Source organism: Melanerpes formicivorus, unplaced genomic scaffold (assembly GCF_026170545.1).
Source record: "Melanerpes formicivorus ecotype bairdi unplaced genomic scaffold, bMelFor1.0.p_v2 SCAF_100, whole genome shotgun sequence".
Classification (NCBI taxonomy): domain Eukaryota; kingdom Metazoa; phylum Chordata; class Aves; order Piciformes; family Picidae; genus Melanerpes; species Melanerpes formicivorus.
This window is the reverse complement of record NW_027142452.1, coordinates 756,543-891,340: the sequence shown is the minus strand read 5'-3', so window position 1 is coordinate 891,340 and position 134,798 is coordinate 756,543. Positions and strand designations below refer to the sequence as shown.

Here is a 134,798-nt window from a genome sequence, read left to right as displayed (position 1 = left end):
GCAGGGGGGTTGGAACTGGATGATCCCTGTGGTCAAGTCCAACCTATCACCCAACACCTCCTGACAACTAAACCATGGCTCCAAGTGCCACATCCAAGCCCCTCTTGAACACCTCCAGGGATGGGGACTCCACCACCTCCCTGGGCAGCCTGTGCCAGTGTCTCCCCACCCTCACTGGAAAGAATTTCTTCCTCATCTCCAGTCTCCATCTGCCCTCTTCCAGCTTCAATCCACTGACCCTCATCCTGTCACTGCAAGCCCTTGTACAAAGTCCCTCCCCAGCTTTCCTGTAGGCTCCTTTCTCTGGAGACCATCCACTCCACCCTCCTGCTAAAGCAAAGGCAACCACAGCAACTTGCCCAGGACCACAGTATCCAGGTGGCTTTGGAAGCTCTCCACAGCCTCTCTGGGCAGCTGGCTCCAGGGCTCCAGCAGCCTCAGCCTGAGAAGAGAAGGCTCTGGGGACACCTTGCAGTGGCTGTTCAGCACTTAAAGGAGGGATTCATTATCAGGGAGTGTAGTGAGAGAGTGAGGGGTGATGGCTTCAAACTGAAAGAGGGGAGAACCTCCCCTACATGTGAGAGTTCACAGGTTGGGAGCTCTGCTGCTAATAAATGCTGCTTTTGCCTAGGAGGCTTTTGAACTGGAAAAGCTCTCCAGGACCATCCAGTCCAACCAGCAACCCAGCACCACCATGGCCACTGAACCATGGCCCCAAGTGCCATGGCCACAGGGTTCTTGAACCCCTCCAGGGCTGGGGACTCCACCACCTCCCTGGGCAGCCTGTTCCAGTGCCTTGACCACTCTTGCAGCAAAGAAATTGTTCCTCATGTCTAACCTAAACCTTCCCTGGTGCAACTTGAGGCCTGCTGTTCTATCATCTGATAGCAGTGAGAAGAGACCCACCCCCACTTCACTCCAACCTCCTTTCAGGGAGCTGCAGAGAGCACTGAGGTCTCCCCTCAGCCTCCTTTTCTCCTTCAGTTCTGCAGCCCCCTCCCCAGCTTGGCTGCAGCCCTGGCAGGAGGTGCAAAACTCACTAGTTAATGAAGTCCACTGCTTGAGTTTTGAGTTGATCAGCACTGTGGAGGTCAGCCAGGATGAGGATCTCTGCTGCATTCTCCACGGAGAGGTTGCTGCAGAGGGCATCCTCACACATCACCTTGAGGCGCTCCAGGGCGTACTGCAAGAGACAGAGCACAGCAGAGTGACCCAGGAGGAAACACCCCAGCAGGCCTGAGGTGAAGGCTCTTCTCTGTGCTCCTTCACTCTGCAGCACCAAGCTACTCTACTAACCAAGCTGAACACACCTCTTTGCTTTGGCTCTAGCAATGTCAGCTGTTACTCCAAGGCAGTGACCAGCAACCACCAAAGGAAAAGGTGAACCATGATGTGCCCACCCTGAGGGAAGCAATGGAGAGGAAACATACCCACCATGAACTCTCATCCTGGCCTCCTGCTCTGCAGCCTCTACTGCTGCTGTGTTCATGCTTTCAAATGAGAATGCCAGGTCACCTGCAGCACCACTTCCTCCCTCAGTTATCTCAAGGCACAGAATGCTAAAGCCAAATCTTTACTGCATGACAGTGTTAAGCAGGTTCAGGGGGAAGGCTTCCCTGGCCCTGAATGCTCCAGAGGTGTCCCCCAGTGAGGTTTAGGCAGTTTGCACTCCACTTCTATGCTCTTTCTGGCCTAGACTTTAAGATTAGGTAAGTGGGGTGAGAGGACTGCTTAGCATGGTCTGCTCAGATGGGGTTGAGTGTGTGCCTGAGGGCCAAACTGAGGGACCTGATGCAGTGAAGTGCCCACTCCCACCGTGGCCTAGACCCAAGGGCTTCACTCTGCTGCAGAAGACAAGGGGCAAGTTGGTCTCCACCTGGAGTGCTGAGGATAAAGTGGTTTAAGAAGCTGAAATCTCCTGGCTGGGAAGGCACTTTTTACAGGGGCTTGTGACAGGAAGAGGGGGAATGGGTTGAAGCTGGAAGAGAGCAGATTTAGACTGGAGAGACCTCTGGCAAGGGCTTGGAGTGACAGGAGGAGAGGCAATGGCTTTGAGCTGGAACAGGGCAGATTGAATCTGGAGAATAGGAAGAAATCATTGTCAGTGAGGGTGGGGAGACCCTGGAACAGGCTGCCCAGGGAGGATGTGGATGCCCCCTCCCTGGAGGTGTTCAAGGCCAGGCTGGAGGGGGCCTTGAGCAAGCTGGGCTGGTGGGAGGTGTCCCTGCCCACAGCAGGGGGGTTGGAACTGGCTGATCTTGAAGGTCCCTTCCAACCCAACCCATTCCATGAACTTATGATCAGCCATGCTCAAGTGCTGCTGGTTTAGTACCACAAAGTCAAAGCTCCCTGATTCTTGTTGACCATCCAGCTGAAAACAAACCATCACAGCAGGTCTGCAACGCTGGGGCAGCAGCTCTGCTCCAGCTTCACACCCTCCAGAGTTTCTCTCATTCCTTTGTGCATTGGCCTCAACACCTTTCAGGTCCAGCCCCTTTAGTTTTAAGGCCCTGTTGCTGGTTTGTGCAATCCAAAGGATGTGCTCAGGAGAGGGCAGAGTGCTGTCCTGGAGTACCTTTCACATTCTACTTCCTGCAGCACTTCACTCAGGATTTCAAAGTGCAATCAGTCCAAAGCAACCAAGTGGCCTTGAGCAGACATCAAGAAGGTCAAGGCTGGGGAAAACCAAACCACTTGACAAGGCAAAAGAAACCCAACCCCCAAAGCTCAGTCTTACAGGACCAGCAGAGCTGGGAGCTGGGAGACTGAGCTGCTTCTGAAAGTCTTGCTAGGTGGGATCTGGTTAAGGGCTTTGGATAAAACCAAGGGAATAATGCAGCTGGAGAACCTGCAGCTGAAAGGCACAGCCTGAAACTATCACATTCTGAAGAGCTCTGAATATTCCAGACGCTGTGATTACATTTCAGAGGGATTAGGAGGCTAGCTCTGATGCAGTTCTGAGTCCTAACATCAGCAGGACCTAAGCTTGAGGAGGAGACATTGAGACTGGAGATGAGGAAGAGATTCTTTCCAGGGAGGGTGGGGAGGCACTGGCACAGGTTGCCCAGGGGAGGCTGTGGCTGCCCCCTCCCTGGAGCTGCTCAAGGCCAGGTTGGGTGATGCCTTGAGCAGTCAAGTCTAGTTGAGAGGTGTCCCTGATGGGGGGATTGGAGCAGATGGTCTCTGAGGTCCCTCCCAACCTAAGCCACTCTAGGATCAGTTTATATGGCTGCCTTAAAGTGCAGCAAATGAGGAGGAAGAAATTCTTTCCAGGGAGGGTGGGGAGGCACTGGCACAGGTTGCCCAGGGGAGGCTGTGGCTGCCCCCTCCCTGGAGCTGTTCAAGGCCAGGTTGGGTGATGCCTTGAGCAGTCAAGTCTAGTTGAGAGGTGTCCCTGATGGGGAGATTGGAGCAGATGGTCTCTGAGGTCCCTCCCAACCTAAGCCATTGTAGGATCAGTTTATATGGCTGCCTTAAAGTGCAGCAAATGCTGCTTAAAATGATCCCTTTTGTGGTCTGACTGCTCTCCCCCACACACCTAGGATTTTCACTCCCATTTTCACTCCACACAGCTCAGATTCTCATTACAGAGCTGGGTAAGAGCAGCCCTCCTGGTCTCTCAGGTCCCAAGAGCTTTTTTTTTTCTCCCCTTCCCCCCTCCCTCTTTTCTTAATTACACTTAACACCTCACCCCCCAAAAATCAACCAAACCACCCTCCCTAACAGCACACCGACCCAAGAGGCTGAAACAGCATCTCCTGGGTGTTCAGGAGATGTGCTTTGCTTTGGGTTTGGTCTAATTACATCTTTTCCCCAAGAGACAGCAGGAACTCAGAGAAGAAGCTGTTTCAGTCTCCTGAGTAAACAGGAAATGTTTTCTGGGCTTTGATGGAAGGCTTGGGATTTATTTCTTTCTTTCCCACACCAGGTGAGTGTAAAAGGAGACAAAACAGCAGCAAAACAAACCCAAACCCCAAACCAAAACAAAGCTACATTAGAAGGTAGGAGACTGCCAAGTGTAAAGCCTGCTCTGTGCTTAAAGTCCTGCTTCTCACTGCCACTTGTCTCAGGTAAAGGTGGGATGGGAGCTCTCAGTCAATGCTCTTTAAACACTGAAAAGAAAAGGTGTGGCAATGATCCAGATGGTCCTTAAGGTCCTCTCCAACCCAAAACCAGGCTGTGGTAAATCTGGCCAAGCATTTCCTTGTGTTGTTCCCCACTTTCCATTGCAGCTGCAGAGGCCTAGCTCATGGCCCATGGAGCATTTCACCTCTCCCATCAGCACTTTTGGATGAAGCCCAGGTCTGCAGTGAGAGGGAAGCTGATGGTGGGGGCGGTGGTGGAGTGGAACAAGGCTTAGCATGCATCCACAGCTTAAAAATCCACCACCCTAAGTGGCACCCCCAAGAGAATCCAAGGACTGAAGAAGCATGGAGACTGAACTACGCTCTCACCCCTAGAGGTGCTCCCTGCAGGTCAGAGTTGAGGCACAGTGGCAGGGCAGTGTGGAGAATCTTGCACTGCTGCTACCCGTGCTGAACCTGTGCGATGGATAAAGTCAGGACTTTAGTCTCCAAGGGCTGTCAAACTGGCATCTTGCACCAGCACTACAGCTCACTTTTGAGAGAGAGAGAAGAAAAAATAAAAGCAAAAGGAAGGGGGGGAAAAAAAGCACCACACAAAAAAAGAACAAAAAAAAGTTAAAAAAGATAAAAAAGGGAAAAAATAGGGGAGAGAGCAGGAGGGGAGAGAGCAGGAGGGGAGAGAGCAGGAGGGGAGAGAGAGCAGGAGGGGAGAGAGAGAAGGAGGGGAGAGAGAGAAGGAGGGGAGAGAGAGAAGGAGGGGAGAGAGAGAAGGAGGGGAGAGAGAGAAAAGGAAGAAAGAAGAAAAAAGGAAAATTAAAAAAGGGGAAAAAAGAGAAAAAAACTAAAAAGGAAAAAAAGAAAGAAAAAGGGAAACAAAGAACAAGGAAATGAAGGGTTGGTTATATATCACAAGTGGTCAGTGGTTAAGGCCAAGCTGGCCAGCTGAGCACTCTCTTCCATCCTTGGTGCTGCAAAGGGAAGGAGGCAGTGGCTGCTGGTAGCCACTTCCAGTCAGACCATCCCCAACACCTCCCTGGGCAAGGACCCTGCAACACCACAGCTGGGTTAGGCAGAAGGGCCTCCTCCAGTGCACCTCTTCTGTCCAGAACCCCCAGGGGGCTGCCACTGCAAACAAAAACCAACCACCCCAACAACAAACCAAAACTGAAACAGCAGGACCTCCCCACTCTTGGCTAGCCATCACTTGAGAGCATCTCCTGAAAGCTGCTGAGGTAGCAGGCAGAGCAGAAGGAGGAGCAGGCCCTGCTTGCCAAGACTGAAAACTGCTTTGGAGGTTTGGTTGTGATCACACTAAGAAAATAAAAGTGAAAACAGACACCACCACAAACAATCAATCATGTCAGGGTCCACCTTGGCATCTCTCTTCTCACTGCCAGCTCTTAGGCTAGGGCTAGGCTGAATCAGAGGTAAGAAAATGCTTCCAAATGAGCAGTAGGAGAGAGGAAATCCTGGCTTGGTCTGTGAGAGAGATCTACACAGCTGGGAGGATCTAGCAGAGAGGAGAACATCCTGGCTTGGTCTGTGAGAGAGATCTACACAGCTGGGAGGATCTAGCAGAGAGGAGAACATCCTGGCTTGGTCTGTGAGAGAGATCTACACAGCTGGGAGGATCTAGCAGAGAGGAGAACATCCTGGCTTGGTCTGTGAGAGAGATCTACACAGCTGGGAGGATCTAGCAGAGAGGAGAACATCCTGGCTTGGTCTGACAGAGATCTACACAGCTGGGAGGATCTAGCAGAGAGGAGAACATCCTGGCTTGGTCTGACAGATCTACACAGCTGGGAGGATCTAGCAGAGAGGAGAACATCCTGGCTCGGTCTGTGAGAGAGATCTACACAGCTGGGAGGATCTAGCAGAGGGGAGAACATCCTGGCTTGGTCTGTAAGAGAGATCTACACAGCTGGGAGGATCTAGCAGAGAGGAGAACATCCTGGCTTGGTCTGACAGAGATCTACACAGCTGGGAGGATCTAGCAGAGAGGACAACATCCTGGCTTGGTCTGACAGAGATCTACACAGCTGGGAGGATCTAGCAGAGGGGAGAACATCCTGGCTTGGTCTGACAGAGAGAGATCTACACAGCTGGGAGGATCTAGCAGAGAGGAGAACATCCTGGCTTGGTCTGACAGAGAGAGATCTACACAGCTGGGAGGATCTAGCAGAGGGGAGAACATCCTGGCTTGGTCTGACAGAGATCTACACAGCTGGGAGGATCTAGCAGAGAGGAGAACATCCTGGCTTGGTCTGACAGAGAGAGACCTACACAGCTGAGAGGATCTTCTAGGTCCACCCTAGCTTAGAGGTCTCTCTCCCCTGCAGCTTTACCTAGAAGGCAGAAGCCAGAGGAGTGCCCCAAGCCCGAGGAGCACAGCTGGGGGCAGCCACCTCCAAGGAGCTGCCTTCAAACGCAGCAAGGCACCAATCATTCCTGGCTTCCTCTGCACACCCCCAAAATCCCAACTGTACCTTGTCAGCAGCTGCCAGCAAGTCATCAGCCATTTTGTCAAGGTTTGGTGCCTTCCCAGTGTAAATAAAGCACATCATTTCCTTAAACACTTCAGGCTCCACATCATTGATCTCAACCCGATTCTGCATCAGAAAAACGAAGCTCATTAAGACCCTGACAAGAGGCCAAAGGTTTCTCTCTCCCCAAGCTTGCCTTCAGGTATGGAGAAGCTTGTGGGTTGGTTGGGTGGGGGGTTTCTTGGGCTACAAACTGCTCAGAATGTTTCTAACTACTTGGGGAAAAAAAAAGAAGGAGAGGAAAGGAAGAAGGAGGGAGGGAGAGAAAAGGAAAAAGGAGGGAGGGAGAGAAAAGGAAGAAGGAGGGAAGGAGAGGAAAGGAAGAAGGAGGGAAGGAGAGGGAAGGAAGAAGGAGGGAAGGAGAGGGAAGGAAGAAGGAGGGAAGGAGAGGGAAGGGAAGGAAAGGAAGCACAAGAAAACAATATGGATGGAAGAAGAAAAGGCCCAAGTTGCATTTGACATTCTCCACTTCTCCTCATCCCACCCCAGGCTCTCTCCCCAAGAGTAGCAAAGGTAACAATTGCCTCCTTGATCCCTTTCTTCCTCCCTCAGGACAGCTGAAGCAGAGACCTGCAGCTAACGTGAGAGAGAGAGCTACAAGGTGACAAGAGTCCCAGACACTGCCTGGAGAGGCTAGCTGGCCAGTGATGCTAAGAGTTGGCTAGAGAGGGTTATGAAGCTAGCTGGAGAAGTTCTCCTCCCTTCAGGGACTTACCTTCTTGCTCTCTTCCATCTCATGCTCAAACATGGCGCTGAAGACCGGGGAACGTGCTGCGGCGGTGGGGGGGAAACAAAACACAGTTAGAGAAGCTCTCCTGCTCCTCAGGAGGAGCTAAGTGCAGCCTGGCAACACCTCTACCACTGGCCTGCTGCCCTCAGGCAGGAGAAAGCCTTCTAGAGCAGATGGGGCAAATTGGGTACTGCTGGGAAAGAAGCACAGGCTGGGACTGAAAAGATTTGTGTGGCTGCTGGAGCTGCCAAGCAGGTGTGGGAGAGGTGATGCTGTCCCTTCATGGAGTGCTAGGGGGTGGAAGGGACCTTCAAGAGCATCCAGTTCCAACCCCCTGCCAAAGCAGGACTCAGAGAATGGTCTGGGTTGGAAGGGACCTTCAAGAGCATCCAGTTCCAAGCCCCTGCCAAAGCAGGACTCAGAGAATGGTTTGGGTTGGAAGGGACCTTCAAGAGCATCCAGTTCCAAGCCCCTGCCAAAGCAGGACTCAAAGAATGGTTTGGGTTGGAAGGGACCTTCAAGAGCATCCAGTTCCAAGCCCCTGCCACAGCAGGACTCAAAGAATGGTTTGGGTTGGAAGGGACCTTCAAGAGCATCCAGTTCCAAGCCCCTGCCACAGCAGGACTCAAAGAATGGTTTGGGTTGGAAGGGACCTTCAAGAGCATCCAGTTCCAACCCCCTGCCATGGGCAGGGACACCTCCCACCAGCCCAGGTTGCTCAAGGCCTCATCCAACCTAGCATCACCCAGAGCAGGCCACACAGGAACAGGTCCAGGTGGATTTTGAAAGCCTCTAGAGGTGACTCCAGCAGCTCTCTGGGCAGCCCAAGGTTGAAGAGCACCTGAGTGGTAGGCTGTGTTTCTTGGCTTGACAAGGAAGTATTCCTCTGGAGAAGTGCTAACTTCTCCTTACAGATACTTTAGGAGGACCCTGCAGCCACCAAAGGCTCCACCTCTCTTCCCTGCTGGCAGGAGGCAGGCAACTGAACCCTGAGCAGGGATTGCCTCTCCCTGGCCCAGCTCACAAACCACCTCTCGACTCCAGCTCGACGGTTAAAAGAGCTGCAGAAGCCTCCTTTAAAGTCCAAGCAGCTCCAAACCAAAAGCCTCTTGCCATGGTGGTGGTGTCTCCTATCCTGCTAAGGTCCAGCCAGCTCAATACCGACCTGCTAGGATGGCTTTGTGAGCCTTGAACTCCTGGCCTGCAACGCACAGACAGCAGTCCGTGAAGCGCGAGTTCTCCCAGAGTCCTCCCAGCTCATCTGCCAAGCGGCACTCCGGGACCTTCACCATGTTCATGGTGTTCTGGCCAGAGATATTGACTGAGTCCTGCACCACACTCACCTGCAGGGGAGAGGGAGAGGGAGAGGGAGAGGGAGAGGGAGAGGGAGAGGGAGAGGGAGAGGGAGAGGGAGAGGGAGAGGGAGAGGGAGAGGGAGAGGGAGAGGGAGAGGGAGAGGGAGAGGGAGAGGGAGAGGGAGAGGGAGAGGGAGAGGGAGAGGGAGAGGGAGAGGGAGAGGGAGAGGGAGAGGGAGAGGGAGAGGGAGAGGGAGAGGGAGAGGGAGAGGGAGAGGGAGAGGGAGAGGGAGAGGGGAGGAACAGAACAGGATTTGAATTAACCAGGTTGGAAAATACCTTTGAGATCATCCAGCCCAACCTCTCCCCCAGCACCATCTGATCAACTCAACCATGGCACCAAGGGCCTCAGCCAGGCTCTTCCTAAACACCTCCAGGCATGGGGACTCCACCACCTCCCTGGGCAGCACATCCCCAGGGCCAATCTCTCTGGCTGGGAAGAATTTCTTCCTAACATCCAGCCTGAACTTCCCCTGGCACAGCTTGAGACTGTGTCCTCTTGTTCTGGTGCAGGGTGCCTGGGAGAAGAGACCAACCCCAACCTGGCTCCAACCTCCCTGCAGGGAGTTGCAGAGAGCAATGAGGTCTCCCCTGAGCCTCCTCTTCTGCAGGCTAAGCAACCCCAGCTCCCTCAGCCTCTCCTCCCAGGGCTGTGCTCCAGACCCCTCCCCAGCTTTGTTGCCCTTCTCTGGACACCTTCCAGCAGCTCAACCTCTTTCCTAGCCTGAGGAGCCCAGAACTGGACCTAGGACTCAAGGTGTGGCCTAACCAGCAACCCCAAGCCTCAGACATTCACACTGCCTAGAGGAGGTTTGATTGGGTGTGTTAAGCGTGGCCAGCAGGACAAGGGAGGTTTTCCTCCTGGCTCTGCTCTGCCCTGGTGAGGCCACAGCTGGAGCACTGGGGGTTCAGTCCTGGGCTCCCCAGTTCAAGAGAGACAGGGAACTACTGGACAGAGTCCAGCAGAAGCTACAAAGATGCTGAGGGGCCTGGAACATCCCTGGGAGAAGCATCTCTGTGCTGTGGCTCTGGTCAAACTGATCTGGTGGAAAGTGTCTCTGCCCACAGCAGCAGGGGTGGAACTGGATGATCCTTGAGGCCCCTTCCAACCCTGCCAATTCTGTGCCTCTCTCAAAGGCTGAGAGCCCTGGGGCTGCTGAGCCTGCAGAAGACTTGAGAAGAGATCTGACTGTTTGCAGACACTTGAGAGGTGGGTGTGAAGAGCCAGGGGCCAGACTCTCTTTCAGTGGGCCAAGGGCACAAACTGCAGCTGAGGAAGTTCCATCTGACAGTGAGGAGAAGCTTCTTTGTGGTGAGGCTGCTGGAGCCCCGGAGCAGGCTGCCCAGAGAGGTTGTGGAGTCTCTTTCTCTGGTGAGCTTCCAACCCCACCATTGTGATCCTGTGTGGCCTTCTCTGGCAGGAGGGGTTGGATTAGATGACCTCCAGACATTCCTTTCCAACCCTCACCATTCTATGAGTCACTGATTGTTTCCAGGGCAGGTGAAGGGAAAGGCAGAGCAAACCCTTCAAGCCCAATCCCTGTGTGGTTAAAAACCATCTCCATTTGAAGGGATCCTTTCAAAAGTGCTTTCTGCTCCTCCAGAGTGCCCATCCCAAGCCCTGCATCACACCAGGAGGCTTTCTTCTTGAGCACAAGCTGAGAGCACTTCTGTGAACGGAATCAGAACTTGCTGAAGTGGTTTCTGAGGAAGTGGACCCTTATTGTTCTGCTTTTACAGACACCACCACTGACCTAGTTTACTTTTTTCCCCTTCTGTCAACACTCTCAAACCCTTCCCAATCAATAATGCAACACAGCAGCACAAGTGAAAATGAAGCACAGGGAGAGCTCCTCCAACCGAGCGCTGCAGCCGCGCGCGGGCGAGGGCAGAGCCTGACCTCCCCAGGCCCTGCTGCTTCTGCCTCTACACTTCACAGCCCCCCAGCATGGGGAGGCTCACAAGAGACCCTCCAGAGATCAGCCCAAGCCCCCTGCTGAGGCAGGGCACCCACAGCAGCTTGCCCAGCAGCACAATGCCCAGGGGGGTTGGAAGCTCTCCACCCCAGGAGACTCCACAACCTCTCTGGGCAGCCTGCTCCAGGGCTCAGCACCCTCACACCAAACAACTTCCTTCTCCTGTTCAGGTGAAACCTCCTGGGTTCCAGTCTGTGCCCATTGCCCCTTGGCCTGTCACTGAGCACTACTGAGCAGAGTCTGGCCCCAGCCTCTTGCCCCCCAGCCTTTGCTCAGGTCCCCTCTGGAGCTGCTCTTCTGCAGGCTCTCAGCCTTTGCTCCTCACAGAGCTGCTCCAGGCCCCTCAGAATCTTCACTGCCTCTGCTGGACTCTCTACATCAGTTCCCTGTCTCTGTACTGGACTCAGTGCTCCAGGTGTGAGCTCCCCAGCTCAAGAGAGATTTCTTTGAGAGTTCAGCACTTCCATCAGATGGGGAAACACAATGTACAGGAGCTCTGAGCAGCAGCTTTCTGCCCAGTGACGAAGCCTTGGGGAAGGCAGAGATTCCTCATTACTTGCTCTGAAGCAGCCAGGGTGAGGCAGGGGCCACAGGCAGCTGTCCTGCCTGATGAGTAACCCACACCAAAGGAACTGCTCAGCACCTGCTCACCACCAGGGCACTGCTGTCAAACACAGCCAGTCTCAGACCTTCCTCTGCAGACTCCAGTCAGGGGAGATCAGAGTGACTAAAGCCACCCCCCCATGGCACAGCAGGAAGGGAGAAGCTGACTGCCAGGGGAGCTTAGGTGAGCATTTCCTGGATTTGCTCTCAAGCCCAAGTTAAATTTCACTTCTATTAATAACCAGTGGCCCAAGAAGGGCAACAGAGAGAGGAAGCTTCAGGGTTATGTAAAAGGAGGAAATGATGAAGTGAGGGAGGTGCCAGAAGCATCTTCAAAGGGAGACAAACCAGCTGACAGAAACCTCCAGTGAGTTCCTGATGGCAGCCACATCTTCTCCCCCCTCTACTCTGCCCTGCTGAGACCACCCCTGGAGTGGTCAGTTTGGGCTTCCCAGTTCAAGAGAGGCAGAGAGCTGCTGGGCAGAGTCCAACAGAGGCTTGAGAGGATGATGAAGGGACCTCACCACCTCTGCTGTGAAGAAAGGCTGAGAGCCCTGGGGCTGTTTAGTCTGGAGAAGAGAAGGCTGAGAGGGATCTGATCAGTGTCTATAAATGTCTGAGGGGTGGGTGCCAAGGTGAAGGTGCCAGGCTCTTCTTGGTGGCAGAGAGTAGCAAGCCAAGGAACAACAGGGATGAGCTGGCTCCACCTCAACAGGAGAAGCTTCTTTACTGTGAGGGTGCTGCAGCCCTGGAGCAGGCCTCCCAGACAGGTTGTGGAAGTCTCCTTCTCTGGAGACTTTCAAAAGCTACCTGGCTGTGCTCCTGTGTGCCCTGCCCTGGGTGATCCTGCTCTGGCAGACCTGAATGCCTCACAAGGAACACTGTCCTCTGCCCTGACAGCATTCCCAGCAAGGCTTTGGTTGTGTCCAGCACTGCAAATGAGCAGAGGGCAAAAGGCTTTTTCCTTTTAACCTCAAGAAAGGAAGGAGAAGGTGCAGCAGGGACACTAAGCAACTTTCTGCTCTACAAACATCTCTACCATATCCCCACAGAAGCAGCATCTCAACATCCAGCAGTGCTTACTCCTTAGAGAGTTCATACAAACAAGACAGATGTGAGCAGCATCACTGGCACCTCTGGCCAGCAGGGAAGCATTAGCAGAGCATATGGCACACAGGGTAAGGGAGTCAGGGAGGAAGGAGGGAGAGAAGGATGGAAAAGGAGAGAGAAAGGAGGGAGAGAAGGATGGAAAAGGAGGGAGGGGAGGAGGGAGAGAAGGATGGAAAAGGAGGGAGGGGAGGAGGGAGAGAGGGATGGAAAAGGAGGGAGGGGAGGAGGGAATGAAGGACAGGAGGGAGGAGGGGAGAAAAAGAAGTGAGGAGGCAAGGAGTGAGTAAGGAAGGAAAAAAGGAAGGAGAGGAGGTAAAAAGATCTCCAAGAAACAAAAAACATAAGGAGAGGGGGAAAAACCAGCCCTGGAAGGAAAGGAAATTGAAGTGAAAGGGGAAAGAAAACTCCAGGAAGGAAAAGAAGAAAGGAGAGGGGGGGAAAAATAGCAGGAAGGGAACCAACCAACCAAACACACACCAAAAAAACCCATCCCCAAAACCCCAAACCACCCCAAAACAAATGAGCAGAAGAAGAGGGGAAGGGAAGGGAAAAGAAAAAGCTCCAGGAAGGGAAAAAAAAACATGAAAGGAAAGGGGAAAGAAAGCCCCAAAAAGGCAAGAAAAGGAAGGAGAGTGGAACAAAAAAGGCACCAGGAGAAAACCAGAAAGAGGGAGAGGATAAAAAATAGCCACAGGAAGGTAAAAAGAGAGGAGGTAAAAAACCCTCAAGCCCTAAACAAGCTGCTAGAAGCTCTTGCCAGACTGTCTGCAGCCAGCAAACCCTTCCCTTCTGAGATCCCTGAAGAGAAGCTGCCTGACAGGCTAGGCTGCAGAGCAAGCTGAAAGAGGAAGCAGAAGATCTCAAGGCCAGGTGAAGCCAGGAAGTGTTCTCTTGATCCAGAACAAGCCATGAAGCTCTTGAAGGGAATCCTTCAGCACAGAGAGACTTCAGTTCTGCCTGGCTGCCAGGACTGCTGCTGGCTCAGGTTGATCTACATCTGACCTCACAAGTTCCCTGCTCAGACATTTCCACTTTCACTCCCAGACTGAGTTTTCTGGCTCTCCTGTCATAAAGGGCAACTGCCAGACTGAGGGAGGTGTCAGCCAAGGCACTCTCCTCTGCTCCTCCCACACTGAGCCAAGTGGCAAAGGAAAGGTTCCCCTCAGGATCACTAAATGATGCTGCTGGTTGAACACCCAACCTTTAGGAGAGCTTTGCCAAGGTAAACATCTGCATGGAGAGAGTCCAGAGGAGGCCATAAGGATGAGCCAAGGGCTGGAGCAGCTCTGCTGTGAGGACAGCCTGAGGGAGCTGGGGCTGTGCAGCCTGGAGAAGACTCCAGGGAGACCTTAGAGCTGCCTGCCAGTATCTGAAAGGATGCTACAGGAAGGCTGCAGAGAGACTTTTCCTGGGGGTGTCTAGAGACAGGCCAAGGGGGAATGGTTTGAAGCTGAGGGAGAGCAGGGTTAGAGTGGAGCTGAGGAAGAAGTTCTTCAGTCTGAGGCTGGTGAGACTCTGGCACAGGTTGCCCAGGGAGGTTGTGGCTGCCTCCTGCCTCTGGGGGTGTTGCAGACCAGGCTGGATGAAGCCTTGAGCAGCTGAGTGTAGCTGAGAGGCATCCCTGCCTGTGCAGGGAGCTTGGAGTTGATGATCCCTGATGATGTCTGATGATGTCTGAGATCCCTTCTAGAGGAGGTGTCTAGAGCCAGGCCAAGGGGGAATGGTTTGCAGCTGAGGGAGAGCAGGCTTAGAGTGGAGCTGAGGAAGAAGTTGTGGGGCTGTTCAAGGCCAGGCTGGATGAGGCCTTGTGCAGCTGAGTTTAGCTGAGAGCTGGCCCTGCCCATGGTGGGGAGGTTGGAGCAGGTGATCTCTCAGGTCCCCTTCCAACCTAACCCATTCTGTGGTTCCATGACAGCCAAAGAAAACTGGAAACAAAAAGCACCCCCCCTCCCCAGAGCCAGCTATCAACCAGCTCTGAAGCATCTCTTTCCTTCCTGAAAGGAGGACTCCCATGAAACACTGCAGGAGCTCCCCAGAGAGAACCAACTTGTTCCACCTGACCTCTGGTCACGAAAATGGCAATAAGAATAATCCTACTAAAGCAATCACAGCTCCAGGAGGTGCTTGGCAGTGAAGAAGACAGTGGAATAAGACAGTGGATTTACTGAGCTGCCATTTGCTCATTAAGGAACCCAAATGAAGCACCTAGGTCCAGAAAGGACTGCAGCTCTGACTGGAGTGAAGTGTTAATGAGGGAAGAATGTGGCAAAGCAGCTGTGGAAAGGTTACAGCCACACTGAAGAGGAAATTAGGGGCTCCTAGGAAGCTCTTTTTCCTTCCTTGCTCTCTTTCTCTTGGCTGTACAGGCACAGAGAAGCCAGGAAAGCTCTTCTTTGTTCAGCAGGCAAGTCTCACAAGGGCCAATTTCCACTGCAGAGCATCTGGAAGATTGGTCATGCCTTAGCTCCAAGCAGTGGTGATCAACTCCTTACCCCTGACTGTGTCATTTGAGCACTGCCCAGTGACCAGACAATCACAGAATGGTGTGGGTCAGGAGGGACCATGAGGATCATCTAGCTCCAAACCCTTCCTGCACCTTCCACCAGCCCAGGCTGCTCAAGGCCTCATCCAACCTGGGCATGAACAGCTCCAGGGAGGGGGCAGCCACAGCCTCCCCTGGGCAACCTGTGCCAGTGCCTCCCCACCCTCCCTGGAAAGAATTTCTTCCTCCTCATTTGCTGCATTTTAGGACAGCCATATAAACTGATCCTAGAGTGGCTTAGGTTGGGAGGAACCTCAGAGACCATCTGCTCCAATCCCCCCATCAGGGACACCTCTCAACTAGACTTGACTGCTCAAGGCATCACCCAGCCTGGCCTTGAACACCTCCAGGGAGGGGGCAGCCACAACCTCCCCTGGGCAGCCTGTGCCAGTGCCTCCCCACCCTCTCTGGAAAGATCTTCCTCCTCATCTCCAGTCTCAGTCTGCCCTCTTCCAGCTCAAAGCCATTGCCTCTCATCCTATCCCTCCCAGCCCTTGTCAGAAGTCCCTCCCCAGCTTTCTCACAGCCCCCTTCAGGCAGTGAGAGGCTGCTGTGAGGTCTCCTTGCAGCCTTCTGCCCCTTCAAGCCGAGGGCAGCGCTGCTCTGGCAGCTTGCACAGGAAGCCTTACCTCACAGAAGAGAGTGAGTTTGTCGTCTGGGAGGAGTCCATTGGCCTCATCCAAGAGGAAATCTCTTCTAATGAACTTTTTGAATCCCCAGTCCTTGCCCTGGACGAATCGATAGGCTCGCTGGCTCTCTGCAAGAGACAGACACTGCTGAGTGAGCCAAGCCCGCCCAGCCCAGCAGACACAACAACCACCAAGCACAAGGCTGGCTTTGCTCCTTGCCCTTGCTCTTTTCTTACACACCCATTGCTTTTGTTTCTTCTCCTTTAGCGTTCAGGATGGAGAACTTGAACTTTGCTCGGACTTCACTTTTGGGACAGCTGACCAGCAGCAGGTAGAGGGAGAGATAATCTTTGCTCTCTTCATCCAAGCCCTTGGGGTTGACACGCAAACACCTGGGGGAGGCAGGCAGCAGAATGAGGTGAAAGCAGCAGGGTTGGGTGCTCTGGGGGTTGGGTGCTCTGGGGGTTGGGTGCTCTGGGGGTTGGGTTTGTGGCTGCTGTTGGGGTTTGGTTTTTTGGGGGGGGGGGGGGCAGGTCACTCCCAGCTTGCAGAGGAAGGGGATGGAATTTTCCTCAGATAGTGTACAGCAAACAAAGTTCTGTTTAACAGCCTCTGAGCCACCAGGAAGTAAGAGGCAGGCAAACAGAGTGGCCCTGAGTGTTACACCCTCCTGCTGCCAAGGCAGATCCAGATGTGCAGGCAGGGACTGGGGTAAAGCAATCAGTGTGAGGGAGGGAGGGGGGGGTAGGGGTTAAAGGTACTGAAAAGCACCTGGATGGCAACTGGCACACAAGGGGGGAGAAGGAAACAGCAGAATGGAGGCACTGGGGCTGAGGAATCATGGAATGGGTTGGGTTGGAAGGGACCTTCAAGGTCATCTGGTTTCAACTCCCCTGCCATGGGCAAGGACCCCTTCCACTACAGCAGGTTCCCAAGGCCCCATGCAACCTGGCTTTCAACACTGCCAGGCTTGGAGCCCCCACAGCTCCTCTGGGCAGCCTGTGCCAGTGCCTCACCACCCTCATGGGGAAGAATTTCTTCCTAGTGTCCCATCTAAATCAAACTTGAACTCACAACCTTCCCATTAAGGGTCTTCTGCACTACCAACTGAGCCACATGCAGTCTCCCAGCCTGAAGCCATCACCCCTCAGCCTGTCACTCCAGGCCTTTGTAACAAGTCCCCCCCAGCTCTCCTGTAGCCCCCTTCAAACACTGAGAGGCTGCTCTAAGGTCTCCCTAGAGCCTTCTCTTCTCCAGGCTAAACAACCTCCCTCAGCCTGCCTTCACAGCAGAGCTGCTCCACCCCCCAGATCATCTTTCTGACCTCTCCTGGACCCACTCTAACAGTTCCATGGCCTCGTGCTGGGGGCTCCAGAGCTGGACACACTACTCCAGACACTTGGAGCTTGGGAGATTAAGTTAGGTTTGATAACACTGTAAGAGATAATGATGCAAGGAGTGCTTCCAAGGAAGTGCAACAAATCCAGAGATGGAAAAAGGAAGCAACTGAAAGGGTTAAAACCAGAAGGGATTCTGGGAGGCTGCTGGCTTCTCACAACCAAAGATACTAGGGCAGAAAAAGCACTCCTGGGTGAAGCAAAGGGAGGAAGTGCAGGCAGAGGCTAACTCATTAGCACTTCCATGACCTGAAACTTGACACAGAATCTAACCAGCAGCAAAAAAAAAACTAGGCCAAGTGACTAAGAGCTCAAACACACATGGACCAAGAAAATCAGGAAGATCTGGACCTTAGGATGAGACCTGCCCAGCAAAGGGTTACAAAGGGAAGTCATTTAACAGCACCAAGCAGCCCGAGGAAAGCACAGGTCTGCCACCCAAAGGATGGGAACACAACATCACACTGAGCTGCTGAGGGGCTGGTTGGACCTAGAACCAAGGAGGTCTCAAGAAAGTGCTAAACATTGACCAGCAGCAGCAAGGCAAACAGCTGGCCATGGAGCTGAACACCTCCCAGTACATACAGAGGGTGGCCAAAGTCCACTCTGAGTGACTGGAAACCACAGAAGGGCTCAGGCTGGAAGGCACCTCAGAGATCAGCAACTCCAACCTCCCTGCCATGGGCAGGGACACCTCTCAACCAGGCTCAGCTGCTCAAGGCCTCATCCAGCCTGGCTTGAACACCTCCAGGGAGCCTCCCTGGGCAGCCTGTTCCAGAGTCTCACACTCCCTCACTTCTTCCTCAGCTCCACTCTAACCCTGCTCTCCCTCAGCTTCAAACCATTCCCCCTTGGCCTGTCTCTAACACCTTCAGGAGAAGCCCCTCTGCAGCCTTCCTGCAGGATCCCCTCAGCTAGTGGAAGGCAGCTCTGAGGTCCCCTCTGAGTCTGCTCCCTGTGCATGGGTGGTAGATGCAGGGAAGCCAGGAATGTGTGCAGGACAAGGAGCAAGCAGTTGCTGTGCTCCAGAACCCCCCAACTCTTCCAGCCAGCTGTCCAAGCAGGGTGAATGAGCCTCTCTGCTCTGTCTCTTACCATTTGAGTTTGTCATTGGCTCCAGATGAAAAGGTTGAGCTTTTGATGACCTCCCCCATTTCCTCTCGGCAGAAGCTGAAGTTGTTTATGGTCCACATGTAGGAAAACTTCACCACTTTGATCTTAAAGCAGAGGGCAAGAGGCAGGTTAGGGTCATGCTCATTCCCCCTGCCCACCTGAAAAGCAAAAGCTGACAAAGAACCCCCAAGCACAAGACAGAAGAGTCTGGAAGTGCTTGGCAGTGGCAGCTGGACTGCTCCAACTTGTCCAACTGCTTCCTCCCAAGCTCTGCCAAGGGCAGAGGGCAACATCCTGCTGGTGCCTTGCTGAATGCTCATCTGACACTGTCTGAGAATTCATAGAGTGGGTTGGGTTGGGAGGGACCTTAAAGATCAGCCAGTTCCAACCCCCCTGCCATGGGCAGGGACACCTCCCACTACCCCAGGCTGCTCAAGGCCTCCTCCAGCCTGGCCTTCAACACCTCCAGGGAGGGGACATCCACAATCTCCCCTGAGCAATCTGTTCCAGTGTCTCCCCACCCTCACTGGCAGGAATTTCTTCCTAACCTCCAGACTCAATCTGCCCTGTTCCAGCTCAAAGCCACTGTCCTCATCCTCTCACTCCAAGCCCTTGCCAGAAGTCTCTCCCCACCTTTCTCGTAGCCCCCTTCAGGTACTGGGAGGCTGCTCTAAGGTCTCCCTGGAGCCTTCTTTGCTCCCCCCAAAAAGAATCCAGATTCTGGATGTGCTGTGAGGAAATGTCTTCCCCCAGGTTCTAGGTGGGTTTGAGAAGAGGACCTGAGCAGCCTGGGGACTCACCTGAGTGTAGCACCAGCTCTCTGCTACAGGTCCACTCGACATCTCTGCCGGAGGAGGAGGACTCGGCACCCTTGACATCGCCAGCTTGGAGACTAAGAGGAATCTCACAACTCAGCAGAAGAAATTCAGAGCTGATCTTCACCCCTGACAGCCCTAAAGAGAGGAAGAGGAAAGGGAAAAAAAGAAACAAAACAAAACAAAACAAGAAGCTAAGATCCAAGGAAAACCAAACTGCCCTCAGGAGCGCTGCTGAATCTCCCCAGGAGACAAGTGGAACTCGCCCTGCCTCCCCCTCCAGCTCCTTCACCCTAGGATCTGCCACTGGAAGCTCTTCAAAGTGCTCCCAGATGTTTGCTGGACAGAGGATGTGCCACCTCCACTCATCCTGGCACTGAGCAGCTCCTCAGAGGAGGGAGCCCAGCATATAATTTGCCTTGAGCACAGCCCTGGGAGGAGAGGCTGAGGGAGCTGGGGCTGCTTAGCCTGGAGGAGGCTCAGGGGAGACCTTCTTGCTCTCTACAGCTACCTGCAGGGAGGTTGGAGCCAGGAGGGAGTTGGTCTCTTCTCCCAGACAACCAGCACTAGAACAAGAGGACAGAGTCTCAAGCTGTGCCAGGGGAAGCTTAGGCTGGAAGTGAGGAGAAAGTTCTTCCCAGAGAGAGTTGTTGGCTATTGGGATGTGCTGCCCAGGGGGGTGGTGGAGTCCCCAGCCCTGGAGGTGTTCAAGGGGGGACTGGATGTGGCACTTGGAGCCATGGCTTAGTCATGAGGTCTGTGGTGCCAGGTTGGACTTGATGCTCTTTGAGGTCTCTTCCAAGCTTGGTGATGCTGTGATTGTCTGTAAGGAGCCCCAGACTCAAGGAGGAGACTCCCCACTCGGCTTGGGAGCTGCTGCTTCACCCTGAGGCTGCCATTCCAACTCCCTGCTGCAACTTGGGAGAGAGCCTCAAACTCTCAGAGCTGACAAAGCTTTTCACCTGCAAAAGTTGCAGGCAGCAACATGCACAGCAGCTAGAGAGAACCCAGGCTTCAGAGTGACTCTGTCAGCATCCACAGAATAACCTCCTGTAGCTTAGACCTCTCTCCTGAAGCCTCACTGTGAGAGGAGCTGGGGGTGAGGACTTCTCTCCTTCAAGACAAATCCCTCTGGCCAGAAGGAAATTCTCCTTGTTTTGACATGCCAGTCCCCAGCTCCTGAGTGCCCAGTCAAACTGTCACCCTGCAGAGAACACAGGGGGTGAAAAGCCCTGCAACACACCTGAAGGGCGACAGCCAGCACTCCAAACAAGCACCTCTTCAGCAGGAAGGAGGCTTTAAAGCCAAGCAGTGTAACCATAGAATGGGTTGGGTCAGAAGGGACCTTCAAGATCATCCAGCTCCTACAGCTCTGTGCCATGGGCAGGGACACCTCCCACTAGCCCAGGCTGCTCAAGGCCTCATCCAGCCTCCAGGGAGGGAAGAGGCATCCACAACCTTCCTGGGCAACCTGTTTCAGTGTCTCACCACCCTCACTGTCAAGAATTTCTTCCTCATCTGCAGTCTCAATCTCCCCTCTTCCAGCTTCAATCCATTGCCTCTCATCCTACCACTCCAAGTCCTTGCTACAAGTCCTTCCCTCATGTTCTTGTAGCCCACTTCAGTCTGCACTTGCAGCCCAGAAAGCCAGTCAGAGCCTGGGCTGCAGCAGGAGAAGTGTGGCCAGCAGGGCAAGGGAGGTGATTCTCCCCCTCTGCTCAGCTCTGGGAGACCCCACCTGGAGTCCTGCCTCCAGCTCTGGAGCCCCTATGGCAAGAGGGATCTGGAGGGGCTGGAAGGTGTCCAGAGCAGGGTCAGGAGGAGGAGCAGAGGGCTGGAGCTGCTCTGCTGTGAGGACAGACTGAAGGAATTGGGGTTGTTCAGTCTGGAGAAGAGAAGGCTCCCAGGTGACCTCATTGTGGCCTTCCAGGATCTGAAGGGGGCTCCAGGAAGGCTGGGGAGGGACTGCTCAGGATCTCAGGCAGTGATAGGACTAGGGGGAATGGAATGAAGCTGGAGGTGGGGAGAGTCAGGCTGGAGGTGAGGAGGAAGTTCTTCCCCATGAGAGTGGTGAAGCCCTGGAATGGGTTGTGCAGGGAGGTGGTTGGGGCCCTGGACCAGGCTGGCTGAGGCTGTGGCCAGGCTGATGTAGTGTGGGGTGTCCCTGCCCATGGCAGGGGGGTTGGGACTGGCTGCTCCTTGTAGTCCCTTCCAACCCTGCCTGATTCTGTGATACTAAGGTGCACATGGATGGCCCTTGCCTTTTCCAGGGGTGAGTTACAAATCCCACCTTTAACCCTTTTTTATCCCACTCCCCCTCCCTCTCCTTGTTCCACACACAGAGCACAAACTGCAAGTGAAGGAGGTCTGTGAAGCACTTTGAGCTGAGAGCACTCCCTTGGAGCTCTTTGCCCCTGAGCTTTGCTCCAGGAAATAAACTGCCATGGAGCTAAGTGTGCAGCTCTGCAGGGTTAAGAGCTCACTTCTCAGCTCCTGGCAGCCTGTGTCTCTTCCTTGCCTTGTTCCCATGGGCTCACATAAAGGAAATGAAACCCCCAAAATAACCCAACCCCAACCCAACTCTCTGATGTCTTACAGCTAGAGTGCCTCTGTGCCCCTTGCAAGAGGGACACAGGGCTGCTGGAACAAGTCCAGGTGAGGCCACAAGGATGAGCCAAGGGCTGGAGCAGCTCTGCTGTGAGGACAGCCTGAGGGAGCTGGGGCTGTGCAGCCTGGGGAAAACTCCTTGCAATAGCTGAAGAGGTCCTGCAGGAAGGCTGCAGAGGGACTTCCCTGAGGGTGCCTAGAGCCAGGCCAAGGGGGAATGGTTTGCAGCTGAGGCAGAGCAGGGTTAGAGTGGAGCTAAGGAAGAAGTTCTTCAGTCTGAGGCTGGTGAGACTCTGGCACAGGTTGCCCAGGGAGGTTGTGGCTGCCTCCTGCCTCTGGGGGTGTTGCAGGCCAGGCTGGATGAAGCCTTGAGCAGCTGAGTGTAGCTGAGAGGCATCCCTGCCTGTGCAGGGAGCTTGGAGTTGATGATCTCTGAGGTCCCTTCCAGCCTGAGCCATCCCAGGGTTTCCAGGTGCTTTGTGAATGGGGACAGAACTTCAAACCCGAGCCCAGAGCAGTAAACTGGAGTGGGGGCTGATGTGAGCCTGGCCTGGGGGGAGAGTCTGCTGTGCAGCTGGAGCCTCAGGTCCAGCCCTGCCCTGCAAGCCCTCAGATTGTGTTGACAGCAGTTGAGGGGCAGCTGTGTGCAGGGATGCTGATGTGCTTCCTGTCAGTGCTCTGCTGTCTGGAGGTGTGGGATTTACAGCTCTGTGTCTGTGTCTCCTCACCCTGGTAACAAGTGACAGGAGGAGGGCAGATGGCCTCAAGCTCCCCCAAAGGAGCTTTAGGTTGGATATTGGAAGAAACTTCTTGCCTGAAAGGGTTCTCAAAGACTGGCACAGGCTGCCCAGGGAGGTCCCTGGCTTGAATCCTCATCCCTGGTGGTGTTTGAAAGAGGCAGAGACACAGTGCCATGGCCATGGATTAGCAGCAGCCTCGGTGGAGCTGGGGAATGGTTGGACTTGAGGAGCTCACAGGGCTTTTCCAACCAGAGTGATTCAGTGACTCTGACACTCTCTGTGCCTTCCATCACCTGAACAGCTCCTGACTCTGCTTTAGAATCAGCATCCTCAAGAGCCTGAGCTTCACCTTTCTCCTCCACTGAATCTCAATGTCAGCCTTTGTATTTAAAGCCACTCAGATCACAAGGCAACAACTTTGTCTTTTCCATGCCCTTTGTTTTATGCTTTTAAACCCAAAGCTAGCAGCAGTGGAGCTCTCCTGCTTCAGTGGCTGTCCTGTGCCCACAAGGCAGGCAGATAAATGCCCCTTGCCAAACAGAAGCTGTTCAGCAGAGGCTAAGCTGTGAGGCCTGTGGTGCTTTGGTAGCTGCCAGAGTCAGGAATCCTCTTTTCCAAGCTTGTCTTTGAGGATGTTTTCAGTGTCTGCTTGAGAGATCAGGACTCAGAAGTCACACATGGGTCGATAAAGAGGGACATGGAGCTGCTGAAGCTGGTCCAGAGGAGGCCACAGAGATGATCAGAGGGGTGGAGAACCTCCCCTATGAGGACAGGCTGAGAGAGTTGGGGCTGTTCAGCCTGGAGAAAGGAAGGCTCTGGGGAGCAGAGCAGCCTTCCAGTATCATAGTGTCATAGTATCAGTCAGGGCTGGAAGGGACCACAAGGATCATCTAATTCCAACCCCCCTGCCATGGGCAGGGACACCCCACACTACATCAGCCTGGCCACAGCCTCAGCCAGCCTGGTCCAGGGCCCCAACCACCTCCCTGCACAACCCAGTCCAGGGCTTCACCACTCTCATGGGGAAGAACTTCCTCCCCACCTCCAGCTTCATTCCCTTCCCCCTAGTCCTATCATTGCCTGAGATCCTGAGCAGTCCCTCCCCAGCCTTCCTGGAGCCCCCTGCAGATCCTGGAAGGCCACAAAGAGGTCACCTGGGAGCCTTCTCTTCTCCAGACTGAACAGCCCCAACTCCTTCAGTCTGTGCTCACAGCAGAGCAGCTCCAGCCCTCTGCTCCTCCTCCTGGCCCTGCTCTGGACACCTTCCAGCCCCTCCAGATCCCTCTTGCCATAGGGGCTCCAGAGCTGGAGGCAGGACTCCAGGTGGGGAATCCCCACCCCTGGAGGTGGTGCAAAGAGGCAGAGATGTGGTGCTGAGGGCCATGGTTTAGCAGCAGCCTTGGCAGAGTCAGACTGGCTGGGACTGGATGATTTTCAAGGCCTTTCCATCCAAAGCCATTCTATGGTTCTATGAAACCAGCACTCCACACCAGCAAAGTCCAAGCACCTCCACTTGCACTAAAGTTTCCCCTCAGCAGAAGGTAACTTCCAAGTCTGTAAAGGAAGTTATCTGTTTAATTAAGGGCTTCAAAACCTGAGGTGGTTGCTTCTTGGGCCAGCAACTCATCAAAGCCTGCCCAAGAACAGCACAAAGCTGGGAGAAGAAGGAGCAGGACAAAGATAATTGGAGCAATAAAACAAGAGGCTGAGATATGGAAGCACAGGAAAAGACCATTATCTTCCTGCCTTCTTCAAAGCCTCAGAAAGGACAATGGGAGGTTTGAATGTGCTGCTCTGTGCAGAGACAAGAGCAGGAGAAGGAAAACAAGGAAAGGCAAGTCAAGGGAAAGGGCAAAGGGGAATTAAGGCTCCCTGATTAGGGGGTGAATTAAAATGAGGAAGTTTGGGGATTTCAAGGTGCACATTAAACAGGTGGAAAACTCTCTTCCCCCGTGGTAGCCCAGAGAAGCAAGCAATGATGGGCAAAGCTCTCACAGAGCCCCTGCTGACTGCCAAGGGGCACTCACTGCACTGGCTCCTGCCTGGCAGGAGACCTTGCCCTGCTCCAAAAGCAGGCTGCAAACCAGGCACAGAAGTTACCCACAGCTGCCTAATGATTAGCACACTGCTAGAGAGGAGGCTGCACCAAGCCTGTACCAATAGAACCAGGCTTAAGGTTAGAATTCACCACTTAAGGGAGGTGAAATTGAGCCTCCCCCTGGAAAGGAAGCCTGGCTCACCAGAGAGGATTGCCTCTCTGGAAGAAGGAAATGGGAACAGTTCTACAAGCAGCAGCAAACCACCAAACTCTAAAGGAGTAGCACAAGAGAGGTACCTACAGACTTAACTGCACCTCAATTAGAGGGAAGAATAAGTTATGCCCCAAAAGCAGATGAGGAATTAAGCCTGAAGCCTCTTTAAAGGCCAGGAGTGTGAGCACTGCACCTTCCTCTACCCTCTGTGCTCTCAAAGCCAACACTAAAGGAGCCTTAACCTAACCTATACCCTGCTGAGTGCCTCCAAAACTGCTGAGCTGAAGGTCACACATGGGGCTTCACTTCCAGCCCTCACTCAGGAGAGAAGAGGACAGACTGGAAAAACAACCCAGTGATGGCAGAGAGAACAGGAACCAGCTGGCAGCCAGGGGAAGATCCTTACCAGGACCTACAGCTTCTCACTGGGGAGACACAGACAAGAGAGAACCTGGAATCATAGACTGGGTTAGGTTGGAAGGGATCTTCAAGGTCACCCAGTTCCAACCCTCCTGCCATGGCCATGGACACCTTCCACCAGGAGCATGCTGCTCAAGGCATCATCCAACCTGGCCTTCAACACCTCCAGGGCAGGGAGCATCTGCAACCTCCCTGGCCAGCCTGTTCCAGTGTCTCATCACTCCTCACACCAAAGGAGTTTCTCAGGTGGAACCTCCTGGCTTCCAGTCTGTGCCCCTTGTTGCCTCTTGTCCTATCCCCAGGCACCACTGAGCAGTCTGACCCCAGGCTCTTTGCCCCCCCAACCTTTAGCTCCTGCTGAGCATTGAGCAGATTCCCTCTGGGGCTGCTCTTCTCCAGGCTCTCAGCCCCAGGGGCTCTCAGCCTTTCCCCCTCACAGAGCTGCTCCAGGCCCCTCAGGACAAACACACCAGTTCTGGCCCCCCAGAAATCATAGAATCAAGCAGGTTGGAAAAGACCTCAGAGATGATCAAGTCCAACCTCTCAGCCAACACCTCCTGGCTAACTAAACCTGTCCTGACAGCACTTGTCCTGACAGAGCCTCCTGGCTCACACAGGATCTTAAGTCTTGAAAAGAAAGTGTTTTGCTCTTGCCTGGGAACTCTTTGAGCTCAGATTCTCCTTCACAGGCAAATCACAGAAGTGTTTCACAGCTTCACTTTCCCCTTGGAGTGTGAATTGTTAGCTGCCACTTGCCAGGTTACTCAGTGCCCACTTCAGTGATTTTTGGTGGGGTTGGCTTTTTCCCCCCCTCTTCAAGCCAAATATTTTGTACTTGCCCTGCACTCAAGTCATCTTCCAAATGAAAAGCCAGTGCCAGGAGAGCTGCTGTCTCCCACAAAACATCCTGCTGTCCTAGGGAAGCCTCTACCTCAGGCAGCAGGCTGGCAGCAGCAGGGATTTGTTTACCTTTCCCCCCCTCCTCTCTGCAGATTGTTCTCTTGTCAGAGCTGCACACTGCTAGCAAACATCTCACACCTCCAAAGTCCCACCAGATTCCTGGGGGCTTGAAAATCACTGGAAGCCCAAAAAGCCCAAGTGGCACAGTGTCTGCTCAGTCAATGAGTGACAACTGAAAATGAAGCAGCTGCATTTTCCAGCCCACTGCAGAGAGACCTGGTCCCAGGCCCTCCTTAAAGCACTCAAATGGCATTGCAGAGCTGACCCCCAGCAAACCACCAGGACTGCAAATCCCCTCCAGAGCCTCTCAGCTAGCTCACAAACATCTGGTAGCCCCCACATTACATTTTCCACGTTGCCACCATGGGTTAATACCTCCAAGGGCTTGTAGCAACCAACTGGAGCTGAAAGTGCAACCTGGAGCTCCAGTACCTGGAGCACTGTGTCCAGCTCTGGAGCCCCCAACACAAGGAGGCCATGGAACTGTTAGAGCAGGTCCAGAGTGGGGCAGGAAGATGATCAGCAGCACCTCTGCTGTGAAGATAGGCTGAGGAAGTTGGGGTTGCTCAGCCTAGAAAGGAGAAGGGTCCTGGGAGAACCTTAAAGCAGCCTTCCAGTACCTGAGGGGGGCTACAGGGAAACTGGGAAGGGACTTGCTAGGAAGGCACAGAGTGACAGGCTGAGGGGTGAGGGCTTCAAAGTGGAAGAAGCTCCATTTAGATTGGCCATTAGGAAGAAATTCTTCCCCAGGAGGGTGGTGAGGCACTGGAACAGGTTCCCAAAGAAGCTGCAGAGGCTCCAGGCTTGGCAGTGTCCAAAGGGAAGCTGGAGGAGGCCTTGAGCAACCTGCTCCAGTGGAAGGTGTCCCTGCCTGTGGCAGGGGCTGGAACTAGATGATCTTTAAGGTCATTTTGGGGGCCCTGTTACTTTCTTTAGTCTTTCCCCTGACCTTCTCATATATCAACATGAGAAGGACTAAGGAGTGGAAGGGGCAGGGAGTCATATTGCAACCAACTTCCACTTCTAGCCCATCAAGACTTCCCTGCAAGCCCAGCAGCTGCCTGTCCCCTGCAAACCTCACACCAACTTGAGGGATTTTTGCTGGCACCACTTTAATAACCTCCCTCCCCCTTAACATTCAGCCAAACCCCCATAAAAAAATCCATCACAGCTTGCCCATAAATCACACTCCTGAGCCTAACCCAATTCTGGGGCTCGCCTACACCCTCATTTGAATAGCCTGACCATCCAAGGCCAAGATTATTGATGTAAGAAGACAAAGAGCAGAGGAAAAACTGCAGTGAAGTTGAGAGATGGCCCTCTTTCAATATGGGTTTGGCCAACAGGAACAACCACAGGGCCAGGGGCATCAGTAAGTGCCTGGTGGGAGCAGGCAGAGTGGGAAGCAGGGCAGCAAGGTGCACTCTGATCACTGCTTCTGAGGCTGCAGTTTGGGTTATAAATGATCAAATATATATATATAGAGAGAGAGAGATCTCAAAGGAAGCAGCTTGGACACAAGGAGCTGACTTGCTGACTTTTCATTTTAGTTATCCATTCTAAGCTGTTGGTGGCATAAGGAGCTTGCTGACTCTTGGGGGGGGGAAATCAAGAGTGAGATGGAAAAGTAGCTGGAAAACTCCCAGCAGATCCCTACAGTTAATCCCCTTTTGACACCCAAACCTCCCAGCAGATCCCTACCTTTAGTCCCCTTTTGACACCCAAACCTCCCAGCAGATCCCTACCTCTAGTCCCTTTTGACACCAACACCTCCCAGCAGATCCCTACCTTTAGTCCCCTTTTGACACCAACACCTCCCAGCAGATTTTGACACCAACACCTCCCAGCAGATCCCTACCTTCAGTCCCCTTTTGACACCCAAACCTCCCAGCAGATCCCTACCTTTAGTCCCTTTTGACATCAACCCCTCCCAGCAGATTTTGACACCAACCCCTCCCAGCAGATCCCTACCTCTAGTCCCCTTTAACACCAACAAATCTCTCCACAACCATCTCCATGATTTTCTCCAGCCTCACAGGAAAAAACCCAAACCCAGCTCTTGGTGCCTTTGATTTCTTTAGATTAACCTCCTCCTGTTCTTCCAGGACTCTGGGAAGTGGATTAGTTTCATAGTTTCATAGTTTCATTCAGGGTTGGAAGGGACCACAAGGATCATCTAGTTCCAACCCCCCTGCCATGGGCAGGGTCCCTTTATCTCACCAGGTACTCATGGAGATTCAGGCACTGACTTCTGGACAGGTCTCCTGCCATGCCCAGATGGCTGGAGAGGGACTTCTGATAAAGGCATGGAGTGACAGGCTGAGGGGTGATGGCTTCCAGATGGAAGAAGCTGGCCTGAGACTCAACATTAGGAGGAAACTCCTGCCCCATGAGGGTGGTGAGGCACTGGAACAGGTTGCCCAGAGAAGTTCTGGAGGCTCCAGCTGTGGAAGTGCTCAAAGCCAGGCTGGATGGGGTCTTGAGCAACCTGTTCTAGTAGGAGGTGCCCCTGCCCATGGCAGAAGGGTTAGCACTGGGTGATCTTGAAGGTCCCTTCCAACCCAACCCATTCTCTGGTTTAGAAATCTCCCAGCTCCCTTCCCCATCCATAACAGCACTCACTAAGCCACAGGGCAATATTATCCATGTCCTGCTTGCCAAGAACCTGCTGTGAGTCACACAAGCTCTAAATCTTTACTCCTGAGCAGCACTCCAGCTTTTACCCCAGGGCTGGCAAGCTTGGCATCCCCCTAGCCCAGGTACACTGCAGAAGATTCCCAGGCTCCAGCTGAACATAACCCACTGCAATGGTTGTGCTCCTGCTGCCTGATTAAAAATGGGATGGTATAAAACTTAGATGGCAGCCACTTGACTTGCTTGAGAGCAGAGAGGTCTGCAAGGCAAGAGCAGGACACCTGAGGGCCATTTTCAGGACCCCTGGACTCACAGAACTGTCAGGGCTGGAAGGGACCTCAAGGATCAGCCAGCTCCAACCCCCCTGCCATGGGCAGGGACACCTCACACTAGATCAGACTCTTCACTCAGACAAGTTGCTCTTCTCTCCAGGAAGAAGCATGACCAACATCACAAGCTAACAGGAAATGTGATGAAAGTCTCCACTGCAGCAGTGAAAGACTCTTCTCTGAATTTCCTTGACTGCCCACAAGTGCTTCTAAGAAACCAGTCGCTCAGATCCGTGTGCTCTGTAAGCACAGCTGGCTGAGGCCACATGCTGGTACAAACACTGAGCTGAGGAAATGAAGGCACAGGCAGAGTGGTGGCATTTCATAGAATCAGTGCTTTAGGTTGGAAGGGACCTCAGAGATCTTCTACTTCAACCTCCCTGCCACGGGCAGGGACACCTCCCTCTAGTCCAGGTTGCTCAAGGCCTCATCCAGCCTGGCCTTGAAGACCTCCAGGGAGGAGGCCTCCATAACTTCCCTGGGCAGCCTATTGCAGAGTCTCACCACACTCAGACTGCAAAAATTCTCCCTAAGCTCCAGCCTAACCCTGCTCTCACAGTGTCACCAAGCTTGGAAGAGACCTCAAAGATCATCAAGTCCAACCTGGCACCACAGACCTCATGACCAGACCATGGCTCCAAGTGCCACATCCAATCCCCTCTTGAACACCTCCAGGGATGGGGACTGCACCACCTCCCTGGTGCCTAACAACTCTCTCTGGGAAGAACTTTCTCCTCACCTCCAGCCTAAACCTCCCCTGGCACAGCTTGAGACTGTGTCCTCTTGTTCTGCTGCTGCTTGCCTGGCAGAAGAGACCAACCCCCACCTGGCTCCAACCTCCCTGCAGGGAGTTGCAGAGAGCAAGGAGGTCTCCCCTGAGCCTCCTCTTCTGCAGGCTAAGCAACCCCAGCTCCCTCAGCCTCTCCTCCCAGGGCTGTGCTCCAGACCCCTCCCCAGCTCTGTTGCCCTTCTCTGGACACCTTCAAGTCTCTCGATGTCCTTCTTAAACTGAGGAGCCCAGAACTGGACACAGTTCTCAAGGTGTGGCCTAACCAATGCAGAGTCCAGGGGCACAATGACTTCCCTGCTCCTGCTGGCCACACTGCTCCTGATGCAGGCCAGGATGCCCTTGGCCTTCTTGGCCCCCTGGGCACACTGCTGGCTCATGTTCAGGCAGCTGTCAATCAGCACCCCCAGGTCCCTCTCTGCCTGGCTGCTCTCAGCCACTCTGCCCCCAGCCTGTAGCACTGCCTGGGGTTGCTGTGGCCAAAGTGCAGCCCCTGGCACTTGGACTTGTTGAATGCCATCCTGTTGGCCTCTGCCCATCTGCCCAGCCTGGCAAGGTCCCTCTGCAGAGCCCTTCTGCCCTCTAACTGACCAACATCTGCTCCCAGTTTGGTGTCATCTGCAAACTTGCTGATGCCTGACTCAATCCCCTCATCCAGATCATCATGAAGATATTGAACAGGCTGGGGCCCAGCACTGATCCCTGGGGCGCAGCTTCAAACCATTCCCCCTTGGCCTGTCTCTAGACACCCTCCAGGAGAGTCCCTCTGCAGCCTGCCTGGAGGATGCCTTCAGGTATTGGGAGGCAGCAGATCTGCAAGTCTGGGATTCTCAGCCTGTCCTCTGTGCATCCAAGGCAGATGCTGTGTGAGGTCTTCACAATCAGATGGAGACTTGGAGGGGGAAAGGCCACACCACCATTCTCTCCCAGCCAACACAGTTAATCTGCAGGCAGGACTCTAGCCATGTCAACTGAAAACTTTTCCATGGATGCAGTCAGTGTCTGCTCCTGCCTCTTTATGCAGCAGCTCTTGGGAGGCAGCCAGGCAGCCTCTCTGCACTGCTATAGAGCAACTCCAGCAGACTCAGGGTGTTTGTCTCCACCTGCTCTCCACTCTCACTGCTCCAAGAGTGTCTCTCAAACCAGGGCTGGCAGCTGAGCTTTTCTTTCAGACACAAAGGCAAATCCACAATTCCAAACCCAAGCTAGAAAAGGAGTTGTGCTCAAGGGAAGAGAAGTGAGGCCTCCCTACCTTTAAAATCTAAGCTGAAGAAGTCAGCCTTGGGAAGCCTCCCACAAGCAAACTCCTGCTGCTAGAGACAAGCTGCTGTGGAACAACAGAATGGTTCAGGCTGGAAGAGACCTCCAAGAATACTGAGCCCAACCATTAACACAACACTGCCAAGGCCTCTGCTAAATCACATCCCTCAGCACCACATCTACACAGCTTTCCACCCCTACAGGGCTCAGGACTCCACCACTGCCTTTGGCAGCCTGTTCTAGGCCTTGACAACTCTCTTGGGGCAGAAAGTTTCATCATAGCCAACCTAAACCTCCCCTGGTGCAACTGGAGGCTGCTGCTTCTCATCCTGTCACTGGGGAGAAGAGACCAGCACCAACCTGGCTCCTTCAGGTCCCCCCAGCCCAAACCATTCTATGAATCCATTGGCCTGTGAACATCATCTGCAACACAGGCCAAGAAAAGCTGAACTGAGATCTCCACATGACATTTCCAACACTATTTTCTCTAGCCAGAGCACCTAAAGTCCCCAGTGTCCTACTGCCTTCTACTATATCAATGGCCAAACCAGCATTTTCCACTAAGGAGTAGTGTTGGAGTGTTCAATCCTTCCTGGAGTCCTGACTGGGTAAACTCTACAGATGTCTAAACCCCCCAGAGCTGCAAGGCCCAGCTGCACCTCACAGAATGCAACAGGGCAGCCCCTGCCTGCAGCCAAACAGCTTACTCCCAGGGTTAAGTGAACTCCCCAGGTCTCATCTGGGCATTTGCTACAGAGCCACTGGCTCTGCCTCTTCTTCAGCCCTGAAAATGGGGAGGAAATAAAGCAAACCAAGAAAACAAACCACAAATGACACTGCAGCTGTGCTGGGGATTGTCTTCAGTTCTCAGCTATGCAAGAGGAAGAGCCTTCCAGAATCTCTCAACTCCTTCCTTCCAAAACACTGCTACAGAGTTCAGGCCAGGGCCACTTCAGAGCACGAAGCCAAGAGATGGAAGTTCTAATGCATTTACAGAAGCACCTTCTGACCAACAGCAGCTTCTGTGCTTCCTCAAGGGGACAAATGCTATGATCTGATGTTAGCTGGCCCAAGCCCATGGGGGTTGTGGATGCCTTGAGCAACCTGGGCTGGTGGGAGGTGCCCCTGCACATGGCAGGGGTTGGAGCTGGAGGATCTTTTAAGGTCCCTTCCAATCCAAACCACTCTATGAACCCTGTGTTTCTAGAACTTAGATGCCTTGAGCAACCTGGGCTGGTGGGAGGTGCCCCTGCCCATGGCAGGGGGCTGGAGCTGGAGGATCTTTTAAGGTCCCTTCCAATCCAAACCACTCTATGAACCCTGTGTTTCTAGCACTTGGGACACAGGCTTCATTCAAGAGGTCTCTAGCAGTACCAAGTACAAATAAAGCAGGAGCAGCTCAGAATCAAGAAGCAACACACTCAAGTAAAGGCTTTGGGGGGGGGGAGGGAGCTTTGGTTTTGTGCTGTTGGGAGGTTTTTGGGGGTTTTGTTTGGGGTTTGTTTTTTTCCAACACATTTTTGTTGCATTTCCTCTCTGGGCTGAGTAGGAAACAGCAGTCAGAGGATGGAGGCACACAGCAAGATCTTACATAATACTCCAACTGTGCAGGGGGGGGAAGGAATCAAGCCAGAGCTGGGAGGAGAGAAGGAATTTTACCAAATGACAGGGGTTACTTCCAAGTGTGGAGCTAGGAATGCAATCAATAACACAGCAACAGCTCCTGATCAGATGAGAAACAGAGATCCTGCCCAGCTTGGTGCCCAGTTTGAATGTGCAGGAAGAAGTGAAGCAGGTGATTGCCAGCTCACAGGCCCACAGCGAGCCAGGCAGTGGAAGAGGGGAAGGGGAAGCCCCAGGAGGGCAAGGCTGAGCAGAAGGGTGTGCCAAGAATAAAGCTGCTAAGTCCTTCTCATTGTGGACTGGAAAAATCATACAGGGCAACAAAACTCTTGCTCCCAGCACCTACCTAATGCTAGGTCTGGAGGCTGAGCTGCAGTTCAGAGATTACCACCAAACCTCCTCCCCCCACACTGGTCAGGCTGGCTCAGTGGAAACTCGCTGAGAGAAGACTCCAGTGACTGGAACTGTTGGCAATGTTCACCAGGTCTAATCAACCTAATATTATCATCCTGGGACCTCCACCACCTCCAAACATCAGCAAATCGTGAGACCAGTGACACAAGAAACAGCAATCCCCAGTGCTCCACTGGGATCTGCACGAGCAGCCACGGTGCTGCTCACCCTGACCCACGTGTCCAACCCAAACCCCCTCCCATCTTAACTCCCTCCTTGAGCTGGATCGATGCACAGACCCTGGAGGGGGAACACGATTAGCTCCTAACAGTGGGAGCTATCATCAAGTAAATCAGGGTATCCAACTTGACAGCACTTCCTGCAGTGTTATGGGAGGCCCAGGTCTGTCCTGCTGTCCTCTACTGATAGAGTGACAGGACAGCAACTTACAACCCAGTCCTGCTCTCAGGTCGTCCTGATCTTGATACTCATCCACCACAAAGCATCATGAAGACAAACACCTCTCTTTTTGGTTCAGGTGAGGCCAAACCAAGGGACACAATGAAACCAAACCATCCCAGGGAGGGGGGAGATCTGGTTAGGAAATGTCACTGGAGCAGAATGAAGTCAGTTGGATGTTTTGCTTCACTGATTTAGGGATCTATACAGATATGTACTTAGATGTAGATATCTATAGAGGTATCTATCTGTAAGTATCAGAGTATCAGTCAGGATTGGAAGGGACCACAAGGATCAGCTAGTTCCAACCCCCCTGCCATGGGTAGGGACACCCCACACTAGAGCAGGCTGCCCAGAGCCTCATCCAGCCTGGTATCTATATAGGTATCTAAGTATCAATCAAGGTACCTGTATAGGCACCGATCAATCAAGGTATCTGTACAGGCACCTATCAATCAAGGTACCTGTATAGGCACCTATCAATCAAGGTACCTGTATAGGCACCTATCAATCAAGGTACCTGTATAGGCACCTATCAATCAAGGTACCTGTATAGGCACCTATCTATCAATCAAGGTACCTGTATAGGCACCTATCTATCAAGGTATCTGTATAGGTACCTATCTATCAAGGTATCTGTATAGGTACCTATCTATCAAAGTATCTGTATAGGTATCTATCTATCAAGGTATCTGTATAGGTATCTATCTATCAAGGTATCTGTATAGGTATCTATCTATCAAGGTATCTGTATAGGTATCTATCTATCAAGGTATCTGTATAGGTATCTATCTATCAAGGTATCTGTATAGGTATCTATCATTCAAGGTATCTGTATAGGCACCTATCTATCAAGGTATCTGTATAGGCACCTATCTATCAAGGTATCTGTATAGGTACCTATCAATCAGTATCTATCTAGGTATCTATCTATCTATAAGTATCTATCTATCTGTCTATCTCTAAGTATCTATCTAGGTATCTATCTCTAAGTGTCTATCTGGGTATCCATCTCTAAGTGTCTATCTAGATATATTAGATATATAGATACATCCCTAAGCAAAAAGGTTTGTTTTATCTGTCATGATCCAACTCTTCAGGCTCTCACAAGCCCTCACAAGAAGCCACCCCTGCCACAAGCGCTCAGAACTCTTCAGGCAGAGGACAGGGACTGACAGGAGAAGCCTTCCTTCCGACTATGTCACAAGGATGCTCCAGAATCACAACTGCAAACACGTTTAGCCAGGCTGAGTTGCAGGCCAACGACAACAAATCACGCTCCAGGCTGGTATTTTCCCCTCTCCCCCCCTCCCCTCTCAAAACCCCTGCCAGGGAAAACAACCAAAGGGCCAAGCCCGCTTCACAGCAGCTTGGCAAACACCGTGGGCATCCTATGCTGTGTTGGGTCGGGCCAGCTAGCACCGACCAGGGGCCGTGGCGAGCAGCAGCGCTCTGCTCCCGGACTGCCTCGGTGACACATTTACCCGTGCCAGGGAGTTCTCCTGCCGCCCGTGCTGCAGGATGATGCACCACTTCCTTCAGACACCGCCACAGGCCCGAGACACGGCTCAGACACACAGCAGCGGTGGTCCCAGGCTCCCCGGGGGCTGATCCCGAGGGGGAGCCGAGCTCCCTCCTGCTACAGCGATGTGCCCCGCAGGGGGAAGCTGCAGCCTGCCAGCCCTGCCTGGGCTGTGCTGTTAGTCACCTCAGCGTGCCCCACTCCAGCCCGGCATTTCCTTTCTCCCACTCGTGTCTCCTCCTCACTCAGCTCCTGGCACCCCGCTGAACCTCTCCCCCTGCCTGAGGATCTCCAGCAAGCCCTTCGCCAGGCCTTCCCCCAGCTGTGCCCCGCCGCACCTCTCCCCCTCCCCGCAGGCCCTGCTTCCCCCCCCACACACACCCCCGGCCCAGCTCCCGATCCCTCTTTCCCCTCTCAACTGCTGCCCCCTTCCCCTCATCTCTTACCTCCTGGCCCCACGAGTGCCTCTACCTCCGGAGGAAGCCCTGCTCCGAGGCCTGGCAGGCAGCCCCAGAAACCTTATCCCAAGCAGGTGAGGTGGGTGGGGATCGCACCCTGGGACTCTGCCGGCCGCCCCCCCCCCCTCCCCTCACACTCCGCAACCAGCCCCCCTAGGAGAACACCAGCAGCTGGAGATCACTATTTGGCAGCATGTCTTCCTCCTCCGACTCCCCCCAAGCCGAGGCAGCGGCTCATTATTCCGCAGGTCCCCGCAGCAGCGCAGTGCGCAGGCGCCGAGCTGCCGAAGGGGCAGGATATGGCCGTTCCCAGCGCTCCCCTCCCGCCCGCGCATGCGCGCAGCGCCCCCGACGCCGTCGCCTCGGCCTTCCCCCCTCGGCGCCGCCACTGCGCACGCGCACAGCGCACCACTCGGCCCCAAGCCCTCGCTCCTCGCTTCCCGTCTGCGCATGCGCCGACACAGCCAGCCCCGCCTCCAGACCCCGCCCGGCCGCTTCCCCCGGCGGCAGGCTCAGGATCTGGCAGCGCGGCCGAGCCTGCGCCGTGTGCCTCGGGGTCCCCTCAAGTGTGACAGCTCACTATTTGGCAAAGGGCTACTCCTGTCGCAGTGCCATTTAAACAGCTCGGCGGAGGGAGGCAGGGAAGGGGGAAAGCGCGGGGGGGGGTGGGGGTAAGCCCGTGCGGTTCTCTCACTTTCCAGCCGTGCGGCAGGGCCGCCGCAGGCACAGAGAGCTGCCCCACACGCACCAAAGCACGGCGTGTGTGTCTGTGTGGAGGGAGAGACGGCGACGACACTACCTTCCCCCCGTCCCTGTGGAGGTTTCCAGTCCTCTCCCAAGTCCTTTTTTTTTTTTTGGCGTCTTTTTGCCCCCGCACGGCCCCTCCCTCCTCACCTGAGAAGGACACCGCTGCCTGCTGTCCCCTTGCGGGCTCCTCACACTGCCCTAAACTGCCACATCCGGGCTCCGCGCAGCGCCCGCCCCCCCGGCGACGTCACCGGCGAGGGGGCGGAGCGAAGCTCCGAGGGGCGCTGTGCATGCGCGGGGATGGAGAGGGTGCGAGGGAGGCAGAGTTGGGGAAAAAGGGCGGGAAGGGCTGGGGCTGCGCTGCCCTCACGGCGCTGCCCTCACGGCGCTGCCCTCCCCTCACGGCGCTGCCCTCACGGCGCGGCGCTCCCCTCACGGCGAGTGCTGGCCTCTGCTGCCTGTGGGCATCTGCTGTGCCATCAGCCAGCCCTGCGCCCTCCTGGCCAAGAACCACAGTGCCCTTTCAGATCGTGGAGTCCAGCGCTGCCAGGGCACCACTAAACCACAGCCCTCAGCACTGCGCCTCCCTGGCTTTGAAACCCCCCCAGGGATGGGGACTCCGCCACTGCCCTGGGCAGCCTGTCCCAGGGCTCCAGAACCCTTCCAGTCAGGGAATGGCTCCTGGTGTCCAAGCTCAACCACCCCTCCCGCAGCTTGAGGCTGTTGCCTGCTGTCCTGCCCCTTCTCCCTGGGTGCTTGAGCAGTGTGGCCAGCAGCTGCTCAAGGGAGGTTGCCCTTCCCATCTGCTCTGCAGGCAGCCAGGGGAACCTCTCTGCCTCCCACACCCTGCCAGCCTTCGAGGTTGCTCCCTTCAAGCCCAGCTCCTCTGGTGCTGCAGCTTGCACCACAGAGAGTCACAGCATAGGTTGGGCTGGAAGGGACCCCAAAGAGCAGCCAGTGCCAGCCCCCCTGCCATGGGCAGGGACACCTCACACTCTATAGAGACTTATGGGGGCTGCAGGAGCAGCTGAGCCCTGGGCCCAGCTCTGGGCTCCCCAGGGAACTGCTGGAGAGAGTCCAGAGGAGGATACAGAGACGCTGAGGGTCCTGGAGCAGCTCTGTGAGGAGCAAAGGCTGAGAGCCCCTGGGGCTGAGAGCCTGGAGCAGAGCAGCCCCAGAGGGGAGCTGAGCAGTGCTCAGCAGGAGCTACAGGCTGGGGGGCAAGAGGCTGGGGCCAGACTCTGCTCAGTGGTGCCCAGGGACAGGACCAGGGGCACAAACTGGCACCCAGGAGGATTCTCTTGCTGTGGTGGTGTTCTCTGACTTCACCTTTCCTCCCCAGCCCTTTTAGCTTGCCTGGTGTGCAGTGAAAGTCCTCCTCCTGTCAGTGTGGTGCAAGTGGGGGACAGCTCCCCACACCCCCTGCCCAGTGAGAACTTCTGACCAGTTTTGAGGAGCATTGGCCAGCTCTGCTCAGATCATGGCATTTATTCCAGCCTGTTGAGCTGGGGAGATTCAGGCTGGAGGGGAGGAGGAAGTTCTTCCCCATGAGAGTGGTGAAGCCCTGGAATGGGTTGTGCAGGGAGGTGGTTGGGGCTCTGGACCAGGCTGGCTGAGGCTCTGGCCAGGCTGAGCTAGTGTGGGGTGTCCCTGCCCATGGCAGGGGGGTTGGATCTGGATGACCCTTGTGGTCCCTCCCAACCCTGACTGATGCTATGATCGTACTGCCTGGTTTATTGCAAGCATCATCTGCAGTGCCCTGGCTTTTCCTGGCAGGTCTCTCATCCAAGCCATGACCAATTCTTGGAGCCTGCTTCCTTCCTGCGTGGCACAGAGTGCTGCCCGTGGTGCCAGAGCAGCAGGTAACACTGCCCTGTGATGAACAAATGCCACTGAGCTGCCTCGTGGGAGGTGAAGAAGTGGGATTAGCATTCCCTGTGCCGGCTGCACGCTTCTCCTGGAAGCGTTTTCCTCCCCTCTCCCCCTGCCCCGGGGGGGGTTTATATTCCAGCAGCCACCGCGAAGTTTCGCTGCTGCCTTTACCCTCTGGCAGTTGAAATACAAAAGGAAGCTACAGCAAAAGGAAATTGCCCAACAAAGAGATTCCCCTCACACACACACACACACACACCCCTTCCCCTCCTGCACTGGAGTGCTCGATGCAAGGGGTTTCTAGAAGGAGCAGAAATGTCTCCTTTGAGGCCACACTGGCCATGTGTCACAGTCTCACAGTGTCACCAAGGTTGGAAGAGACCTCAAAGATCATCAATTCCAACCTGGCACCACAGACCTCATGACTAAACCATGGCATCAAGTGCCACATCCAATCTCCTCTTGAACACCTCCAGGGATGGGGACTCCACCACCTCCCTGGGCAGCACATCCCAATGGTGAATGACTCTCTCAGTGAAGAACTTTCTCCTCACATCCAGTCTAAACTTCCCCTGGCACAGCTTGAGACTGTGTCCTCTTGTTCTGGTGCTGCTTGCTAGAGAGAAGAGACCAACCCCCACCTGGCTACAACCTCCCTTCAGGGAGTTGCAGAGAGCAAGAAGGTCTCCCCTGAGCCTCCTCTTCTGCAGGCTAAGCAACCCCAGCTCCCTCAGCCTCTCCTCCCAGGGCTGTGCTCCAGACCCCTCCCCAGCCTCATTGCCCTTCTCTGGACACCTTCAAGTCTCTCCATGTCCTTCCTAAACTGATAAGCCCAAAACTGGACACAGGACTCCAGGTGTGGCCTAACCAGTGCAGAGTCCAGGGGCACAATGACTTCCCTGCTCCTGCTGGCCACACTGCTCCTGCTGCAGGCCAGGATGCCCTTGGCCCCCTGGGCACACTGCTGGCTCATGTTCAGGCAGCTGTCCAGCAGCACCCCCAGGTCCCTCTCTGTTCGGCAGCAGGCTGTCCCTCAGCAGCAGGCAGGTCAAACCCCTTCTGCAGCTGATGCCGCTCTCCCCCATCCAAATCTCTCTCGCTCCCAGCTGGTGGGAAATGAGCCTCGGGGCCGGTGAAAATGAAGATCGAATTTCACCACGTGAAGAAGTCCTTTGGGCTCAGTCCTGCCCTTCCTCGGCGGCGAGCTGCGGTGGCTCCCTTGCCCTCCCACCTCCTGCCTTCACCCCGGGCTGGCAGGCGAGGGAAGGACAGCTCCTGGGCTCAGGTTCTGGCCGCTCGCTGCTGCTGCTGCTGCTCCCTTGCCCTCCTGCCTTCACCCGGGCTGGCAGGCGAGGGAAGGACAGCTCCCGGGCTCAGGTTCTGCCTGCTCGCTGCTGCTGCTGCTGCTCCCTTGCCCTCCTGCCTTCACCCCGGGCTGGCAGGCGAGGGAAGGACAGCTCCTGGGCTCAGGTTCTGGCCGCTCGCTGCTGCTGCTCCCTTACCCTCCTGCCTTCACACCAGGCTGGCAGGCAAGGGAAGGACAGCTCCTGGGCGCAGGTTCTGCCTGCTCGCTGCTGCTGCTGCTGCTCCCTTGCCCTCCTGCCTTCACCCCGGGCTGGCAGGCAAGGGAAGACAGCTCCCGGGCTCAGGTTCTGGCCGCTCGCTGCTGCTGCTGCTGCCTGGGGTCGGGGTGATGCGCTCCTGCTTTGACACTGCTGGGCAGGGGAGAGCCCCGAGCCCTCAGCCGGGTCCCCTTTGGCTCCAGCCCTCGGGGTCAGCCGGGTGACACCGGGACAGGTCGTTATGGTGGGGGTGGGTTGGTTGGTTTGGCTTCTCGAGGAGCAGCTCTGAAGGTGTTTTGCCTCCCCTGCAGTTTGATTTTCCTTGGGCTGGTTTGTTTGGGAGGTTTTGTTTGGTTGGGTTCCTTTCATTCTTTAGGTGAAACCGATTCAGCTGAGGCCCGGGACAGAGCTGTGTGTGCAAGCATTTTCGAGCAGCTCCTGCTTTCTTCTTTTCAATATGCACTTGCCTCTTTGGTTTTAATTATTTTGTTCCTCTGTTTTCCCTTTCAATTTACCCAACAAGAAAAAAGAAAACCCAAAAACCAACCACCCTGGAAATGTAATTAGAGGGAGGCTGAACCCAGAGGAAGCTGCCAGCGTTTCTCCATCGTGATTAAATGCATCAGCCAGCCCCTCAGTGCGAGCCTGGGAGACTGGATCCTCATCATTATCTGCCTGTTATCCAGGAAGGAATCTGCGGCACGCAGAGGGTGCAGAGGTATTGGAAATGCAGCACTAATTAAAATCTCATCTAGGCTGCTGACGACGGGGAGAGGATGAAAACAGCGATTTCATTAGGCCCTCCGCTCGCTGCCTTTGTTACAGAAGCAAGCACAAGGCTCCCAAACAAACCCCCGGCGCCGCTCTCGCCGGGGAGGCTTAATGAGGCTTTTGTGTCTGCGGCGCTGCGGCGCTGGGAGCTGCTGCCTGCCTCCACCTGGCCTGGCAGCGGCAAGGGGAACACACCTCTGGGATTCCCACCTGCCCCAGGGAATCACAGAAGCAATGAGGTTGGAAAAGACCTCAGAGATCAGCAAGTCCAACCTGGCACCCAACACCTCCTGACTGACTAAGCCATGGCTCCAAGTGCCACATCCAAGCCCCTCTTGAACCCCCCCAGGGATGGGGACTCCACTCATCAGCAGCCCCAAGCCCACCCCTGTCAGCCCCCAGCCCAGCTCCATGCCCTGCTCCCCACCAGGAGGGCAGTGGAGCACTGGCCCAGGCTGCCCAGAGAGGTGGCTGAGGCTCCAGCCCTGAAGCTGTTCAAGGTGAGGCTCTGGGCAACCTGATCCAGCTGAGGGTGCCCCTGCTGCCTGCAGGGGGCTTGGATCAGATGGCTTCAGGAGGTCCCTTCCAACCCAGCCCATTCTGTGACTCCAAAGCCCCCACAGCAAGCAGAGCCTCACAGGAGCAATCAGGTTGGAAAAGACCTCAGAGAGCAGCAAGCCCAACCTCTCACCCAGCTCCTCCTGACTGACTCAGCCATGGCTCCAAGTGCTACATCCAAGCCCCTCTTGAACACCTCCAGGGCTGGGGACTCCACCACCTCCCTGGGCAGCACATCCCAGTGGCCAATCTCTCTGGCTGGGAAGAACTTCTTCCTAGTTAGTCAGGAGATGTTGGGGGATAGGTTGGACTTGATGATCTCTGAGGTCTTTTCCAACCTTGTTGATTTGATGATTCGATGATGGTGATTCTAACACCCAGCCTGAACCTCCCCTGGCACAGCTTGAGACTGTGTCCTCTTGTTCTGGTGCTGCTTGCCTGGCAGAGGAGACCAACCCCCACCTGGCTCCAACCTCCCTTCAGGGAGTTGCAGAGAGCAAGAAGGTCTCCCCTGAGCCTCCTCTTCTCCAGGCTAAGCAACCCCAGCTCCCTCAGCCTCTCCTAGGGCTGTGCCCCAGACCCCTCCCCAGCTTTGTTGCCCTTCTCTGGACACCCTCAAGTCTCTCAATGTCCTTCTTAAACTGAATGCTGTGGTCTAGTCCCAAACAGGAATGGAATTGCTGCTTGGTTTGAGGATGGGCTTGGTTTCAATTTAAGAAGGACCCTAAGCCACTGGAAGGTGTCCAGAGAAGGGCAACAAAGCTGGGGAGGGGTCTGGAGCACAGCCCTGGGAGGAGAGGCTGAGGGAGCTGGGGTTGCTTAGCCTGCAGAAGAGGAGGCTCAGGGGAGACCTTCTTGCTCTCTCCAACTGCCTGCAGGGAGGTTGGAGCCAGCTGGGGGTTGGTCTCTTCTCTCTAGCAAGCAGCACCAGAACAAGAGGACACAGTCTCAAGCTGTGCCAGGGGAGGTTTAGGCTGGAGGTGAGAAGAAAGTTCTTCCTAGAAAGAGTAATTGGCCCTTGGGATGTGCTGCCCAGGGAGGTGGTGGAGTCCCCATCCCTGGAGGTGTTCCAGAGGGGCTGGGATGTGGCACTTGGAGCCATGGTTTAGCTGTCAGGAGGTGTTGGGTGCCAGGTTGGACTTGCTGATCTCTGAGGTCTTTTCCAAGCTTGTTGGTCCTGTGAGTTTAACTCCCACCTTCCAGAGGGAATGCTGTGCTCTAGTCCCAAGGAGGAATGGAATCCCTGCTGGGTTTGAGGATGGGTTTGGTTTCAATTTAAGGCATGAAAAAGGGCATCTTGCTGTTCTGCTTTCGCTGGGGAGCAGCCACATTCGAGTCACAGCCAATTAAAGCTTGACTCCCTCACAGGTTATCCTTCCAGCCTGACTTCTCCATCCTCTGGAACACCTCTTGCTCTCACCAAGCCCGGCACAAAGCCCATGCTGTTATTTATCTCCTCAAAGGAGTCAAAGCTTTGGCACTGGCAGAGCACACCAGAGGACAGTAAGTGCTGGTATGGTCTGTGATGAAAGGAGAAGCTTCTGAGTTCCTGGCTCCTTTGAACCCCATGAGCCTGAGCATCCTCCAGGGGAAGGAATCCGGTGAGCCGTTGCTTTTGCATCCCTTTGCCTCTCAGTTTAATTTGCAACAGAATAGGAAGCACTCAGCCAGCCGGAGTCCAGCATCCCCCTTCTCCTCCACTACAAACCCACTACTCCTGTGCTGCTTGGAGCAGGAGGCAAAGTTGAGTTTGTAAGGTGTGGAGCAGTGAAGCAGCTTATCCATGAGCTAAACACACACACAGAAGACCAAAGTGGGAGACTGGCTGCTTCCTCTCTCACAGCAGCAACACAGAAGAGCAAAGGAATTGAAACCCAGAAGGACTCAAACACCAGCTTGGGTTGGAAAGGACCTCTCAAGGTCACCTAGTCCAACTCCCTGCAGCCAGCAGAGGACATCTTCCACTAGGTCAGGTTACTCAGAGCCCCAACCAGCCTGGCCTTGAATCTTTTAGGCATCCAGATTCAAAAGGAGGACTGAAAGCAATCCTGTTCCAGCAGATGTATCAAATGGCAGGGCCCTAAATAGTTCAGGTACTGCCCTTGCTTGCCTGAGAGGTCACTTCAGTGCTGCCAGGTTCAGGGTAGGCAGCTGCTCAAAAGCAGCACTGCCTGAGCACTCAAGCAATCAGCTCCTGCCTTGGTTGCCTTTGGATCCAGCAGCACCTTTGTCCCTTGGAGCAGGGCAGGATCAGTTTGCTGCAGCACAGCCACCACATCACAGTGCTGCCCTCAGTGCTAAACACAGGAGTCACAGGGCTGGAAGAGACCCCTAAGATCATCCAGTCCAGCAGCACCATGGCCACTAAACCATGGCCCCAGGGTTCTTGAACCCCCCCAGGGCTGGAGACTCCACCACCTCCCTGGGCAGCCTGTGCCAAGGCCTGACCACTCTTGCAGCAAAGAACTTCTTCCTGATAGCCAACCTAAACCCCTGTGAGAAAGACCCTGCTGGCAGGGGTGGGATCATCTCCTTTTGCACATGCAGGCTGCTCTCAGGGGTCTGCATGTTCCCTGTCCAGATTGGCTGTCCTGACCCCAAAGGACTGCAAGGTAACTTCACTGTGCTCTCATGAGACCCCACCTGCAGTGCTGTGTCCAGCTCTGGACCCCCACTGGGGAAAGACTCTTTATCAGGGGCTGTAGGGATAGAGGGAGGGGGGGTGGCTTCAACCTGAAAGAGGAGAGATTTAGACTGGAGGTTAGGAAGCAATTCCTTACTGTGAGGGTGGGGAGACACTGGAACAGGTTGCTCAGAGAAACTGTGGACTCCCCCTCCCTGGAAGTGTTGAAAGCCAGGTTGGGTGAGGCCTTTGAGCAACCTGAGCCAATGCAAGGTGTCATAGTGTCATAGCATCCAGGCTCCAGGAAGGCTGGGGAGGGACTGCTCAGGATCTCAGGCAGTGATAGGACTAGGGGGAATGGAATGAAGCTGGAGGTGGGGAGATTCAGACTGGAGGGGAGGAGGAAGTTCTTCCCCATGAGAGTGGTGAAGCCCTGGGATGGGTTGTCCAGGGAGGTGGTTGAGGCCCTGGACCAGGCTGGCTGAGGCTGTGGCCAGGCTGATCTAGTGTGGGGTGTCCCTGCCCATGGCAGGGGGGTTGGATCTGGCTGCTCCTTGTGGTCCCTTCCAGCCCTGACTGATTCTGTGATACTATGATAACCTTGCTCCAGGATGTGCCTGAGGCACGAAGCCTTCCCTGGCAGAGCTGCCTTCATCCAAGGGGGCTGCTGGGGGCGGGGGGGGGGGGGGGGGGGGGGGGGGCTTCTGCTTCCCTCTGCTTGTCAGACACACCCCAGACCCCTTTCCAACCTCCCTCCTCAGGGCTGCTTTCCAGCCTGGATTTGTGCCTGGGGCTGCCTCCCCCCAGCTGCCCTGCCCGGAGCAGCACAGCTGGAACTGGATGCTCCTTAAGCTTCCTCCCAGCTGGAGGCCTTCTGTGGCCCCCTGCTCGGTGCATTGAGGCATTGGTGCTGTGATCCAGGCCCACTGTCATCTGCCAGAAAACAAACACTGCTGACAAAAAAAACCACCACCAAACCACCAAAACCCTCTTGACCTCCTTTTGGGGGCGTGGGGGGGGGGAACCCCAACCCCAACAGCTCTGACTTGGGAGATTGTGATTGCAGGGAACCTGCTCCTGATGCTATTTCTGGGGGGTGTGCAGTGGAAGAAAGTTTCCAAGTTCATTGTGGTTGGGTGGAAGAGGAAATTAAAATGCACTGTGGTGAGGGAGTGACTCCCTCCTGCCTTTGAGGTGCTGCTTTGTTTCTCCTCAGAAGCCTCTCCCTGGCTTCCCTGATGAGCCTGCTCTTGTTTTCAGTGCTGGTTTGCTTGAAGATGCTTTTGATCCTCTGTTCATTAAAACCTGATCCTGCTGCTTCCCACCAGCCCTAATGGTCTGTGAAAGGATTTTTCTCCCTGTCTCCAAGATGCTGTTAGCTCTGCTGGCACCTGCAGAGCAAGGGGACAGCTCAGAGCAGCTCACAGCCCTGCCCAAAGTCCACTGGTGTGCCAGGAGCAGCTTCTCCTCCACAAACAGGAGCTCACCTTTCGGTGCTACCACCTCAGCCTTCCTCAGGGGAGGAGAAGACTGAAGGTTTGCCTCACCCCTTCTACAGGTATGGAGAGGGAAGGGAATGGAATGGAATGGGGTAGGATAGGGTAGGGTAGGGTAGGGTAGGGTAGGGTAGGGTAGGATAGGATAGGATAGGATAGGATAGGATAGGATAGGATAGGACAGGACGTGGCACTTGGTACCATGGTCTAGTAGTCATGAGGTCTTGGGTGACAGGTTGGACTTGATGATCTTTGAAGTCTTTTCCAACCTGGCTAATTGATTCTATGAACAGAATAGAATAGAACAGAGCAGAACAAAACAGAGCAGAACAGAGCAGAACAGAACAGAGCAGAATAGAACAGAACAGGGCAGAATAGAACAGAGCAGAGCAGAACAGAATAGAGCAGAGCAGAACAGAACAGAATAGAACAGAGTAGAACAGAGCAGAACAGAACAGAATAGAACAGGGCAGAATAGAACAGAGCAAAGCAGAACAGAACAGAACAGAATAGAACAGAGCAGAACAGAACAGAGCAGAATAGAACAGAGCAGAGCAGAACAGAATAGAACAGAACAGAACAGAGCAGAGCAGAACAGAGCAGAATAGAACAGAACAGAATAGAACAGAGCAGAGCAGAACAGAACAGAACAGAGCAGAGCAGAATAGAACAGAGCAGAGCAGAATAGAACAGAGCAGAACAGAACAGAGCAGAGCAGAGCAGAACAGAGCAGAGCAGAACAGAACAGAACAGAATAGAACAGAGCAGAACAGAACAGAACAGAGCAGAGCAGAATAGAACAGAGCAGAGCAGAACAGAACAGAACAGAATAGAACAGAGCAGAACAGAACAGAACAGAGCAGAGCAGAATAGAACAGAGCAGAGCAGAACAGAACAGAGCAGAATAGAACAGAGCAGAACAGAACAGAACAGAGCAGAGCAGAATAGAACAGAGCAGAGCAGAACAGAACAGAGCAGAATAGAACAGAGCAGAACAGAACAGAACAGAATAGAACAGAGCAGAGCAGAACAGAACAGGGCAGAATAGAACAGAGCAGAACAGAATAAAACAGAACAAAACAGAATAGAACAGAATAGAGCAGAACAGAAGAGAATAGAACAGAAGATAGACTAGAACAGAGTAGAACAGAACAGAACAGAAGAGAGAGAACAGAACAGAGCAAAACAGAACAGAACCGAACAGTACAGAATCAATAAGGTTGGAAAAGACCTCAGAGCTCACCAAGTCCAACCTCTCACCCAGCACCTCCTGACTACTAAACCGTGGCTCCAAGTGCCACATCCACTCCCCTCTTGACTGAACATAAGACTGGCAAAGTGAGGCTGAGATCCCCCCTGTACAATGGAGCATGGCAGTTTGAGTGAGCATCAATGGTTCAAGCAGTGGTGAAGGAACAAGAGAGGAAGCAAATCCAGTAGGGGGGGGGGGGGGGAATATCTGGGAAGAGGACTGGGGGGGATAGAATAAAAACTAGAAATGGGTAGATGCAGATTGGCTGTGAGGAAGAAGTTGCTCCCCAGGAGGGTGCTGAGAGCCTGGCACAGGCTGCCCAGGGAGGTGGTGGAAGCCTCCTGCCTGGAGGTGTTTGCAGCCAGGCTGGAGGTGGCTGTGAGCAACCTGCTGTGGTGTGAGGTGTCCCTGCCCATGGCAGGGGGTTGGGGCTGGCTGAGCCTTGAGCTCCCTTCCAGCCCTGACAGTTCTGTGCTTCTGTAAGGGTGAAGTGATGTGGTGAAGGGCTAAGGAGGACATGAATTTGTGGTGGAGAGCTTGCAGGGAGCACCAGGCTAAGGCACAGGCAGGATGTTTGTTAAGGTCTCCCCAAGAGCTTTTCAATTAGCATCAGGATCCTTAAGGAGGTGACAGCTTAGGCTGGCTCTGGGCTTTGTTTAACGCTGGTGCAGAGAGGAGCTCTCAGGATCTGTGCTTTCAACACAGAGCTAAACATTAGCTGTCAATGTCCACTTCACTGCAAGCGATTGGGACTTTGATGGTGCTTGCTGCAGAACCTCCTCGCAGAGCTGAAGAGCCTGGCGGGGAGCTAATCGGCTCTGGGGCTTTGCCTCCTCATTAGCTGTGCCCTGCAACGGCTGTCAGGGCACTCAGTCACTACAGCCCGAATGGCAGGAAGGAGCACTCATGCTCAGCTCCCTTGGAGGTGCACTCAGAAGGTTGTTTCCTGGCAGGGTGGTTTCAAACCCAAGCACCCAGAGGCCATCCGGATCAGCCAGCCCCGAGCTCACCCAGGCAGTGCTCTGCTCCCCTTGTGCAAGGTGGGTGCTGCAGTTTTTCACTGCCTCAGCTCATTGGCATGGAACAACAGAGCCTTTGGGGCTTGCAAGAGGCCTTTCCCATCCTCCACTTCAAGCATTAGCCCAGCACTGCCTGCTCACCCCTGAACCGTGGCCCTCAGCACCACAGCTACAGGGCTTTGAGACATGTCCAGGCACAGGGACTGCAGCACTGCCCTGGGCAGCCTGATCCAGCCCTTGCAGGGAAGAAATTGTTCCTCAGGTCCAACCTGAACCTCCCCTGGTGCATCTGGAGGTCATTTCCTCTTGTCCTATCACTTGTGACACCCCAGCTCAGCTGCCTGCTCCTGCCACTGCCCAGAGCCTGCTGGCAGGGAGTCCTGCTGCCTGAGAGGCCTGGGGGGGTTATTGTCTTGACATTCAGTTTAGGTGGGAAAGGGACCCTTGGAGGGGAGTTTGCAGCTGTGGGTGGGGAGAGGCCGGCACAGATGGCCCTTGGGTGCCCTCTGCTTCTGTCCCAGGGCCACTGCAAGATTCCTTGCTGTCCTCAAGTGCTGGCTGCTCCTGCAGAAGCCCAGCAGGGTGGTGAGGGTTGGAAGGGGTCTCTGGGGAGAGATCACCCCCTGCACCCTCAGCAGCTTGCCCAGGCTGTCTGGTGTGGCTGGGGATCTGTGTCTGGCTGGGTGTGTGCAGTGTGGAGCAGCAGCTGGAGCTGAAGAGCAGCAGCAGCTGGATGTGTGCAGTGTGCAGCAGCAGCTGGAGCTGAAGAGCAGCACAGCTGGATGTGTGCAGTGTGCAGCAGCAGCAGCTGGATGTGTGCAGTGTGCAGTGTGGAGCAGCAGCTGGAGCTGAAGAGCAGCAGCAGCTGGATGTGTGCAGTGTGGAGCAGCAGCTGGAGCTGAAGAGCAGCAGCTGGATGTGTGCAGTGTGGAGCAGCAGCTGGATGTGTGCAGTGTGGAGCAGCAGCTGGATGTGTGCAGTGTGCAGCAGCAGCTCCAGGGAGGGGACATCCACAACCTCTCTGGACAACCTGTGCCAGTGTCTCCCCCCCTCTCACTGCCAAGGCTTTCTTCCCCCTCTCCAGCCTCCCTCTCCCCTCTCCAGCCTCCCAGCAGTCCCTCCCCAGCTCTCCAGAGCAGCCTGGGACATTGCTGCCCACCTCTGCCCCACACACAGAGCATCTCCCTCCTTCCCCCTCCCCCTCCTTTGGGGCTGTTTCACCATCTGCTGCTGGGGCTTGCAGGAGGAGCTGCTGAAGCCCAAGGCAGAGGAGAGGAACAGGAGCCCAGCTGCAGCCAGCAGCCCTCCCCCCGCGGCGACTTCCCCTCCTGAGCTGATCCCTCAGCACACTGCTCCTGGAGAGGCACAACCACTGCAGCAGCCTGCCCTGCTGGGCAGCCTCAGTGCCTCTCCTCATCTGCCTGGAAGCAGCCAGAGCTGCCAGGGGGGCTCCCAGGAGAGCTGTGGCGCCGATGGCAGCAGGGCAGGCAGGGCAGGGCAGGGCAGGGCAGGGCAGGGCAGGGCAGGGCAGGGCAGGCAGGGCAGGGCAGGGCAGGGCAGGGAGCTGCCTGTGCGGCTCCAGGGCCAGGGCCAGCTGCTGGCCTGTGCCCTTGGGTGATGAGTGCCCTGCTGACAGCCTCAGAGCTTCCAGGCAGCTTCTGCTGCTGGCCAGAGGGAACTGAGCAGGGTGGAGGCAGCCCTGCACTGCCACGGGCTGGGCTGACTGAGCAGGGAGGCTCCGGGGGGGGCACTCACAGCCTAAGAGGAGCTGCCTTCCCCCCCTGCCTCCTGGGGTGTGGTGGGGATGACTGCAATGAGAGTTCCCTCTGCTGGTAACTGCCTGAGCCAGCAGCAGACAGGGCCTGGGACTCTGGAGCCACCAGGAGACCTCTTCAGAGCTCCTCAGCCTGACCTTCCCAGGCTGCACTCCCAGGACTCTGTCCAAGGCACTTCAGCTAAGCTCCTGCTCAGCTCAGCTCCCTCCCTCTCCTGCTCAGCTCAGCTCCCTCCCTCTCCTGCTCAGCTCAGCTCCCTCCCTCTCCTGCTCAGCTCAGCTCCCTCCCTCTCCTGCTCAGCCACATCTCCCTCCCTCTCCTGCTCAGCTCAGCTCAGCTCCCTCCCTCTCCTGCTCAGCCCAGCTCCCTCCCTCTCCTGCTCAGCCCAGCTCCCTCCCTCTCCTGCTCAGCCCAGCTCCCTCCCTCTCCTGCTCAGCCCAGCTCCCTCCCTCTCCTGCTCAGCTCAGCTCCCTCCCTCTCCTGCTCAGCTCAGCTCCCTCCCTCTCCTGCTCAGCCCAGCTCCCTCCCTCTCCTGCTCAGCCCAGCTCCCTCCCTCTCCTGCTCAGCTCAGCTCCCTCCCTCTCCTGCTCAGCTCAGCTCCCTCCCTCTCCTGCTCAGCTCAGCTCCCTCCCTCTCCTGCTCAGCCCAGCTCCCTCCCTCTCCTGCTCAGCCCAGCTCCCTCCCTCTCCTGCTCAGCCCAGCTCCCTCCCTCCCCTGCTCAGCCACATCTACTGAGGCAGGGGCAAACCACAACCCTCCCCTTCAGGAAGTCCTGGGCCAGGCAGCCAGGCTCAGGCCCCAGGGAGGGAGTGTGCCCAGCCCTGAGCTTCCTGGCTGCAAAGGGAGATCACAGCATCCTGGAACTGCTTGGCTTGGAGAGGTGGAGGTGGAGGGGGAGGGGGAGGAGGAGGTGGTGAGCACCTGAAGGGAGGCCAGCCAGTTGGCTGCTCCACAGGCTGGGTGATGGAGAGATCATAGAATCAATGAGGTTGGAAAAGGCCTCAGAGCTCATCAGGTCCAAGCTGTCACCCAGCTCCTCCTGACAACCAAACCTTGGCTCCCAGTGCCACATCCAAGCCCCTCCTGAACACCTCCAGGGGTGGGGACTCCACCACCTCCCTGGGCAGCACATCCCCAGGGCCAATCTCCCTTCCTATGAAGAACTTCCTCCTTCCCTCCAGCCTGAACCTCCCCTGGCACAGCTTGAGACTGTGTCCTCTTGTTCTGGGTGCCTGGCAGAAGAGCCCAACCCCCCTGGCTCCAGCCTCCCTCCAGGCAGCTGTGGAGAGCAGGAAGGCCTCCCCTGAGCAGAGACACCAGAGGGGCTTAGTCTTCAACACAGGCCTTTAATCCAGGAGCTTTGCAGTGGGAGAGCTCTCAACACAGCAGAGAGGCTGTGCTGCTGCTCCCCCCTGGGCTCAGCCTCCTCCAGCCAGGGGCCTGCAGCTCTGGCCCTGGCCTGCCTTTGGGGCCTCTCTTTCCCTTACTACAGACCTGAAGCTTTGCTTTGGTCTCCTGTTAAGGCAAGAATGTTTTGTGCTGCTGCTGGGATCCAGCAGTGCAGCTTGGATCACAGGCAGGGGGAGGGGGAGACAGAAGAAGGGAAGAGAAAGAGAGAGGAGAGGCCTTGGTTACAGCTCCACCTCAGGCAGTTCCATGTTGAGACAACTCAGTACTCAAAGCCAAAGCTGAACCAAGAGCCAGCCAAGGGCTCCCCCCTGGCATTACCTATCCTGAGGCCAGCTCCAGAGCCCAGTCTGGAGGCACAAGACAATAAGTTAGAGTCCATGGCAGCTGCAGAGCCCAGGCAGTCCTCAGTGGGAAGTCTTCTTCGCTCCCTTCCCGAACCTGGCATCCAGTCCAAGGCCTGCAGAGACACCAGAGCTGATTGCTCTGCCTGGGGGCAGGGGCCTGGGCAGCAGGCAGCTCACAGGGCACTGACTCGCTCTGGAGGAGCAGCTGAGGGAGCTGGGGGTGGGAGCAGAGGAGGCTGAGGGAGAGCTCCTGGCTCTCTGCAGCTCCCTGAGAGCCAGGGGGGGGTGGGCTCTGCCCCCTAAGTGACAGGGCAAGAGGCAATGGCCTCAAGCTGCCCCAGGGGAGGCTCAGGCTGGGCATGAGGAACAATTTCCCTGCTGCCAGAGTGGTCAGGGGCTGGCCCAGGCTGCACAGGGAGGTGCTGCAGACCCCAGCCCTGGGGGGGCTCAAGCAGCTGTGGCCATGGCACCTGACCTCAGTGGCCATGGAGGGGCTGGGCTGAAGGGTGGAGAGGGTGACCCTGGGGAGCTCTTCCACCCCAAACACCTCCAGGGGTGGCCCTGGGGAGCTCTTCCACCCCAAACACCTCCAGGGGTGGCCCTGGGGAGCTCTTCCACCCCAAACACCTCCAGGGGTGGCCCTGGGGAGCTCTTCCACCCCAAACACCTCCAGGGGTGGCCCTGGGGAGCTCTTCCACCCCAAACACCTCCCTGACTCTCTGCTTGGGGTGTGGAGGAGCTGGGGGCTGTGCTCCCCTTCCAGCTCCTCCACTGGGAGTGCTCCAGCAGCAGCAGGGTGCTGTGCCCACTGCCCTGCCCTGGCTCCCAGCTCAGCCTGCACAGGAGGGAGGCCTCTGGGCTCTGCTGCCCAACTCACCCAGGAACACCAGGATGGTGCCCACCCACTGCAGGCTGCTGATGGGGTTGGCAAAGAGGATGACAGAGGCCAGGATGGTGAAGAACTTGCGAGTTGTGGTGATGATGGAGCAGGTCAGGGGCCCAAAGTACACCACAGTCATGAAGATAAAGCTCTGCAAGACACAAGCAGGCAGCCCCCTGGCTGGGCAAAGCCCCCCCAGAGCACAGGGCCCCAGCCTGGGAGGGGCTGGAAGGCAGCTCCTCCACCCCAGCCCCACTGCTCCAGCAGGGCTCCCACAGCAGCCTGCCCAGGAGCAGAGGAGGAGACTCCACCACCTCTGGGGGCAGAGCCTGCTCCAGGCCTCCAGCTCCTAACTGCAGCTGGAAAACCACCAGGCCAGAGCTAAATGCTGCTCCCAGCCCTGAGCAGCTGGGCAGGAACTGAGCCCAGGTCTGCTCTGAGGGGTCCTGTGCAGGACAAAACCACCTGCAGAGCACAGCAGGGGCAGAGCAGGGCCAGGAGCAGAGCAGGGCCAGGGGCAGGAGCAGAGCAGGAGCAGAGCAGAGCCCCCAGGCTGGGCAGGCAGCCCTGAGCAGCCCTGGGGGTCACCTACCTGCCCCAGGGCACTGGTGAGGCCGAAGAGCAGGATGCTGTAGATGATGCTGGGGTAGCGCTCGGTGAAGCTGAGGAACTCCCACAGCTCCCCAGTGAAGAGAATCCCTGCAGGGCAGAGCAGAGGAGGGGCTGGAAGGCACCACACAGAGCATCTCCTGCCAACCCCTGCCCCAGGGCCCCCTGCCCCCAGCCCAGGCTGCCCCAGGCCTCACCCAGCCTGGCCCTGAGCAGCTCCAGGCAGGGCACAGCCTCAGCCTCCCCTGGGCAGCCTGGGCCAGGCTCTCCCCAGCCTCACTGCCAGCAATCTCCTGCTCCTCTCCAAGCTCCCTCTGCCCTCTCCCAGCTCAGATCCATTGTCCCTCACCCTGGCACCCCAGGCCCCTGTCACAAGCCCCTCCCCAGCTCTCCTGGAGCCCCTTCAGCTGCTGCAAGGCTGCTCTGAGGTCTCCCTGGAGCCTTCCCTTCTGCAGGCTGAGCAGCCCAGGAGAGCTTCCCCAGCCCTCTGACCCTCTTTGTGCTCTCCTCTGCTCCCCCTCCAACAGTCCCAGGTCCTTCCTGTGCTGGCAGCCCCAGGCCTGAGCTCAGGACTCCAGGGGCAGCCTCTGCCTGGGAGGTGATTTAGGAGGAGCTGCTTGAAGCCAGCAGCTGAGCCCCCCAGGGTGGAGAGGAGCAGTGATCAGCTCCTGGGTGATCAATGAGGGCAGCAATCAGTCACTCAGTGCAGAGCTCAGCCTGAGCAGGCAGCTCCTGGGCCAGGGCAGCAGCAGCAGCAGCCCAGGGGCAGGGCAGGGCAGGCTGCAGGGGCAGGGGCAGGCTGCAGGGGCAGGGGCAGGGCAGGGGCAGGCTGCAGGGGCAGGCTGCAGGGGCAGGCTGCAGGGGCAGGGGCAGGCTGCAGGGGCAGGGGCAGGCTGCAGGGGCAGGGGCAGGCTGCAGGGGCAGGCTGCAGGGGCAGGGCAGGCTGCAGGGGCAGGGCAGGGGCAGGGCAGGCTGCAGGGGCAGGGGCAGGCTGCAGGGGCAGGGCAGGGGCAGGGCAGGCTGCAGGGGCAGGGGCAGGCTGCAGGGGCAGGGCAGGGGCAGGGCAGGCTGCAGGGGCAGGGGCAGGCTGCAGGGGCAGGGGCAGGCTGCAGGGGCAGGGCAGGGGCAGGGCAGGCTGCAGGGGCAGGGGCAGGCTGCAGGGGCAGGGGCAGGCTGCAGGGGCAGGGCAGGCTGCAGGGGCAGGGGCAGGCTGCAGGGGCAGGGGCAGGCTGCAGGGGCAGGGGCAGGGCAGGCTGCAGGGGCAGGGGCAGGGCAGGCGGCAGGGGCAGGGCAGGCGGCAGGGGCAGGGGCAGGGGCAGGGCAGGGGCAGGCTGCAGGGGCAGAGCAGGCTGCAGGGGCAGGGGGCAGGGCAGGCTGCAGGGGCAGGCTGCAGGGGCAGGCTGCAGGGGCAGGCTGCAGAGGCAGGGGCAGGGCAGGGGCAGGGGCAGGGCAGGCTGCAGGGGCAGGCTGCAGGGGCAGGGGCAGGGCAGGGGCAGGGCAGGGGCAGGGCAGGGGCAGGGCAGGGGCAGGGGCAGGGCAGGCTGCAGGGGCAGGGCAGGCTGCAGGGGCAGGGGCAGGGCAGGCTGCAGGGGCAGGGCAGGCTGCAGGGGCAGGGGCAGGGCAGGCTGCAGGGGCAGGGGCAGGGGCAGGGCAGGGGCAGGGGCAGGCTGCAGGGGCAGGGCAGGCTGCAGGGGCAGGGGCAGGCTGCAGGGGCAGGGGCAGGCTGCAGGGGCAGGGAGAGGACCACAGAGGGAGGACACCGAGGCTTGAGCGGCGCCGCGGCAGCGCCCCCTGGCGGCCGGGGGGGAGAGCTGCAGCCAGCAGGTGCCGGCCGCAGGGCAGAGCAGAGCAGAGCAGAGCAGCGCAGCGCAGCTCCTCCCCACCGGGCGGCCCCAGCGGCTGGGCCTCCGGCAGGGGGCTCCTTACCGGCCCCCAGGAACAAGGTGGACCAGAGGTTGACGTTGAGCATCATGTGGTTGGAGCCTGTCTGGTAGTGAGCCCTCATGTGGTCCTGGGCCACGCCGGTCAGGCCGTCCAGGGTGAGGGACAGCAGCTGGGGAGAGAGCAGGCAGCACAGGGCAGCTTCAGCCCTCACTGCCGGCCAGGAGCCCCAGGCAGCTCCCTGGGCAGTCACACAGTGCAGGGGGCTGGAAGGGAGCCTCCAAGGGCATCCTGCACCCCCCCTGCAGGCAGCAGGGACAGCTCCAGCCAGGGCAGGCTGCCCAGGGCACAGCCAGGCTGCTCTGGAGTGCCCCAAGCACCTCCCAGGGCAGCCTGTGCAGGGCCTCCCCAGCCCCACTCTGCAGAGCCCCCTCCTGATGTCCATCCTCAACCTGCCCTGCTCCAGCTCCCAAGCTCTGCCCCTGCTCCCACCCCCTCAAACCCCACTGGCTCCAGGGGAGCATTTCCACCCCAGCAGCAGGGTACAAAGGACACTTCCTTATCTGTGCTGTGACCTCCTGGCCCTCCCTGTGCCAGCAGGGCTCAGCAGGAGCAGCTCTGCCCTCCCTGTGCCAGCAGGGCTCAGCAGGAGCAGCTCTGCCCTCCCTGTGCCAGCAGAGCTCAGCAGGAGCAGCTCTGCCCTCCCTGTGCCCTCCCTGTGCCCCCAGGGCTCAGCAGGAGCAGCTCTGCCCTCCCTGTGCCAGCAGAGCTCAGCAGGAGCAGCTCTGCCCTCCCTGTGCCCTCCCTGTGCCCCCAGGGCTCAGCAGGAGCAGCTCTGCCCTCCCTGTGCCAGCAGGGCTCAGCAGGAGCACCTCTGCCCTCCCTGTGCCCTCCCTGTGCCCCCAGAGCTCACCAGGAGCAGCTCTGCCCTCCCTGTGCCCTCCTGTGCCAGCAGAGCTCAGCAGGAGCAGCTCTGCCCTCCCTGTGCCCTCCCTGTGCCCTCCCTGTGCCAGCAGGGCTCAGCAGGAGCAGCTCTGCCCTCCCTCTGCTCTCCCTCTGCCCTCCCTGTGCCCCCAGGGCTCACCAGGAGCACCTCTGCCCTCCCTGTGCCCCCAGGGCTCACCAGGAGCACCTCTGCCCTCCCTGTGCCCTCCCTGTGCCCCCAGGGCTCACCAGGAGCAGCTCTGCCCTCCCTCTGCCCTCCCTGTGCCCTCCCTGTGCCCCCAGAGCTCAGCAGGAGCTTTGCTCTGCCCTCCAGCCCCTCCCCACACCCCCAGGGCTCACCAGGAGCAGCTTTGCCCTCCCTCTGCCCTCCCCACACCCCCAGAGCTCAGCAGGAGCTTTGCTCTGCCCTCCAGCCCCTCCCCACACCCCCAGGGCTCACCAGGAGCAGCTTTGCCCTCCCTCTGCCCTCCCCACACCCCCAGAGCTCAGCAGGAGCTTTGCTCTGCCCTCCAGCCCCTCCCCACACGCCCAGGGCTCACCAGGAGCAGCTCTCCATAGCCAAAGGGGTGCTCCTCAGGGGCAGCCCCCCTCTGGGGCTTGTAGAGGAAGAGAGCCACCCCAGCCACGATCAGCAGGACGCAGAGGAACTTGGCCAGGGGATATCTCTTGCGCAGCAGAGTCACTCCCAGCAGCATGACTGCAGAGAAGCAACAGCAGCAGCTGCTGCCAGCAGCCCCACTCTGCCCCACACAGCACCAGCCAGGGGGCAGGAGGAGGCCCTGCCCCAGGGGGCAGGCAGCAGAGGGTCCAGGGCTCACCTGGGATGGGTTTGCAGGACTTGCCCAGCACCTGCCAGAGACAAAGCACCTTCAGCCTCCAGCACAAGGCAGCCCCCTGGCTGGGTGCCCAGGCTGGGGCAGGGCCAGGGGGGCCACAGGGGGTCAAGCCCACCCTGCTGCCCCCCCCCACTCAACCCCAGCAGGCAGAGTCAGAGAAGGGTTTGGGCTGGGAGGGACCTGCCAAGGGGATCACCCAACCTCTCTGCAGGCAGCAGGGAGAGCCTCCAGCAGCCCAGGCTGCCCAGAGCCCTCCCCTTGAGCACCTCCACTGCCAGGGCCCCCAGCACCTCCCTGGGCAACCTGCTGCAGTGTTCCACTCCCCTCCTGGCAAGGACAAAATCCTCACCCCAGGGCAGCTGCCAAGCTCACACTGAAGCCTCCCCAGCCCCAGCTCCCAGCCCCAGCTCCCAGCCAGCCACTTCCCATCCTCTCCAGGGCCTGCTGCTCCCACTCTGAGCTCTCCCCACCCCCAGCACTGCCTGACCCCAGCAATACAGCCCCAAAACCTGCAGCTACAGGAAGATCAGCACCAAACCCAACCTCTCCTCCCCCCCCTCCCCAGTGCTGGGTCACCAACTGGCTCCTGCCTGCTTTTGGGGTGCCCTGAGGGTTAGGGGGAGAGCAGAGGGCTAAGTTTTGAGGGCACCACCCCCTCCCCCCCGCTCCCCACCTGGGTGGGGTAGCTGACAAACTGCAGGGCTGAGTTGCTGGAGACCATGGCACCCAGGTAGGAGAGGGAGCAGGAGGCGTAGAGCCAGCTCCGGGTGCGGTCTGCCTGGACAGCATCGAAAAACCGGATCACTGGGGAGAGACAGAGGGAGAAGAGCAACAACAGCAGCAGAGGAGGGAGGGTCAGGGAGGCTGCAAGGAGAGAAAGCCACCGCGAAGCACCTGGGAGAGCAGCACCGAAAAGCACAACCGCAGGCGGCGCTCTGCGGCGAGAGGGACTCCGACCGAGCCCCCCCCCCCCCCCCCCCCCCCCCCCCCCCCGGCTTCCAAAGGGTAACGGAGCCCCCCCGCCCCCCCCCCCGGCTTCCAAAGGGTAACGGAGCCCCCCCGCCCCCCGCGGGCAAGCAGCCCCGGCGCAGGACTCACGGAGCTTGGCGAAGGCAGCGTTGATCACGCACTGGATGAAGACCAGCGTCAGGGCGTACCGGAACCGCTCCTGCTCCGCTCCCTCCCCGTACCGGCCCCGGGTGCTGTCACAGCCGGGGGGGGACGCGGTCAAACCCAGCGGAGAGCACCGGAGCGGCTTCTCCGGGGCACAACGGGGGCGGGCGGGACGGGGCGGGACGGGACGGGACGGGACGGGACGGGACGGGTTCCCCCCCCACCCCGCTCGCCCCCTGCCCGCCCGGTCCCTCGCTCACATAGTCTCCTGCAGGATACCGTAGTAGAAGTAGCAGGCGAAGACGCCCAGGAAGCAGACGGGCAGGCGGAGGCGCTCCGGGAACATGGCACCGTTGGCTTTCGTTCCCATGGCGGCGGCAGCGCGGCCGCTCAAGGCCGGGGCCACGTCCAGCACCACATCCCGCAGCGAGCCCGGCGGCGGCGGCGAGGGCTGCCTCATACGCCCGACCTGCGCCCGCCCGCCGCTCAAGGCCCCTCCGGCCTGCCCGCCACAGTGCCGGACCCGCCGCGGCTCGGGGGGGGTGGGCAAAGCTGGGGGGCGAGCGGGAGCCTCCAGAAGAGGCACGAAGAGACCCTTCGTGGCTACCTCGGTGCGGCCTCCCCCGCGGCTCCGTTGCGGTTAGGGCGGTGGGGCACCCCTCGGAACAGGCAGCGCTCGGGGCAGCTCCATGCTGGGGTCCTTCGTTGAGCGCGGCCACCGAGGTGACGCACCCCGACGTGGAGCGCGGGGATCGGGTGCGCGCCGGGGGCGGGGCTAAAAGGGGGTATGTGGTTGGCTCTCGTGCCGCCGTCAGCGCCTGGGGCTGGCTGTGCGCATGCGCAGGCCTGCAGCGCCGCGCAGGTCCTACCGCCCGCCCGCCCCGGCCCCTGCCCCGCAGCCCAGCGCTGCCCCGGAGCTGCCGAAGCCGGCGCCCGAGGGGCTGCAGGAAGGAGCCGCTTACGGCCGGAGGTGTTTCCCTTTCCCGGCCGCACGGAGCAGCTGTGGTGCTGCTGCTGAAGGAGGCAGAGCCTCCCCCCGCGGAAGCAGCGCAGCTGCTGCCAGCCCCCGGCCCGGGGGCTCAGCCTGCGCCCTGCTGCCCAGCCCGGGCCGGGGGCTCAGCCTGCGCCCTCCTGCCCAGCCCGGGCCGGGGGCTCAGCCTGCGCCCTGCTGCCCAGCCCAGGCCGGGCCGGGGGCTCAGCCTGCTCCCTCCTGCCCAGCCCGGGCCGGGGGCTCAGCCTGCGCCCTCCTGCCCAGCCCGGGCCGGGGGCTCACCCCCAGCGCTGGCTCCTAGAGCCAGCAGCCCTTCTGCTGCCCCCGAGGCCCTGCTGCAGTCTGCTGCTGGAGCTCCTCTGGGTGGAAGAGACTCTCCTGCTCGAGTCCAGCCCCGAACCCTTTGCTGCCAGCTCACTTCCCAGCCCCAGCCCTCAGCACCACAGCTCTGACACCCCTCCAGCGCTGGGGCCTCCACCCCTGCCCTGGGGTGCCTGTTCCAGACCTTGACAACCCTCGGGGGAAGAAATTGTTCCTCAAGCCCAACCCCAACCTCTCCTGGGGCACCTTGAGGCCATTTCCTCTCCTCCTGTCCTCTGGGAGAGCAGACCAAGACCCTGCCTCCCCCCAGCTTCCTCTGGGGGGGCTGGAGAGAGCACTGAGCTCTGCCCTCAGCCTCCTTTGCTCCAGGCTGAACACCCTGAGCTGCTCCCCCCCAGCCCTGCTTCTTCCCCAGCCCCTTCCCTGGCCCCCTCCCCCACCTTCCTTCCAGACCCTGCTAACCTCTGCAGGCCTCCAGCCTCCCTCTCCCTTGAATCCCAAAGAACTCTTTTGAGTGCCTGAAATATTTATTTTGCTTCCTTCTAGCTGGCAAAAGCAGCAGACCCCAACCCCTCCTCAGGACCCCCCCCAACCCCTCTCTGACCAGAGGAGCTCCCAAGCTGCCCTCTCTCCTCTCAGCTCTGCCCCCCAGCCACAAAAACCAGACTTCAGCACAGCTGCAAAAATAGTGTCTTTGGAAGAAAATAGAGTTTCTACATCTGGGTACAAGAAAATAGGCCCCAGAAGGAGCCAGGGCCTCGGCCCCACGCCACAGAGCTGCTGCCAAGAGGCTTTGCAGCCAACCCTTCCCCCCTCCCCCCCTGTGCTTTGCTTCCCCCACTCTAAGGCACTGTGCTGAGCTGCCACAGCATCTCACAGCCCTGGGCCAGCCACAGCTCCACCCTCAGAGCCCTCTCCAGCCACCCTCCCCCCGCTGGAGCCAGCCCCAGGCCCCCCAAGGCTCACACAGCTGGCAGCAGCGAGGAGCTTCCCTCCAGCAGCAGCAAACCCCCCTTGGAGCAGGGATCTTTGTGCTGGGACACTTCTGGCTGCCTTCTCCTCCCTGCAGCGTGGATGAGGCACCTGGCAAAGCTCTGGGAGAGCTGGCAGGCAGCTCAGGGCTGATGCCAACCTTCACCCTCAAGCTCTGCAGAGCTGAGCTGGGGGCTCCTACATTTAGTCACCTGCAGTGCCTGCTTCACACAGGCTTGGCTGAGGGGTGAAGGTGTCCAGGGGAGGCTTGCTCAGGGCCTCCCTCCCCTGCTCTGTGCCCTGAGGGAGATGAGTTGCTGAACAGTGCAAGAGGCACAACATCTTCTGCACCAATATCCCCAAGAGCAGCTGTCCTCCAGGCCCCTTCTCCCCAGGGTTCAGCCAACCCTGGGGGCTGCAGAGCTGAAGGGCTGCTGAGGAAGCCCCACCTGAATTCTCCCAGTGCAACCAGTTCAGAGAGCCCTGGAGCAGGAGCCTGCTCCCCTGCCCCAGCACAACACTCACAGAGTTAACCAAGCCAGGCCAGGGAAGTGCTGGGAGCAGGGGAGGGCTCCCTGGGCTGTCCCCCAGCACTCTCTCTGCTGCAGGGAGGAAGCCTCCTGCGCTTCTCGGTCCCAGCACTGCCTCTCAGGTGCTCTGCTCCCCCTAGGCTGGCAGAGATGGATGCCCTGAGGAGCCAGAGCTGCTGGCTGAGCTCTGCCCCAGGCTTCAGACCACCAGGGAGCTGTGGAAGACGACGCTGTCCTCGGGCTGGCTCCGCTTCCAGTGCTCGCAGCTCAGCGCCGGAGGCTCGCAGCCCTCGCTCGAGCTCTGCCCCACGGCATCCTGCCGTGCTCCCAGCAGAGGGCTGGGGGCAGGGGGCTGGCAGGAGGGAAAAGTGCCCATGCCAGGGCTGCCAGAAGCTGGGAAGCCCCTGAAGAGGAAGCCCACGTTTGGGAAGAGAGGCTTGACCAGGCTGACAGGGCAGAAGGCAGAGCCGGTGGGGTTGAAGTGCACTTTGTTCTTGTCGGGGCAGGAGGGCTGGAAAGGCTGCTCAGGGCTGGGGGAGCTGCAGGAGACACACGGGGGGACAGGGTTAGAACACTGCCAAGGACACTGAGCACCCACAGGGAGAACAGCTGGAGCTGAGCACTCAGAACTGCCTGAGCTGGAGGGCTCCTGAGGTGCAGAGCAGCAGGGAAAGCCTCTTCTGGCAGCAGCCCAGCAGGGTGCAGGTGGCAAGGGACCTCTTGGAGATCACCCAGTCCAACCCCCCTGGCAGAGCAGGGGCACCCACAGCAGCTGGCCTAGGATGGCACCCAGGGGGGCTCTGAATGGCTCCAGAGATGGGAGAGTGCAGCACCTCTCTGGGCAGCCTGCTCCAGGCCTCCATCAGCCCTCAGGAAGTTCCTCCTGGTGCTTGGATGAACTTCCTAAGCTCAAGTCTGTGTCTGTCACCTCCTCCTGTCGCTGGGCACCACTGAACAGAGCCTGCTCCCACCCTGTGTTTGCTCCTGGGATGCTCCCCAAGAGGCTCAGCTGCCCAAGAGCTCCCCAGGGCCTGGGAAGGACCAGGAGTGCCAGGATCCTCCCAGGCCTCAGGCTCTGCCCTTCTGCTTTCAGGCCCCAGAGCAGCCAGCAGCTGCTGGAGGCTCCCCCCAGAGGCTGCCCCCTGCCCTCAGGACAGGCTCAGGGTGCAAGCTGCAGCAAGCAGAGGCCTTGGCTGCCCCCAGCCCAGCCCCCTGCCAGGGCCCAGCCCCCCTGCCAGGGCCCAGCCCCCCAGGGGCTGCTGCCACACTCACCAGGCCTCCTCGAAGGCCCTGACCCTCTCGCAGCCCTCGGGAGGTTCCCTCTTGAAGACGTAGCTGTGGTTGGGCCGGGGGGAAGCGGCGAAGGCCAGGACTGGAGAGGGGCTGCCCCCCTCTGCTGGGGAGGCAAAGAGAGCTTCAGCAGGGCCTGACAGGGAGCCAGCAGTGCTCTCACTCACCACACCCCCCCCCCTTCAACCCCTGAGGCTGCTGCAGGGCCCCAAAGCCTCAGCTGTGGAGCTCCCAGCTGGCCTCCCCCAGCGGAAAGCAACCACCCGGGAGGGAGCTGCAGGGGGCACGGAGCTCACTGCCTGACAGCCTCCCCCCTGCCTCAGCTGCACCTCCCAACCAGCCCAGCACAGCACAGGGAGGAGCCACTGCCCAGGGCCTTCCCCAGCCCTGCCCCCCAGCCCCTCTGCCTTCAGCCTTTACCTTTCTCCCTGGGGTCTGGCTGCACCTCCTCCAGCGCCGAGGAGGCCTCTGCCGCTGCCAGCCTGCCTGGGGTGTGGGGAGAGAGCTGGAGAGGCACAGAGGGGGAAGGGGAGAGGGAGAGGCTGCTGCAGCTGCCACTGCTGGGCTCCAGGCTCAGGGACACATCTGCAGAGCCCCTCTGGGCAGGTGCTGGAGCTCTGTGGCCATCTGGGACATCCAGGATCTAAGGAGGAAGCAGAGTGTGAGGAGCGAGGAAGCTGCCAGCAGGGAAGAGGTTCAGCACCTACAGAAAGCAGCTCTTGGGGGGGCAGGACCCAGAGCTGGGGGTGCAGAGCCTCCAGCTCAGCAGCTGTGTGCAGCCAGCAGGATACCAGCCCTGCTGCAGCCTGGGAGGCAGCTCCTGAGCTGCCTGGGATCACTTCTCCCACAGCTGCACAGCACAAAGCAGCCTCTGGGTGCCAGCCCCAGGCAGCCTGAAAGCTGTCAGTGCAGTGTCAGCCACCCCAGGCCCACAGCACCAGGATGTGCTGAGGGAAGCCAGCAGCCACTGGGGAGTGTGCAGAGCTCCAGGCCTCAAGCTAGGCCCAGAGCAACCTCCCCAGGCAAGCAGCAGCCCCAGGCAGGGCCTTAGAGAGCTCCAGGCCTCAAGCTAGGCCCAGAGCAACCTCCCCAGGCAAGCAGCAGCCCCAGGCAGGGTCTGCAGAGGAGAGGACTTCCAAGCCCCCCAAGCAGGTCCAGGGCCATCCTGTGAGCTCCACTCACCCTCAGCAGCTCTTCATCTCCCTGCCCCTTGACAAATGCTTCCTCCAGCTCCTGGTTCAGCCCCTCCAGGCTCCTGTGCAAGCAGGGGCTGAGCCTCCACGTGGGAGATGGAGAAAGGAAGCCTGAAGGACAGTCCTGTGACAAGCCAGAGGGCAGGCAGTCAGGGCTCTGCCTGCAGCAACTCAGCAGCCACAGCCTGCTCCCACAGCTCCCCAGAGCCTCCCAGGAGCCTCCCAGGAAGCCAGGGTGGGAGGGCTGACAGCAGGGCAGGGCACAGGGACACAGCCACAGAATGGGTTTGGGTTGTTGAAGGGAAGGAACCCTTCAGGATCAGCCAGCCCCAACCCCCTGCCATGGGCAGGGCCTCCTCCCACCAGCCCAGGCTGCTCAAGGCCTCCTCCAGCCTGGCCTAGGTTTCCTCCCCAGGCTTCCTGCTGCTGTCTCAGGGTGCACATTCATCTCTTCCCTGTTTTGGTGTCTGCTCTCCAACCAGAGTCTGATGGGAGCCACAGGCAGAGCTGAGGCCTCACTGAGAGGTTAGGAGAAGAGCAGAACACTTCTCCCTCCTCAGACTTGAGAGCAGAGAAGAGGCTGGAGCCTGCCCAAAGGAGTTTGCCCTCCCCCTCCCCAGCAGAGGGGCTGAGGGCAGGGGCAGAGGTGAACCTACCCTGAGTGGGGGCAGCACAGTGTGGTCACCCTGCAGCCGAGAGCCCTTCTGGGCCTTGCTGCTTCTGCTGCTCAGCTTCATCCTCTGCAGCTGCTGCTTCACTCTGGCAACCTGGCAGGGAAAGGCTCAGCTGCAGAGCCAGGCCAGGCAGCCCAGCACCACCACCAGCACCACCACAGAGCCTGCCTTGGCTCTCTCCCAGCCCACAGGGAAGTGCCACAATGGAGAGAGGCTGAGAGTCTCCCCAGCAGCTGCAGGCACCTCCCAAAGGCTGCTCCAGAGCACTCCCAGGGCCTCAGCACCAAGTCCCCCTGTGGAGGGTGGCCAGGAGCCCTTCCTGAGGAGGCTCTGGAGTTGTCTCCTGCCTCCAGAGCATGAGCAAGCAGGGCCTGCCTGGCCCCAGATCCATCACAGCACCAAGCAGCAGTGCCCAGGGCTTCACTGCAGCCACCTGAGCACAGCTGCCTGCTGCAGGAAGCCAAGGAGCTCAGCCTCCAGCTGAGCCACAGGGTGCCAGGCATGGGAACAAAAGGGCTTTGGCCTCCTCTTCCCTAGCATCCTGTCCTCCCACTGCCCTCCCATGCAAAGCAGGAGCCTCCCCCTGCCCCCCAGCAGCTGCCCAGCAGGGGGAGGGGAGGGGGCTGCTTTACCTCTGTGCCCTCCCATGTGCTGCAGGAGCCCCCTGCTGCCCCCCAGCAGCTGCCCAGCAGGGGGAGGGGAGGGGGCTGCTCACCTGGGCCGGGTGCTCCGTGCTCCCCCAGGAGGCAGACCGTCGGTGTGCGCTGCCGCCTCGCCCTGCCGCCGCCTGGCGCCACGCCACCGGAGTCTGCAGGGAGGGGAAGGGGCACAGCTGGCACAGCTGGCACAGCCCCAGCAGCAGCTGCCCACACCCTGCCCCTGCAGCCCTCCCCCCCCCCCCCAAGCTCACACCACACTCAGGGAGGTGCAGCAAGAGGCCAGACCTGGAGGCTGAGCTCCGCGGAGGGGTTGGGCTGGAAGGGACCTGAGAGATGCTCCAGGGCCCTGCCCCGGGCAGGGGGACAGGGACAGCTCCTGGCGGGGCAGGGACAGCTCCTGGCGGGGCAGGGACAGCTCCTGGCGGGGCAGGGGCACCAGGCCTCATCCAGCCTGGCTCAGAGGCCTCACAGCTTCCCTGGGCAACCTCTTCCAGTGCCTCACCACCCTCCCAGAGGAGAATTTCCTCCTAACAGCCAATCTCAGTCCAGCTTCTTCCAGCTTGAGGCCATCACCTGGCTGGATGAGCTCTGAGGTCTTTCCCAGCCTGGTTGATTCTCTTCTGCTCCACCCTCTCACTCTGCCTTCCTCACAAGTCCCTCTCCAGCCCTCTGGGCCTGCCCAGGAGTCAGTGGCTTCACCACCACAAGCACTTGGGGGAGATGAGGGAGGCCAAAGCAGTGCTGTGGAGAAGCCAGGCCCCAGGCAGGCTGCCCCAGGCTGGCTGCCCCAGGCAGGCTGCAGGCACTGAGTGCCCTGAGAGGAAGAGCCCTGCCCAGGCCTGAGAGCACAGCCTGCTGCCCCCAGCGGGAGCCACAGCCACTGCCTGTGCTGCACACACACAGCCCCCAGCCCAGGGGCTGCACACACACAGCCCCCAGCTCAGGGGCTGCACACACACAGCCCCCAGCCCTGCCCTGCAGGGCTCAGCCCCCAGCCCCACAGCTGCTTTCTGGGCAGTGCCTCTGGATGGAGATCAGCAGGGGCTGCTGCTCTGATCAGCAGGGGCTGTGAGCTTCCTGCCACTGAACCCAGCTCTCCCACAGGCTCTGGGATCTCAGCATTCCCAAGGCACACCATCCCTCCCCCCCCAGACATCACATTTCAAGCCCCTGCCATGTCAGTGCTCCCTGCCAGGCCTGTGGGAGGCTCTGGCTGAAGCTTCCATCCCCAGCCACAGGCTGCCAGGAGGTGCAAGGGCCTGAGAACAGTTCCCCTCCTGACCTCCCCAGAGGCTGCTGCAAGAGCAGCAGCTGCTCCCAGCTCCCCTCCCGAGTCACAGGGAGGGCAGCAGCCTCTCCCCTCCAAACAGGCTTTCAGGTCTGTGAACTGCAGGACCAAAGCAGCTTAGCCACAGAGGTGCCAGGGCTCCCCTCCTGCAGGGTCCCAGGAGATTTCCAGGCAGGATTCCAAGCCTTGGCAGGCTCTGGGGGAAGTCTCTCCTCACACAGTGCTCCCCACAGCCAAAGCCACTGGCTGCCTGGGGCTGGCTGCCTGGGGCTGCACTCTGCAGTGCCTGGCAGCAGCAGGCAGCACAGAACCTGCTCTGCTCCATGTGCAGTGTGGCTGCAGAGCAGGGATCCCCCTGCTGAGCTCCTGCAGCCACCCCTAAGCTATCCCTGAGCCTCTCCAGAGCTGAGGAACAGAGCCTGAGGAGGAACCCAGCCCTGCAGCTTCAGCACAGGGCACAGCTGAGCTCATTTCCTACCTCCCAGACCCAGCTGAACAACCCAGAGCTCACTCCCTGGCCCTCATCCCAAGGCACTGTGTCATCTGCTGTCCCAGAAGGCAGCTGAGGAGGAGAGGCAAAGGTCTCAGAGCCCTGTCCCACACCACTGGGGGCAGCTGAGCTCCAGCTGCTGCACCAGCTTCTCCTCAGCTCCCTGTGGAAGGCCCTGCTTGAGAAGCTGCTTCCTGCAGCCTGCTGTGAGCTCTGCACAACCCCCTGGGGGGTGGGGTGGGGGCTGACACAACCCAACCCAGCAGGCAGGAGAGATGCAACTTGCAATAGGAAGGCCTGGAAGCCCCAGAGCACAAACCTGTCCCACCTCTGGCAGGCAGAAACAGCAGGGCAGGAGGAAGTTACAGAACCTTTTGTACCAGCTGTGGCCAAACCACTTCCTCAGAGCAAGGAGGGAGCCAACAAGCAAAGAGAAACCACCACCCTGCTCAGCACAGGCAGATAAAAGCCCCCAGGCCCCAAGCCTGTGTGGGGCTGCCAGCCTCCCCCCCTCCCCCCCAAGCACCTGCAGCTCCAGCCCTCACTCAACCACCCTCTGATAGCAGATCTGCAGGGCCCTGCAAAGCAGCTGATCAGCAGCTGAGTGAGGAGGGGAGGGAACAAGTGCTGGCTAGCAAAGCCCCAGGTCTGGGTGAGCAGGAAGCCAGAGGAGTGGCAAAGCCCCGGGGGGGCTCAGGGGGCAGCTTTGGGTCTACCAGGGAGGGTTTCACTGCCAGCTTTCAGCAGCCAAGCCACTGGGGCACACAGAGGGGGTGGTGTGTGGGGAGGAGGAGATCACTGCTCCCCCCAGGGGCACCTTGCAAGGTGAGATTAGCATCTGCAAGGCAGCTGCAGAGGCTGGGCCCAGGCTGAGCTCCCACCCTGCTGCCTTCCACCGTGGGGAGCAGGAGGTGCTGCTCTCCTCCAAGCCTCTCCCCCAGACTGCTCAGCCCCTGAGCAGGAGGGTGAAGTGCTCCCAGCCCTGCTGCTGAGGGCAGAGAGGAAGAGTGTTGCTTCCCTGCCTCAAGGCCTGCCAGATTCCTTCCCTTCCTTTCCAGCACGCCCTCTGCCCTCCCTCTGCAGCGCTCCTGGCCCCCTGCAGCCCAGCCCCAAGCAGGCAGAACAGTGTGGGAAAGGACAATGGAAGCTGGAAGCCAGGGGAGAATTTCCTGCAAGCAGCCCAGTCAGAAACTGGGGAGCAGCAAAGGTCCCACAGCAAACTGCCAGGGCTTGGATGTGCCACAGGAACGGCTGGAGCCAAGGGCTGCTGCTCTCCCTCCTCTGCAGGCAGGCAGCTGCTGCCTGCTCTCCCCCAGCAATATTTACAGGTTGCTAAGAGTTCCTGGAGGTCTGGAGCCCTCCCAGGCTGCAGCAGAGCTGCACTGCTCCTCCCTGCTAGCAGGGCCTTCAGCACAGCACCCCTGCCTTCTCCCAGCCCCTGCCTGTCACGTAAGGGCTTGGCCCAGAGCTGCAAGCCAGGGGGAAAGCAAAACAACCATCCAGAAGCATGGAGCCAGCAGTGGAGGGGAAAGCCAGAGGCCATCTGCCTCCAAACAAGGCCAAGGAAACTCCTAACACTGCCCCACAGTGGAACCCACTGAAGTTGAGAAGCAAAAAGGGAAGGGGGGGGGGGGGGGGTAATCCCTTCCTAGAACCTTGCAGCTGGACAGAAGGAAACTGAACCCTCCCTGCTCACCCCTGGGCCAGCTCTGCATCCCTCTCCTAGCCCAGAGACCCCCCCAGGGCAGCCTGGAGGTGAGTGTACCTGGGTGGCTTTGTCATTCATGCAGGAAGTGGCAGCTCCTTCGGCATCCTTTGGCCACTGCCCCAGCAGGTAGGAGCCCACGAGGGTGTCGAGCGAGGAGGTGCGGCGCACCCGCGGCTGCCAGGGGCAGGAGGCCTTCTCCAGGGCAGCAGCACAGGGAACACTGGCTGAGAAGAGGGCACAGAGAAGAGCAATCAGAGCCCCAGAGCCAGGATCTCAGCAGCAGCCACCACAGCCAAGGAGCCCACAGCCACCGGAGGCACTGCGGCGGTGGGCGGCAGGGAGCGTGGCCTGGAGGTGCTCAGGGCCTGGCTGCAGGAGGCCTGGAGCAAGCTGGGCTGGGGGGAGGGTCCCTGCCCAGGGCAGGGGGGGTTGGAGCTGGGGGATCTTGAAGGTCCCTTCCAACCCAACCCATCCTATGATACAGCCTGGAGAAGTCCACTGGCTTTAGGGGAACCAGAGGCTTCCAAGAGGCTCAGTGAGCTCCCACTCTCCCAAGGCTGGAGGGAGGAGAAAGCTCTTCCCAGGCAGAGAGATTGGCCCTGGGAGGTGCTGCCCAGGGAGGTGGTGGAGTCCCCAGCCCTGGAGGGGCTCAGAAGGGGCTTGGATGTGGCACTTGGAGCCATGGCTGAGTCAGTCAGGAGGAGCTGGGTGAGAGGTTGGCCTTGCTGCTCCCTGAGGTCTTTTCCAACCTGATTGCTCCTGTGAGGCTCTGCTTGCTGTGGGTGCTTTGGAGTCACAGAATGGTCTGGGTTGGAAGGGACCTCCTGAAGCCATCTGATCCAAGCCCCCTGCAGGCAGCAGGGGCACCCTCAGCTGGATCAGGTTGCCCAGAACCTCACCTTGAACAGCTTCAGGGCTGGAGCCTCAGCCACCTCTCTGAGCAGCCTGGGCCAGTGCTCCACTGCCCTCCTGGTGGGGAGCAGGGCATGGAGCTGGGCTGGGGGCTGGCAGGGGTGGGCTTGGGGCTGCTGATGAGTGGAGTCCCCATCCCTGGGGGGGTTCAAGGGGGGACTGGATGTGGCCCTTGGAGCCATGGCTTAGCCAGGAGGAGCTGGGTGCTAGGTTGGGCTTGCTGAGCTCTTTCCCAAGCTCTCTGATTCTGTGGTTCTGGGGGCAGCAGCTCCTCCCTGCCCAGCCCCAGGGGCAGTTTGGCTGCTCCAAGCAGCAGCTCTTGAGTGGAGTGGGCCAGTGAGGGCTGGAGGGATGCCTGCCCCCCTGCCCCCTGGGGCAGAGCCCTGGTGAAGTCATCACCATGAGACTGCTTCTCCAGAAGCAGAGATGTCCTTGCAGCCCTCAAGGGGCTCCTTGCTCAGCTACATTATTCAGTAAGGGTGGAAGAGACCTCCAAGATCATCAAGCCCAACCTGTCAGCAGGCCTCATGGCTGGAGGAGGGAGGAGCCTGCTGCCCACTGCAGGCTTGGACTCAGGACCTTCTCATCAAGGGGTTTGTGCACTACCAGCTGAGGCACAGCTGCCTGAGCTGCTGCAGCTGCTACCCCCGAGTCAACCCCCCAGCACAGCCCCAGGGCATCAGCCCTGCAGAGCACAGCACTGCCACCCTCTGTGGAAGGCCTCCTCTTAGTGCTGAGCTCACCTCACCCCAACCTCCTCCCAGGGGGGTGTGGGGAGCAGTGAGGTCTCTCCTCAGCCTCCTTTCCTCCAGCCTAACCAACCCCCAGTGCCCCCAGCTGCTCCTCACCAGCCCTGCCCTCCAGAGCCCTCAGGAGCCTTGCCCTGGACCTGCTCCAACACCTCAATGTCCTTCCCAGAGTGAGAGGCCCCAGAGTGAAGCCAGCAGTTGAGAGGTGGCCTCTCCAGTGCCTTGCCCTGGTCCCTGCTGATGCCAGCAGAGGAGCTGTGGCCTCCCCTGGTGCCCTCAGCTGCCCCCCTGCCTGCCCCCACCTGGAGCCACTGCTGGAGCTCTGCTTGGAACAATCTGGTTTGCTTTCAAGCAGCACCCAGGAGCCCCAGGGGCTGGGGGGGTGCAGGGGGTGCCCTGTGTGAGGGTGCAGAGGCTGCTGCTCAGCCCAGTGCCTCAGGCCCAAGGAGGAGGGGGGCTGAGAGGCAGCAGGGCAGGGTGGTGTCCTCTTCACTGCTCAGGGCTATCATCCTGCCTCCACACAGAGCCAGCACAGCTGCCACCTGGCCAGCAGCACTCCCCAGCTGACAGAGGGGCAGGCTGGGGCCCCTGCCACCTTCCCTGTGCCCCTGGGGCTGCTGCAGATAACAGAGCCCTCCCCTATCTCCAGCAGCCATCCAGCTGCAGCTCCTGCACCAGGCTCCCCTGCAGGCCCAGCAGAGCCTGCTGCAAGGGAGGAGCTTACAAGCAGCAAGTCACAGCCTGGAGAGAAGGCTCCAGGGGCACCTCAGAGCTCATCTGCTTCATCCTCCCCACCGTGGGCAGGGCCAGCTCTCAAGGAGGCTCAGCTCACCCAGCCTGGCCTTGAACACCTCCAGGCAGGAGGCAGCCACAAGCTCTGGGCAGCCTCTCCCAGAGCCTCCCCAGCCTCAGGCTGAAGGATTTCTGCCTCAGCTCCACTCACTCTCACCTTGCTCTGCCTCAGCTCCACTCACTCTCACCCTGCTCTGCCTCAGCTCCACTCACTCTCACCCTGCTCTGCCTCAGCTTCACACCATTCCCCCTTGGCCTGGCTCCAGACACCCTCAGGAGGAGTCCCTCTGCAGCCTTCCTGCAGGCTCCCTTCAGGTCCTGGCAGCAGCTCTGAGGTCCCCTCTGAGCCTTCTGCAGGCTGCACAGCCCCAGCTCCCTCAGCCTGTGCTCAGGGCAGAGCTGCTCCAGCCCTTGGCTCATCCTTGTGGCCTCCTCTGGGCTCTCTCCAGCAGCTCTGTGTCCTCCTCCTGCTGGGGGACAGCAGACCTGGAGGGGAGGTCCCAGCAGGGCAGAGCAACCTGGGCAAGCAGCATGGGCAGGACTCCCACAGGATCCCCTGTGCTCCACACCCCACACCAGGGCCTCACTCCTGCTCTCACCCCACTCTACAAGATGATACTGGGATCAGAGCTCACATCTCCAGGGACCAAAACCACCTCCAGCAGGCAGCAGAAGTGCTGCTGGGGTCAAAGCCTCAACACCCCCAAGCAGCCTCAATGGATCTGCAGTTTCAGCCCAGCTGCCTGAGAGGCTGCAGCTAAACAAGGCCCAGAAGTCAACCCCCAGCTGTCTCCCACTTGCTTTGGGGTTATTTTCCACCCCCCCAGGATGGGACAGATGAGGGCAACTCTGTCCCCTGCTTGCTGTGCTGGGGAAGTGCAGCAGGATTGGTCCTGAGCAGCCCCAGGCTTTGGCACAGCACCAGCTGAGAGACAATCATCAGGGGAAGGAGCTGCCTCTCCCCAGGGCTGTGCCCTCACCACCCTCTGTGCTCATGAGAAGTGGGAGAGGACCTGAGAAGCCAGCCCCAGGCTTCCTCCTGGCACCCCCAGGGTGCTGCTGCTGCTTCAGCAGGGTCACAGCAGCCCAGGGCAGCCCAGCACGGAGCAGGCAAGGGAACCACTTGCTCTGGGAATCCCTGAATGGAGCAGGGAGCTCATCCTGCCCTGTGCTCAGCACTGCTCAGGCCACACCTGGAGTCCTGGGTCCAGCTCTGGGCTCCTCAGTTTAGGAAAGATGTTGAGCTGCTGGAAGGTGTCCAGAGAAGGGCAACAAAGCTGAGGAGGGGTCTGGGGCACAGCCCTGGGAGGAGAGGCTGAGGGAGCTGGGGTTGCTTAGCCTGCAGAAGAGGAGGCTCAGGGGAGACCTCATTGCTCTCTGCAACTCCCTGCAGGGAGGTTGGAGCCAGCTGGGGGCTGTTCTCTTCTCCCAGGCACCCAGCAGCAGAACAAGAGGACACAGTCTCAAGCTGTGCTCAGAAGGGCCCTGTGGGGATAGGACAGGGGGCATGGTCTGAAAGTGGAGCAGGGGAGAGCTGGGTTGGCCATCAGGAGGGAGCTCTGCCCAGTGAGGCTGGGGAGACACTGGAGCAGCAGCAGGGAGGTGGTTGAGGCCCTGGCCAGCCCTGCAGACATTCAAGCTCAGGCCCTGGGCAGCCTGCTCTAGCTGGAGATGTCCCTGCTGACTGCAGGGGGCTTGGGTAAGACCTTGGAGGGTCCTTTCCAACCCAGTGCCATCTGTGAACCCCTAGAGAACCCTTCTCTGCCTGCCACAGGGAAGAGCAAGGCACTGAGGGCTGCAAGTGTGGAAAGCCAAGGGGGGAGAGGATGCCAGAGCAGGCTGTGGAGCTGGATTCCCAGCTGGTACAACCCAGCCCCAAGGGCTCCCCAGCTGGCCTAGGAACACAGGGGAAGGGATCCCAGGCTTTGTAATCACTCCCCTGGCTCCAAACTGCTGGGAGCACAGCTGGAGAGGGCTGCCCAAGGGACACAACATCTGCAGAGAGCACTGCAGGAATCACCAGAGGACAGCAAGAGTCCAAGCTGTCCTTCTGGGATGCAGGCAACAGTTACACAGCAGCTCCCTCCAGCAAGGCTCAGGGCCTGGAGCTGATGGAGGAGAAGAGCTCAAACTCTTCAGCTCTTCCTGTTGGGAAGTTTGGGTTTGGCACTGATAAAACAACCCTGAAGAACTTCAACAGCCTCAGAGCCTTTGGGGTTGAAGCCCCACATTGACCTAGCAAGGCCTCACTTTGGTGAGCTCTCCCACCAGGACCTCTCTCTGCCCCACTGCTGCAGGCTGGGAAGGCTTCTGGACTGGCTCCATGGGGTGAGATTGAAGTAGGAACTGAAGGGGGGGGAAGGGGAGGGGAAGCAGCAGAAGCCAAAGCAGCTGGGCAGGCAGGCAGCCTCTGCTGAGCACTCAGAGTGCTCTAGGAGCAAGCAAAAACTTGTTCAAAGCTTCCAGCTTTAGGCCTTGCTCACTCTGCTCCTGGAGGAGAGAGATGACTAAGGAGCTACCAGGAGCATCCCTGGCACCCCCAGCAGGAGAGTGAAACCCCAACAATGAAGAGAGAGCTGTGGCTTTGGGGGGTTCCCCCTCCCTCCCCTTTCTATTGTCAGCCTTATGTAGAGCAGCTCCTGAGAAGCATCTCAGAAGCAGGCTGCCTGCAAGAGGCAGGGCTCTGGCTCTCCAGAGGAGCAGCTCTGGATCCTCAAGCCTTTGAAAGCCTTCCAGTGCAGACAAAGCAGAGCAGAGCCAGAGGAGCACAGCCCTGAGAGTGCTGCAGGCCCAGGCCAGGAGGGAAACAAGGGGGGAAAGGTTTCCTGTCCTTCCAGGGCATGGATCACACCAGCACTGCCTGGCCAGCCCTCCTCCCGTGGCCACCTTCAAGGCTAGCTGCAGGAGCTCTGCAGGTTGGCCATCAGGAAGTTCTCTGCAGTGAGGGTGGGAGGCACTGCAGCAGCTTGCCCAGGGCAGGGGTTCAAGGCCAGGCTGGATGAGGCCTTGAGCAACCTGGGCTAGAGGAAGGTGTCCCTGCCCAGGGCAGGGGATTGGAACTGGCTGAGCTTTAAGGTCCCTTCCAACCAGCCCAAAGCATTCTATGAACCAAAGAAATCTCCCTGGAGGGTCACAGAACCAGTCAGGGTTGGAAGGGACCACAAGGAGCAGCCAGTTCCAACCCCCTGCCATGGGCAGGGACACCCCACACTAGCTCAGCCTGGCCAGAGCCTCAGCCAGCCTGGGCTTAAACAGCTCCAGGCCTCAGCCACCTCCCTGGACAACCCATTCCAGGGCCCAACCCAAAGCTACTGAAGCAACTTTGCAGTGAGGGAAAGAAAACCAAACCAAAACCCCTCAGTCACAACACCCAACAAGCCCTGAGTCCCTCCCTGGGGTGGGAGAGGCCTTCAGGATCACGGTGTCCAACCCATCAACCAATCCAACACCACCTAATCAACCAACCCATGGCACCCAGCACCCCAGCAAGTCTCCTGAACACCCCCAGGGATGGGGACTCCACCACCCCCCTGGGCAGCACATCCCAGTGGCCAATCTCTCTCTCTGTATAGAACCTCTTCCTAACCTCCAGCCTAAACCTCCCCTGGCACAGCCTGAGACTGTGTCCTCTTGTTCTGGTGCTGAGTGCCTGCCTGGGAGAAGAGCCCAACCCCCAGCTGGCTCCAAGCTCCCTTCAGGCAGTTGTAGAGAGCAGTAAGGTCTCCCCTGAGCCTCCTCTGCTCCAGGCTGAGCAGCCCCAGCCCCAGGGAGCTCCAAGGAGCTGCTGGCAGCTCTGGGTTGCAGCTGAGCCTTAGCAGTGCCTGCAGGGGTGGCACACAGCAGCCTCAGGCTCCGTGAGCAAACTCTGCACTTCCCATTCCTGAGCTCTCCCAGCCTGAAAGGAGGGCACAGAGCAGGCATGGGGAGGGGAGGCAGCTGCCCAGAGCCACCCAGCACAGCCTCCTTGTCAGGGGATGCCTGCAGCTCCCAGGCAGCTGAGGTGAGTGCTGCCCTTCCAGCACCTCAGCTCTGCAGCAGAGAGCTCACAGCACCTGCTGCTCCAGGTCATTTCCCTCACAGGCTTAGGCCAAGTGCTGGGGTTTGCTTCTGCAGCCAGCCAGTGAGCACCACCCCCAGAGCAGAGCTGCTGCTTCCCTGCTCCCCCAGCCCTTGGTGGAAGCTTTGCCATGCTCCACTCAATCCTCTCAGGTAAGCCCCAGGCTGGAGGAGTCACAAATGAAAACCCAGCCTGGGGAAAGCTTCCAAGTGCCTCTGGAGCATTCTGCTGAGGAAAGGGTTGGTCAAAGAGCACAGCAATGGAATCCCAGAGTGGGGAGGGTGGGAAGGGAGCCCTGGAGCTCAGCCAGTCCAAGCCCTGCCCCAGCAGGCTGCCCAGGGTGACAGTGGCCAAGCTGGCTCACCTTGCACCCTTCCCTGAGTCCCACAGTGGTAGGGGTGGGAAGGGAGCCCTGGAGCTCAGCCAGTCCAAGCCCCCAGCAGGCTGCCCAGGGTGACAGTGGCCAAGCTGGCTCACCTTGCACCCTTCCCTGAGTCCCAGTGTGGTAGGGGTGGGAAGGGAGCCCTGGAGCTCAGCCAGTCCAAGCCCTGCCCCAGCAGGGCTCCCACAGCACCCGGCCCAGCAGCACAGTGCCCAGGGGGGGCTGGAAGCTCTCCAGAGGAGACTCCACAACCTCTCTGGGCAGCCTGCTCCAGGGCTCAGCAGCCTCACCCCAAACAACTTTCTCCTCCTGCTCAGATGGAACCTCCTGGCTTGCAGATTGTGCCCACTGCTCCTTGTCCTGTTCCTGGGCAGCAGTGGGCAGAGCCTGGCCCCAGCCTCTTGTTCCCCCAGCCCCTTTAAGCTCTGTGCTGAGCACTGCTCAGGTTCCCTCTGCCTGCTCTTCCCCAGCCCCTCTGGAGCCAGCCTGCTGCAGCAGGAGCAAGCCCAGCTGACTGCCCAGTCCCATCCCTTCCCCCTGCAACAGCCTCCCTGGAAATGCCATCCCCAGCACTCCCAAGCAGGGGAAAAACTTGTTTCAACCACAGAATGTCAACACAAGTCAAGATCAGCCAGAGAGGTGTCCTTTGTTTCCCCTCTCCCACACCCCTATCCAGAGGCTAGCAAACTGGGAGCAGCAAGTTTGGGCTGCAGGTCTGATCTGTATCAGCTGAGGGCTGCAAGGCCCTGAATGGGCTCCAATTGCTGGGCCAGAAACTTGCTCCACGCCTAAACAAAGCCACCTGCAAAGCTCTGCCTGCAAGCCTCAGCCACCCATTGTGCTCTGCACAAAGGCTGAGGGGATTCCAGGGGACAGAGGCAGGATGCTTCCCGGCCAGGGCAGCAGCAGGACATCTTCCAAGGCTTTTCCATCCCTCCAGGATTATTTTTGCCCCCTCCCCACACACACACACCTGTGTTTAACCCTTCCACTTCCTCTCAGCCTGCTCCCACACAGCAGGAGCTGCAGGCAAAGGCAGGATCAGGTCATGAGGAGGGATCCCCAGAGCTGGGGAAGCAGCTGGCTGCTTGGTGCAGCAGCATCTTCCATTCTCCTGAAGGGCTTTGTTCCCCTCTGGAAGCTGAGCAGCTGCTGAGCTGCTCCTTCTCCAAGGTGGGCTCCCTCTCACCACCAACCTCTGTGCCCCTCCTTGCTTCAGCACCCCCTGGAGAAGGGCAGGAGTCAAAACAGCACCGAAGAGGCCTCAGGGGCAGACACCACAACCATCTGGATCCTGATTTCAGTGACCAAAGCCCTCAGGCCCTCTCCCCAGGACACAACCCCCATTAAATATCCCCTGCTAAAGCAGAGTGAGGCCTGGAGCCCCGAAGCTATTCAGCTAAGATGGAAAGGGGGAGGCAGGGGGGAGGCCTCACCACTCAGCAAAGGGAGGAACAGAATGGTTTGGGTTGGAAGAGACCTCAAAGATCATCTAACTCCCATCCCCTCCTGCCAGACCAAGCTGCTCCAAGCTGGCCTTGAAGACCTTTCCCTGCAAGGAGCAGAGAAGACACTGTGGGAGCTCTGCTGTAGCACTGCCATGCAGGCAGCAGGCCCACAGCACTTCCAGGAGCAGACAATTTCAGCCCTAAAGCCACACTGCCAACAGAGTCCACTCAGCTCCCTCCCCCAGCAGGCCCAGGCTTCATCCAGGCACCAAGTAAAGATGTTTGGGCAGGCTGCTCACTGAGTTGCTCTAGCAGGAGCCACACAGCAAAGCCCCCTGGACATCTCAAAGGCAGGCCCCAAAATCCCACCTGGATGAGCCAGCTCAGCCAACAGTAACTTCCTGAGCAGCTAAAATGCACCACAGAGTCGTGGGGTGGTGGGGAAAGTGGTGAGCTCCTCTGGGTTCTGGTGGAGAGAGGCTGCCAGGAAAGCTCTGCTGGCACAGAGGCTTCATCTGAACCCCATGCAGTGCAAGGCCTGACCAAGCCATTCATGAACCCCCCAAAAGTGAGCACAGAGGCTCAGAGCTGAGGGCTTGCAGCCCCATGCAGTGCAAGGCCTGACCAAGCCATTCATGAACCCAAAGTGAGCACAGAGGCTCAGAGCTGAGGGCTTGCAGCCCCATGCAGTGCAAGACCTGACCAAGCCATTCATGAACCCAAAGTGAGCACAGAGGCTCAGAGCTGAGGGCTTGCAGCCCCATGCAGTGCAAGACCTGACCAAGCCATTCATGAACCCAAAGTGAGCACAGAGGCTCAGAGCTGAGGGCTTGCAGCCCCATGCAGTGCAAGACCTGACCAAGCCATTCATGAACCCAAAGTGAGCACAGAGGCTCAGAGCTGAGGGCTTGCAGCCCCATGCAGTGCAAGGCCTGACCAAGCCATTCATGAACCCAAAGTGAGCACAGAGGCTCAGAGCTGGGGACTTGCAGCCCCATGCAGTGCAAGGCCTGACCAAGCCATTCATGAACCCAAAGTGAGCACAGAGGCTCAGAGCTGAGGGCTTGCAGCCCCATGCAGTGCAAGGCCTGACCAAGCCATTCATGAACCACCCAAAGTGAGCACAGAGGCTCAGAGCTGAGGGCTTGCAGCCCCATGCAGTGCAAGACCTGACCAAGCCATTCATGAACCCAAAGTGAGCACAGAGGCTCAGAGCTGGGGACTTGCATGCCTGCACCTTGCTGCTCTTCCTCTCCTGTGCCACATCATCGAGCAGGTAGTGTTTGGAAGGCAGACAGACAGTTGGCCTTCCTCCTCCCACACTGCTCAGAAGGCAGTGGGCAGGTGGCTCCTGGTGCAGCTCTTCATCCCATCTTAACCCACATCACATTTAGCAAGGAATGGGGAGGAGGAGGCTCAGCTGATGAAGTGTGACACAGCCTTGCTTGTCCACCACATTCCATCTTCTCCCTCTCTGTGCATGAGCCAATGCAGATCTCCAAGACCCTCCCAGAATCATCATGGTCAAAGGAAGACCTCCAAGGTGGAGGCCAGCTGTGGAAGCAACACTGCCAAGCCACCACTAAACCACACCTACCCAGCCTTTAAATCCCTCCTGTGATGGGGCTGCCCTGGGCCAGGCCTTGAGGAGGAAAGACTTTGAGAGGAAGAAATTGTTCCTGACATCCAACCTGAAGCTCCCCTGGGGCTGCAGCTTGAGGCCAAGTCCTGTAGTCCTATCACTTCTTCCTCAGGAGAAGAGACCAACCCTGACCTGGCTCCAGCCTCCTTCCAGAGAGCTGCAGGGAGTGAGGTCTGCCCTCAGCCTCCTTCCCTCCAGACTAACCAACCCCAGCATGGAAGCTCTCTGCCCAACATGTGCCTCTCTGGGGCTCTGGAGGAAGCCACCAAGGCCCCCAGCAGCAGGAGCCTTGCCCTTGACCTGTTTAAACTGCAGAGCCCCCCCCAGGGGAACACACAGCAGCCCCCTGCCAGCCTCACAGCAGCACCTGCTCCCCTCTGCCCACCCCAGCAGCTGCTTTCAACCCACCTGACATAAACAGATGGGACAGGGATGGGCCCAGCCTGCACCTGGAGAGCATCAAACAGCAGCACTGTACCTGCTTCATCCCCCCCCAGCCACAGCACTGCAGAGATAAGGAACTCCAAGAGCCCTCTGACCCCAAAGCCACACAGCAGGCTCACCACTGAGCTGAGACCTTGGGAGCTCTGCACAGCAAGTCAAGCCCCTTTTCAAACATCCTCAGGCCTCTTTCCTGGCACCCCCCAGCTCCAGCTCCTCTTTGGAACAGAAGCCCTTTGAGAGACTCAGCAGCTGCTCCTCATCTCAATGGGATCCTCTATTATCAGAGCAGCTGCAGGATCAGACCCCGGATCACCCCTCAACTCTTCCTCTAAACCCTCCCCCCAACCCAAGCCAGAGCCACAGCAACCCCCAGCAGCCAAGCAGCTCAGAGGCAGCAGAGCCAAGCCCTGGCTTTCCACTCTCAGCTCCCCTGAAGGTGGGAGCAGCAGTGTCAGATGCTGACTCACCAGGAGCCCAGTTTGCACTCAAACTCTGCCAGTTTGCTGCTCGCAGCTCCCACACACGGGCAGGGAGCACACCGAGCCTTCCACACAGCAAGGAGGCAGAGAGCAGGGGAAACTTCAACACCTCCCAGAGTGTCCCTGAAATGACTGTGATCAAGAGGAAACAAAACCCAAACCTCCTAGAGCCTGAGCAGCTGGGGGGAAGAGAGGCAGGAAGGGATGAAGAGCAGCAGTCCTGGTTCATCTCAGCACAGCTCCAAGGGGAGCTGCAGGGGAATTCACCAGGCTCTGCAGCAGGGACAGCCCAGAGAGCCCTGGCAGGCCTGGCTCTCCTTTCTCTGAGAGCTGCTTCACCTCCTGACATCTGAAGCTCCTGAGTGATTGCCCTGCTACGAGCAACTTCACCTCGATTTGGGCTGGCTGCTGAGAGGGGAGCAGCCAGCGGCACTCGAAGGGATTCATTTCATGAACCTGTTTCAAGTGTAAATGGAGCAAAAAGAGAGCTTTTGAACAGCTGCTCTGATCAATACCGACCCCGCCAGCGGCAGGAAGGGCCGGGAAGCTCAAGCAGTGAAGTGCAGGATGCTTCGGGAAGGGTCATTAACCCTCACGGCGGGACGGGCTGCAGCGCTGCCCTCCGCAAAGCGAATCAAGCGGCTCCTGCCCCCGAGGAGAGCCCAGCCCTCCAGCTGCCACCCCCCCATCGGCCGGCCCAAAGCTTGCCAAGCGCTTCTCCCTGCTCCACCAGCCTCTCTGAGCCCACGGTTAACCCTCAAAGTGGTTTCGTTTGCTATTGGAATTCCTCCTGGCGATAACGGGCGGCCAAGCAAGGGCCTGACACCCAAACGCAGCCCCGCGAACAGCCAGGGGCGGTTAGGTGCCTAAAGAACAGCCAGAGGCGGTTAGGTGCCTAAAGAACAGCCAGAGGCACTTAGGTGCCTAAAGAACAGCCAGGGGCGGTTAGGTGCCTAAAGAACAGCCAGAGGCGGTTAGGTGCCTAAAGAACAGCCAGAGGCACTTAGGTGCCTCAAGAACAGCCAGAGGCACTTAGGTGCCTAAAGAACAGCCAGAGGCACTTAGGTGCCTAAAGAACAGCCAGAGGCACTTAGGTGCCTAAAGAACAGCCAGAGGCACTTAGGTGCCTAAAGAACAGCCAGAGGCACTTAGGTGCCTAAAGAACAGCCAGAGGCACTTAGGTGCCTAAAGAACAGCCAGAGGCACTTAAGCACCGAAAGAAAAGCCAAAAACTATTATTAGCTCCCCCCCCCCAAATAAAAACCCCAGAAGTTATATTTAAAGAAGCATTCCTGAAGGGGTCAGGAAAATCTCGGCAATGTGATTGAGGGCCGACTGCTATCAGCAGAAATCAAACGACTGCTTCCCGACCAAGCCGCATCGGCTGCGGGCAAGGCAGGGCTCAAGGCTTTGGGGTGCAATCGCCTCCAAAGGGCCAGCTCCTCGTCACAGGAAGCCCCAAGCAGCGGGCCGGGGGCAGCCCCCCGGGGAGCCCTGGAAGCCCACAGGGCGCAGATCCAAGCCGCTGCCTCGCGTGGGCAGCCCACGGGCAGCACTGTACGCGGCTCGGCTGTCCCGGGGCCGCGCCCCACGGGGTGCAGTTCCCCTTCGCTCATTGCCTTCGGTGCCGTGACCCGCTCCCCCGTCCCGGGTTTGTTTTGGCCCCCTCCCCTGCCCCGGATCTCGCACTTCTCTTTCACTTCTGCCCAGGTGAGATGCAGGAGGGGAAGCTCCCGAGCACGCAGCGCTCTTTGCCTAGCCCGGCGCTGCCTCTGCAGCCCCCAACAGGAGGGAGGTGGTGTCGGTGCGCACAGCACAAGGTGGAGCGGAGCTCAGCCCCGTCCCAGCCACTGGGCCCCAGAGGGGAGAGCGCTCCCCGGCGGGGGCACGCTGCGGAGCGGGTCGCACCAGGGCCGGGCCCTAGGAACCAGCGAGGAGGCCCTGGGTGCTGGTGCGGACGCTCAGCCCGGGCCCGGCCATCGACACGGGGTGCAGGGAACACGCGTGCTCCCCGCGAACCCGGCTGCGCACCGGCGCTGCCCGCCTCCTCCCGCCGTTACCTGCCCGACCCCCGTCTCCACGGCGCTGCTGCAGCTGGAAGGGGACGGTGGCACGCAGCGGCTGGGGCCCTCCCGTCCCGCCGCGGCAGCCGGAGCCGCCGCCCGCCCCCGCCATGCCCGACCCGCACGCGACTCCACTCCGCCGCACTGACCCCCCAGCCCCGCCGCGCCGCTTATCAGCGCTCCGGGGGCGGGCCGGCAAGAGGAGCCCGGCGCTCATTGGGTGTCCGCAGCCAGCCGATCCGCCCTCCGTTAAGGGCAGCCAATGAGAGCGCTCTACAAGCACCTCCCCCGCACGCGCTGCTACAGTAGCTAATCACGAGCGCGTGAACGATTACCAGGCGACGCCCTCCGCGCCACAGCCAATCCCAGAGGAAAGCACCGCCCAAGCCTCGCCCTCTCTCCCGCCCCCGTGGGGGTGGCAGAACCAATCAGAGCAGCCGAAAAGCAGACTCTAGTGAGGGGGACCAATCATAAGCCTCGCTAACACCCCACCCCCTTCACCGCGAACACCAATCAGAGGTGCCCCACAGGGCTTGCGGCCCGGTTTCTCTTTCACCTTGGGAGGGAGGAGGCAGGGGGCGGGGACAGGGACGGGAAAGCTCGGCCCGGTGCTGCCGGTCCCGATACGGCCCGGCCCGGCCGTGACGCCACCTCGCCCCGCCGCGGCCTTTTCCCAGAGCTCAGGCAGCAGGAAACGCAAGGCCCAGCCAGCCCAGGCCTTTTTCGACCCCCGGGGAGGCAGCAAGGCCGCGTTCTGTCCTCCAGAGATGAAGGAAAAAGGCAGAGAGAAGCGAAAGAGCTTCGAAAGAGTCGAGATGAAGGCGCAGGTCCGCAGCGCTGAGCTCTCGGTCTCCCTTCCCAGGGCCTTAAAGAAGCTCCCCCCCCCCCCCCCCCATCAAGTTCTGCTCTAAGCCAAGTGAACGTTGGCAGCTGCTCGCCTTTGAAAGCGAAAAACCTGCTCCAGGAAGTTCTGCTGCAGGTTGTGACTGAGCACACTTCCAATTTCTGTACCCCTCAGACACCCAAAATTCAACATCTCTGACCACAGCCCCTCCTGGGCCGAGTTTGGTGTGAAACAGAGCTGGGAACAGGGGAAATAAAGACGCTGGGGCTGGGTTTGGTGCTGGTCACAGCGTGAGCAGCTCTGCCACACACAGCTCTGGGGTGGCAGATGTGGTTCCCCGGGTGGCTGAGCAGGTCCAGGCCCCCTGCAGGATCTGACCCATCCCTACCAGCCTCAACAGGAGGAGGGGGATGAAGAGCTGACCTGGGTTCCCTCTTTCCTGACCCCACCACATGCCTCTGACCCAAGGGAGCTTTGCTGAGCTCATCTTTCCAGAACATTCTGTTCCCTTCAGCATCTTGCAGAGGGACCTTTAATAAGGGCCTGGAGTGACAGGCTGAGGGCTGATTCAGGTTGAGTGTCAGGAAGAAGTTCTTCCCCAGGAGGGTGGTGAGAGCCTGGCACAGGCTGCCCAGGGAGGTGGTGGAAGCCTCCTGCCTGGAGGTGTTTGCAGCCAGGCTGGAGGTGGCTGTGAGCAACCTGCTGTGGTGTGAGGTGTCCCAGCCCATAGCAGGGGGCTGGAACTGGATGATCCTTGGGGTCCCTTCCAACCCTAACAATTCTGTGATGGCTTCAGACTGGAAGAGGTTTGATTTAGATTGGCCATTAGGAAGAAATTCTTCCCCATAAGGGTGGTGAGGCACTGGAACAGGCTGCCCAGAGAAGCTGTGGGAGCTCCAAGCCTGGAAAGTGCTCAAAATTGGGCTGGATGAGGCCTTGAGGAAACTGATCTGGTGTGAGGTGTCCCTGCCCAGGGCAGGGGTTGGAACGAGCTGATCTTGAAGGTCCCTTCCAAACCCAACCCCTTCTGTGGTGGTGTCAACCTGCAGGATTCCCCTGCTGTTAGCAGAGAGGGACAAAAGCACACAGGCACAGCCCTGGCTGTGGGCCCAGAGAGGAGGCTGCAGGGGAAGATGGCCTCAGCAGTGGTGGTGGTCAGAGCTCTGGACAGGGCCATGGGACAAATGGAACACACAGGATGTGTGGTCACCACCAGACCATGGCCTTCAGCATCACATCCACACAGCTGTTAAACCCCTCCAGGGATGGAGACTCTACCACTGCCCTGGGCAGCCTGGGCCAGGGCTTAGCAACCCTTTTTGAGAAGGAATTGTTCCCAATGTCCAACCTAAAACTGCCCTGGTACAGCCTGAAGCCATTTCCTCTTGTCCTGTCCCTTGTTCCCTGGGAGAAGAGACCAATCCCCACCTCACTCCAACCTCCTTGCAGGGAGCTGTAGAGAGCCACAAGGTCTCCCCTCAGCTTCCTCTTCTCCAGGCTGAACACCCCCAGCTCCTTCAACTGCTCCTTCCCAGCCCTGCTCTCCAGACCCTTCACCAGCACTGTTGCCCTTTTCTGGACCCACTCCAGCCCCTCAACATCCTTCTTGGAAGTGAGGACCCCAAAACTGAACCCAGTACTCAAGGTGTGGCCTCCTCACCAGTGCTGATGCTCTGCCTCCAGGCACGGCAGCTCCGTGGGGTTTGGGAAAGGAAGCCTCTGCCCAAGTGCAGAGGGTGGGGCTGATCTATCTAGCCCAGGAGCCTGGGAAGCTGGGGCACGGGAGATAAGAAGAAGGGGAAAGGCATGAGGTGGCAAAGCAGCCTGGGCTTCAAGCCAAGCTGTGTGGAGAGGAGGGGACAGTTGGTGTCCCCCCAGCAGCTATCTCGGTGGAGCAGCGCTCCCCATCCTCTTCCTGTATCGCCTGCGCTCCAGGCCGCCTGCTGCTGCTGCTGCTGCCCACGTAATCAGGCACCAGATGGGAGCCTAGACAGAGCCATCTTCTGCTGCTACAGACAGCCTAGGGGCAGAGCTCCTGGTGGTGTGCCCTGCAGTTAGGGGAGGAAGAGACAGAATGTTCCTCTCGATGGAGGCAGAGATGAGAGCAGAAACCGCAGCTTTGGTCATTAGATCTCAGCAAACCAACCAACGCCACCCGTGGGACCCAGCAGCCTTATCTCTCCCAGCAAGGAGTGCTGCCAGATCTCTGATAAGCTGCGAACCCAGCCACGCAGGGAGACACCAGCAGCTCTGCCCTGACTGTCCCTCGGGGTAAGGGAACCTTCCAGAAGAGCAGGAGTGCTCAGGGCACCTCTGAGAGTCAGCAGCAGTCCCCAGGGACGGCTCGGGGATTTCTCTCTTCACTTCGACCTCACCAATCCAAAGGGGAGTTCTAAACTCCAGAGCCCATCCTTCCTGAAGGGATCCAGTGGATCTCAGCTAGTTTGTTGATCTGGGATGAGTGGCTGACATCCCATCAGGCTGTGCTGGCAGCCAGTGAGATCTGGGCAGAGGGGAACCTCATGAGATTCAGCCAGGGCACGGGGAGCATCCTGCCCCTGGAGAGGAACAGCCTCCTGCACCGGGACAGGTGAGAGGGGACCTGCTGGGAAGCAGCTCTCTGGAACAGGACCTGGGAGTGCTGGGGGACAACAAGACGTTCCCCATGAGGCAGCAACGTGCCCAAGAATGGTGCCCTGAGGTTCACTCAGAAGAGTGTGGCCAGCAGGTCAAGGGAGGCTCTCTTCTCCCTCTGCTTGGCCCTGGTGAGGCCTTCCCCAGCTCCCACTGCTGCGACAGGGTAGCAAACCAAAGCCAGCTGAGCTTGGAGACCCCTCTGCACACAAACACTTCTCCAAGCCAAAGACTCTGCCTGAAAACATCTTCTTCCCAAGCCCCAGAGCAGCTCTGCACCTTGGGAAGAAGGAAAGGAGTTTAGGAAGAAGAGGGAGAAAGAGCACTAGGGAGGGAACTACCAGAAGAAGAGGTGCTGAGGAGAACAGAGACCTGCACTGGAAACCAGAGGAGAGTTCTGAGCATGTTCTCTCCACCTCCCCCCCAGGTCTCTGACACAGCTCAGCTCTTGTGGGAACCCTTCCATTCAAATTCACCTTTCAGTTTCTCTGCCACACTGTGAGCTGAATCCCATACTCACAGCTGGAACCCACCAAAAATAGTCCCTCCTCTGCCCTGCTCTGTGTCAGCACACAGGAGGTCACACAGCTGGGCCCCTGCCTGGGCTCACCACAGCTCCTGCTTTAAATACAGCCAGAAATACTGAACCCCCCCCAAACCCCCCCAGATTGGTTCAGCACCACCAAGCCAAGCACCAGCTCTGTCTCAAGGCCAAGTTTTGCTGTCACCAAATGCTTCTCCCAAGGTTTAACCTCCCTCCCTCCCCATTTTGCTGTGGCATGTAGGAAGAGCCAAGGAAAGCAGCAGCTGTTCCCTATCAAGTGGGCTACAGCCATCCTGGCACAGCTGAGCTGCACAGTATCAGCCAGCCAAGCCTAGCTGCACCCAGAGCAGGCCTTCCTGGCTCCTTCCCCACCCAGCTGGGAGCACTGGAACATGAAAGCTGCCCCAATCCTGCAGGCAAGGCTCCAGCCCAGGCTGTGCAGCCACCCCCCCAGGATCAGGATTCCTAACCCTGTGCTGCACAGGGGCAGTCACCACAACCTTTTACAGCCACTCAGGGGCTGCAGGTCAAGGATCCAACTTCTTATCTCATTTCCATCCCTTCTGCAGCAGCCTCTGTAGCCTTCTCACCCTGCCCAGGATTCCTGACCTAGCAGGGTGCTGAGAGTCTCAGAAAGCCAGTCATGTCATCCCTGCTAGCAAACATCACACCACAGTGATCTCCTGTCTCTCCTCTCCTGCAAGGGCAGGCTAGAAGAGCTGGGGGTTGTTCAGCCTGGAGAAGAGGAGGCTCCAGGGAGACCTTCTGCTGGCTTTTCAGTACTCAAAGAGGCAGATCAGAAAGCCAGGGACAGGCTTTGGAGCAGGGCCTGTTGTGACAGGACAAGGGGGGGTGGTTTGGAATGGGAAGAGGGAGGTTCAGAGTGGAGAGAAGGGAGAAAACTGTTTGACCCTGAGGGTGGTGAGAGCCTGGCCCAGGCTGCCCAGAGAGGTGGGAGATGTCCCACCCCTGGAACCACCCCAGGCCAGGTGGGTTGGGGCTGTGAGAGCAACTTGGCTCCAAGCTGGGGATGTCCCTGCCGACTGCAGGGGGTTGGATTAGCTGACCTTTAACAGGTCCCTTTCCAACCAATGATTCCATGCACTCCATGGCTAAGGACCAAGCTCTTCCCTGTGCTCCCTCCAGTCACCTTTTCACACTGGCCCACTCCTCCCATTCACAGGCACACAGGAGGAGGGTTTAGAGGCCAACCCTTCCCCACTTAGACCCCTCTGAGCCCACCCTAAGCCACCCACCCTGCTTTAGCTTTATGCCAGTGTCACCTGAGGCAGTGACAAGCAAGTAGGAAGCATGTAAGGCTCTACAGCTGCCACTGCCACTGCCCTTCTGGCCCAGTGCTCAGGTCCTAAATGAGATTACACTGCTGGCTGCTTGCTCTGGGTAGGAGGGAGACAGAGCTTAGATTTAAAGCCCTGACCAGCTGAGCATGAACGTGGAAGATCAAAGGGTCACTCAGCACACAAGCTAAGCCTTCCCTCATTGTCCTTGAACAAAATTCCTCTCCCTCTGAAGCTGTGGAGTGAAATGCCTGCCTGTCTGCCTCCCACTCCTAGCCCCCAGAGAGAGAAGGCTGCCTGGCACTGCTGGGCACTTTCTGCCCTCAACTGCTTGGAGATGAAAAGCCCTAAAGAGCAGCAAGCTGAATGGAACTGCAGCTTGTTAGAGGAGACCCAACAGATGATGCAGCAGGCCCAGCCAAGCTGTTCCACAGTCTGGTCATGCTTGCAGTGAAAACAGTGGGAGTTTGGGGAGCAGAGCAGAGGGAGACCTTCAGAAACAGCTCATTTTCCCCAAGCCATGGAGAGGCAGGAAGCCTCCACCAGTGTGAGTCACCAATAGAGCAGACAGAAAAGAGGGCACTTCAAAGTGCTCCCTGGTGCCCAGCACTGCCAGCAGCCCAGGGGAGCATGCCAATGAGAGCAAGGGCTGACAAATCAATCCACAGCAGGCAAGAGAGGCTCAGAGGCACAGCCAAAGGCTGCCTCCTACCTGCTCCTCTGCTGCTGGGCTTCCCTCTCCCCTCTGCACCACCCAGCTGATCAGCCCACTCTGACCCAGCAAGGATGGAGCTGATCATCTTTTGGGGGATCCCTTTCATCCTCCACTTGCAGAGGGTTTGGGACATGGCTTCCTAGTTGAGTTTTGGAGCAGCATTAGAGCTGGGGGCACTCAGGGCAACCCTCTGCTTTCAGGGAATCAGAACAGGAGCTGGGTTGCAAAAGACCTCCAGGATCATCCAGTCTCTGACTCTGGCAAGGCTGCTGCTAAACCATGGCCCTCAGCACCACCTCTCTGAGACACTTCTGGGGATGGGGATTCAAGCACCTCCCTGGGCAGCCTGTTCCAGGGCTTGACAACCCTCCTGGGGAAGAAATTGTTCCTCATGCTCAACTTCAACCTCCCCTGGGGCAGCCTGAAGGCCATTTCCTCTCATCCTGTCACTCACTAGGCAGGACACAAACCCCCACCTCACTCCAACCTCCTTTCAGGCTGGTTGTGCTCCAAGTGACACACAAGGGCTGTCTGCAGGAGGACTCAGCTCACCTAGAGGACACCAAGACCTGAGCTCTGTGCTGGTAGCTCCCACTGACCCCAAGGGATGATCCTGTTCCTCACCCCATGCCCAGCCACAAGGACTGAGGAGACTCAGGGAGATTGCCCAGCACAACACAGGCTGCCCAAGGTGCAGAACACTGCCCACAACAGAGGGTCAGCATGCTCAGGGGGAGGTGTTCCAGGAAGCTTTGTGTTTCCAGGAGAGGCAAACACTTGGACTCTCAGCTTGCACACACTCCCAGCACAGTGAGGGTTGGAAGGGACCTCTGGAGCTCCCCCAGTCCAACCCCCCCAGCAGCTTGCCCAGGAGCACAGTGAGGGGGTTGGACTCTCTCCAGAGAAGGAGACTCCACAACCTCTCTGGGCAGCCTGCTCCAGGCCTCCAGCACCCTCACACCAAAGAATTTCCTCCTCCTGGCTTCCAGTCTGTACCAGCTGCCCTTATCCTGCTGCTGGGCACCACTGATAAGAGCCTGGCCCTCTCCTCTTGCCTCCCACAGGCCCTTTAGCTCTTGCTGAGCATTGAGCAGGTCCCCTCTGGGGCTGCTCCTCTCCAGGCTCAATGGCTGCAGGTCTCTCAGCCTTTGCTCCTCACAGGGATGCTCCAGTTCTTCTGGCTCTAGCTGAGCCAGCAGCTGCAAGCCTGGCAAAGCACAGAGGCTGTCCCTCTAGTGCCTGCCCCCAGACTGATGAGGAACCATGACCAATGTGATGCAGGGGAAAAAGCAACAGTTCACACCAGGGCTGTACTTGGCCCAAGAATGTTATTCCCTCACAGCTAGGAGGAAGGCCCAAGGCAACCAAGCTCCTGAAGCAGTGCTGCTGGACCTCCCCAGAAGACTGGGACCTGTGACTTGGGAAGCAGAGGTAAAGCAAGCTGGGTGGCAACAACTGGCCCAGTGTCATGGGGAAAAAATGCAGACACTGAAGGGAATAACCTTCTTGGCTCAGCCCAGAGCTCAGCAGGCCAGGCCTTCATCTGGGAAGAACCTTTCCCCCCCCTCCTTCTGTGAATAATTACAAACCCAGGAGTTTCAAAGGAAATCAGCAGCTCCAGCTGGCACCTCACCCTAGGCACAGCCAGCCTGCAGCAGCAGCACATTCTGAGGGGACACAACCCCCCTCCCCATCCAAAAGGGCAGACAAACTTCTCCAAGGAAGGCCAAGTGGGCTGAGGGAGAAGGATCAGAGCACAAGCTGGGGTGAAAGTCACTGCTCCCACCCTCTGCTGGGCTCCTTGCAGCTGGGCCCTCCCAGCCTCCATCCAGTTTCAGAGGCACCCTCCCTCCATGCTGCACTGGGAACTGGCCCTCAGTTTGGGGTTTCTTTGGCTCTTTCAGTGTGGAGGCACAGAGCTCATCAGTCTCCTTGGAAACCAAGGCAGAGATAAGCCTCCCTGAACAGGGGAGAAGCTGGAAAGCAGCCCTGAGGAGAGAGCCTTGGGGGTGCTGGGGGAGGAGAAGCTCAGCAGGAGCTCTCAGTCTGCACTTGCAGCCCAGAAAGCCAAGCAGAGCCTGGGCTGCAGCAGGAGAAGTGTGGCCAGCAGGGCAAGGGAGGTGATTCTCCCCCTCTGCTCAGCCCTGGGGAGACCCCACCTGGAGTACTGCATCTAGTTCTGGAGCCCCTATTCCAAGAGGGATCTGGAGGGGCTGGAAGGTGTCCAGAGCAGGGCCAGGAGGATGAGCAGAGGGCTGGAGCTGCTCTGCTGTGAGGACAGACTGAAGGAGTTGGGGCTGTTCAGGCTGGAGAAGAGAAGGCTCCGAGGTGACCTCATTGTGGCCTTCCAGTATCTGCAGGGGGCTACAGGAAGGCTGGGGAGGGACTGCTCAGGATCTCAGGCAGTGATAGGACTGGGGGGGATGGAATGAAGCTGGAGGTGGGGAGATTGAGGCTGGAGGGGAGGAGGAAGTTCTTCCCCATGAGAGTGGTGAAGCCCTGGGATGGGTTGTCCAGGGAGGTGATTGGGGCCCTGTCCCTGGAGGTGTTTAAGGCCAGGCTGGCTGAGGCTGTGGCCAGGCTGATCTAGTGTGGGGTGTCCCTGCCCATGGCTGCTCCTTGTGGTCCCTTCCAGCCCTGCCTGATGCTATGACTCTCTGATATTTGCTGTCAGAGTCATCCCAGTGCTCCCAGCAGTGGTGTTGCTCAAGGTACCAAACTGGTAGCAGTTTGATCTTCTCCAGATCCTTTTGCACAGCTCTGCTTCTCCTACTTCAGTTCTTAGGGCTGCTGCTTTCCTTGGGCTCTGGCTGAGCTTCCACTCCATCCACCCTGTACTTCTGGGTGACCATTCCCTGTTACCTACTTCCTGTTTTCACTGTGGATCTCAACATCCTGGGGATACTCAAGGTGAGGCTGCCCAGGGCTCTGGGCAGGTGGAGGATGCCCCTGCTGACTGCAGAGGGGGTTGGACTGGGTGAGCTTTGGAGGTCCCTCCCAACCCAGACCATTCTGTGATCCTAAACTGTTCCCTGAGGCACAGAATGCAGTGCTCAGGGCCCACTCCTCAATGAGTGGAGCAAGCACAGACAAAGCCTGTCCCTACCATACCCACACATAACCTGTTCCTAACACAGCCAAACCCTTCTACCACCAGAGGGATTCCTGTCAGCTGGGAACTGAGCTGCCAAGCCTGTGGCTGGCTGCCCCCAGTCAGCTTCGAGCCCCAACTGCCCACAGGATGGGCTCAGAAGTGCCAAGCAGGACCAAGTTTCCCCTTCACTTCCCACAGGCTGTCAGCCTGGGTGACAGATGCTCCTGACACCTGTGGAAGCCTGGGTCATGGGGCTGACCAGCAGGAGGAGTCTGCCTTCAAGGAAGCATGCAGTGGGCCTTGGTTGCTTAGGAAGGGGAGGCATGAACCAGCAGTGCCAGGCATGAACCAGCAGTGCCAGGCATGAACCAGCAGTGCCAGGCATGAACCAGCAGTGCCAGGCATGAACCAGCAGTGCCAGGCAGCTGGAGAGCACTGCCTAGGCTGGAATGCATTAAAGGAGCAGATCCCAAAGCCAAGAGCAGACAAGAGCCCCCCCCAAGAAACAACCCCAACCCAACAACCCCTTGGGGCAGGAACAGGATGCTGATGGCACCACAATCTCTGCCCCATCAACAGGCTGCAGTCCTGCCAGGGCAAAACACACTTTGGCTGCAACTATTGAGTCATCAGATTAGAGGATGAGACCCAGGGGAGGGAGGGAGGGAAGCAGGAAGTGTGGCTATACTCAGCTGGAGCTCTGTGAAAAACTTCTGCTTGCAGCACAGCTCAGATTGGATCTTTTCTTCCATTACAATTTAAAAGAGAAGCCAAAAAGGAAGGGGGGAAAGAAAGGATGTAGGCCAAACTGGCTTGACCTTGGTCCTGATGCCAGGAAACACAGACTCCACTCAGATGTCTGCATGCCAGAGCCCTGGGGAAAGAGTGAGCACATGGATTGGGTTCAAGTTTGCTGAAACAGCCCTGTCCAGCTGCAGCTGGGGGTGTCCTGGGAGACCTGCAGCTCAGAGCATGCTGCCTGGCCACAGCTCCCCACACAGGGGCTGCAAGTCAGCTTCCTTCAAAGGCAAACCAGCTAAGGGCTTGGATGGGAGCACTCTGAACTGGGTGAGGAACTGAGCCCAGAGAGTGGTGGTGAATGGTGCCACAGCCAGCTGGCAGCCTGGCACCAGGGCTGTGCCCCAGGGAGCAGTGCTGGACCCTGTGCTCTTTAACATCTTCATTGATGAGCTGGAGGAGGGCACTGAGTCCATCAGCAGTAAATTTGCAGCTGACAGCAAGCTGGGGGCAGGAGTTGAGCTGCTGGAGGGTAGAGAGGCTCTGCAGAGGGACCTGGACAGGCTGGGCAGAGCCCAAGGGCAGGAGATTGAACACATCCAAGTGCCAGGGGCTGCACATTGGCCACACCAACCCCAGGCAGTGCTGCAGGCTGGGGGCAGAGTGGCTGAGAGCAGCCAGGCAGAGAGGGACCTGGGGGTGCTGGTTGATGGTAGGCTGAACATGAGCCACCAGTGTGCCCAGGCAGCCAAGAAGGTCAATGGCTGAGGCCAAGATGCTGGAAGGTGTCCAGAGAAGGGCAACAAAGCTGGGGAGGGGTCTGGAGCACAGCCCTGGGAGGAGAGGCTGAGGGAGCTGGGGTTGCTTAGCCTGCAGAAGAGGAGGCTCAGGGGAGACCTTCTTGCTCTCTGCAACTCCCTGAACTTCCCCTGGCACAGCTTGAGACTGTGTCCTCTTGTTCTGGTGCTGGGTGCCTGGGAGAAGAGACCAACCCCCAGCTGGCTCCACAAAGCCCACAGAGAAGAGGACTCCTTTACCTTGCACTCATCTGCTGAGAGGTTGTGATAGAGAGGACATCCTGATATGGAGAAGTGTCGCTCGTGCTTTCCAGTCAGGTGACCTGCAAAGGATCACAAACAAAAGGCTTTCAGCTTCTGAGCACAGAGAGGCTGAAAGGCTCTGGCAGGAGGGCAGAGCCCCCCCAGCAGCTTCTGCACTGCCAGAGCCCCCTTCAGGTACTGGAAGGCCACAATGAGGTCTCCTCAGAGCCTTCTCCTCTCCAGACTCCTAGGGTCACAGAGCTGTTTAGGCTGGGCAGGGCAGCTGGAGCTGAGCTGAGCTCTGGGAAATACTGGAGGAGACCCTGAGGGGGAAGCATTGGCAAAGGGGCTTGCAGTGGGGGCCAGGGGTTGGGATCCCCAGGAGCAGGGATGGAGGAAAGCTGGGACTCCAGCTGCTGCTGTTAGGATCACTCATGGGAAGCAGCAGGTTCAGCTGCAAGAGGGAGCCCTGGGTGCTCTACACCTGCTCCAGCAGGGGGGTTGGACTGGAGGGTCTCCAGAGGTGCCCTCCAGCCCCTTCCAGGGGGGATTCTGGGGCTCTGGCTGGGCTTGCCTGCTGCTCAGCCCCGAGTCCTGGTGCCTGTGGCTCTGGTGACACGGTGTGCTGGTGGCAGTGACACATCCCAGCGCTCCTCACCCCCCCCCGGCGCCGCTGCCTCTCTGCCCGGGGCAGCTCCCCAGCCCAGCAGCCCGCAGGGGCTGAAGCAGCGTTTCAGGCACTGACACCCAGCGGCCGCGCAGCCCGGGGGGCCCTGGGCGCCTCTCGGCCGTCACTCCCCCCGGGGCTCTGCAGGCTCCCCGGGGCTGAGCCCTGCCTCACGGCCAGGGGCTGCACAGCCCTCACACACACACAGAGCTTCACCTCTGCCACCAGCCTAGCTCGGGGCTGGGGCTGAAGGGGAGCAGCAGCAGCAAGTGCGACCCTGGCTTCCTGCTCCACTGGGAAGGAACACACAGAGGGAACAGCTCCTACGAGCTCTGCTGTGCTAAGAGCATGAGAAACCTTTGCACTGTGAGGGTGCTGGGGCCCTGGGGCAGGGGGTGCTGGAGGGCCCTGGGGGGCAGGGGGCGGCTGGAAGAGCCCCTTGGGGGCAAGAGAGGGGCTGGGGGGCAGGGGCTGCTGGAAGAGCCCCTTGGGGGCAAGAGAGGGGCTGGGGGGCAGGGGCTGCTGGAAGAGCCCCTTGGGGGCAAGAGAGGGGCTGGGGGGCAGGGGCTGCTGGAAGGCTGTGGAGTTTCCTTCTCTGGAGCCTTTCAAAACCTGCCTGGATGAGGCCCTGTGTGACCTGCTCCAGTGATCCTGCCCTGGCAGGGGGCTCCACTGGATGATCTTTCAAGGCCCCTTGCATCCCCTAACACTCTGTGACTCTGTTGACCTGCTCCAGGTGATCCTGCTCTGGCAGGGGGCTCCACTGGATGATCTTTCAAGGCCCCTTGCATTCCCCAACACTCTGTGACTCTGTTGACCTGCTCCAGGTGATCCTGCCCTGGCAGGGGCTCCACTGGATGATCTTTCAGGGCCCCCTTGCATCCCCTGACACTCTGTGACTCTTTTGCTCTTCCAAGAGCAGGAGCCAGCTTAGCAGCTGCACAGGCAGCTCCCCTCCCCCTTCCCCTGCAGGCTGAACCCTGCAGAGCTGTGTCAGTCCAGGCTGACAGCACCCAGAGCACCCAGGCTGCATTAACACTTCAATGATCAGGAGATAAGCCAGCAGGAGGAACTGGATCCTTGGCTCCCATTCAAGCACTGCCACCTCTAGGAAAAGTTCTTCACCACCACCCACTCCCTGCTTGTTTTGTTTTCCCACCAACATCCTGCTACTGGGAAGCCACACAAACGACTGGAGTCACACACAAGCTTCAGGAACCACCTTCAGGCAGCTCCAGTTAATGTTCCAGGCCTTCATCTGAGCCCTCACAGAAGGCAGCTGGGAAAGGGGAGCCTCAGCCCTCAGGCAGCTGGGGAAGGGGAGCCTCAGCCCTCAGGCAGCTGGGAAAGGGGAGCCTCAGCCCTCAGCAGCAGGCAGCTGGGAAAGGGGAGCCTCAGCCCTCAGGCAGCTGGGAAAGGGGAGCCTCAGCCCTCAGGCAGCTGGGAAAGGGGAGCCTCAGCCCTCAGGCAGCTGGGAAAGGGGAGCCTCAGCCCTCAGGCAGCTGGGAAAGGGGAGCCTCAGCCCTCAGGCAGCTGGGAAAGGGGAGCCTCAGCCCTCAGGCAGCTGGGAAAGGGGAGCCTCAGCCCTCAGGCAGCTGGGAAAGGGGAGCCTCAGCCCTCAGCAGCAGGCAGCTGGGAAAGGGGAGCCTCAGCCCTCAGGCAGCTGGGAAAGGGGAGCCTCAGCCCTCAGGCAGCTGGGAAAGGGGAGCCTCAGCCCTCAGGCAGCTGGGAAAGGGGAGCCTCAGCCCTCAGGCAGCTGGGAAAGGGGAGCCTCAGCCCTCAGGCAGCTGGGAAAGGGGAGCCTCAGCCCTCAGCCCTCAGGCAGCTGGGAAAGGGGAGCCTCAGCCCTCAGCCCTCAGGCAGCTGGGAAAGGGGAGCCTCAGCCCTCAGGCAGCTGGGAAAGGGGAGCCTCAGCCCTCAGGCAGCTGGGAAAGGGGAGCCTCAGCCCTCAGGCAGCTGGGAAAGGGGAGCCTCAGCCCTCAGGCAGCTGGGAAAGGGGAGCCTCAGCCCTCAGGCAGCTGGGAAAGGGGAGCCTCAGCCCTCAGGCAGCTGGGAAAGGGGAGCCTCAGCCCTCAGCAGCAGGCAGCTGGGAAAGGGGAGCCTCAGCCCTCAGGCAGCTGGGAAAGGGGAGCCTCAGCCCTCAGGCAGCTGGGAAAGGGGAGCCTCAGCCCTCAGGCAGCTGGGAAAGGGGAGCCTCAGCCCTCAGGCAGCTGGGAAAGGGGAGCCTCAGCCCTCAGGCAGCTGGGAAAGGGGAGCCTCAGCCCTCAGGCAGCTGGGAAAGGGGGAGCCTCAGCCCTCAGGCAGCTGGGAAAGGGGAGCCTCAGCCCTCAGCAGCAGGCAGCTGGGAAAGGGGGAGCCTCAGCCCTCAGGCAGCTGGGAAAGGGGAGCCTCAGCCCTCAGGCAGCTGGGAAAGGGGAGCCTCAGCCCTCAGCAGCAGGCAGCTGGGAGGTGTGCAGTGGAGAGCAACGTTTCACACCCTGTCCTTCAGCCTCTTCCATGCCAGCAGCTCTGCCACCGAGTGTGGCTGCTGGCAAGGCCCAGCTGTGCCCTGCCCCAGCCAGGCTTCAAGCTGAATGTCCTCTTTCCACCCCAGGCAGGTTCCATGTCCTTCAAGTACAGGTGAAAGGGGAAGGGTTGGCAATCCACAAGCTCTTTGAAACCTTTATGGCTCCTGCCTGCCCCACACTTGCAGGAGGGCCCTTCAGCAGCTTGCAACAGATTCCCTTTGGGGAGACCTGAGCTGTGCCTCACACACACCAGGTGCTCAGGCTCACCCCTCCCTCTTCTTTCCCCTCTCCTTTGTTGCAGGGCTTTGTTCCCACTCCTCTTGCCCTTCCAGGGGATGCTCCCTCCCTGGAGGGAGACAAGGCCAGCCTGGATGAGGCCTTGAGCAACCTGACCCAGTGGAGGTGGCACTGCCTATGGGCAGGGGGATTTGAACTGGGTAACCTTTGAGGTCCCTTCCAACCCAACCCATTCCATGAACCTTTGCTTCAGTTCATCCCAAACTGACCTTAAATGTCTCAAGTCACTCTACTGGCTTGAAGATCATCAGCCCAGCACTAGATTGTGGGCTGAGAGCATCAAGTTCATCAGGCCAGCACTAGATTTGGGGCTGAGAGCATCAAGTTCATCAGGCCAGCACTAGATTTGGGGCTGAGAGCATCAAGTTCATCAGGCCAGCACTAGAGTTTGGGCTGAGAGCATCAAGGTCATCAGGCCAGCACTAGATTTTGGGCTTCAGAGCATCAAGTTCTTCAGGCCATCTGCTTATTTGCAACCAGGATGCCACTTCCCACTTCACATACCACACATACTGCTTGCCATTCCTCTCTGCCTGGGCAGAAGCAGAGGTAGTTCATCTTGACTTCTTCAGAAGCTTTGCCTGTCCACATTTCCCAGCAGCCTGGATGGATCTAGGAGCAATCACGATCTGGAATGAGGAAAGTGGCATTATTTGCATGAGTAAGGCTGACAGGCACTCAGCAGGATTACAGGATTAGGCCCTGAGCACTCCATAATCCCTGAAGATAGCCAGTTGGTAGGAAATCATGTGTTCAACTCCAGGCCCTTGCTTTCACCCAGCCTCTCACATAAGGCAATTCACTGCTGCTCACAGAGGCTGTCATCACACCAGCATTGTGGATACAGAATCACAGAGCTGCCAGGGCACAGGGAAGAGCCAGGGCTCCGCTGGGGAGGAGGAGCAGCAGTGCTGAGCCCATTCCTGGGGATGTATAGAATCAGAGAGCTGTCAGGGCTGGAAGGGAGCTCAAGGCTCAGCCAGCCCCAACCCCCCTGCCACGGGCAGGGACACCTCACACCACAGCAGGTTGCTCACAGCCACCTCCAGCCTGGCTGCAAACACCTCCAGGCAGGAGGCTTCCACCACCTCCCTGGGCAGCCTGTGCCAGGCTCTCACCACCCTCATGGCCAACAACTTCTTCCTCACATCCAATCTGAACCTCCCCACTTCCAGTTCTGCTCCATCCCCCCAGGCCTATCCCTCCCTGACACCCTCAGCAGTCTCTCCCCAGCTTCCCTGCAGCCGCTGGAAGGCCGCAGGAAGGTCTCCTGGGAGCCTCCTCTGCTATATCTAACACAACCAGCCGAGGAGCTGCCGCCGAGCCGGGCCTGCACAGGCACCACGCGGGGCTCAGGGCGCTGCCTCCCTGCGCTCCAGGCCAGCCTGAGGCCCAGGCAGCTAAAGCCACCCTGGGAACTACCGGCTGCCTGCTCGGCTCAGGGCAACGACGCCCCCGGCCAAGAGGGCTTGGCCGAAACCCAACAATACCCAACCCCCAACCCCCCCCAGGCGGTTCTGTGAGAGGGGAAGGCTGCAGGAACGCCAACAGCCCCTGGGGACGAGAGCCCAAGGCAGCGCAGCCCTGCCAGGCCCCCCCCAGGCCTGCCCCAGCGCCGAGCCCAGGCCCCTGCCAGGCCAGACAGGGGGCCGGGAGCCGCGAGCGCGCCGCTTCCCGCCTCCGCCTCAAGCGCAACGGCGACTTACCGCCTTCCGCCGCCCAATCACTCCGGGGACCCGGCGACGCGCCTCTGCCCGGCCCCAAGATGGCCCCAGCGGGAGGGCTCAGGCTGCCCGCATCCAACATGGCTCCCACGGGAGGTGGGGGGGGGGAGGGAGGAAAACGCCCGCTCCGGTGCCCAGGTGTCACCGGGAGCCTGCTGACTTCACACCCGGATTCAAGATGGCCGCCGCCTCGCCGGCTCCCGCCAAGAGCCCTCAGCCCGAACCCAAGATGGCCGCCGGTAGCTTCACAGTCAGCGGCGCCGCCGGGATACCTGTCCGAACCCAAGATGGCGGCCCCCGCTGGCGTGAGGCTAGCTGCGGGTCACGTGATTGGGGGGTGTGGACCGTGTCCCGGCGGAAGCGTGAGGGACCGAGTAGGGAACAGGGACTGGCGGAGGCGGCGGGAGCGGGCTGGCGCCGCCGGAGCAGAGCTGCCGCAGGACGGGAGATACGGCTGTCACCACGGAGCCCGCAAGCGCTAACACGGCGGCGAACGCCGCTTCGCGGGCCGGGGGTGCCGGGGATCAACCAACCTCGCTGCCCCCGCCCCCGCCGAGGATGCCGCGCAGGAAGGTGAGCGCGGCCGGGGAATGGGGGAAGCGCCTGGCGGGGGGAACCGGCGAGCTGGAGCCGCAACTTTCTCCCTTTTCCCACCTCATCCACTACCTCTCATGGGCACAAAACCGGGGGGAAAATAGCGGCCTTCAGCCCCCAGCGCCCGCCCCGCTCGGTCTTTGACTGGCTCCCGCACGACCATGGTGGGCGTTGATTGGTTCTTTTGCCTGTCACTCATCGCCCCCAACGGTTACCGTTTCCCCTCCCCCGCGCCTGCACGCGGTCCGCCTCTTGGCTCCCCTGATTGGGCACGCCGTTGGAGAGCTCGTCATTTACTGGTTGGACTGCTTTGCCGGGCTGGACGCCGATTGGGTTGGGCGGTTGCCCATCTACGCCCCCAACCGTCACCTCCCCGCGCGTGCCTTGTTTCTCCCTCGCTCCCTTCCCCCATCCCACTCCGCTCCCCCCTTGCGTTGATGTTGCTGTGGGAGCGAGGCTCTCGCTGATAGGCTTCCGCCTGCCGTCAGTCACGCCCGGCGGGCGCGCCCTTTCAGTCCGCGAGCTGTCATTGGCGGCTTCTCCTTTTCGGCCCCTCCCGCTCGCTTTGTGATTGGCCGGCACCGGCGAGTCTCCGCTGGGTGCAAAAACAAAGCGGCGCGGGGGCCGCGCGCGCGGGGCCTCCGCAGCCGCCCCCGCCCCTGCCCCTGCCCCTTCCCTCGGGCGGGCGCCGGCCCCGGCCTGGGCTCCGCCGCCATTGCCTTAGGGCTGGCGGCCGCCCGGGCGCTGCCTCCCCCCGCGGGCTGCCTCCGCCCGTCCCAGCGCTCTGACAGCGACCATTCGGCTGTCCCCCGCGCAGGCCCTGGCTGCCCCGTCAGGCTCTCCGGAGGCCTGCTGGCCGCCCGCCCGCCGCTGCGGCCTGCTTCCCCCCCAGGGCCTGCGCCGTGCGGGGAGCCGGGGCGGGGGGAGAGGAGCGGCTGGGGGAGCTGGGGCTGCGCTGGGCACCGGCCTCAGCTTTGGGGCCCTCACTCCCCAGAAGCACATCGAGGGGCTGGAGCAGGGCCAGAGGAGGGCAACAAAGCTGGGGGAGGGTCTGCAGAGCAGGGAGGAAGAGAGGCTGGGGAGAGAGCCTTCTGTCCCCACAGCTCCCTGAGAGGAGGAGGCTGGAGTGGGGTGGGGGAGGAGAAGGGGAGATGGCCTCAGGCTGCCCCAGGGGAGGTTTAGATTGGGCACCTTGGAAAGCTTCTGCAGCAGGCTCTGGAAGCCCTGGCCCAGGCTCCTGAGGGCTGTGGTTGAATGCTTATCCCTGGAGGTGTTGGGGAGGTGGAGAGCCGTGGTGCTGAGGGGCATGGCTTGGTGGGGACCTGGCAGTGCTGCCTTAATGCTCAGGCTTGCTCTGCAGGGCCTCTTCCAGCTGAACCACTTCTCTGATCCTATGGATCCAGCTGTGCTCACTGCCTCTCCCCCCCCAGCCTCTTCTGACTGCCTTCATTTCCCCTGCCTTGCTCCCACCCTGCAGCCCTGACGCTGCCCTGGCTTGCTGAGTGGTGAGGAGTCAGCCTGGCCTCTGCTGGAGCCCATCTGCTGCTTCCACCACCTGCTCCCGTGGTGCCTTGTGCTGTGCTGGGCTGCCTCTGCTGGCCTGGCACAGACAGATGGTGTGGGAGTGCTGGCTGGCTTGGCAGGGTGAGCTGAGCATGGTCAGCTGGGATCCTGGCAGCCTTGGAACCTCATCTGCTTCCTGCTCCTAAGTTAGCTCAGGGGGCATCCTGCCCCGTGGGACAGCTTGCAGGAGCTCTGTGCTAGCAAAGGCACTGCCTGGCACTCTGCATGTGCTGAAGCAGGCTCAGAGTGGCCCCCTGCTCCTCCCTGGTGAGATCCTGCCTGCAGAGCTGGGGCCAGCTCTGGACTCCTCAGCACAGCACGGGCAGGGAGCTGGTGGAGCAGGGCCAGAGGGGGCCACAGCAATGCTGCTGAGGGTGGAACCTGGCTGCTGAGACAGCTTGGGTTGTTCAGCCTGGGGAAGAGAAGGCTCCAGGGAGGCTTTCTTGGTGGCTTTTCAGTGCTGAAAAGTGGCCAAGCAGAAAGCTGGAGACCCAGTTCTGAGCAGGGCCTGTTGTGCCAGGGCAAGAGGTGGTGTGACAGGACAAGGTTTGAGCTAGGAGAGGGAGATTGAGGCTGGAGAGGAGGAAGAAATGCTTGACCCTGGGGGTGGGGAGAGCCTGGCTCAGGCTGCCCAGAGAGGTGAAGATTCCTCATCCCTGGAACCACTCCAGGTCAGGCTGCTTGGGGCTGTGAGCAGCCTGCTGCAGCTGAGGGTGTCCAAGCTGGCTGCAGGGGGGTTGGACTGGGTGAGGGTGGGGAGAGCCTGGCCCAGGGTGCCCAGAGAGGTGGTCAAGGCCCTGTCCCTGGTGATGTTCAAGGTCAGCCTGCCTGTGGCTCTCAGCAGCCTGCTCTAGCTGGAGGTGTCCAAGCTGGCTGCAGGGGGGTTGGCCAAGACGCCCCTGGGGGGCGCTGTCTGTGATCCTGTCAGCTTTAAGGCTCCGCTCTGCCTCCCTTCGGCCGGCCCTGCCCTGGCCGCGGGGGCTTTGTCCTGGGGCGCGGGGGGGGGGGCAGGGGCCGCAGCTGGGGCGGTGCTGAGCCCCCCCCGGGCCTGTGGCGTTGCAGAGGAACGCGGGCAGCAGCTCGGACGGCACCGAGGACTCGGACTTCTCCACGGACCCCGAGCACACCGACAGCTCGGAGAGCGACGGCACCGCGCGGCGCTCCGCACGCGTCACCCGCTCCTCCGCCAGGCTCAGCCAGAGCTCCCAAGGTAGGGCTGGGCAGGGCAGGGCTAGGCTGGGCTGGGCAGTGCTGGGCAGGGCTGGGCAGGCTGGGCGAGCAGGGCAGGGCTGGGCTGGGCAGGGCAGGCTGGGCAGGGCAGGGCTGGGCAGGGCAGGGCAGGCTGGGCAGGGCAAGGCTGGGCAGGGCTGGGTGGGCAGGCAGGGCAGGCTGGGCAGGGCTGGGCAGGGCAGGGCAGTGCTGGGCAGGGCAAGGCTGGGCAGGGGAGGCTGGGCAGGGCTGGGTGGGCAGGCAGGGCAGGCTGGGCAGGCTGGGCAGGGCAGTGCTGGGCAGGGCAAGGCTGGGCAGGGGAGGCTGGGCAGGGCTGGGTGGGCAGGCAGGGCAGGCTGGGCAGGGCTGGGCAGGGCAGGGCAGTGCTGGGCAGGGCAAGGCTGGGCAGGGGAGGCTGGGCGGGCAGGGCAGGCAGGGCAGCGCAGGGCAGGGCAGGGCAGCCTAGGCTGGGCAGGGCAGGGCAGGCAGGGCAGGGCAGGCTGGGCAGGGCAGGCTGGGCAAGGCTGGGCAGGGCATGCTGGGCTGGGCAGGGCTGGGCAAGGCAGGGCAGGGCGGGCTGGGCAGGCTGGGCTGGGCAGGGCAGGGCAGGCAGGGCAGGGCAGGCTGGGCAGGGCAGCCTGGGCTGGGCAGGGCAGGCTGGGCAGCACAGGGCAGCCTGGGCAGCCCCTCCAGCAGGAGGCGGCAGGGGGCTGGGTGCTGCGCCTGGCACACAGCAGCCCCAGGCAGCGCCACAGGCTGGGGAGCGGCCAGGCAGGGAGGGACCTGGGGGTGCTGGGTGACAGCAGCTGAACAGGAGCCAGCAGTGTGCCCAGGCAGCCAAGGGCATCCTGGCCTGCAGCAGGAGCAGGGAGCTCATCCTGCCCTGTGCTCAGCGCTGCTCAGGCCACACCTTGACTCCTGTGTCCAGTTCTGGGCTCTTCAGTTCAAGAAGGACATTGAGAGACTTGAAGGTGTCCAGAGAAGGGCAGCAAAGCTGGGGAGGGGTCTGGAGCACAGCCCTGGGAGGAGAGCAGAAACAGAACAGCCCAACAGAGGCCCAGGACTGGAAAATCCTGATGCAGTCCTTGATAGTAACATGTTCCCAGCTCAAAAGGGACAGGGATCTGCTTGAGAGAGACCAGTGGAGGGCTGTGAGGGTGATGAAGGGGCTGGAGCACAGCCTGATGAGAAGAGGCTGAGAGCCCTGGGACTGTTTAGTCTGGAGAAGAGGAGACTGAGGGAATGTAATCAATGTCTATCAATATCTGAGGGCTGGGGATCAAGAGGGAGGGGCCAGGCTCTGCTCACTGGCACCCTGGGGTAGGCCAAGGGGCAATGGATAGAAACTCCAGCACAGGAGGTTCCACCTCAGCATGAGGAGGAACTTCTGCACTGTGAGGATCCCAGGACACTGGAGCAGGCTGCCCAGAGAGGTTGTGGAGTCTCTTCTCTTCCAGTCCCCATCTGGATGCATTCCTGTGCAACCTCCATGAGATTCTGTGGTCCTGCTGTGGCAGGGGGTTGGACTTGATGATCTTCAGAGGTCCCTTCCAACCCCTAACATCCTGGGAGAGGCTGAGGGAGCTGGGGCTGCTTAGCCTCAGAAGAGGAGGCTCAGGGGAGACCTCATTGCTCTCTCCAACTGCCTGAGGGGAGGTTGGAGCCAGGTGGGGCTTGGTCTCTTCTCCCAGGCAAGCAGCAGCAGAACAAGAGGACACAGTCTCAAGCTGTGCCAGGAGAAGGTTAGGGATCATAGTATCAGTCAGGGTTGGAAGGGACCACAAGGATCATCTAGTTCCAACCCCCCTGCCATGGGCAGGCACACCCCACACTAGGGATCCAGCAGCAGGAGTCTGCTTTGCACTCAGAATTCATTTTCCATCTTTTTACAGCTGGAGTCAGGGTGGTTAGAGGTGACAGTTGCTTTTGTTTGTGGTTTTCTCTGCTGCAAGGGCTGGTACTTCCATGCCCTGCTGGTGCTGACCCTCCTCTGCATTCAGTGCAAGCACCACATTGCCAGGTTGCTCCTGCTTTGACACCCAGGTAGGGAGGGGAAGCACTGGATGTATCCTCCTCCTCCTCCTCAGTGTTAGTGTAGCCATTCCTGGGCTGCTGGGGGCTAAGTTGCCATCTGGCATGGAGGGGAGGAAGTCACAGCAGATAAAACTTCTGCCACTGCTCCTCTGGAGAAAGAATCTGCTCTGTGGCAAGAGGTTTTTTACAGGTAGGAAACACAGGCTCATGATCAGCTGGTAATTAGAGCTCAAAACCGAGAGGGAAGATGCCTTGGGTGTGTGTGGGTGGGATGCTTGTGATATTCCTGGGTTATGAAAGCCTCATTTCAATGCAAAGTAATTGTTTGAGAGCAGTGTGGAATCACAAACCCCCACACAGGATCAGCTCCTCACCAGAGGCAGCCCTTCCCTAGGGTTATCTAACACTTCGAGTTCTTATCTAAACTAACAGTTCTTTAGCTTTCAGAATGGGAGCTGGCTTGTAATCACTTGTTAATTAAGGGATTAAGGCCAGAGAAAGCTGATCAGACTCAGTGGTGAAAGTTCCAAGTATTTATGCTGGGACACAGCTGTGTGGCTGGGACCAGGGCAGAGTGAGTGGAGCTGTGTGGCTGGGACAGGGCAGAGTGAGTGGAGCTCTGTGGCTGGGACCAGGGCAGAGTGAGTGGAGCTGTGTGGCTGGGACAGAGCTCTGTGGCTGGGACCAGGGCAGAGTGAGTGGCTCAGTGGGGTTCTGTGGTTGAGCAGAGTGTGTGGAGCTGTGTGGCTGGGACTGAGCGGAGTGGCTGGGACAGAGCGGAGTGGCTGGGACAGAGCGGAGTGGCTGGGACAGAGCGGAGTGGCTGGGACAGAGCGGAGTGGCTCTGTGTGACTGGGACAGAGCGGAGTGGCTGGGACAGAGCGGAGTGGCTGGGACAGAGCAGAGTGGCTCCGTGTGCTGGGACCGAGCTGTGTGGCTGGGACAGGGCAGCGTGGCTCCGTGTGGCTGGGACTGAGCTGTGTGGCTGGGACAGGGCAGCGTGGCTCCGTGTGGCTGGGACTGAGCTGTGTGGCTGGGACAGGGCAGCGTGGCTCCGTGTGGCTGGGACTGAGCTGTGTGGCTGGGACAGAGCGGAGTGGCTGGGACAGAGCGGAGTGGCTGGGACAGAGCAGAGTGGCTCCGTGTGCTGGGACCGAGCTGTGTGGCTGGGACAGGGCAGCGTGGCTCTGTGTGGCTGGGACAGGGCAGCATGGCTCCGTGTGGCTGGGGCAGAGCTGCGTGGTGCCTCCCGGCTCTCAGCCTTGAGGGCGGGCAGGGGGCAGGCCGCGGCGGGGCGGGGGCAGCGGGGGTGACGGTGTGCTCTCTGCGGGGCAGACTCCAGCCCGGTGCGGAACCCGCCGGCCTTCGGCGCGGAGGAGCCGGCGTACTCCACGCGCAGGGTGACGCGCAGCCAGCAGCAGCCCGCGCCCGTCACCCCCAAGAAGTACCCCCTGCGGCAGACGCGCTCCTCGGGCTCCGAGACCGAGCAGGTGGTCGACTTCTCTGACAGAGGTAGGTGGGGGGCACCCAGTGAGGCCTTGCTGCACACAGGCAGTTCCCTTCTCCCTGTGTGTGCTGGGTTAGAGTGTGGCCAGCAGGAGCAGGGAGCTCATCCTGCCCTGTGCTCAGCACTGCTCAGGCCACACCTGGAGTCCTGTGTCCAGCTCTGGGCTCCTCAGGTTAGGAAAGAGGTTGAGCTGCTGGAAGGTGTCCAGAGAAGGGCAACAAGGCTGGGGAGGGGTCTGGAGCACAGCCCTGGGAGGAGAGGCTGAGGGAGCTGGGGTTGCTTAGCCTGCAGAAGAGGAGGCTCAGGGGAGACCTCATTGCTCTCTGCAACTCCCTGAAGGGAGGTTGGAGCCAGGAGGGGGTTGGTCTCTTCTCCCAGCCAAGCAGCAGCAGAACAAGAGGACACAGTCTCAAGCTGTGCCAGGGGAGGTTTCAGGCTGGAGGTGAGGAGAAAGTTCTTCCCAGCCAGAGAGATTGGCCCTGGGGATGTGCTGCCCAGGGGGGTGCTGGAGTGTCCAACCCTGGAGGTGTTCAGAAAAGGCTTGGATGTGGCTCTTGGAGCCATGGTTTAGCTGTCAGGAGGTGTTGGGTGCCGGGTTGGAATCACTGATCTCTGAGGTCCTTTCCAACCCTGGTGGCTCCCTGGCTCCTGCAGACACTAAGGCCGCGGCGGATCAGGACGAGTCTCCCCCCAGGACCCCCACGGGGAACGCCCCTTCCTCCGAGTCCGACATCGACATCTCCAGCCCCAACGTGTCCCACGACGAGAGCCTTGCCAAGGACATGTCCCTGAAGGACTCCGGCAGCGACCTGTCGCACCGCCCCAAGCGCCGCCGCTTCCACGAGAGCTACAACTTCAACATGAAGTGTCCCACGCCCGGCTGCAACTCCTTGGGTACCTGCGGCCGCCAGGGCTTGGCTGCTGCGGGCTCGGCCTCCCTGCCGGCCTCATCCGAGGCCCCCCAGGCCAGTCAGGGCGTCCCGAGGGCAGGCGCTGGAGGCGTGATGAGAAGTGCTGCAGGCTGGGGGCAGAGTGGCTGAGAGCAGCCAGGCAGAGAGGGACCTGGGGGTGCTGGTTGATGGTAGGCTGAACATGAGCCTGCAGTGTGCCCAGGCAGCCAAGAAGGCCAAGGGCATCCTGGCCTGCAGCAGGAGCAGTGTGGCCAGCAGGAGCAGGGAGCTCATCCTGCCCTGTGCTCAGCACTGCTCAGGCCACACCTTGAGTCCTGTGTCCAGCTCTGGGCTCCTCAGGTCAGGAAAGAGGTTGAGCTGCTGGAAGGTGTCCAGAGAAGAGCAACAGAGCTGGGGAGGGGTCTGGAGCACAGCCCTGGGAGGAGAGGCTGAGGCAGCTGGGGTTGCTTAGCCTGGAGAAGAGGAGGTTCAGGGGAGACCTCATTGCTCTCTGCAACTCCCTGCAGGGAGGTTGGAGCCAGGTGGGGGTTGGTCTCTTCTCCCAGGCACCCAGAACAAGAGGACACAGTCTCCAGCTGTGCCAGGGGAGGTTTAGGCTGGAGGTGAGGAGAAAGTTCTTCATAGAAAGGGAGATTGGCCCTGGGGATGTGCTGCCCAGGGAGGTGGTGGAGTCCCCATCCCTGGAGGTGTTCAAGAGGGGCTTGGATGTGGCACTGGGAGCCATGGCTTAGCTGTCAGGAGGTGTTGGGTGCCAGCTTGGACTTGGTGATCTCTGAGGTCTTTTCCAACCTTACTGATTTTATGTCTGTGTGGAGAAGGCAGTAGGATAATACCTGCAGGGGTGTTCCTCCTGGAGGTGTTTTCTGGGGGCTGACAGGGTAAAGAAGGCAGGAGTGGGATGCACAGGCATGGGAGGAGCTTGCAGAGAGCCTTGCAGGTGGGGCACTGACCTCTGCCAGACTGCTTGCTGCCCTCTGCTCCCCCTGGCTGCTCGCATTCAGTGCAGCTTTGGAGCTAGCGTGAGCAAGGTCTTCCTCCTTTGTTCTGTGCTGTGAACCAGGCTCCTTCTGCCCCCTTGGTGACACACTGAGCATGCTCCTTGAGGAGCTGCTGGGGGGGCTCTGCCCTCCAGCCAGAGCCTTTCAGCCTCTCTGTGCTCAGAAGCTGAAAGCCTTTTGTTTGTGATCCTTTGCAGGTCACCTGACTGGAAAGCACGAGCGACACTTCTCCATATCAGGATGTCCTCTCTATCACAACCTCTCAGCAGATGAGTGCAAGGTAAAGGAGTCCTCTTCTCTGTGGGCTTTGTGGAGCCAGCTGGGGGTTGGTCTCTTCTCCCAGGCACCCAGCACCAGAACAAGAGGACACAGTCTCAAGCTGTGCCAGGGGAAGTTCAGGGAGTTGCAGAGAGCAAGAAGGTCTCTCCTGAGCCTCCTCTTCTGCAGGCTAAGCAACCCCAGCTCCCTCAGCCTCTCCTCCCAGGGCTGTGCTCCAGACCCCTCCCCAGCTTTGTTGCCCTTCTCTGGACACCTTCCAGCATCTTGGCCTCAGCCATTGACCTTCTTGGCTGCCTGGGCACACTGCAGGCTCATGTTCAGCCTACCATCAACCAGCACCCCCAGGTCCCTCTCTGCCTGGCTGCTCTCAGCCACTCTGCCCCCAGCCTGCAGCACTGCCTGGGGTTGCTGTGGCCAATGTGCAGCACCTGGCACTTGGATGTGTTCAATCTCCTGCCCATGGGCTCTGCCCATCTGCCCAGCCTGTCCAGGTCCCTCTGCAGAGCCTCTCTGCCCTCCAGCAGCTCAACTCCTGCCCCCAGCTTGCTGTCAGCTGCAAATTTACTGCTGATGGACTCAGTGCCCTCCTCCAGCTCATCAATGAAGATGTTAAAGAGCACAGGGCCCAGCACTGCTCCCTGGGGCACACCACTGGTGCCTGGCTGCCAGCTGGCTGTGGCACCATTCACCACCACTCTCTGGGCTCAGCCTCCAGCCACTTCCTCACCCAGCTCAGAGTGCTGCTGTCCCAGCCAGGGGCTGACAGCTTGGCTTTAGCTGCAAGACAGCAGCCTTGGTGGGGCAGCCCCTCAGGGAGTCACACACAGGCAAGGCAAGGCCACGGTGCAGGCTTGCTGGCAGCTGGCTGCAGCACTGACAGCTGAGCTTGGGCTTGCAGGTGCGGGCCCAGAGCCGGGACAAGCAGATCGAGGAGAGGATGCTGGCCCACCGGCAGGATGACAACAACAGGCATGCCACCAGGCACCAGGTAGGCCCCCTGCTGCCCAGCTGCACAGAAACCTCAGCTGCTGGTTTCCAGCCACTGGCTGTAACCTGATCTCCCCTCTTCACGCAGCAGCTGAGCTCTTGTGGCCAGTCCTGACGCTCCCCTGTGACCTCCCCGGTTTGCTCCAGCCAGGGCAGTTTGTTTGTGGCACCTACAGGAGAGGCTGGGGCAGCTCCTGAGAGCAGAGAGGTGGCTTTGGCCAGTGATGCTGCAAAGGAGGCTGGAGCTGCTCTCAGCATGGGCTTTGCTCTGTGCTTTGATGTGCAGGACAAGAGAATTCCTGCTGCAGGACTGCAAGCTCCAGTTTGCACTCTGACTGAGCAGGAAAGAATCAAACCAGGGGGATTACATTTTTCAGTGCATGAGTCTTGGCCTTGAGTCAAGATGACTTCCCTGAGCCAGCCTGGGAGCTTCTCCCAGTGGTGAAGCAGTGCATGAGGAGTCCCTGTCTTGTGGGCCTGAGCCTCAGCAGATTCAGGCTGTGCTCAGAAGGAAAATCTCCTCCTTGCATACCTGTGTGGTGCCTGCAGTGCCCTCTCATGAGCACAGTGTTGGCTTCAGAGGCAGCAAGCCTGCAGGAAAGCCAGGGCAAAGCTCCCTCGGGGTGGGAAGGTGAAGAGCAATGCTTGGAACAGGCGAAGGTTTCCACCTCTGGTTTCTTTCAGGCACCAACAGAGAGGCAGCTGAGGTACAAAGAGAAAGTGGCTGAGCTTAGGAAGAAAAGGAACTCAGGACTAAGCAAGGAGCAGAAGGAAAAGTACATGGTAAAGAGTCCCAGACCCCACAGGGTGGGAGAAGACCTCACCCCTTCCATCCCTGCTCCCCTCCTGCCTGCACTGAGGCCACCAAGCAGGAGGTTGCCTTTCCCCAGGCCTCCTGCAGGGCTCTCAGCTGCCAGGCTGCAAGCTCCAGCAGCTCAGCCAGCAGCACAGCAGCAAATCCTGCTGTCACTGTCCTCTTGCAGGAGCACAGGCAAACCTATGGCAACACCAGGGAGCCCCTGCTGGAGAACCTGACCAGCGAGTACGACCTGGAGCTCTTCCGGCGGGCGCAGGCACGGGCGTCCGAGGACCTGGTGAGGCTCCTGCTGCAGCTCATTGCCAATGGCTTTGTTTGGAGAGGCTGAATGAGTGCAGGGTTTGCCAGAGGAGCAGCCACAGCCTGGCCAAGCAGCAGCAGCAGCTTTCAGGGGAGGTTTAGGTTGGCTGTGAGGAAGGATTTCATTCCTACAAGAGTAGGAACAGGCTGCCCGGGGGAGGTGGTGGAGTCCCCAGCCCTGGAGGGGTTCCAGAAGCCTGTGGCCCCTGTGGCACTTGGGGCCAGGGTTTAATGGCCATGGTGCTGTGGGGTGGATGATCTTGGAGGGCTTTTCAAACAATGCTGTGATTCACACTGGGGATAACTTCAGGGTGCTGGTTGCTCAGGGGGGCTGCTGAGAGTGCAGCTGGAGCTAAGTGTTTGCAGTCATGAATGCTGCAGAGCCTGCCAGAGGAGTCATTAGCAGCAGTGTGTAATTAGGTGTGTGCTGGCAGTGAGTGGCCATCTTCACCTGCTGCAAGGATGGCTAAAAAGTGGTGATAGCAAAAGGCAGAGCCCAGCCTGGCAGTAGCCAGTGACTGTGGAATGGAGATCAAAACCTTGTGCTGCTTGAGGCTTCTGTAGATGCTTTCAAAGCTGCTTCCCATCTGCAGAGATGAACCAAAAGGTACTTGGATGCTTTCCAGTGACAGCTGCATCTGGGCTGCTCGAGGCAGGGCACTGGGCTCCTCTCCCTGCAGATGAAGAATGAAGTGGCAAGGAGCTGCTGTTGTTTTCATGACTGAGAGCATGATCCTGTGTTGGTGTGCTGCTGAGTGCTGATGCACAGGAGATCTGCTGAGAGGAGCAGTCAGGAACTGCCCTGCTTTTGAGGCCAGGGCTGAGGCTGAGGAGAGATCTGTGGGATGGGAGCCCTAGGGAGAGGACAAGGGGTGATGGGGACAAGGTACCCCTGGGGAGGTTCCAACAGTTGAGATGAGAACAGTTGGATGTTGGAATCATAGAATAGAATTAACCAGGTTGGAAAAGACCTCAGAGATCATAGAGTCCAACCTATCACCCAGCACCATGGCACCAAGGGCCTCATCCAGGCTCTTCCTAAACACCTCCAGGGATGGGGACTCCACCACCTCCCTGGGCAGCACATCCCCAGGGCCAATCTCTCTGGCTGGGAAGAATTTCTTCCTCACCTCCAGCCTAAACCTCCCCTGGCACAGCTTGAGACTGTGTCCTCTTGTTCTGCTGCTGCTTGCCTGGCAGAAGAGACCAACCCCCACCTGGCTCCAACCTCCCTTCAGGCAGTTGCAGGGAGCAAGAAGGTCTCCCCTGAGCCTCCTCTTCTGCAGGCTAAGCAACCCCAGCTCCCTCAGCCTCTCCTCCCAGGGCTGTGCTCCAGCCCCCTCCCCAGCTTTGCTGCCATCTCCCCAGGGAAGTGGTGGGCTGCCCTGCACTGGTCAGTGGTGAGACTCAGCTTGCCAGGGTGCTGGGCTGTCTCAAGCTGTGCCAGGGGAAGTTCAGGCTGGATGTTAGGAAGAAATTCTTCCCAGCAAGAGAGATTGGCCACTGGGATGTGCTGCCCAGGGAGGTGGTGGAGTCCCCAGCCCTGGAGGTGTTCCAAAAGGGATTGATGTGGCACTGGGAGCCATGGGTTAGTTAGTGAGGAGGAGTTGGGTGACAACTTGGACTTGATGATCTCTGAGGCCTTTTCCAGCCTTACTCATTCTGTGATTCTGTGTCTCTGTAGAGAAGGGATAAGGAAAATACCTGCAGGGGTGTGCCTCCTGGAGGTGTTTGCTGGGGGCTGATAGGGTAAAGAAGGCAGGAGTGGGATGCACAGGCGTGAGTCCCCATCCCTGGGGGTGTTTAGGAAGAGCCTGGATGAGGCCCTTGGTGCCATGGTTGAGCTGATCAGCTGGTGCTGGGGGAGAGGTTGGACTTGGAGGTGGGGAGATTCAGGCTAGATGTGAGGAGGAGGTTCTTCACCATGAGAGTGGTGAAACCCTGGAATGGGTTGTCCAGGGAGGTGGTCGAGGCCCCGTCCCTGGGGGTGTTTAAGAGCAGGCTGGATGAGGCTCTGTCCAGCCTGATCTAGTGTGGGGTGTCCCTGCCCATGGCAGGGGGGTTGGAACTAGCTGATCCTTGTGGTCCCTTCCAACCCTGAATGAAACTATGAAACTATCTCAAAGGTCTTTTCCAACCTGGTTGATCCTGGTCCCTTCCCTGGTCCCTTCCCTCTAGACTCTTACCTTGCAAGGTTGGACCGGATGGCGCCTGGGATCCCTCCCAGCCTGGCACTCTGTGAGGGTCACCCAGCGAGAGGAGTTGAGAGGACTCAGAGTCAGTCATTTCCTGGAGGGAAATGAATGAAGGCCTCCTTCTTCCTTAACTGAATTTGGTTTTCACTCTCCCTTCCCCCCCAGGAGAAGCTGAGGCTGCAGGGGCAGATCACAGAAGGCAGCAACATGATCAAGACCATCGCGTTCGGCCGCTACGAGCTGGACACCTGGTACCACTCTCCCTACCCGGAGGAGTACGCCCGCCTGGGCCGCCTCTACATGTGTGAGTTCTGCCTCAAGTACATGAAGAGCCAGACCATCCTGCGCAGGCACATGGTAAGGGCTGGGCCTGGGCCTCCTCCCTGCCCCCTGGCTCCCCTCTCAGCAGCCCAGGAGGCGTCCAGGCCGCAGCAAAAGGAGCGTGGCCGGCAGGGGGAAGTGTTCCGAGCCAGCCTGAGCAGCCCCAGCTCCCTCACTCTGTGCTCGTGGCACAAGGGTCAGCTGTGCCAAAGCCAGGCAGGGGGCAGCTCTCCAGAGCTACCTTCCTTCAGCCTGCCCAGAGCCACATCCATGCCTTAATAACCTCCAGGGGTGAGGCTTCCACCACCTCCCTGGGCAAGCTGCCTGTCCAAGCTCAGCCTGCAGCTGGCTGTGTGACCTTGGGCAGAGTCACTTCTGCCCCTGCCTCAGTTCACAGCGTGCTGGAGGCTGGGAGGGACCTCTGGAGATCACCCAGAGACTCTCTGCAGTGAGGCTGGGGAGAGCCTGGCATAGCTTGCCCAGGGAGGCTGTGGCTGTGCCCTCCCTGGAGGTGTTCAAGGCCAGGCTGGATGAGGCCTTGAGCAAGCTGTGCTGGTGGGAGGGGTCCCTGGCCATGGCAAGGGGTTGGAAGTGGCTGAGCTTTAAGGTCCCTTCCAAGGCAAGCCATTCTGTGGGGAGAGGGCATCCTGCCCTTCTGCTCTGGTGAGACCTCCCCTGCAGTGCTGTGCCCAGCTCTGGGGCCCTCAGCACAAGCAGTGTGGACCTGCTGGAGGTCACCAGGCTGATCAGAGTGCTGGAGAACAGGCTGGGAGAGCTGGGGCTGTCAGCCTGGAGAAGAGAAAGCTCCAAGGAGACCTTAGAGCAGCATTTCAGTATCTGAAGGGGAATTACAGCAGGCTGGGGAGGGTCTGGTCAGAAGGGGCTGTGGGGACAGGCCAAGGAGTAGTGGTTTGAAACTGGAGCAGATGGAGGCTGGACTTCAGGAGGGAGCTCTGCACAGTGAGTGGTGAAGCACTGGGACAGGGATGTGGTTGAGGCCCTGTCCCTGGGGCCATTCAAGGGCAGCCTGGCTGTGGCTGGGGGTGTCCCTGCTGTGGCTGGGGGTGTCCCTGCTGTGGCTGGGGGTGTCCCTGCTGCGGCTGGGGGTGTCCCTGCTGCGGCTGGGGGCTGTCCCTGCTGCGGCTGGGGGGTGTCCCTGCTGCGGCTGGGGGGTGTCCCTGCTGCGGCTGGGGGTGTCCCTGCTGCGGCTGGGGGGTGTCCCTGCTGCGGCTGGGGGGTGTCCCTGCTGCGGCTGGGGGTGTCCCTGCTGCGGCTGGGGGGTGTCCCTGCTGTGGCTGGGGGTGTCCCTGCTGTGGCTGGGGGTGTCCCTGCTGTGGCTGGGGGTGTCCCTGCTGCGGCTGGGGGTGTCCCTGCTGTGGCTGGGGGGTGTCCCTGCTGTGGTTGGGGTGTCCCTGCTGCGGCTGGGGGGTGTCCCTGCTGTGGCTGGGGGTGTCCCTGCTGTGGCTGGGGGTGTCCCTGCTGTGGCTGGGGGTGTCCCTGCTGCGGCTGGGGGGTGTCCCTGCTGCGGCTGGGGGTGTCCCTGCTGCGGCTGGGGTGTCCCTGCTGTGGTTGGGGTGTCCCTGCTGTGGTTGGGGGGTGTCCCTGCTGTGGCTGGGGGTGTCCCTGCTGTGGTTGGGGTGTCCCTGCTGTGGTTGGGGTGTCCCTGCTGTGGCTGGGGGGTGTCCCTGCTGTGGTTGGGGTGTCCCTGCTGTGGCTGGGGGTGTCCCTGCTGTGGTTGGGGTGTCCCTGCTGTGGCTGGGGGTGTCCCTGCTGTGGCTGGGGGTGTCCCTGCTGTGGTTGGGGGTGTCCCTGCTGTGGCTGGGGGGTGTCCCTGCTGTGGTTGGGGGTGTCCCTGCTGTGGTTGGGGGTGTCCCTGCTGTGGTTGGGGGGTGTCCCTGCTGTGGCTGGGGGTGTCCCTGCTGTGGTTGGGGTGTCCCTGCTGCGGCTGGGGGGTGTCCCTGCTGTGGCTGGGGGGTGTCCCTGCTGCCTGCAGGGGGCTTGGCCAAGATGCCCTCTGGGGCTCCCTTCTGACCCAACTCAATCTGCTAATCGAAACACCTTCAAACACCTCTGTTGTTAGCTCAGCTGCTGGAGCAGGTGAGAAGCCTGCACCTTTCCTGCTGCCTCTGGTAGCTGTTGGGGTCCTTCCCACCCTTGCAGCAGCAGTTGCAGCCTGACTTGGTCTTCCCCCCCTAGGCTAAGTGTGTTTGGAAGCATCCACCTGGGGACGAGATCTACCGCAAGGGCTCCATTTCCGTGTTCGAGGTGGATGGGAAGAAGAACAAGGTAAGCAAAGGTGCTCTGCACAGGCAGGGTGCTGAAATCCTGCAGCAGCCTACCCAGGGAGGTGCTTGAGCCATTGGAGAGCAGACTCGATGTAGTTGATGTCCCTGATGACCGCAGGGGGCTGGACAAGACGACCTTGGAGGGGTCCCTTCCAACCAGCTGCCAGCCCAGGCCAGTCCTGAGCGTGGAGTCTGCCCTCCCAGTGTGCCAGCTCCTGCTTTGCCTGCAGAGGAGGAAGTGGCCCTTTCTCCCTGCTCTGCCAGCAGCCCTGTCTGCCTTTGCATTGTGCTTGTTCCTCAGCACTGCTGGGCTCCACCACTTCCCCCTGCTGCCTCAGGCTGGGTTCGAAGAGACCTTCAAGGTCATCCAGTTCCAAGCCCCTGCCGTGGGCAGGGACACCTCCCACCGGGGCAGGGACACCTCCCACCGGGGCAGGGGCACCTCCCACCGGGGCAGGGACACCTCCCACCAGGGCAGGGGCACCTCCCACCGGGGCAGGGACACCTCCCACCAGGGCAGGGGCACACCTCCCACCAGGGCAGGGACACCTCCCACCGGGGCAGGGACACCTCCCACCAGGGCAGGGACACCTCCCACCGGGGCAGGGGCACACCTCCCACCGGGGCAGGCACACCTCCCACCGGGGCAGGGGCACACCTCCCACCGGGGCAGGGGCACACCTCCCACCGGGGCAGGGGCACACCTCCCACCGGGGCAGGCACACCTCCCAGCGGGGCAGGGGCACACCTCCCACCGGGGCAGGGGCACACCTCCCACCGGGGCAGGGACACACCTCCCACCGGGGCAGGGGCACACCTCCCACCGGGGCAGGGGCACCTCCCACCGGGGCAGGGACACACCTCCCACCGGGGCAGGGGCACACCTCCCACCGGGGCAGGGGCACACCTCCCAGCAGGGCAGGGGCACACCTCCCACCGGGGCAGGGACACACCTCCCACCGGGGCAGGGGCACACCTCACACACCAGGGCAGGGACACCTCCCAGCAGGGCAGGGGCACACCTCCCACCGGGGCAGGCACACCTCCCACCGGGGCAGGGGCACACCTCCCACCGGGGCAGGGGCACACCTCACACACCGGGGCAGGGGCACCTCCCACCGGGGCAGGGGCACACCTCCCAGCAGGGCAGGGGCACCTCCCACCGGGGCAGGGGCACCTCCCACCGGGGCAGGGGCACCTCCCACCGGGGCAGGGACACCTCCCAGCGGGGCAGGGGCACACCTCCCACCGGGGCAGGGACTCCTCCCACCAGGGCAGGGACACCTCCCACCGGGGCAGGGGCACACCTCACACACCGGGGCAGGGGCACCTCCCACCGGGGCAGGGGCACACCTCCCAGCAGGGCAGGGGCACCTCCCACCGGGGCAGGGACACCTCCCAGCGGGGCAGGGGCACACCTCCCACCGGGGCAGGGACTCCTCCCACCAGGGCAGGGGCACCTCCCACCGGGGCAGGGGCACCTCCCACCGGGGCAGGGACACCTCCCAGCGGGGCAGGGGCACACCTCCCACCGGGGCAGGGACTCCTCCCACCAGGGCAGGGACACCTCCCACCGGGGCAGGGGCACCTCCCACCAGGGCAGGGGCACACCTCACACTGGGGCAGGTTGCTCAAGACCTTTCTGAGGGTTAGTGAGGACAGCTCTGTGCTCAGCCTCAGTAGGTTGCTGCTGCCCATCTGCCAGTACTCACTCAGGTTTGGGCTGGTGGTGAAGCAGCCTGAGGGAGACCTCCTGAACCCCAAAGCAAAAGGGAGAATTTGAATCTGCAGCTGCAGTTTCAGTGCTCAGTAGCAACACCATGCTTGTGCCTGGCTCTGGCAGTGTCCAGTCTCGAAAGGAGCTGTGTCCAGCTCTTCCCTTCAGAGGACAGACCAGAGAAGCTCAGAAGCTAAATCCTGTGCTGCCAGAAGCTGGGAGGAAGCTTTGCTGCCTTCCAGAGACCACCTAGAGGCACAGGATGAGAACAGCACAGTGCAGGCAAGCAGAGATCCAACCTGCTGCTCCCCTTCACTGAGCAGGTGATGTTTGGGGCATCCAGAGGCTGAGATCACAAGCATCAGCTCCCAGCCTTAGGCTTATCAAGTTTGATCACAGATGGGATTGTCTCCTGCCCCAGCTGCTCTCTTGGAGAGCCTGCAGTGGCATTTCTCAGATGATTCAGATCTTTCCTTGGGCTTTTCCCCCCTCCCCTTCCCACTTCCCATCTGTGCCTGGTTTGTTCCACTGGGGATGTTCCACTGTAATGAACAGCTGCAGCACCTTCTCCTTGTGCTTCTAGATCTACTGTCAGAACCTGTGCCTGCTGGCAAAGCTGTTCCTGGACCATAAAACACTGTACTATGATGTGGAACCCTTCCTCTTCTATGTCATGACAGAAGCTGACAACACTGGCTGCCACCTCATAGGGTATTTCTCCAAGGTGAGTTGGAAGCCCAGACCTTACCACCAGGACACAACCAGCTTCAGGAGCTCAGTTTGCCAGCACTGAATCTCCCCTCTGGGCTGCTGCAGGCCTCAGGAATTGTTCCCCTTTTAAGGAGCAGCTGAGGGAACTGGGATTGTTCAGCCTGGGGAGTCTGGGGTAGAGGAGTCTGAATCAACCAGGCTGGAAAAGTCCTTTGAGATCATCCAGCCCAACCTCTCACCCAGCACCATCTAACCAGCTCAACCATGGCACCAAGCACCCCATCCAGGCTCTCCCTAAACACCTCCAGGGCTGGGGACTCCACCACCTCCCTGGGCAGCACATCCCCAGGGCCAATCTCTCTTGCTGGGAAGAAAAAGAGGCTCCTAGAGACCTCCTGGCTCTCTACATCTAACTTTCAGAAGGTTGGAGCCACCTGGGGGTTGGTCTCTTCTCCCAAAGAAGCCTCCAGTTGCCTCTGGGGAGGTTTAGGTTGGAGATGAGGAACAATTTCTTCCCTGAAAGGGTTGTCAAGGCTTGGCCCAGGCTGCCCAGGGCAGTGGAGGAGGCTCCATCCTTGGGGTGCCTTGAAAGCCTTGCAGGTCAGAGACTCTCAGCATGGTAGGGGTTGGAAGGGACCTCCTAGAGATCATCAAGCCCAACCCCCCTGCCAGAGCAGGATGCCCTGGGGCAGTCACACAGGAGCACATCCAGGCAGCTTTTGAATGTCTCCAGAGAAGGAGACTGCCCAGCCTGCTGCAGGGCTGCCCTTGGTGGGGCCCTGCAGGCTGCTGCTGCTGGTGGGGCCCTGCAGGCTGCTGCTGCTGGTGGGGCAGTGAAGGTGTCAGAGCTTCCTCCTTGGGGAGCAACTCCTTGGGCAGCCCCCCCCGGGCTTCAAGCTGTGCACCCTCTGAAAGGCAGGCACTCAGCCAGGCTGGGAGCTGGGGGCTGGTCCCAGTGCCTGTTGCTGGGCAGGTTTTTCTGCTGTGGCTGCTTCCTCCTGGTGCTGTCCCAGCTGCACAGGCTTGTTGAGGCTGCTGGGATCAGGATGCGCCCTTGTGGGGACGGATCCGGACCTGCTCAGCTCTCCTCTCTCTGCTCTCCCTTTGCTCTGCAGGAGAAGAATTCTTTCCTCAACTACAATGTTTCCTGCATCCTGACAATGCCCCAGTACATGAGGCAGGGCTATGGCAAGATGCTGATTGACTTCAGTAAGTAGAGGAGGAGAGGCTCCTGGAAGCATTCTGGCCCTGAGGTGCCCGTTCGAGCCCCAGCTGTCGCCGGGCTGCGACCCAGCCCCAGCTGCGGTGCTGCTTGGGCAGAGCTGAGCTCTGCAGGTGCTGAGGAGGAGGGGGAGGGTGCTTTGGGAAGGCTAAACAGCTGCTTGTCTGGGTGCTGCTTGCTTTTCCAGGCTACCTGCTCTCCAAGGTAGAAGAAAAGGTTGGCTCCCCGGAGCGGCCTCTGTCGGACCTGGGCCTCATCAGCTACCGCAGCTACTGGAAGGAAGTCCTCCTTCGCTACCTGCATAACTTCCAAGGGAAAGAGATCTCCATCAAAGGTTTGGGGTCAAGCTGAATCCACCTCTTGCACTCAGGGCCATGCACCCTGCTCTGGTGAGGCCTCCCCTGCGGCGCTGTGCCCAGCTGTGGGCCACCCAGCGCCGGAAGGATACGGCCGGGGCGGGTCAGGGGGCTGGAGAGCTGAGGGCAGGCTGGCAGAGTCTGGGGCTCTTCAGCCTGGAGAAGCTCCAGGAAGACCTTACAGCAGCACTGCAATACCTGAAGGGGAGCTGCAGGCAGGCTGGGGAGGGGACTGTTCAGAAGGGCCTGTGGGGATAGGGTGTGGGGGCAGCGGTCTGAAACGGGAGCAGGGGAGACTGAGGTTGGACATCAGGAGGAAGCTCTGCACAGTGGGGGTGGGGAGAGGCTGGAGCAGGCTGCCCAGGGCTGCTGCTGGTGGTTGTGAGCATCCCTGCTGCTGCCCTGCAGAAATCAGCCAGGAGACTGCAGTGAACCCTGTCGACATCGTCAGCACCTTGCAGGCCCTGCAGATGCTCAAGTACTGGAAGGGGAAGCACCTGGTCCTGAAGAGACAGGTGAGCTCTTCCTGCTGGCTTCATTTCCTCACCTCCAGCTCCTAGGGATTCCCTGAAACCACTCTTTCCTTCCCACCCTGCTGCACTCTAGTTGGGGAGCACTGAGGAAATGGAATCACAGCATGGTCTGGCTTGGGAGGGACCTCCCAAGGTCATCTGGTCCACCCTCAACCTGCATCAGGTTGCCCAGAGCCCTGTCAAGCCTCACCTTGAATATCTCCAGGGGGGGAGATACTTGTGGCCAGAGGAGGCCCCAGAGAGGAGCAGAGGGCTGGAGCTGCTCTGCTCTGAGGACAGGCTGGGGGAGTTGGGGCTGCTCAGCCTGCAGAAGAGAAGGCTCCAGGGAGACCTCAGAGCCACATCCCAGCATCTGAAGGGGACCTAGAGGAAGGCTGGGAAGGGACTGCTCAGAAGGGCCTGTGGGGCTAGGCCAAGGGGACATGGCTTGTACCTGGAGCACAGAAGGTTGAGGCTGGACATGAGGAGGAAGCTCTGCACAGTGAGGGTGGTGAAACACTGGGACAGGCTGCCCAGGCGTGTGGTTGAGGCCCTGTCCCTGGGGACACTGAAGATGCAAATCAGAGTGGCCCTGGGCAGGCTGCTCCAGTTAGAGAGGCCCCTGCTGACTGCAGGGGGGCAAGATGACCTTGGAGGGTCCCCTCCAAGCTGATGCAGTCTGTGCCCCTGTGCTGTGGCTGCTGCTCCATTGTCTCCAGAGAAGGGCAGTGAGGCTGGGGAGGGGCTGGAGCACAGCCCTGGGAGGAGAGGCTGAGGGAGCTGGGGTTGCTTAGCCTGGAGAAGAGGAGGCTCAGGGGAGACCTTCTTGCTCTCTGCAACTCCCTGAAGGGAGGTTGGAGCCAGGTGGGGGTTGGGCTCTTCTCCCAGGCAAGCAGCAGCAGAACAAGAGGACACAGTCTCAAGCTGTGCCAGGGGAGGTTTAGGCTGGAGGTGAGGAAGAAATTCTTCCCAGCCAGAGAGATTGGCCCTGGGGATGTGCTGCCCAGGGAGGTGGTGGAGTCCCCATCCCTGGAGGGGTTCAAAAAGGACTTGGATGTGGCACTTGGAGCCATGGTTTGGGTAGTCAGGAGGTGCTGGGTGCCAGGTTGGCCTGGATGATCTCTGAGGTCGTTTCCAACCTCACTGATTCTGTGGCTGTGGTATTCAGCCCCAGGCTGGCCAGCCCTGCCATAGGGCTACCAGCTCCATCTTTGAAGAGGCAAGGAGGGATCTCAGAGAAGCATGGAGTTGGTTTTGGATGGAAAAGACCTTTGAGGTCACTGAGGTCAGTGCTGCTCCTGTGCCCATGGCTCCCTGGCTTTGACCTGCCCTGTGCTGCCCTCTCCCCTAGGACCTGATCGACGAGTGGATCGCCAAGGAGGCCAAAAGATCCAACAGCAACAAGATCATGGACCCCAGCTGTTTGAAGTGGACCCCTCCCAAGGGCACTTAACTGCCCAGCACTCCTGAAGCCAGTGACCCCCAGCAGTAGGAAGTACCCTAGGGATCTCTGTCGTCTCTGTTGCTGTTGTGATTGGCTGGTACAGTCCCCCCCCCCAGATCAGTTCCCCTTGGTACTGTTCTGGCCCAGGCCTTTGTGCACACCACAGAAGCTAGTTCTGAGGAACTTTAATGTTTCAGCCTCAATGAGGTTTTGCAAGGATTGGATCTGTATAGGACCCAAAGGCAGCTCCCACAGGGCTGGCCCAAGGAGTTCTGATGTCTGGTACTGTACCTGTCCAGTCACTGGTCTCACCCTCATGTCCTCCTTCCAGTGAGGTTGTGTCGTGTCCTTTGCTCTGCTCCTTTCCTCCTTCACCTTCTTTGCCTCCTCAGTAGTGGAGATGACTTCTGTGGCTTTTGAGCAAGGTCTGAGAGCTCTTCCCTGGGGAGAAGAGTTGCTTGTTCCAGCAGCTCACAGCTGCAGCAGCTTCAGCACTCGTCCCTGGCCCTGCCTGGGGGACTGCTCTGTTCCACAGGGCAGAGGGTTGGAGTCAGAGAACATCCCCAGCAGGGCTTGGGGAGCCCTGTTCTCCAGTCAGAGCCTCAGCATGGTGTGACCCAGTGGTGTGACTGTCAGTGCTGCCCTGCAGGGCTCGAGGCTAAGGCTGTGAGGACACCCCTGGGCTGGGAGACTTCCTAGAGTCACTCTTGCTGTGTGCTCCTGGAGCTGCTGCAGTGCCATGGCTGCTGGAGAGGCCTCTGCCCACAGCTTGGTGGTGTAGCCCTTGGGGTCACTGAGTTCCTTCACAGCCAGCAGCCTGCTCAGTGTGCTCCTGGAGCTGCTGCAGTGCCATGGCTGCTGGAGAGGCCTCTGCCCACAGCTTGGTGGTGTAGCTCTTGGGGTCAGCAAGTTCCTTCACAGCCAGCAGCCTGCTCAGTGTGCTCCTGGAGCTGCTGCAGTGCCATGGCTGCTGGAGAGGCCTCTGCCCACAGCTTGGTGGTGTAGCCCTTGGGGTCACTGAGTTCCTTCACAGCCAGCAGCCTGCTCAGCCTCTCAGAGAGACCTTTCCCAGAGCAGCCTCCCTTGAGCTGTAGGTCTCTCTCTCTGGGCTGGAAGGGTTGGTTCTTGGTTCTTCCTCTAGACTGAGGAGCTGAACACTTGGGACAGGTTTTTTCTGGCCTTGTCCAAAGAGCCCCAGGAGGTCTCCCACTGTTGGCTTGCCTGCAGCAGGTGTTGGGGGCCCCAGAGGCAGCTGCAGGTGGCTGTGTGGGGATGGTTTGCTCCTCTGCCAGTGCAGCCTGCTCTGGCTTGGTGAAACAGCCACAAATTCACCTTCCACATCCTCCCTCCCACCAGCACCCCCAGAAGAAACCACCACACACTGGCTTCCCAGCACAACCACTGCCCTTGTGCCACACACTTCCTTCTGGCTCTGGTGCCACTAAAAGGGGCAAGAAAGCTTTTGGGGTAGTTTAGTGCTGATTTCATTTAACCCTTCCACTGCTTCCTCATTGAGTGGTGTCTGAAATGAAGCACTTGCAGCTCTTGTCTGCTAGGTAGGAGCCACAGCCTGTTAACCACTGACCCATCCTGAGGTGGAGGAGCTCTCTGCTGCTCTCCTGGTGGTTGTCTGCCTCCCTCTGCCTCCTTGACAACACAAAGACAAGAGAGCAGCTCCCCTCTCCATGCTGTGTACCCTGTGGGCATTACTGACCCTGGCTGGCTCGTGCCCCTTGCCTCCTGTATTGTAGCTAACTCCAGATACTCATCCAACTATCCAACCAAGTAGAGCTCTTGTGGAGTGAGGGAAGAAGGCCACTCCTGTGCAGCAGCTCAGCCCTCTTCCCATCATGTGGTAGAATGTGCTACTCCTGTATCTACTGCTCAATAAAGCATGTTCTCTGCTCAGCTGGGGGCTGCTGCCTCCTGTCTCTGCAGCCAGCTGGCCTGCTCCAGCTCCAGCTCCAGGGGAGTGAGGGTGGAAGAGAATGAACCAGGTTGGGAAAGGCCTCAGAGCTCATCCAGTCCAACCTCCTGCCCAGCACCAGCTGATCAGCTAAAGCCTGGCACCAAGCTCCCTGACAGCCCTCCAGGGATGGGCTCAGCACTGCTGCTCCTTCTCCCCAGCTGAGCCCCTGCTGCTTCTTGGCTCTTCCTTCTTTCAGGGCAGGCTGGGCTGGGGCTGCGGCGGGGCTGGGGCTGCAGCAGTGCTGCTGGGGCTGCGGCGGGGCTGTGGTGGTGCTGTGGCTGTGGTGGTCCTGTGGCAATGCTGCAGCAGGGCTGCTGTGGCAGGGCTGGGGCTGTGGCGGTGCTGTGGCAATGCTGCAGTGGTCTTGTGGGTGCTGTGGCTGTGGTGGTCATGGGGCTGCTGCAGCAGTGCTGGGGCTGCAGTGGGGCTGGGGCTGCAGTGATGCTGCTGTGGCTGCAGTGGTCCTGTGGCTGCGGCAGGGCTGTGGCGATGCTGCAGTGGTCCTGTGGTTGCTGCGGGGCTGTGGCTGTGGCAGTGCTGCGGCCACACTGGGGATCTGCAGGGCTCAGCTGAGTGCTTGATGTTACCTCCCCAGGACACTAGAGGGAAGGAAGCAGCAGGAACAGAGGGAAGGGAAGGGAGAAGGGAAGGGAAGGGAAGGGAGAAGGGAAGGGAAGGGAAGGGGGAAGGGAAGGGAGAAGGGAAGGGAAGGGAGAAGGGAAGGGAAGGGAGAAGGGAAGGGAAGGGAGAAGGGAAGGGAAGGGAGAAGGGAAGGGAAGGGAGAAGGGAAGGGGGAAGGGAAGGGAGAAGGGAAGGGAAGGGAGAAGGGAAGGGGGAAGGGAAGGGAGAAGGGAAGGGAAGGGAGAAGGGAAGGGAGAAGGGAAGGGAAGGGAGAAGGGAAGGGAAGGGAGAAGGGAAGGGAAGGGAGAAGGGAAGGGAAGGGAGAAGGGAAGGGAAGGGAGAAGGGAAGGGAAGGGGGAAGGGAAGGGAGAAGGGAAGGGAAGGGAGAAGGGAAGGGAAGGGAAGGGGGAAGGGAAGGGAGAAGGGAAGGGAAGGGAGAAGGGAAGGGAAGGGAGAAGGGAAGGGAAGGGAGAAGGGAAGGGAAGGGAGAAGGGAAGGGAAGGGAGAAGGGAAGGGAAGGGAGAAGGGAAGGGAAGGGAGAAGGGAAGGGAAGAGGGAAGGGAAGGGAGAAGGGAAGGGAGAAGGGAAGGGAAGAGGGAAGGGAAGGGAGAAGGGAAGGGAGAAGGGAAGGGAAGAGAGAGGGAAGGGAAGGGAGAAGGGAAGGGAAGGGAAGGGGGAAGGGAAGGGGGAAGGGAAGGGAAGGGGGAAGGGAAGGGGGAAGGGAAGGGAAGGGGGAAGGGAAGGGAAGGGGGAAGGGAAGGGGGAAGGGAAGGGAAGGGGGAAGGGGAAGGAAGGGAAGGGAAGGGAAGGGGGAAGGGAAGGGAAGGGGAAGGGAAGGGAAGGGGGAAGGAAGGGGAAGGGAAGGGGGAAGGGAAGGGAAGGGGGAAGGGAAGGGGGAAGGAGGAAGGGAGGGAAGGGAAGGGAAGGGGGAAGGGAAGGGAAGGGGAAGGGGGAAGGGGAAGGGAAGGGGGGAAGGGGAAGGGAAGGGGAAGGGGAAGGGAAGGGAAGGGGGAAGGGAAGGGAAGGGGAAGGGAAGGAAGGGAAGGGGAAGGGAAGGAAGGGAGAAGGGAAGGGAAGGGAGAAGGGAAGGGAAGGGAGAAGGGAAGGGAAGGGAGAAGGGAAGGGAAGGGAGAAGGGAAGGGAAGGGAGAAGGGAAGGGAAGGGAGAAGGGAAGGGAAGGAAGGCTCAGTCCATGAGGTGACTTCAGCTGCTGCTGTTGTGACCGCTGGGGGCCTCTGGGCTCAGCTTCCCCCCTCCGGCCCAGCCTGGCTGCCGCTGACTCCTCCCTCCTGTTGCTCCAACTACGGCAAGGGCCGGAAGGCCTCCTCCTCACACCAGCTCCCAGCCAGGGGCAGCAGCAGCCCTATTTTGGAGAGCATCCTCTGTAATTATCTCTGCTGTTCCCTCCCTCCCCTGGGCTCCTGCCCACACAGCACCAGAGGACAGCCGGCCCCACAACAGCAAGAGGGCAGAAAACAGAAGGAAGGAAAGAAAACATCCCCAGGAAGCAGGAATGGAGCTGAGGAGGACTCTGCTGGAGCTGCCTGTGACCACCTCCCCCTTCCCAGCTCTCCATCAGACAGCAGGGCAGGCCTGGGGGCTGTGAGAATGCAGTTCCCAGGTGGGTTGGGTTCAGGTTCACACTCAAGAAGCCTGAAACCTCTTTCCCACCACGGGATGAGGAGTGAATTCCCTGGGTGTGACACTGCCAGCCCCAGGGTCCCACTCTGCCACCCTTGGCCTTGCTTTCTAGGGTCACAAGCAGAGGATTTGAACAGCTTCTGGATGACCTTTTTCCCCCCTCAGCTACATTTGCTGGACCCAACCAAGCACAAAGCTGCCTGGAAATCCCCAGCAGTGGAGCCTGGGAGCTTTCCCAGCAGCTCCTGGGCTGCTGAGAGGGCAGCAGAGGGTGCTGCCTTCCCAGGGCTCTGCTAAACCACCCCCTGGCCCCCTCCTGGCACCAGAGTCTGACTTGGCTGTAGCCACTCCTCTCTGTTTGCTGGGAGGAAGAAGCACCCCCAAAGCAAGAGGGAAGCTTTGGGCTCAGGGGTGGTTGGGTTGCAGGAAAGGCAGGGGGAGAGGAGCCATGGTTGGGGTGTCCAGGGGATGGGTTTGGACTGGCAGCAGCTTTGGAGGCTGGCACCACGGGAAAGGTGCAAAGGGTCATGCCTGGGGGGGGACATTGGAGTTCCTTCCAGCCTGGGCACAGGCACAGCCCAGCAGGGTCCTTGTAGCCTCCACTGGACTCTCTCCAGCAGTCCTCTGTCCCTCTTGAGATGGGAAGCCCAGAACTGGACCCAGGACTTGGGATGTGGCAGAGCAGAGGGGCAGGAGAGCCTCCCTCCACCTGCTGGCAACACTCCTCTGAATGGCCCCCAGGGGCCCCTTGGCCTTTTGTGGCTGCAAGAGCACAGTGCTGGCTGCTGCTGAGCTTGTCCCCCAGCACCCCCAGGCCCCTGGGTCCTTCTCCTTAGCACCCCCTGGGTCCTTCTCCTTAGCACCCCTAGGTCCCTGGGTCCTTCTCCTGAGCACTCCTTGGAGCACTCCTGGAGCTGCTCCCCAGCAGGTCCCCCCTCAGCTGCCCCAGCGCAGGGCACAGCTCCTCCCTAGGCTCAGGCCCCTCCAGCTGCCCTTCGTGGGTCTCGTTTCCCGTGGTCCCAGCTGAGAGCAGCAAGCCCTGGGAGCCAGCCCCTGGGGAGCAGCAGGCAGGGCAGGATGCGGCCCGTAGATGGCAGTGGCCTTCCACCGCCGCTGGCCGTGCCCCAGCCCGGCTTAACCCTTGCAGTGCCAGCAGCAGCTGGGGCGCAGCAGGGCTGGGGAGCAGCAGCTGGGGTGCAGCAGGGTTGGGGTGCAGCAGGGTTGGGGCGCAGCAGGGCTGGGGAGCAGCAGGGCTGGGGCGCAGCAGCTGGGGAGCAGCAGGGTTGGGGCGCAGCAGGGCTGGGGCGCAGCAGGGCTGGGGAGCAGCAGGGCTGGGGTGCAGCAGGGTTGGGGCGCAGCAGGGCTGGGGCGCAGCAGGGCTGGGGTGCAGCAGGGTTGGGGAGCAGCAGGGCTGGGGTGCAGCAGGGTTGGGGTGCAGCAGGGTTGGGGTGCAGCAGGGTTGGGGCGCAGCAGGGCTGGGGTGCAGCAGGGTTGGGGAGCAGCAGGGCTGGGGCGCAGCAGGGCTGGGGTGCAGCAGGGTTGGGGTGCAGCAGGGCTGGGGAGCAGCAGCTGGGGTGCAGCAGGGTTGGGGTGCAGCAGGGTTGGGGTGCAGCAGGGCTGGGGAGCAGCAGGGCTGGGGCGCAGCAGCTGGGGAGCAGCAGGGTTGGGGCGCAGCAGGGCTGGGGCGCAGCAGGGCTGGGGAGCAGCAGGGCTGGGGTGCAGCAGGGTTGGGGCGCAGCAGGGCTGGGGCGCAGCAGGGCTGGGGTGCAGCAGGGTTGGGGAGCAGCAGGGCTGGGGTGCAGCAGGGTTGGGGTGCAGCAGGGTTGGGGTGCAGCAGGGTTGGGGCGCAGCAGGGCTGGGGTGCAGCAGGGTTGGGGAGCAGCAGGGCTGGGGCGCAGCAGGGCTGGGGTGCAGCAGGGTTGGGGTGCAGCAGGGCTGGGGAGCAGCAGCTGGGGTGCAGCAGGGTTGGGGTGCAGCAGGGTTGGGGAGCAGCAGGGCTGGGGCGCAGCAGGGCTGGGGAGCAGCAGGGTTGGGGAGCAGCAGGGTTGGGGCGCAGCAGGGCTGGGGAGCAGCAGGGTTGGGGCGCAGCAGGGCTGGGGAGCAGCAGGGCTGGGGAGCAGCAGGGTTGGGGAGCAGCAGGGTTGGGGTGCAGCAGGGCTGGGGAGCAGCAGGGTTGGGGAGCAGCAGGGCTGGGGAGCAGCAGGGTTGGGGAGCAGCAGGGTTGGGGCGCAGCAGGGCTGGGGAGCAGCAGGGCTGGGGAGCAGCAGGGTTGGGGAGCAGCAGGGTTGGGGTGCAGCAGGGCTGGGGAGCAGCAGCTGGGGTGCAGCAGGGTTGGGGTGCAGCAGGGTTGGGGAGCAGCAGGGTTGGGGCGCAGCAGGGCTGGGGCGCAGCAGGGCTGGGGCGCAGCAGCTGGGGAGCAGCAGGGCTGGGGTGCAGCAGGGTTGGGGTGCAGCAGGGTTGGGGCGCAGCAGGGCTGGGGCGCAGCAGGGCTGGGGTGCAGCAGGGTTGGGGCGCAGCAGGGCTGGGGCGCAGCAGGGCTGGGGTGCAGCAGGGTTGGGGTGCAGGAGGGCTGGGGAGCAGCAGGGCTGGGGAGCAGCAGCTGGGGTGCAGCAGGGCTGGGGCGCAGCAGGGCTGGGGCGCAGCAGGGCTGGGGTGCAGCAGGGCTGGGGAGCAGCAGCTGGGGTGCAGCAGGGCTGGGGAGCAGCAGGGCTGGGGTGCAGCAGGGTTGGGGTGCAGCAGGGCTGGGGCGCAGCAGGGCTGGGGAGCAGCAGGGTTGGGGAGCAGCAGGGTTGGGGCGCAGCAGGGCTGGGGAGCAGCAGGGCTGGGGAGCAGCAGCTGGGGTGCAGCAGGGCTGGGGAGCAGCAGGGCTGGGGTGCAGCAGGGTTGGGGCGCAGCAGGGCTGGGGAGCAGCAGGGCTGGGGAGCAGCAGGGCTGGGGAGCAGCAGCTGGGGTGCAGCAGGGCTGGGGAGCAGCAGGGCTGGGGTGCAGCAGGGCTGGGGAGCAGCAGCTGGGGTGCAGCAGGGCCGGGGAGCAGCAGGGCCAGGGAGCAGCAGGGTTGGGGAGCAGCAGGGTTGGGGTGCAGCAGGGCCGGGGAGCAGCAGGGCTGGGGAGCAGCAGGGTTGGGGTGCAGCAGGGCTGGGGTGCAGCAGGGCCGGGGAGCAGCAGGGTTGGGGAGCAGCAGGGCTGGGGTGCAGCAGCTGGGGAGCAGCAGGGCTGGGGAGCAGCAGGGTTGGGGAGCAGCAGGGTTGGGGAGCAGCAGAGCTGGGGTGCAGCAGGGTTGGGGCGCAGCAGGGTTGGGGTGCAGCAGGGCTGGGGTGCAGCAGGGTTGGGGTGCAGCAGGGTTGGGGAGCAGCAGGGCTGGGGTGCAGCAGGGCTGGGGTGCAGCAGCTGGGGAGCAGCAGGGCTGGGGAGCAGCAGGGTTGGGGAGCAGCAGGGCTGGGGTGCAGCAGCTGGGGCGCAGCAGGGCTGGGGTGCAGCAGGGCTGGTGCCACCCTGGGCTGTGGGTGGCTGCAGATGTCAGCAGCAGGCTGCAACTCCTGATTCATTTATTTTCCCCTCCTGTCGAGCACTTAATGAGGGAGGACTTGAATCAGCTGCTGCCTGGGAGAGCTGCAGGCAGCCAGGGGAACCTCTCTGCCTCCCACACCCTGCCAGCCTTCGAGGTTGCTCCCTTCAAGCCCAGCTCCTCTGGTGCTGCAGCTTGCACCACAGAGAGTCACAGCATAGGCTGGGCTGGAAGGGACCCCAAAGAGCAGCCAGTGCCAGCCCCCCTGCCATGGGCAGGGACACCTCACACTCTATAGAGACTTATGGGGGCTGCAGGAGCAGCTGAGCCCTGGGTCCAGCTCTGGGCTCCCCAGGGAACCCCTGGAGAGAGTCCAGAGGAGGCTACAGAGATGCTGAGGGGCCTGGAGCAGCTCTGTGAGGAGCAAAGGCTGAGAGCCCCTGGGGCTGAGAGCCTGGAGCAGAGCAGCCCCAGAGGGGAGCTGAGCAATGCTCAGCAGGAGCTGCAGGCTGGGGGGCAAGAGCCTGGGGCCAGACTCTGCTCAGTGGTGCCCAGGGACAGGACCAGGGGGCACAAACTGGCACCCAGGAGGCTCCACCTGCCCAGGAGGAGAAACTTCTTTGGTGTGAGGATGCTGAGCCCTGGAGCAGGCTGCCCAGAGAGGTTGTGGAGTCTCCTTCTCTGGAGAGCTTCCAACCCTCCCTGGGCACTGTGCTGCTGTGGGAGCCCTGCTGGGGCAGGGGCTTGGACTGGCTGAGCTCCAGGGCTCCCTTCCCACCCCTTCCACGCTGGGATTGTGGGATTCAGGGGGCAAGGGGAGCCAGGAGGAGCTCAGCCATGGCTTTGCCCAGCTCCAAGGGAGGACATGTCCCTGCTGGGCCAGCAGCTGAGAGTTCCTTGCCTTGCTTTGTCCCTCCACAGGTTACCTGAGCCCCCCCTGGGCCAGGCCCTTCTTTCTCTTCCCTGAGGGAGGACTGCTTTGAGATCCCCTTCATCCCTAATCCTCCAAGCAGACCTTCCCCTGCTGCAGTGTGCTTTATTCCGCTGCTGTTTCCCTCTCCTGGGGACAGCCTCCTCCTCTGACCCTCCCTCAGCAGGAGCCCAGCACGGGGGAGCCTGGGGGGCAATGCCTGTCCCAGAGCTCCTGTTGGAGCAGGGGGCTGGGTGAGGAGAGGGCTCTCACCCTGACTGTCAGCCAGGGGCTGACCCTTCTCCTCCTGACACAAACCCACTGCAGACCAAGCTGGAAGCCTTCCCCCACTGTGCCCCACCAGATCCTGCCCCCCAGGCCCCAGTGCTGCTGGGTTTGGTTGGCCTCACTGCTGGCCTTGCATCACAGAACCCTTTTGGCTGGAGAAGCCCTTAGAGACCACCCAGTCCAATCCTTCTCTGCCTCTCCCAGGGCTGCTGCTGAACCATGGCCCTCAGCACCACCTCTCTGTGGCTCTGAAACACCTCCAGGGCTGAGGATTCAACCCATGGACCTCCCTGGGCAGCCTGTGCCAGCCCTTGAGAGCCCTGCCACTCAAGGAGTTTCTTCCAGCATCCAACCTCACCCTCCCCCCTGGCACAACCTGAGGCCATTTCCTCTCATCCTCTCATTTGGGCCCTGGGAGGGGACCCCAGATCCCCACCAGGCTCCAACCTCCTTGCAGGGAGTTTGTGCAGGAGCTGCCCTTTGGCTCTTCCAAGTGCCCCTCAGAGGCTGGCTGTGCACAAGGACAGTTAGGGGACACCAGGGCTGGGGGCAGGAGGTCTCCCCTGGGCACATTCCCCTGGGCCTGAGGGAGGCTCTGGAGATCTCAGCCCTGCCTGGCTTTGGCACAGCTGACCCTTGTGCCATGAGCACAGGCTGAGGGAGCTGGGGCTGCTCAGGCTGGAGAGGAGAAGGCTCCAAGGAGACCTCATTGTGGCCTTCCAGGGTCTGAAGGGGGCTGCAGGAAAGCTGGGGAGGGACTTGTGAGGGTGCCAGGGAGGGATAGGACTGGGGGGGATGGAGCAGAACTAGAAGTGGGGAGATGGAGGTTGGCTGTGAGGAAGAAGTTGTTCCCCAGGAGGGTGGTGAGAGCCTGGCACAGGCTGCCCAGGGAGGTGGTGGAAGCCTCCTGCCTGGAGGTGTTTGCAGCCAGGCTGGAGGTGGCTGTGAGCAACCTGCTGTGGTGTGAGGTGTCCCTGCCCATGGCAGGGGGTTGGAGCTGGCTGAGCCTTGAGCTCCCTTCCAGCCCTGGCAGCTCTCTGATTCTGTGTGCTCCCAGCTGCGGGAGGTGCTGAGCTCTGCAGCCCTGGTGCTGGGCAGGGGGTGCTGAGCTCTGCAGCCCTGGTGCTGTGCAGGGGGTGCTGAGCTCTGCAGCCATGGTGCTGGGCAGGGGGGTGCTGAGCTCTGCAGCCCTGGTGCTGGGCAGGGGGTGCTGAGCTCTGCAGCCCTGGGCCGTGCCTGGCCCCGGAGCAGGTTCTGCACCTCCCTGGCTGGCCGAGGGCGCTGCCAGCATCCGCTCTGTGTTCAGCTCTGAGCTCTTCCCTTCTGCCACCACCGCCTCCCACGCAGGCAGAGCCCTGCCAGAGCGCCCGGGGCCGGGCAGCAGGGAGCCAGGGGCTGGGCAGCAGGGAGCCAGGGGCCGGGCAGCAGGGAGCCAGGGGCCGGGCAGCAGGGAGCCAGGGACTGGGCAGCAGGGAGCCAGGGGGCCGGGCAGCAGGGAGCCAGGGGCCGGGCAGCAGGGAGCCAGGGGCCGGGCAGCAGGGAGCCAGGGGCCGGGCAGCAGGGAGCCAGGGGCTGGGCAGCAGGGAGCCAGGGGCTGGGCAGCAGGGAGCCAGGGGCTGGGCAGCAGAGAGCCAGGAGCCGGGCAGCAGGGAGCCAGGGGCCGGGCAGCAGGGAGCCAGGAGCCGGGCAGCAGGGAGCCAGGGGCCGGGCAGCAGAGAGCCAGGGGCCGGGCAGCAGGGAGCCAGGGGCCGGGCAGCAGGGAGCCAGGGACTGGGCAGCAGGGAGCCAGGGGCCGGGCAGCAGAGAGCCAGGGGCCGGGCAGCAGGGAGCCAGGGGCTGGGCAGCAGGGAGCCAGGGACTGGGCAGCAGGGAGCCAGGGGCCGGGCAGCAGGGAGCCAGGGACTGGGCAGCAGGGAGCCAGGGGCCGGGCAGCAGGGAGCCAGGGGCCGGGCAGCAGAGAGCCAGGAGCCGGGCAGCAGGGAGCCAGGGGCCGGGCAGCAGAGAGCCAGGGGCCGGGCAGCAGAGAGCCAGGGGCCGGGCAGCAGGGAGCCAGGGGCCGGGCAGCAGGGAGCCAGGAGCCGGGCAGCAGAGAGCCAGGGGCCGGGCAGCAGGGAGCCAGGGGCCGGGCAGCAGGGAGCCAGGGGCCGGGCAGCAGGGAGCCAGGGGCTGGGCAGCAGAGAGCCAGGGGCCGGGCAGCAGGGAGCCAGGGACTGGGCAGCAGGGAGCCAGGGGCCGGGCAGCAGAGAGCCAGGAGCCGGGCAGCAGAGAGCCAGGAGCCGGGCAGCAGGGAGCCAGGGGCTGGGCAGCAGGGAGCCAGGGACTGGGCAGCAGGGAGCCAGGGGCCGGGCAGCAGGGAGCCAGGGGCCGGGCAGCAGAGAGCCAGGAGCCGGGCAGCAGAGAGCCAGGAGCCGGGCAGCAGAGAGCCAGGAGCCGGGCAGCAGGGAGCCAGGGGCCGGGCAGCAGAGAGCCAGGGGCCGGGCAGCAGGGAGCCAGGGGCCGGGCAGCAGGGAGCCAGGAGCCGGGCAGCAGAGAGCCAGGGGCTGGGCAGCAGGGAGCCAGGGGCCGGGCAGCAGGGAGCCAGGGGCCGGGCAGCAGGGAGCCAGGGGCTGGGCAGCAGGGAGCCAGCCCTGCCGGAGCTCCAGGGGCCGGGCAGCAGGGAGCCAGGGGCCGGGCAACAGGGAGTCCGGGGCCGGGCAGCAGGGAGGCAGGAGCCGGGCAGCCCGGAGCCAGCCCTGCCAGGGAGCCAGGGGCCGGGCAGCCCGGAGCCAGCCCTGCCAGGCAGCCCGGAGCCAGCCCTGCTCCCCTCGGCGGGGCGGCAGCCGGAGGCGGCGCTGGGAGCAGGCACTGCAGCGAGGCAGGGCCGGGGCTGCCAGGCAGATGCAGACAGGGAGCAGTCCCCAGGCAGAGCTCCTGTCCTGCCCAGGCGGACGGCTGGAGACTCCCAGGCTGGGGAGAGATGAGCAGGGCTCCCCAGGCCGAGGGAAGGAGGTGGCAGCAGCGGGAGCGCAGCCTGCCCTGTCTTGCTCCTCCTGTGGGAGCATCGCTGCCTCGCAGGGGAGCAGTGCTCCGGGAGGCAGAGCAGCAGAGCTCTCTGGCTGGCAGCTCGCTGAGTCCAAGCAGTCCACAACCCAGCTGGGGGCTGCAGTGCCCCTGGGCTTGAAGGCCTGGGGGGGCTGGGTGTGGGGAGCTGAGTCCTCCTCATCATCATCATCCTCATCATCATCCCTTCACCTGCCATGGAATCACAGAGCTGCCAGGGCTGGAAGGGAGCTCAAGGCTCAGCCAGCTCCAACCCCCTGCCATGGGCAGGGACACCTCACACCACAGCAGGTTGCTCACAGCCACCTCCAGCCTGGCTGCAAACACCTCCAGGGATGAGGCTGCCACCACCTCCCTGGGCAGCCTGTGCCAGGCTCTCACCACCCTCATGGGCAACAACTTCTTCCTCACAGCCAATCTCCATCTCCCCACTTCTAGTTCTGCTCCATCCCCCCCTAACCTCTCACTCCCTGACAGCCTCAAATGTCCCTCCCCAGCTTTCTTGGAGCCTCCCTCAGATACTGGAAGGTCACAAGAAGGTCTCCTCAGAGCCTTCTCCTCTCCAGCCTGAGCAGCCCCAGCTCCCTCACTCTGTGCTCATGGCACAAGGGTCAGCTGTGCCAAAGCCAGGCAGGGGGCAGCTCTCCACAGCTACCTTCCTTCAGCCTGCCCAGAGCCACATCCATGCCTTAATAACCTCCAGGGGTGAGGCTTCCACCACCTCCCTGGGCAAGCTGCCTGTCCAAGCTCAGCCTGCAGCTGGCTGTGTGACCTTGGGCAGAGTCACTTCTGCCCCTGCCTCAGTTCACAGCGTGCTGGAGGCTGGGAGGGACCTCTGGAGATCACCCAGAGACTCTCTGCAGTGAGGCTGGGGAGAGCCTGGCACAGCTTGCCCAGGGAGGCTGTGGCTGTGCCCTCCCTGGAGGTGTTCAAGGCCAGGCTGGATGAGGCCTTGAGCAAGCTGTGCTGGTGGGAGGGGTCCCTGGCCATGGCAGGGGGTTGGAAGTGGCTGAGCTTTAAGGTCCCTTCCAAGGCAAGCCATTCTGTGGGGAGAGGGCATCCTGCCCTTCTGCTCTGGTGAGACCTCCCCTGCAGTGCTGTGCCCAGCTCTGGGGCCCTCAGCACAAGCAGTGTGGACCTGCTGGAGGTCACCAGGCTGATCAGAGGGCTGGAGAACAGGCTGGGAGAGCTGGGGCTGAGTTGGAAGAGAAGGCTCCTTGAGCAGCCTGGGCTGGAGGAGGGGTCCCTGCCCGTGGCTGGGGGTTGGGAGTGGCTGAGCTTTGGTGTCCCTTCCAACCCAACCCATTCTGTGACCCCAGCTCACCCCTCCCCTGCTGGAGACCCCTCAGCAGGTTCCCCTCCCTGCTGGGAAGGGGCAGTCTGTGTTGTACAAGAGCCAGCACAGAGCTGACCCCCTGGGAGCCCTGAGCTCTCTGTGTGCTTCCCAGGCACAGCTGGAGCCACGTCGAAGCAGGACCCCCCCGGTGGGGAAGAAACCTCCCCCCCAGGGCAGGCAGGCTCCAGCAGCCCTGCAGCTCCCTGCCAGCCAGGCAGGGCTGGGCCTGGGCAGCTGATTTCCCCACGGGAGCCCTCCCCAGGGAGCCAGCTCCTGCAGGAAGCTCTGCTGCTGATTCAGGAGGTGATGCTCTGCCCTCTGAGTCACTGCCAGGCAGGCTGGCAGCGGGGGGAGAGGATGATGCTGCTGGAGATGCTCTCAGCCAGGCCAGCTCAGCTCCAAACCTGATGGCTGAGGTCATTAATTGTCTGCTGGGGCTCAGGACACTTCTCACCTGAAACTGATAAGAGGAATTGCTGAGTGGCTCCTGGGCTCCAGCCAAAGGTGGATCCCTTGCAATGGGAGAAGGGAGGGATGGGAATGTGCAGGCAGGGCAAAGGGCTGCCTCAGGACTGCTTCCTCTTGGGCATCCCCTGCAAGAGTCTTGAGTCCTCCCTGGAGTTCCTCAGCTGTGGGAAGGAGAGGGGCCTGGAAGCTCAGGAAGCCTCTCAGGAGGTGGTTGGACCTCCCCAGGGGGCACTGCCTGAATGGCAGCAGAGCAGCAGCAACCAGGACTGCAGGGCTGGACACTTCCTGGTGCCCTGCACCTGCCTGGGAGCCTTAGCAGGAGCCTCTGGGCTGCCTCTGCCTCCCCAGCTCCAAGGTCTCCAGGCCAAGAGCACAGCCCTGGGGCAGCTGGCAGCTCTGTGGCCATGCTCACAGATGGCAGCAGCTCCCCAGCTCCTCTTCAGCTCCCTGCAATCACCTTTGCCTATCCCAGCAGGGCTGGGGCTCAGCCTCCTCTGGGAGATGCCTTCAGTGTGCTCAGAGCAGCAGAGGATGTCAGGGGTTGGAAGGGACCTCTGGAGATCATCAAGCCCAGCCCCCCCTGCCAGAGCAGGAGCCCAGAGCCCAGCACAGGTCACACACAGCCAGGGAGGGCTGGGGAGGCTGCAGAGAAGGAGCTCCCTCCACAGCCTCTGTGGGCAGCCTGCTCCAGGGCTCTGGCAGCCTCCCAGTGAAGAACCAGAGAACAGAATCACAGAGCCACTGAGGTTGGAGAAGACCTCAGAGGTCATCCAGTCCAGCCCCTCCTGACTGACTAAAGCCTGGCTCCAAGGGCCACATCCACCCCTCCTGCTCTGCTGGTGGCTTCTCCTCTCCTCCTTGCTGAGGAGGAGTCTGAACTCCTCCACCCTGCAGGATCAGGAGGGGCCAGGGGCTGAGCACACTGAGCCAGGGGCTGAGCACACTGCCTGGAGCAGCCAGCTGGCTGCTGGGCCTGCCCTGCACCAGCTCTGCTCACACAGCAGCAGAGAACCAGCTTCCCTCACCTCTGCCAGGGGCAGGTGAGGCCAGGCACTGAGCAGAGCACTGCAGCTGCCTCAGCTAGCCCACAGCCTGCCCTCCTCTTCTCCACAACCTGGCAGGGAGCCTGCACACCACCCTCACTGCCAGCCAAGGGAGTGAGGCAGCTGCCTCCACCCCAGGGTCTCCACTGACAAACCTCACCAAGGCTCTTGTCCCCTCCCTCAGCCCCAGGCTGGGACACTCCACACCAGCAGGAGCTGTCCCAGACACCTCCATCCCCCTGACAAACCTCACCAAGGCTCTTGGTCATCCTCTCAGCCCCAGGCTGGGACACTCCACACCAGCAGGAGCTGTCCCAGACACCTCCATCCCCCTGACAAACCTCACCAAGGCTCTTGCCCATCCTCTCCCCTCCCTCAGCCCCAGGCTGGGACACTCTACACCTGCAGGGGGTGTCCCAGGCACCTCCATCCCCTTGACAAACCTCACCAAGGCTCTTGCCCATCCTCTCAGCCCCAGGCTGGGACACTCCACACCTGCAGAAGCTGTCCCAGACACCTCCATCCCCTTGGCAAACCTCACCAAGGCTCTTGCCCCCTGCCTCAGCCCCAGGCTGGGACACTCCACACCTGCAGGGGGTGTCCCAGGCACCTCCATCCCCTTGGCAAACCTCACCAAGGCTCTTGCCCCCTGCCTCAGCCCCAGGCTGGGACACTCCACACCTGCAGGGGGTGTCCCAGGCACCTCCATCCCCTTGGCAAACCTCACCAAGGCTCTTGTCCCCTCCCTCAGCCCCAGGCTGGGACACTCCACACCAGCAGAAGCTGTCCCAGACACCTCCATCCCCTTGATAAACCTCACCAAGGCTCTTGGTCATCCTCTCCCCTCCCTCAGCCCCAGGCTGGGACACTCCACACCTGCAGAAGCTGTCCCAGACACCTCCATCCCCTTGGCAAACCTCACCAAGGCTCTTGCCCATCCTCTCAGCCCCAGGCTGGGACACTCCACACCAGCAGGAACTGTCCCAGACACCTCCATCCCCTTGGCAAACCTCACCAAGGCTCTTGCCCATCCTCTCAGCCCCAGGCTGGGACACTCCACACCAGCAGAAGCTGACCCAAAGGGCTGCAGTGAGCTCTCTGCCCCCTCAGGACAGCCCAGTGTGTGCCTGGCTGCCACAGACACCTGGCAGAGCTCTGGCAGGGGCTGCTGCTGCTGCTGCTGCTGCTGCTGCTGCTGCTGCTGCTGCTGCTGCCTCTGACCTGCCCCAGGGTCTCCTCCCCAGCCCCTCCGGGGGCTGAGGGCAGCTGCTGGCTGCGGAGGAGCCTCCCTGGGAGGTCGAAGGCTGCCCAGCTGCACAGGGCCAGGCAGGTTGGAGCCTCAGTGAGTGCTCAGCAGGGGCTCTGAGCTCCCAGCACCCCTGGCCTCTGTAATTAAAGTCTATTTCTGGGCCTCCTTCCTTTCGCTATTTGCAGCCTGCAGCCTCCGCAGGGCAGAGCAGGGAAGGTGCTGGGAGCCCAGCCCCGGGGCTGGGGCAGGCACAGGAGGCTTCTAAACTGGGCTGGCAGGCGTGGGAGCCGCTGGGGAAGGCTGGCAAGCAGCCCTGGCCCGCTGCTGGCCACAGCTCCCCTGCCTGGGGCTGCCTCAGCACCAGGGGCCGCGGCGGTGCCAGGGGGCAGGGGGCAGGGCGAGGGGGAGCTGGGCTGGGCCTGGAGGGGAGGGCTCAGGGAGGCATGGAGTGGGTTGGGCTGGAAGGGACCACAAAGAGCATCTCCTCCAGCCCCCTGCCATGCCCAGGGACACCTCCCACCAGCACAGCTTGCTCAGGGCCTCATC

The 134,798-nt window shown here is 60.1% G+C and overlaps 4 protein-coding genes across 11 annotated transcripts in view; 1 reads left to right on the top strand and 3 right to left on the bottom strand.

Annotated features, from left to right (window-relative positions):
• The window catches only part of SPOP (speckle type BTB/POZ protein), a 38,168-nt gene extending 1,869 nt beyond the window's left edge, over nt 1–36,299 (bottom strand). The window contains exons 1-9 of one of the 2 annotated variants that reach the window (XM_068166480.1): nt 36,237–36,299; nt 18,884–19,036; nt 18,066–18,187; nt 15,814–15,965; nt 15,574–15,701; nt 8,524–8,701; nt 7,344–7,399; nt 6,572–6,694; nt 1,041–1,183 (exon numbers count right to left, since the gene is read on the bottom strand). In XM_068166480.1, coding sequence (XP_068022581.1) covers nt 1,041–1,183; nt 6,572–6,694; nt 7,344–7,399; nt 8,524–8,701; nt 15,574–15,701; nt 15,814–15,965; nt 18,066–18,187; nt 18,884–18,961 — 980 coding nt within the window. In that variant the 5' untranslated portion in view covers nt 18,962–19,036; nt 36,237–36,299. Of the gene's footprint in view, nt 1–1,040; nt 1,184–6,571; nt 6,695–7,343; nt 7,400–8,523; nt 8,702–15,573; nt 15,702–15,813; nt 15,966–18,065; nt 18,188–18,883; nt 19,037–35,330; nt 35,485–36,236 lie in introns of those variants that run through there. The other variant, XM_068166479.1, reaches the window with a different exon arrangement.
• A 14,044-nt stretch (nt 36,300–50,343) lies between these two features.
• SLC35B1 (solute carrier family 35 member B1) lies at nt 50,344–57,656 on the bottom strand. Of its 2 annotated transcripts, XR_010990833.1 has the most exons (10): nt 57,296–57,510; nt 57,021–57,124; nt 56,596–56,726; nt 55,905–55,935; nt 55,626–55,783; nt 54,187–54,313; nt 52,244–52,350; nt 51,649–51,802; nt 50,746–50,884; nt 50,344–50,581 (listed from the first exon to the last, which is right to left on the bottom strand). XR_010990833.1 is itself a non-coding variant. In XM_068166328.1 (9 exons), exons 1-9 carry the CDS (start codon nt 57,493–57,495, stop codon nt 50,832–50,834), a joined length of 1,065 nt encoding a protein of 354 aa, XP_068022429.1. In that variant the 5' UTR covers nt 57,496–57,656; the 3' UTR covers nt 50,344–50,831. The 2 variants fall into 2 exon arrangements, 1 of the variants encoding a protein (XP_068022429.1); XM_068166328.1 differs by having other exon boundaries at nt 50,344–50,884; nt 57,296–57,656.
• Nucleotides 57,657–59,020: 1,364 nt separating this feature from the next.
• Nucleotides 59,021–96,618, bottom strand: FAM117A (family with sequence similarity 117 member A). 6 transcript variants are annotated; one of them, XM_068166359.1, is made up of 10 exons: nt 96,204–96,618; nt 94,707–95,126; nt 91,024–91,106; nt 67,209–67,375; nt 63,722–63,814; nt 62,989–63,099; nt 62,322–62,456; nt 61,560–61,782; nt 61,122–61,245; nt 59,021–60,388 (listed from the first exon to the last, which is right to left on the bottom strand). In XM_068166359.1, the coding sequence occupies exons 4-10, from the start codon at nt 67,227–67,229 to the stop codon at nt 60,049–60,051; spliced, it is 1,047 nt and encodes a 348-aa protein (XP_068022460.1). In that variant the 5' UTR covers nt 67,230–67,375; nt 91,024–91,106; nt 94,707–95,126; nt 96,204–96,618; the 3' UTR covers nt 59,021–60,048. The 6 variants fall into 6 exon arrangements, with proteins under 6 accessions (XP_068022460.1, XP_068022459.1, XP_068022458.1 ...); XM_068166358.1 differs by having other exon boundaries at nt 95,002–95,126; XM_068166357.1 differs by lacking the exon at nt 67,209–67,375 and having other exon boundaries at nt 95,002–95,126.
• Nucleotides 96,555–120,120, top strand: KAT7 (lysine acetyltransferase 7). Its single transcript, XM_068166351.1, has 15 exons — nt 96,555–96,794; nt 99,441–99,588; nt 102,957–103,133; nt 103,783–104,022; nt 105,235–105,317; nt 106,215–106,304; nt 106,988–107,086; nt 107,287–107,397; nt 109,781–109,972; nt 112,133–112,222; nt 114,522–114,662; nt 115,765–115,858; nt 116,059–116,205; nt 116,636–116,742; nt 118,091–120,120. Exons 1-15 carry the CDS (start codon nt 96,780–96,782, stop codon nt 118,190–118,192), a joined length of 1,836 nt encoding a protein of 611 aa, XP_068022452.1. The 5' UTR covers nt 96,555–96,779; the 3' UTR covers nt 118,193–120,120.
• Nucleotides 120,121–134,798: the final 14,678 nt, after the last annotated feature.

Coding starts and splice junctions, on each gene's coding strand:
- SLC35B1 (XM_068166328.1), bottom strand. CDS start 57,495: ATGAGGCAGCCCTCGCCGCCGCCGCCGGGCTCGCTGCGGGATGTGGTG. Junction 56,727..57,020: donor CGCTGCCTTCGCCAAGCTCC/GTGAGTCCTGCG, acceptor GTCTCTCCCCAG/TGATCCGGTTTTTCGATGCT. Junction 54,314..55,625: donor GCTATGGAGAGCTGCTCCTG/GTGAGCCCTGGG, acceptor CTCTCTCCCCAG/CTGCTGTCCCTCACCCTGGA.
- FAM117A (XM_068166355.1), bottom strand. CDS start 80,231: ATGGCGGGGGCGGGCGGCGGCTCCGGCTGCCGCGGCGGGACGGGAGGG. Junction 62,457..62,988: donor CTGTGCTGCCCCCACTCAGG/GTAGGTTCACCT, acceptor GGCTTGTCACAG/GACTGTCCTTCAGGCTTCCT. Junction 61,783..62,321: donor GAGATGAAGAGCTGCTGAGG/GTGAGTGGAGCT, acceptor CTTCCTCCTTAG/ATCCTGGATGTCCCAGATGG.
- KAT7 (XM_068166351.1), top strand. Junction 112,223..114,521: donor TGGATGGGAAGAAGAACAAG/GTAAGCAAAGGT, acceptor TTGTGCTTCTAG/ATCTACTGTCAGAACCTGTG. Junction 114,663..115,764: donor TCATAGGGTATTTCTCCAAG/GTGAGTTGGAAG, acceptor TTTGCTCTGCAG/GAGAAGAATTCTTTCCTCAA.